This window comes from Onychomys torridus, chromosome 9 (genome assembly GCF_903995425.1).
Source record: "Onychomys torridus chromosome 9, mOncTor1.1, whole genome shotgun sequence".
NCBI lineage: Eukaryota > Metazoa > Chordata > Mammalia > Rodentia > Cricetidae > Onychomys > Onychomys torridus.
The window spans coordinates 38722018-38866196 of record NC_050451.1 but is presented as its reverse complement, the minus strand read 5'-3'; the positions used below and the strand labels follow the sequence as shown (position 1 = coordinate 38866196).

The 144179-nt window shown below is 42.8% G+C and overlaps 1 protein-coding gene across 2 annotated transcripts; it reads right to left on the bottom strand.

The window, feature by feature from the left end:
• Positions 1-43641: 43641 nt before the first annotated feature.
• Tmem260 (transmembrane protein 260) lies at positions 43642-111067 on the bottom strand. Of its 2 annotated transcripts, none has more exons than XM_036199077.1 (16): positions 111035-111067; positions 106024-106055; positions 105164-105315; positions 82822-82999; positions 81256-81369; positions 78023-78202; positions 76193-76233; positions 72787-72870; positions 71033-71147; positions 69266-69435; positions 59455-59626; positions 55247-55395; positions 51964-52140; positions 50110-50163; positions 48655-48745; positions 43642-45875 (listed from the first exon to the last, which is right to left on the bottom strand). In XM_036199077.1, the coding sequence occupies exons 4-16, from the start codon at positions 82873-82875 to the stop codon at positions 45621-45623; spliced, it is 1656 nt and encodes a 551-aa protein (XP_036054970.1). In that variant the 5' UTR covers positions 82876-82999; positions 105164-105315; positions 106024-106055; positions 111035-111067; the 3' UTR covers positions 43642-45620. The 2 variants fall into 2 exon arrangements, with proteins under 2 accessions (XP_036054970.1, XP_036054968.1); XM_036199075.1 differs by lacking the exon at positions 111035-111067 and adding an exon at positions 110672-110905.
• Between the last annotated feature and the right edge of the window lie 33112 nt (positions 111068-144179).

Sequence of the window (144179 nt, the reverse complement as noted above, 5' to 3'; positions counted from 1 at the left end):
AGACTCTGCTTCCCTCTTCCATGGGAGGGGACCACATGGAGAGGTTTGGAGACTCACAAAGCAGGAGAGGTTGCCCAAGGAAACCCCTTGCTAACTGCAGGTGTCATGCTAATCACAAGGTTGTTTTTTGTTTTGTTTTTTACTACTGAAGGGTTGTAGCATGAATTGTTAGAAGTTCTTATTAATAAAAACAAACCCGGAGCCAGGTATTGGGGTGAACGCTAGAAGATCAAAAAAGCAGAACAAGCCACAGCCACGTCACCTTGCCAATTCCTCAGCTGATCCTGTTTCCTCAGACTGGAAGCCTCTGAGTGCTCATCCAGAACGAATCTCAGCTGAACTGCTGCTAAAAGCCTAAAAGCTTAACCAGCTCTAGTTCCTGGTCCTTGTGCCTTATATACCTTTCTGCCATCACTTCCTGGGATTAAAGGTGTGAGTGAGTCATCATGCCTGGCTGTTTCCAGTGTGGCTTTAAACTCACAGAGATCCGGATGGATCTCTGCCCTCCAAGTGCTAGGATTAAAGGCGTGTGTGCCACCATTTTCTGGCCTCTATATCTAGTGGCTGTTCTGTTCTCTGACCCCAGATAAGTTTATTAGGGTGCACAATATTTTGGGGAACACAGTATCACCACAAAGGGTAAAATGAAACAGATGAAATTAAATTTGTTTTGGTTTTGGCTTTTGACCCAGAGTCTTGCCATGTAATCTAGACTGTCATCAAATTCATGAGCCTCCTGCCTTGGCCTCCAGAGTTCTGGATTCAGTTATGTACCACCACACTCATCTAGAAGCTGAATTTTTATTTGCCTCAAGTGTGAAAAAAGTTGGGGCTGGAGAGGTGGCTCAGCAGTTGTGAGTACATACTGCTCTTACAAAAGACCAGAGTTTGGTTCCCAGAATCCATGCAGGGTAGCCCACAACTGCCTGTAACTCCAGACCCCAAGAATCCTCAACCTTTTTCTGGTCTCTCGGGGCAACTGCACACACACTGTTACACACAAACACACACACATACACACACACACACACACACACACACACACACACACACACACACACACACAAATGAAAAAAAGTTTAACCAAAAAATCAATAAATACTAACATTAAAACAACAACTAGCAACAATAATTGTTCTTGGTGATGTTGGGGATTGAACAGCAGGGCCATAGGCATGGTCTACTACCCAGCTACATCCCCAGTCACCAAGTATTTTACATTCCTTTTCTCACATGAAGTCATCAAAGCCTGCAGTATCTTTGTTATGTACGGCATGTTTCTGTCCAGAGAAGCCACATGCAGGTGCTCAACAGCCAGACTGAGCAGTCGTGTTAGCCTTGGCCTTGTCATTTGCCGGCACCCCTTCCCCAATGCCTCACAAAGGAAGGAACAGTTCCTCTGTTCATGAGCTCTTAGAAAAACAAATACTCCCATGGTGAGTCAGCAGAGCCTGGTACCTTCTGTAGAGGCAGGTCCAAGCCCCTCTCCCTGAACCAAGGCTGTGCAGGGGTACCATCAGAAGTAGTGGGCTCCAAAAAGCCAGCTCATGCACCAGGGATGGATCCTGAACCTACTGCCAGGGTGCCCCTTAAGCAGATCAAGCTACACAACTGTCTTGCTTATGCAGAGGGTCTAGTCCAGTCCCATGGAGACTCCACAACCTTGCCTTGATGGATGAGGGAGTGGGGAGTGGGTTGGGGAGAGAAGGCAGGAGGGGCAGGAGAAGGGAGGAGAGGGGGATCTGTGATTGATATGTAAAATGAATAAAAAATTCCTTAATGAAAAAAATGGGGCAGGAAGGTGAGAAGCATTATACCTAATCCCTGTCTCCTCCTGTCTTCTTCCTGATTGTGAAGACTTGCAGAAGAGCCACCCAGTCTCACTGCCATGATGCCCTGCCCAAGCACAGGAGACCAAGTTAAAATCTCTGAAACTGTGAAACAGAAAACAAAAACTTTAGGCACTCCTCAAAATGAGAAGCCACCCAAGGTATACTAACATGCAAAATTCCCCTTGCACTGTTTGGAGGCATGGGGCAGATGGAGAACTATTCTACACTTTCCTATAGGCTGTAGACCATCATCCTCCCCAGAGGTGCCTTTACAAACTTAGCTCTCAGTCCATCTCACTTAAGCAGAGCACCTGAGTAACATACACACTTGCAAAGGACTTAAGTAGGATTCTGTTTTGTAAAAGGATTTGCTTTAGGATTGCTCAAACTAGACTAGGTTTTATTTTATTTATTTATTTATTTATTAACTATTATTATTATTATTATTATTATTATTATTATTATCTGTTGTTGTTATTATGTGTGTATGCAGATGTGAGCACCATGGCAAACTTGTGGTTAGAGGATACTTTGTAGGCTCATTTTCTCCTCACACATTTACTTGAGTTCTGGATTAAATTCAAGTCCCCAGGCTTGCACAGCAAGTGCCTTTACCTACTGACCCCCACCTCCTCATTATGAGACAGGGTCTCATGTGTCTGAGGGTGGCCTTGAACTCACTATATAGCTGAGCATAAACTTAAATTTCTGATTTTCCTGCCTCCACCTCCCAAGTGCTAGTATTACAGAGCTATACCATCATACCTGGTTCATTGCATGCTGGGAATGGAACTCAGGGCTTTGTGCATGCTAGGCAAGCACTCTATAAACTGAGCTATAGCCTCAGCCCTAGAACATTTCTCTTGTATGTTTAAAATAAATTCCTTTATTTAAACACATTTCATTACATTTTACCAAGATGTCTCTCTTTCTTTGAAATAGAGCCTTGCCACGTAGTTCTGAATGATCTGGAACTTGATGTGTAGACCAGGCTGGCCTCAAACTTATTTGGGATCCTCCTGCATCAGCCTACCAAGTACTGGGGTTGGCCAGCTCTCCCTATACTTCAGTGAGGCACCAAACATCCACTTACTGCCATTAGACCTGTTGCAGCTTTAAGATAAAATCTGCTCTCCCTGTTCCTATAGCAAGCAGGTTCCATGGGACTATGACAGTCTTGTCTTGCCCACTCCCACCACTAGGCTTCATTTATTTGCTTTTGGTTTTGGACACAGTCCAGGTTGACCTAAAACTTCTTTGTAACCCGGGTGGCTATAACCTCACCATGATTTTCATGTTCTCAGTCTTCCGAGTCCCAGGATGACAGATGTGAGCTATCATGCCCAGCAGTTTCACCTTTGTCTGGTTATCATAGTCACCCTCCTCCTCGTTCTCTGCTGTGGATATCGCTCTGTAATAAAATGCTGTTTGGCCAGTGGCCAGGCAGGAAGTATAGGTGGGACAAGAGAGAAGAGAATTCTGGGAGGTGGAAGCCTGGGGCAGGGAGACACTGCCAGACACTGCCATGAAAGGAAGATGTAAGGTACTGGTAAGCCACAAGCCATGTGGCAAAGTATAGACTATCAGAAATGGGTTAATTTAAGATAGAAGAAGTAGATAACAAGAAGCCTGCCACGGCCATACTGTTTGTAAGCAATATAAGTTTCTGTGTTTACTTGGTTGGGTCTGAGCGACTGTAGGCCTGGCGGGTGAGAGAGATTTGTCCTGACTGTGGGCCAGGCAGGAAAACTTTAGCTACAGTTCTCCCTCTGTGTGTGTGTGTGTGTGTGTGTTCATCCTTTTGCATGCCGGGGAAGGGGGTGGGGCTTCAACACATAGCCCAGATGAACTGAATTCAACCCGTTGTCCAGGCTAGCCTCAAACTTGTGATCCTCTTGACCCAGTCTCTCAAGTGTTGGCATCACAGGCTGAGCTACCACACCTGGCTTCCGGCCACTGTTCTAAAATTCACTAGGATCCATCTCTGGGAGATCTGTCCACGGTGCACACCTTATCTTAAAGCTAAGGGAGGCCCTGCCCAGGTTCTTTGCATAGAGTAGACCAAGAACTTGACCACGAGTGTCTCAGGGCTACAGTTGCGAAAGGACAAGCAGTCTCTGGAGAAGCCTCAGCTTTGCCTTTGTAGTATTTTGGGTAAGTCTGAAGAGGAGAGCAGGGACAGAACGGAACTGCTGGGCACTTCCATCCTGGGATGTCTCACCCAGTAATGCACAGGCTAGACTCACCCCAACATTCACCAGCTGCTCTTCCCCAAGATGTTGCTCCCACATGAAATGGGCACCATTTAATAAAGTACTGCTACCAAGGGAGTGTGCTTTGACCTCTTTGTAAACCCAGAGTCTGATACAGAGGCCCGGGTGCCTGGGTTTACACGGGCCAGGTCTCCTAGAGGTTCTGTCCTGCGCTTAAGGCTCCGCTGCTGTCTTAAAATTTCAGCTTTTGAATTACTCACCCTGCCTTTTCGTGTTTTACTGGGTCCCATAAATTTGTGGTTGGCCCTGTGAACAGATATTTTTGCTTTAGACAAAGAGAATTGATGAAGTCAGGGACACATTTAAAGTCTCAGGCTTGGTGGGTGCTGGGTCTGGAAGACCTAGGGTGGGACCAAGAAATCCAACAAGCAGATAAAAGGGGCTGCAGGGTGGGGGTGGGGGAGGCAGGATCCTTTGGTCTCTGTTTCTTCTCATGTGACACAGAAGTCCCCTAAGCCCCAGATGTGGAGAGCCATCCGGCATGTTGTTTCTCTATTTTCAAGTAAACCAGGAAAGGAAAATGAAGGTAAGAAGAGACCAACAGGCTCACAGTTGATTGTTCCACAAGGAGGAAACATGGGCCGTGTTGCCAAAGCCGACCTCATTTCCCAATTTCCCAAAGACCCAATTTCCCCAGCTGCTTTGTTGACATAGCAACAGTGGATTCTGAGCGGGTTGTTATAATGTTAATATGTATTTCATGGTGGGTTTGCCCTGTGCTCTCCCCTCACCTTGGGATCCAGGTTGGAAAAGAGGCGCTTTTGGCTCCTGGCCATTGAAAATCAGAATGCCAAGAACCAGGTGCCTCCCTCAGCACACCCCCACAACTGGGTGAAGACCCACCCCCTGCACCCTCCCAGGATACACAGCTCTCCTCTGGGGAAGCGGCTGCCTATGTAGATATTTGAAGTAATAGCTGCACCTTGGGGTACATTTCCATCCTCCTCCTATTTGGGGTGTTAAATGTAACACCTGTGAGCCATTGTGCAGAAAATCAATTATACCTTGGGCCCAGTGATAAGAATTCATCCCCCTGAGCTCAATTTTCAAAAGGCTTCAAAAGGCCTCCCACTTCTTTCTCTTTTTTCCAATGCAAATGAGCAACACTCGGGAAATTTGCATGCCAAATTCCAGCGTGAGCTTCAATGGAGTAAATGGTCATATTTATTAGTAATCGCGGTAGATGAGTAAGCAGTATTTAATAAATGCATGGTGAATGTGCTAGCCTTTCTATAGCACTTACGTTTTCAACGCTCCCTTCTCCCTGTACATTATTTATTTGATTCTTAAACAAGCAAACAAACAACCCCAAAGGCAGAGAAGGGGACAGCAGGGAATTAGGAGTCTCGTTGTTACTGATGAAAAAAAAAAAAAATAAGGTCCAAGAAAGATTTTTATCTTGATTAAAATCACAGAACAGATTCATAAGCTTCCAATCTGCCTGGAGCTTGAATTTGGCTCCTACCAAGCCCTGATTTCCTCAATACCACAATACCAGGTGCCATTTTAGAAGGGTCACAGGGACAAAGCAAGAGTTATACTAAATGGCTACAAAACAGAAAGTATAGCAAATAGTAGCTAAAATCTATTAAAGGCTTACTCTGCACCTGTTATGGATATGATCTCATTTAACTTTGTAAATCGATCCTTTTAGTTCGCGATAATTGTAGTTCCACGTGTGACTGAAAACAGCCAGGCACAAGGGCAAAGCCGGCAGCTTCAGCTCCTCTGGAGGCTGAGGAGGTGGCGTGGCAAGTTCAAGCACTGCTTGGGCTATGTGTCCATCAAGTCCAATGTGAGCTTGAGCAACTCAGAAGGGAACCATGACAAAAAGAACTGTTTTTAATTAAAAAAGAAAGAATGTAGGCCAGGGATGTAGCAGGAAGTACCCTGCTCCCCCAGCAAGACCCTACATAGCCTTTACTCAGTATCTCCCCATATCAGGATCTTGCAGAAATATAAACAATGCCAGAACACTAACACCAGGACACAGACACCACTACAGTCAAGAACACAGAATCCTGCCAGTTCACGATCCCTCCCAATGCCCATTTAAACGGAACCTGCTTTTCTCCGAAGACTTCTCTCCTTTCCACTTCTTCACTGTGACAACCTCAATCTGCTTTAGAATCTATAGCCATTTTAAGAGTAGAATCCATAGAGACAAAGCAGGAGGCATTACGTGAAGTTTGCTCCCACTCAGCATCAGACGCATCAAGACTGTAGTATGTGCCAAGGACGGTGTTTAGTTGGCAGAGCGCCTTGCGTACACTGGGCCCTGGGTTTGATCCCCAGCACTGCATAGGCTGGACATGGTGGCACATACCTGTAATCACAGCATTTGGGAGGTAGAAGCGGAAGAATCAGGGATTGAAGGTGGTCTTCAGCAATGCAGAGAGTTCAAAGGCAGCATGGGATAATATTGAAACTGCCTCAGAATAGTGACCGGTGTAGAAGGCAATATGGTCAAGACTTTCTGGTTTCAAGACACAGAGCCCAGGGCAGGGAAGGGCTTCTAACTCAAAGTCTTTGATGGCCTTCACTGGACTTCAATACAAACGATTGAGCTCAGGTTCTCATACTTGCAGCTTGCCATTCATGTTTCTGGCCATTCTAATAGATGGGCATGACAGCCTTACTGTGGTTTTATTTTGCGTTTCCCTAATAGCCAACCCCAGCACATCTTCCTATATACTCATTTATCATTGAGACAAGTATTTCTGATCATATTGTTATGTCTCTTGCCCACTTTCTCTTGGATTGTTGTTCACTGTTTTGTTTCATAAACTATTGAATTTTGTGAGTTCTTTATACATCCTAAACAGTAGTGGCATATTTGTTTGGCTGGGTTTGGGGGGGGGGGCATTGGTAGAGCATGTAGTTTGCAATATTTCCCCCTACTCTGTAGCTTGGTTCTCCATGTTTTTAACAGAATCTTTGCATAGAAAAAAAAGTTTAATGATTTATTTATTTTATGTGCATTGGTGTTTTGTCTGCATGTATGTCTGTGTGAGGGTGTCAGATTCCCTGGAACTGGAGTTAGAGACAGGTGTGAGCTGCCATGTGGGTGCTGGAAATTGAACCTGGACCCTCTGGAAGAGCAGCCAGTGCTCTTAACGACTGAGCAGTCTCTCCAGCTTGCATAGCAAAAATTTAACTTGAAGAGATGTACAGGGTTTTGCTAGCTTGGAATTCTTGCCTTCTCCTTCAGCTTCCCTAGAGCTGTGATTACAGGCGTAAACCACCAGGCCTGGCAACACTTTAAATTTGGATTAAGTCCGACTTCTTTTTAAGAATTTTATTTTTATTTTGTGTATGGATGTTTTGTCCTGTGTGTCTGTGCACTTGAGTGCCTGGTGCTCAAGGAGGCCAGAAGAGGGTGATGGATCCCCTGGATCTGCAGTTACAGATGCTTGTGAGGCACCACATGATTGCTAGGGATCAAACGGGGTCCTCTGCAAGAGCAGCCAGGAACTTCTGAACCATCTCTCCAACCCTAAATCCAATGTCTTAATTTTTCCTTTTGGAGATCATGTCTGTGGGGTCAAGCCTAAGATCTCCTTGCCTAGCCTCAAATCTTACAAATTTTCTCCTAGGTTTCTTTCCAAAAAATCTGTAATTTTTTATTTTACTCGTTTAATTTTTGTTTTCTGAGGCAGTGTCCCTCTATAATCCACGATGTCCTCAGATCTGCGGAAATCCTCCTGTCATTAGCTCCTAAATTCTGTGATTACAGGCACAAGTCACCATGCCCAGCTGTCTTTTTCACTTTCTAATTAACTTTGTAACCCCCTCCCAGTGAATTTGTGGATAAGGAATACGACTGTGGTTTGGGTTTAGCATGAGATTGTCCAGGGGCTCCAACACCAGGTCTTTCCCCCAACTCCATTTCCCTAGTATTTGGATTATGGTAGACAACCACCCCCGGCATATGTGATGCTGGGCATCACACCCAGGACTTCATGCAAGCTAGGCAAGTGTCCTATCAACTGAGTCACCTCCCAGCTCTCAGACATGGCTCTATTGAACCCATCCACCCTGGAACTCACTGTAGCTCGCACCTTCTTGTTCTATGAGACAATAAATTCCCCCTGGTTCAATTTGGTTTGATTTGGAATTTTCATTACTTGCAGCCAAAATCACCCTGATGCGGCTGGGTGTTGCTCTGTGGTGTCGCTCTGCGACAAGCCACATGCTCAGCTCCATCTCAGCAGTGGGAAAATAATCCTGCTAAAACACCGTCGTTCCCTGCCCCAGCACGTGTCCCATGCATGGGACACACTGCAGCTCTCTGCCATTGCTGCTTTCATGACAGAGATGTTGCCAAATGCTCAATTTCTCATCTAAGTAAGGGAGAAGCCAAATTTAAGATAAGAAGTCAGGTGTGTTGGCACATAGCTATAATCCCAGCACTGGGGAGGCTGAGGCAGGAGGACATGAGTTTGAGACTGTGTCTCCAAAAGTCAATAAATAAATACCATAACTTTGAAACCCCAAGAACATCTGGGAAACACTAGTTTGTTGTTCCTGAGTCTTAAAGTAATATGCCAGGAAGTTGAAAGCATCCAAAGAATATTTATCTTCTTCACTGTATATCATAATTCTAAATTGTTTCATTGTTGATTAATAAACATACTTCTAAAATAAAAATTAAAAGTAATAATCTAAGCCGGGTGGTGGTGGTACATGCCTTTAATCTCAGCACTCGAGAGGCAGAGGCAGGTGGATCTCTGAGTTTGAGGACAGCCTGGTCTACAGAGTAAGTTCCAGGAGAGCCAGGTCTACACAAAGAAACCCTGTCTCAAAAAACAAACAAAAATCTATTTATTCAATTAAAAATTAAATTAGTTATTTTAATAATTCTCATAAATTTGATATAAATCTTAATTTATATATTTTATGTAAAATATATTTAACACTTTATTCATGCTTAATTTAATTAATAAAAATTAAAATGTAATTAATAAAAATTAAAATTTAATTAAGTAAAATTAATTAAAAATTAAAAACAGCTGGGCAGAGTGGTGGCACATGCCTTTAATCTCAGCACCTGGGAGGCAGAGGCAGACAAATTTCTGTGATCAAGGCCAGCCTGGTCAACAGAGCAAGTTCCAGGACAGACAGTCAAGGCTACACAAAGAAATCCTGTTTTGAAAAAAAAAAAAAACTTTTATGTGAAAATTTGCAGTTTTTTGAAATGCTTCACTACAGTATCTTAAGATACTTTGCCACACACTGTGATACACCTGTAACCCCAGCCCTTTGGAGGTTCAGGTAGGAAGACTGGGAGTTTAAGGTTATCCTTAGGTATGTAGCAAGTTCAAGGCCAGCCTGTCTCCAAAATCAAGCAGACTATTCCACTGAAGTCAGCGGGAGACTGTGTCCTCAGCTGTGCGACAGTGTCTTAGTTCTGTCACGGAGATCTTGTCCCCTAACAAGGCTTTCCTTGCATTGAGTTGCCTAAAGAGTTATCACACATGTTTCTGACCTGAGCGGAGCTGGTGGACCGCCTTTAAGATAAGTCTCTTTCTTGCTATTAGCTCACCACAGGATGACTTTTGTTTTTATCAAGGTTAGAAGGACTATACACCTGGCAGCTATAGTCCTGAACGGTCTTAAAACCTTCTAAAAAGGCCCTGGCAGTCTTGAGCGAAGACTTCCCTTCATTTTCTCCATAGCAATCCCACAGGAGTCCTGTGCAGAACCAAATTACACCTGGAGACTGTGAGTGCTCTATCTTGCATAGGTTCCTCCTGCACTGCCACTGTAAGGTTTAAGAGGTGAAAACTTGATCCAAGGATGCTGTTTCAGCATCATGAAGGTAGGCCCCATGGTGGGACACTGGCAGGAGCAGGAGATTCATGTGTGCTTCCTGCTTCCTGTCATGCCTTGTCCTGTGCTGGCTCAGGATTCTGCCAGCATGAAGCTCTTCACCAATGTAAGTACTTGGACCTCCAGGTCTGGCAGCTAAATTAACACCTTTGCTTTATAAAGGAACCTACCTCAGATATTTCATCATAGTAACAGAAACGGACTGAAGCCCCTGGGAAAGCAGAAGATACAGATCAAGACAGGCGGATCTAACAGTAGTCGGGTGAGGAGCACAGCGATGGTTGTTTCCAGAAGAGCACCATTAAAATAGGCAATGGCAGGAGAGTTCTTTGTGTGCAGAAACGTGGAGGTTTGCCAGGAGATTTTCTCTTCTTCTTTCTTTGCCTAATTTAACAATGTTATACAGTTTAGCAATAATATAATTTAACTGTACATTGTGCCGTGTTTATTATCTGGGGGATGCTAAGATAAATGGCATTTTAGATAGTGTAGGTAGCTATGATGTCGGAAATGGGGGCTACTGTGCTCCGTTTGTATTCACCCCCCTTGTTTATTTATTTGTCCATCTACTGAATTCATGTCTTCGTCTCTGAGCAAGTGACGTGTGCCTCAAGTGTGTGCTTCTCAGCATCGGTCCCCTAAGTGCTGGGATTATGTGTTTGTGACACCACACACAGCTTCAACATGAGGCAGATATGTTTCTACTGCATGTCAGCACTTTAGTAGGCACAAGAACACCTAAGGAAAATATACCGTCTATAGATGTAACTGTCTTGTTAAATAAGAAACACAGAGCCAGTTGCAGAGTTAAAAGCCAAGAGGTCAGAGCAATAGCTGAGAGCTGAAAACCTTACCCTTCACTGCTTCTGCTGTCTTTCCTCTCCACCAGAGGCCTACTTCCTGTGTCCTGTCTTTTTTAAAGACTTTCTGTTCTGCCTTCTCATTAGTTGTAAACCCAGCCACATGACCTCCTCATCACTGCCTGTCTGTACAGACCTCCAGGTTTTCTATGGTTGGTATTGAGATTAAAGGCGTGTGTCGCCATGCTGGCTGTATCCTTGAACTCACAGAGATCCTGCCTAGCTCTGCCTCCCAAGTGCTGGGATTAAAGGCATGCACCACCACCGCCCAGTGTGGTGGTTATTGTGTTCCCTGAAATATTGTGTGTTCCCCGAAATAAACATATCTGGGGTCAGAGAACAGACAGCCACTAGAACAAAGCCAAAAATGGTGGCTAGAAAATAGGAAGAGTAAGCCCTAACAGAAGTTGGGCGGTGGTAGCACACGCCTTTAATCCCAGCATTTGGGAGGCAGAGCCAGGTGGATCTGTGAGTTCAAGGCCACTTTAGAAACAGCTAAGCATGGTGACCACGCCTTTAATCCCAGAAACCCAACCTTTAACCCCAGGGAGTGGGGGCAGAAAGAGAAAGGTATATAAGGCGTGAGAGGCAGGAACTAAGAGGAAAAAGCATGTAGTTAGTTAAGCTTTGGAGCAACACAGTTCAGCTGAGTTTCATGTGGAGGAGGACTCAGAAGCTTCTAGCCTGAGGAAACAGGATCACCTGAGGAACTAGCAAGGTGAGATAGCTGTGGCTTGTTCTGCTTCTCTGATCTTCCAGCATTCACCCCAATAACTAGCCTCGGGTTTGAGTTTTATTAACAAGTACCTTTAAAATTCCTACTACAGTCCAGCTTCTGCTATGGCTTGCTCTGACCCCAAGGCAACTTTATTGATATACAAATAAAATCACATTTCAGTGCAAATAAAATATCACCACAACTGTCCCTAAATTCAGTGTAGATTAGGAGACATAAAAGCAAGCCACACAGTCTACCAGTATAAAAGCTGCAGAAGATTGTTCCTTGGTCACCAAGGGGACCTACAGGCAGTATACTTCCTATACATGGACATTCTATACAGGAGATGACGGTCTTCCATCAAAGAGCCCTCTTAAGAAACCCTGTTGTAATCCTGGCACTCAGAAGGTGAAGACAGGCGGACTTTGAGTTCAAGGTTAGCCTGGGACCATATAACAGAGTCCTGTCTAAGAACCAAGGAAATCAAAACACAGACAAAATCTGTGTCAAGAAGGGTTTTCTGCCTCTAGTTCTTCCAAAAAGAGCCTGAGCTAAGGAAGGATGGGCTGTTGTTTACTTTGGTAAGTGAGCCTAGGCGCTGGGAGGAGGACCCAGGAAGGGAAAGCAGGTTTAGAAGCATGTAACCAAGAGTATGGCCGGCACAGAATGATTAGTTAGTTAGAGCTGCCGGCACATGTGCTTTCCCTTTCCCTTCATTACCCTCTGCTCAGCGTGGCTTTCTGAAATTCCAGGTGAAAAGACACTCCAAAGGGTTCTCCCTACACTGGCTCCTCTATCCACTGTCCACTCTCTCCCTCTGTGGGCCGTGGATCCTGTCATCTTTCCAGCCATAGTCTGAACGTGGCCCAGCTGGCTGTGACGGCTCACACTGGCCACAGAGGGAAGGAAGCCCTCGGGTAGAGGGCAAGAGAAAGATGTGGAGCTGGGGGGGGGGGGGGAAGGCTGCCAGGCTACAGCTGGGCACGGGAGGGGTGCAGAAACAGTTGTCACTACACAATAGCCTGAATCAATGCAAGAAATGGCATTAGAGCCTTAAGTGGGCCACATATATTTAATCCCAGCACTCGGGAGGCAGAGAGAGGCAGATCTGCATGAGGTGAACGCCAGCCTGGTCTGCATAGTGAGTTCCAGGCCAGCCAAGGCTACATCATGAGAACCTGTCTTGACAAAACAAACAAACAGAAACAAAACAAGTCAAAGAAGAAATGGCATCCAAGGTGCTTGGGTTGAAGGGACATTTATCTGAGGGACAGTGAGGCACAGTAACACTATGCTAGTGCCAGTCATGGACTTAGGGACACTCATTTGTTTGTTTGTGGTGCAGTGATTGAACCCTAGGCCTCAAACATGTTAGGAAAACGCTCTACCACAGAGCCCTGTACATTCAGTTTGACCAAGCTTTCTACTAAACTGAACGCCCAGTGACTTCAGCAAGGCCCTCCAAGGAAACTAAGGCAGGACCAGGCAAATTTTGACCAGTCAGTAAGAGGGGACAATGTGGGAGCAGTGAATAGTGGTGGAGAGAGCCCCAGAAGGCCTACTCACATCACAAACTGTCTGGAAAGAGGCCTGGGGTTTTCTGCGGAAAGGAGGAAAGTGGCATGGCACACCTTCCATCTCCTCTCAGGACTACCCCTTCAAGGAGAAACTCAAACAAATTGGCGTAACGAAATGAGAGCATCAGCGGCTTCGTGCAAAGTGGGCTGACAAGTGTGTGAGCAGTCGGTGAAGGTTACATCTTCAGCATAGTGTCTCAGCTAACGCTGCCTTGCAAAGTACAGCAACAACACATGTCTGAAATATAAGCCACGTTCCCCAGAAGGCACGGCCAGTTTCTATAAAGACTGGTCACAATGAATAGCCTTCTCACTGCCCCACCAAACTTGGGTTTCATTGGAATTGAGTTACACCACTGCTCCTAACACACAATACTCCTCAGTTGGGAGCCAAAGCACCACCTCTGTGGTCGACAGCTCTGTGCTATAATAGGGTAGCTGTCAGAACCACTAGCCGTCAATTCTGACTCCTCCTTCCTTGCTGTTGGAAAATACCTCAGACGCATTTAAAACTAAATACCCAAGTGTTTATGCCTGAAGGCCGAACATCGATTGGAATTCTCCAAGTGACCTGGTTCCCCACACACCCAGCATTGGCAGTCTCTGAAACTGGCGCATATAGGTTATAATTCTTAAACTACAAGGGGGAAAGACAGAGAAAATGATCCATGGATTTAAAAAGCGTTCTCCAAGCCTCCAAGGTTGTAAGCATGTGACTAGTTAGGGCCACTTTTTACATGCTTTCTGTATGCCAGGCCTTGTACAAGATATAGTTAATTCATTTAATCCTCACAAAAGAGTAGAACAGGCCAGCTTCCTCATTTTATAACCAAGGAAATTTAATCAAGCAAACTTGTCTAAGATCACACAGTTCAAGCAGGACCCGGAATTGGGGGAAATTATATTTATAAGGCATCTTTGTGACTCCCCCAACTCCACCCCCACACAAGAACCAATACCCTCCCCAAAAGGCAAGTTATGTCTGATATTTCCAACTTTGTGGATTAACTGCTCAGGTTTTATTTATTTACTTATTTTTTGGTCTCTTCTTTGTTTTTATTTGTTTGAGACAGTGTCTCTTTACATATCCCTTGGTTATTCCAGACTCACTACAAGTAGCCCAGGCTGACCTTGAACTCACAGAGATCTGTCTTCCTCTGCCTCCTGAATGCTGGAATTCACCACCACACCTGTCCATGTTTTTGGTTTTATGAGCAGCAACAATACTCCTTGTCCGTCACTGACCACTGTCCTGTAAAACCAAATTGCCCCCAAGGCCACACCTTCCAACTAGGCCCTTTTAGAGGCTGCAGGAGCAGTGTGGCCAGGCAGCTGTGATGTATCTTCCTTCCGTGACTATTTCTTTCTTGAGCCAAGGACTGTCATTGGCTGCCTACAGCTGAGGACAGTGCTGTCCCTCCCTTCTGTCTCCATAGGGTATTTGATTACATCCTGTGATACTGAAAGCATCTGGGCCCCAGTCGACAAATGGTGAACTGGACTCTCCTCTCTGACTAGATACGACACGGTGGGCCTACCCTCTTTCTCATGGAGTCTCTGTGTTTCATGCCGGTACCCACTGAACTCCTCCGGGGTCATTTATGAAGGCCAACAAGGCTCTGGAAATCAGCTGATGAACAGCCTCCCTCTTTTGAAAATTCAATTGTTTTCCTTCTGCAGTTGCTCTTGGCAGGTCCCTTAGCATCCGAGATGTTCCGCTTGCCTCGCCCTCCGGCTTGCATGTAATGGTGTTTGCCCCATCGTAGAGCACAACCCATGTTCTGTCATTCCCTGTCATTTGGATGGTACTTGTACAAACAGTGGTTTGAAAGGAAACACCACCAGGACCTCTGCTGTCTGTCCACAAACCAACAACCAGGAGAGACAAGAAGTGGATTACTACAGAAATCCTTTTTGTTCCAAATTGTAATCAACTATATTGGATGCGCAGGTTGTCCATTTAAAAAATTTAATAATGAGTTTTGGTCCTCTCGGTTCTATAAAAAGGGCATTTATAAATATTAATATGGAATAGCATGGAAAGAACAATACATAACAATAATGAGAATCTCAGAATCCCATCACAGTTGACACTGCCATGTCACCAGCTTAAGGATTAGCAGGTTAACCTCAGAGTTAAAAATATTGCTTTATGATTAAAAAAAAAAAATCTCAGAATGAAAAAAAAAAGCTCCTTATTGCAGCGTGTTGTTCCCTTTGGCTTTTTTATTTTTCCCCAGGTTATGGGATCACTGCTTCGATTGACATTTTGGGGGAGAGCAGGCTCAGAGGAAGGCAGGCTGGCTCATCTGCATTCTTTCTTGCCCAAGCCACACTGAGCTTGGCTTTTGTCTAATTCTAACCCCTGACACCACTTGAGTCAAAGGCCTGGCAACTAACACCCTATTTTAGCTGCTTTCCGCCCCCCTGGTCCCCTTATTTTAAATGATAAAGTTACTCCAGGTGTCAGCTTTCACCAGAGTTTCTAAATACATCTAGTAAAAAATGCAGCAACTTCAGAGCAAATCCAAGTATGGAGATCTAATCACTGCCTAAGCTGTGGGTTTATTATTATTATTATTCAAATCTGACTCACCAATATAGCTTAAGATGTAAATGAAGTGTGGGGAGGGAGAAACAAAGCTCGAAAATCTCGGATGGCCTTTCTAGCTGCCATTTGATGCTAGGCTCTTATCAGTCACTGAATGGAGCTAAACTCCAGTGGCAGCCAGGCTGCGGTCCTTCCCGAGCCCCCACCAAACAAAACACTTTCAGTAGCCTTACTATGAAACGGAAAAAAGGTCAAACTAGACAAGCTTTGCCAAATAAATCCCGAAGATCCGTTCTAATTTCCACCCTCGGATCTTTTAAGTCGCCCTGGATGCCCCTTATGATATGCTGAGCCACACTTACTTTCATTAAAACTTTGTGACTTGGTATTTTTCAACCCGATAGCTTCACTAAACTAGTTCTCAAAGTGCCCGCTAAGCCGCTATGCATAAAACTACTTTGCTGTCATGGTAGCTTCTAATATCACCTAAACGCAGGCGGCGGCTCTGAGAATGAACCTGATCTACATGCATTCCATCTGAGCCTGGGAATTACTTTGCTTTTGCTTTGACTGGGTGTTTTATGAGGAAGAGGTGCAGTCCTCTGCAGCCCCGACCCTAAGCCCTCCTGAAACCAAATGCTGAATTATCTACCACCCCGTATTTGTTCTGGAAGCAATCTACACAGAACACGACTTTATCTTGCTAAGATTTCCAACTGGGATTAACAGATGCTAAAACATTTTTTTTGGGGGGGGGCGAGGAGGGGGAAGAAGGGACCCACAGAGGAGAAAAGAATGAAAATGGTGTCCTCTGACAATGGCAGGGAAAATCCAGAGAAGATTCAGGCTAAGCTTCCAGAGTGAGGTTTCTCAGAGGGGTTCATGAAGAACCAAGCTTTATTGACATGAATTTAGAAAGGGTAAAAGAAAGGTAAGAATCCACTCCGGGCTTTCAGCTAGCCTGAAAATGACTTCAAGCTGGCTGGGTTCCTCTGGGTGAGCACTAAGCACTCCATTTCCCTCCACCCTGAGATCTGAGAAGTGCCTTTATTTCTGTTTATCACCGTGGTCGGTATATGTTACCGCAGTCAACAGAACGATTGGCAAGGAATTCCCAAAGAGATGGAGATCATTTTTCTAGGGGAAAGGGGGATTAAACACAAAATAAATAATCAGGAGGGCAGAGTAACAGATTCCCAAACCCTGTTGAACATACAGTTGCCAGGCCTTCAGCTCATACCCAGATGTTCTATCCAACACAACAGGAGGATCAGCATCTGGATGCTGGGGGCGGGAAGAAGGAAGTCAATTTTCCCAGATGCTGGCCTGGGCTTTTCATGAGCTGTCTTCAGGGGTGGGGAGCACTATGAGATTTGACACTAGGCCTGTGTGACACTAACTCTCAGGCTTTACAGGCCAAGCCAACATGACTGGAAACCTGTGCGCCAACAGCTGGGTGACATTTGGAGCCTCAGTCCCTTCCTCCTAGGATGCGGAGGGCTAACAACCCGTTCTTGAATGGATTTGGTCACGTATGGGATGCACTCACTCTCGCTCCTGGCACACAGTTGCTGTTAATATGCCAAAATGAACACTGTGACATTTATTGCTGTTAACTTGGACTCGGCAAGCAGTAAGGGCTACCAGAAGTTTCGGTGGCCACCTTTATTCATGCTGTTGGAAACTTCCAGCTGTGGCTGAACTGCTCCGGATTCCGCTCAGGACGTGGGGAAGAAGGGCATTTAATTCTACATCTCTACCCGTTCCCCATGCCATCATCAAATTGTACACTGTAGGGAAATAAGGCGAGCATGGGGAGGCTTGAATGATTCCGTGTGTGTGTGTGTGTGTGTGTGTGTGTGTGTGTGTGTGTGTGTGTGTGTGTAGGGGTGGATTGAAAGGCCTGTAGAAAAACTGTCACAATAACACAGCCAGTCTGTGTGACGGTTCTCACTTGGGCTATCTACTCTCTTCATCCTCCTCAAATCACTTTCCAAGATGGCTGCAGTTCTTTCCCAGAAAGCCTGAAGTTACAGAGCATGCTCAGTGCTGCTTCCCTGGTTGAGTATTCTAACACTTTAGGAATCTGATTCGGGAAACAGAACCTCTGTGTTGAGAACTGATGGGCATAGAAGCCAAATGGCAGAGAAAGATTCCATCATTGGGTGTGTTGCCTGTAGTCTGGAAGCTCCCGGGGTTGGTACATCACTTCCTATTTATGATCATGTTCACTAAAGCACCAGAAATGAGTTAATCATCTCTCACTGGCCCCACGAGATGAAACCCAGAGTCTCCCGCATGCTAGGCAAGCACTTTGCCAAGTGAGCTACATCCCCAGCAAGGGGTTAGCCATCTCTTTGAAGACTACAACAAAAAGTTCAAGAGCCTGGGTGGCTGGGAGAGGCTCTTCAAAGAGGAGGTCGAAAAAGTGCTGGGCAAAGGGTCAGAAACCCTGGCCTTGGCTCTGTTAGACCCTCCGTTGGATCTCTCAACCACATCCACATGTTTCAAATGAGGTGGCTGACACCGTTAGCGGAGATTATCTCCGAAGGGTGAGATTACAGGGAAAACTTTCACTCCTTCACTTTAAATACTTCCTCTTTCATTAAAAAAAAAAAAAAATACGTGTATTAATTTAACCGTATAAACTTCAAAAACTTTTCTTGTTTTCCCGGCTGTGTATGTGGGACTGTGCATGCATGCAAGTGTGCACATATTAGGACACATGTGGAGGTCAAAGGGCAACTTAAAGGAGTTAGTTACATCCTCCCACCATTGCAGGTCTTGAGGCTAGAACTCAGGCCTTCAGGCTCGGCAGCAAGCATCACCTCAGAGATGGTCCTAACGATATAGACTTTCCATGGAATTGTCCTTCCAGAGACTGTGCTGACACAGCCGAGCAGCTGTGCCTCCAGTGACCGGGTCTGACGTAAGGTGCTGTGACTGGACATTTCTGTCTCCAGGTAACCGCCCTGGATATCTCCAGGCTTGACATTTGATGGCCATGCTCTTCCACTCTAAAGCCACCAGAAAGTTTAATTCATTCATTTAATTCATTAACTCATTGTATTAATTCATTCCCCAAATACAGCGGCATCCGAGCATCTGCACCTGTGTACTGAACTCACATGGATTCCTGAGCCAAATGCCAGGGGCTGCCGGTCTAGGTGGGACTTAGATACTCACACTTATTCTGAAGCACTCCAGCTGTTTCTGGTGCCACCAGGCTGCTACAGTAACACTGCCCATGACCCATTAATATTATGAGGTGATTTCTTTAGGGCTTCCCAGGTCCAAGAGTCCAGACCAGAAGACACAATCACCCATGGACAAACCATGCAGGCCAGGCAGGTGACCCTAAACACAATTATGACCTGCCAATGCCCCACACACAGGTGCAAGATTAGTGATGGGACAATCATGCACAGCCCAGTGTGTTTTGACAATACTCTGCTTCCTTACTCCATTCACAGTGCATGCTGCTCCTCTGTCCTCCCACACTGGAGGACACCCAGTGGCAAATTAACATGCACTTACAACAAACCTCAGAAACAAACAACAAACAAACAAACAAAAAATGGCTGGGCATGAAGTGTTTTTGGCTTCCAGAGAATTTGGTCCAATTTGCCATCAATATCATGGTTGGTTTTTGATGATGTTGATGGGAAAGGCCATGAACAAAACAGCCTTTCTCTGCTAATTAATTCCCTTCGAAGAACTCTAAAGATCTTTAATTACACAGTTTGAAAAGCAGCAGTCACCGGATCGGGGCGATCACCCGTGTGTGTTCCTCGCTCTGCCCACCTGAATGGAATATTTTCTTGTTTTCCCGGCTTCGAACACCTAGGACGGGCCGGCAGTAAATCCTGTCAACTCGATGCCTCACAAAAGTGCTCTGATGTCAGGTATAAAGAATGCCACCTACAGCTTAGTGTCTGAAAAAAATTCCAAGGGCTGCAAACAAGGAAGGTTTTGTCTCCTTAATGCCCAGTGTGCCATTGAGCAGAGGGAGATAGTGCCTCCATCCATAATCTATGAGTGAAATTAAAGTTGGTGAAAGACATGGAGCAAACCAGGAGCCTTTGTTTCTTTACTAAACAGGGGGAAAAAATTCAGCCACTAAATGTTTTAGCAGATTTACTCAATTTCCAATTAAACCACAAATCTATTATTGTAGAGCTCTGAGCAAGCAGTGTGTCTCCTCTGCTTCCTACTCTCTCTCTCACTAACTCTACCCAACTGTGAATGCACACACATGTGCAATATGACACAGGAACCAAAGCATTATTCATATATGTATGCGTATGTGTGTATATGTGTGTGTATGCATGTATGCGTATGTGTATGTATGTGTGTGTGCATGTGTGTGTGTGTGTATGTGTGTGTCCAGTATTTGACCTGCAGGGAAGTGGGAGTGAAGAGAGGGTTATACAAGCTTGAAGGTGAATGAGGCCAGCGTGGTTTGGGGGAGGGCCTTTGGAAAAAGCCTATAGTCATCTGCCTCCTTCCACCTCCCGAGCCTGGAAGGTTCCATGGCCCCCAGCAGATCCAGACTGCAGACTGGAGAGTGGGGAGGGCATCAGATCCGCTGTACAAGAGCACCCTCTGCCAGCTGGCACAGAGGACTGGCTGGGGAGGGCTGAGGGTCCGAGGCAGGGGAGAGGGCAGAGCTGTACAAAGCCTGGGGCTGAAGGCCAGGCTGGAGAGAGATTCTATCTTCAAACCTTAGGCACACACTCACCTCTGAACAATAGCCTCGAAGGCAGGGCCGACGCTGATTTCCAAGGGCTCTTCACGTTAATCCTCCCCCAGATCCAGTCCCTCCCCAGATCCAGTCTCTGGGAACCTGAATGGTCCTTCAGACACCCATTCAGTAGAAAATGACGGGTGATTTTTGCCCTTGTCTCCCGAGATCTCCGGTGAGCACCACTGCTCCGGCTGACATGTGTTTGTAAAGATAAAGTACAGGGCTACTTTGCAGGCCCTCCCAGGCTATTACAGAAAGCAAACGGTGCCAGCCTGGGCTCTGTGTGGCTTTTCAGAACTGAGCTGTTATTTTGCTGTTTTTGTTGTTGTGTCAAGACAGGGTTTCTCTGCCCTAACTGTTCTAGAACTCGCTCTGTAGACCAGGCTGGCCTCAAACTCAGAGATCCGCTTGCCTCTGTCTCTGGGATTAAAGGTGTGCCCCACCACCATCCTGGTATTTGTGTGTGTGTGTGTGTGTGTGTGTGTGTGTGTGTTTTAATATGCAACTCTTTCTGAAAGGATTCTAAACAACTTAGAATAAAGACGAACACAATAGGGTCGGTCCTTCAACTACAATTGCAAAAAGGAAAGCCATGGAAAGGGGCAAGCACTGGTGACAAAACCTAACAGAGTTCCTATGAGTTAGCATCAGATCACTCCCTGAGAGTCCTGGCAACCAGTGAAAAAAAAGATACCCAGTTAGATGGTTTACACCATCTACTAGGAGGAAGCAGGGTAGTTCCTGAAAGATGTTTCTGCATTGTTTTAGGATAATTTGTGTAGGGGACTCTGTATACATCATATATAATTATGTTCTAATCAGATTATGAAATTATTATTGTAGAGCTCTGTTCTTATACAGCAAATGCAGGAACTGTTCTGGTGTGCCTGTTTCTTTCAGGGTTTGGTTTCTGAGACAGGTCTCGCCCTGGCCTCACATAGACCAGGATGGTTTTGAACTCACCATGTAGCCTATAATGGTCTTTGACTCCTTATCCTTCTGCTTCACCCCACCTCCCTCCCAACTACTGGGATTACAGATGAGTGCCATGATGCCTGGCCTTGAGGTACCTATTTCTTGCTATAATTTTTGGCATTGCCAAGAGCATGCATCAGTCACAGCTCAGTAATGGTAACTCTTAATAGGAGCAAAGAGAAAGATGGCAAACAGCCGGACCAAGATGATGCAGGTTCCTGGTGTTTCGTTAGCTGTTTGGGAGATACCTAGTGAGTGTCAGGTTCTAGACAGATCAACAAGGAAGTGGAGGGATGGGTGTGATCCAACCAAAGGCTTAAAAGCCTTCAGTGTCTCCAGAGGGGTACATGAGCAGGTGTAACAGACAGGGCTTTCAGGTTTAAGTCTTAGAAATTCCTCGGAGACCACAATAAACACTAATGGTAACATGGGGCTCTGGCTGGGCAGCCTCATGGTGCCTACTCTTCTCTTTACCAAGCTCACCGCTGGCTTCAATCTGCAGTGGGGAAATGGCCACCATAGTTCCCGGAGACACTAAGATGCAGGCAAGATTCAGAGCAAGGTGGGAGGTGACTTCTCGTGTGCTCTCTTGGGCTAGGGGAAGCTTGGTCTCTACTCCAAGCGGCAGACTTCTTTTCTTTCTTACTGGCCAGAATTGTCTGTCTCTGGTCTAAATGGATCCATCTTTAGGCCAATTAGCTCACAACTAGCGCTAGCTTCCTGCCATGGTTGGCCACTGGGAAAGGTTGCTTGCTCTGAAGCATAGCTGCTGAGTCTTTCCACGCCGATTCCCTGGGATGACACGAAGATTTGAGCAGCTAAAGACTCTTCAAGGCTGCTGGAATACCTGTCTGCTTGACTCCAGTGAAAAGAATATCCTAATTATTTGCCCTATTTCTAGAACTGGATTTAATTATTTTCCTTTTTTTTTCTTTTTTAATGCAGGCTGACCTTGACCTCACAACAATCATCCTACCTTAGCCTACTGTCCTGGGATTAGAGGTGTGAACCACCAGTATTTTGTTTTTGCTGCTGTATTAGTTATGGCTCTTTAGCAAAGCAGAACAGACAGAGTATGCATATATATTATGAAAGAGGACTTAGAACCAACAGGGGGCTGATGACACACTGGTAGCTGCTCAGTCTATGAAACTGAATACCTTCAGTACCAAACTAGTGCGGAAGACCTAGAAGATTCTTGGAGAGTGGTTGGTCTGAAGTTCCTCTTGGAAGGCATAAGAAGCAGGATTCTGAAATCAGTGAAAGATATCACCACCACCACCACCACCACCACCACCACCACTACCACCACCACCACCAGCAGCAATGGGATAGACACATGTACCAGCAAAAACCGAAGGCCCACAGGCAAATTGTGTTGCTTTTCCTTGAAACTCTTTGTATCTGGGCCACCAAAGGGGCTTCCCACTCTGGGGAAAGAGGGTCTAGTCTCCTCGGTTATTCTTTCCCAGAAATGTCCTTAGAGACTCTCCAGAAGCATGTGTGTTAGTTCATGCCAAATCATCTGTCACACTGACAGTCGAGGTTAACCGTCATAGCACCCTCCTTAGTTTACTCTTTTATTTCTGTTTGCACCTAGCTTTTGAAACAAAGTTGTGCCAACAAGTCATCCTATGACAACTTATTGTATCTGCGTTTAGTTCATCTTCCACACACACCGTTAGTAGAATAATGTTCTTGAAAACGAATGTATTTTATGCTGGGGGAGGGGGAGAGCCCAGTGGTCTTGTCAGTCACTGACAAGGTGACCCTGCTCAAGCTAGTGATCTACCTACCACCAGTGGGACACACACACACACACACACACACACACACACACACACACACACACACACGAGAGAGAGAGAGAGAGAGAGAGAGAGAGAGAGAGAGAGAGAAGAAGGAGGAGGAGGAGGAGGAGGAGGAGGAGGAGGAGGAGGAGGAGGAGGAGGAGGAGGAGGAAGAGGAGGAGGAGGAGGGTTGGAGAGATGAATCAGTGGTTGAGAGTGTGATTTGCTCTTGCAGCCAACTTAAAATGTTCAGTTCCTAGCACCAACATGGGGCAGCTCACAGTCGCCCTCTTCTGGCCTCCAAGGACACTGAACACATGCATAGACACACCCATAAACATAATTAAAGATAACAATAAATCCTTTTTACAAAGACATACAAGGACGAAGACTTTTGCGGAAGAAGGAGTTTGGTGTTTGGGCGAAGGAGATCAAAGTTTTATGTATAATATATATTACAGAATATATAAAATGTTTGTATGTATGGCGAGAAGCTGAGGCTGGGAGCCATATGCTTGGAGAAACTCAAGTGTGAAGATGACTCTAAGACATTGCCTCCAAGACAGACCCCAATGCCAGGCAAAACATGACAGAGGCATGCTTGGAGCAGATACAAGACAAACTTCAGATCATGTACAAAATGATCACTGGAAGAACTGAGGACATGAACAGTCACATTGATATCAGAGAAAAGTGTCATCCACCTCATGACCCAAGCCAGAGTGCTTCAAAGACCTAGAAAATGGAAACAAGATACTCACCACGCAGCGGAGTTGAAGGTTGATGATCACGTATACTGAACTCTAGAACATTGTTTTCCCAAGTCGAAAGAAACTAAGTGGATTTCTGAAACTATTATATGTTGACAGGATTTATAAAGTGTGTATTTATATAATGTATATGTGTCTGAGTATGAAATTGAGGAAGAATGACTTTTAAAAATGACCATCGCCGGGCAGTAGTGGTGCACACCTTTAATCCCAGCACTTGGGAGGCAGAGACAGGCAGATCTTTGTGAGTTCGAGGCCAGCCTGGTCTACAGAGCGAGTTCCAGGAAAGGCGCAAATCTACACAGAGAAACCCTGTCTTGAAAAAAACAAAAAAAACAAAAAACAAACAAAAAAACCACATCATATTATATTCTTACTTAGCAACTTATTTGCCATGCCATCACTTACAAGTAAACATCTTTGAATTCACATAAAAATAAAATATTTAGGGCCTAGAGAGATGGCTCAGAGGTTAAGAGCACTTGCTGTTCTTCCAGAAGACCCAGGTTCAATTCCCTGCTCCTGCATGGAGGCTCACAACTATCAGAGAATCTGGTGCCTCTAATGGCCTCCACAGGTGTCAGGTACACTCAGTACACATACATACACTCAGGCAAAGATGGATACACTACACTACACACACACACACACACACACACACACACACACACACACACACACGTATATATGGTGGGGTTTTGTTTTGTATTTTTTTGAGACAGGATTTCTCTGTGCAATCCCCTAACTGTCCTGGAATTCCCTCTGTAGACCGGGATAGCCTTGAACTCACAGAGATCTTCCTGTTTCTGTCTCCCAAGTGCTAGGATTAAAGGCATGTGATATTTTTTTTTGTTTTTGTTTTTGTGTTTGTTTTGTTTTTTCAAGACAGGGTTTCTCTGTGTTGTTTTGGTGCCTGTCCTGGATCTTGCTCTGTAGACCAGGCTGGCCTTGAACTCACAAAGATCTACTTGCCTCGGCCTCACAAGTGCTGGGATTAAAGGCGTGCATCACATCACCCAGCATGGCATGTGATATTTTTTAAATGAAACATTTATCTATAGCTAACAAAATATACAAAAATATATATAAGAAAACCCAGAATAGTGTGATGGAAGAAATCAGAGAATAACTAAGTAAATGAAGCAATATTCCATACACATGGATAGGAAGCATCTAATACTCATGGAGAGAAAGCAGCCCATGCTCCTGCATAGGAGGCATCTCATGCTCACAGATAGGAAGTATCCCATGATCATGAATAAGAAGCATCCCATGCTCATGGATAGGAAACATCTAATACTCATGGGTAGAAAGCATGTCGTGCTCATGGATAAGAAGCATCCCATCTTGTGGATAGGAAGCATTCCATCTTGTGGATAGGCAGCATCCCATGGTTATGAATAGGAAGCATCCCATCTTGTTAGGAAGCATCTCATCTTGTTAGGAAACATCTCATCTTGTTAGGAAGCATCCCATGGCTATGGATAGGAAGCATCCCATCCTGTGGATAGGCAGCATCCCATGTTCATAAATAGGCAGCATCTCATGCTTATGGATAGGCAGCATCCCATGGTCATGATAGGAAGCCTCAGTACCAAGATGTTCATTTATTCTTTCTGGATTCAAAATAAATCAACCCAATTAAAATCACAGCAAATTATTTTGTGAATATCAACAAATGGATTGGAAATTTTATGTGGGGGGCTAGTGAGATGACTCACTGGCAAAGGCATTTGCCACCAAGATTAACAACCTGAGTTCAATCTTCAGAACTCACACAATGAAAGGAAAGAACAGACCTTCATATGCTGTCCTCTGAGCTCCACATGTACTCTGTGTCACATGAACACTGTCCTCATGTGTGTGTGTGTGTGCGTGCACGCACACACACACACACACACATTTAAAGAATTGTAAAGCTCATTAAGAAAAAAGAGAAGCTGGGCGGTGGTGGCTCATGCCTTTAAACCCCATACTTGGGAGGCAGAGGCAGGAAGAGCTCTAGGAACTCAAAGCCAGCCTGGTCTACAGAGCAATTTCCAGGACAGCCAGGACTGTTACACAGAGAAATCCTGTCTCAAAGAACCAAAAGAAAAGAAAAAAGAAAGGAAGTTTATATGGAAAGGCAGAACACTATAGAACAGCCAGCAGCACTAAAGAGGAACAGAAAACTGATGTTACTGAACTCCATACTCACATAAAAGTCTGTAATAATCAAACAACATGAGGTAACACAGACAACTACCAACAGAACAGAATTCAGCCACAGAAGCAAAGAAACAGGCTAATGCATGCAGTCACCTGATTTTTTTTTCTTTTTCTTTGTGTGGTTCTTCGAGACAGGGTTTCTCTGTGTAGCCCTGGTTGTCCTGGAACTCATTTTGTAGAGCAAGTTGGCCTTGAACTCACAGAGATACGTCTGCGAGGTCTGGCCAGCAAGCACACTATCAGGAAAAGAAGGGCACAGTGGACCAGTTTTCTGAGTCACGGGTACCCTGCCCCCACTCTGAACTGTGAAGGGAAGAATTGCAGCAGAGAATCAGTGTCACACTACTGAGGTCCCTTCTGCTCTGTAGCTTCTCAAATACCAGCCAGAACACACAGTAACGTGGAGACATGCTGGGGTGGGGATGGTCACCCATGCAAGCCTAGAAGTACACTTGATGACCCAGAGGGAACAGGTGGGCTCCCCCTGCCAGGCTAACACAGACTACTGTGCTGAAGACTGCAGGCATGTTGGAAAGAGGCAGGAAGCCACATCCTCTCCACTCTCCCCCTACCCAAGTCAGGAGAACGTTAACTACCAAGGTGAGTCTCAAGCTTCAGTAGCAGGGTTGATGAGTGGTGGGGAGGGCAGATGAGGACATAAGAAAAATGAGTAATATTGTTACCAGAGTTAGTAGAGGTAGAGCCTTAGCTCTGACAACCCTAACTAGCCTGGTTCAGCCACTCCTCTTCAATAAGGGAATTAAGAAAAAAAAAAGTAATAAGCAAGGAAGTAGAAAAGGGATATATTTTTAAAAATTATTTTATTGTTTTATGTGTATGAGCTTTTGTCTCCACGTATGTCTGTGTATCACATATGTGTAGTATCTGAAGAGGCCATAAGAGGTCATTAGATCCCTGGGCCTGTCTTGAGCTGCCATGTGAGTGCTGGGAATTGAACTCAGGTCCTCTGGGAGGACAGCTAGTACTCTTAATCAACAGACCATCTCCCCAGCCCCCAAGGGAAAAGGAGGGTATTTTTTCAAGTGGCCACACTAGATAGAGGGACAGAGATCCAGTGACTCCCATCTCCCTGGCCCAAGCCGTTCTTCCGGGTCCTGACAGGACGTTTAGATTGAGCAGAGGCCAGGGGTTCTCACAGTTAAGCAGTCCTGGTCAGATGTAGGCCCTCCCATCCCCAGCCTCTCCCAAGGTGGTCTTGGTAGCTGTCAGCTGTGTAAACCCTCTTCCCAGGAGACAAGCTCTCCCTCTGGCTGGCACCAGCCTTCTCCTTTTTGCACATGGTCTCCGGGGAAATTCCAATTTCTTAGGGACCACTGTTTCAGCAGTTTGGTAGTTACAGGGAGGGATACACGTGTCTCTTTAGAACATCTTCATCCCTGCCATCGGTTACAATATAGTCCTAAGCTGGGTGGCAGGGTCACAGTTAGTTCTTCGACTGCCGTTCATAGTTCATAGCACAGAATGGCACAGCTGCCGCCCGTGGCGTTTTTCTTGCTTACTCTTGAATTTGAGTTGGCTGGGAGAGGCATGCTTTTTGCCAGTGGAACGTCAGCAGAGGCTGGAGACACTCCGCTGGCAGCGTTGGTCTTTTACCTGCAGACTTTTTGGTGTCATGGGAAGGACACGCTCGCTCGCTCTCTGTTGACACTGCGCAAGTCAGCAGCCAGCCCCAGCTGTGTCTCCCTGGGATCAGCCTGACCCAGTCTACCCACAGATGCCCAAGCAAGAAGTAAATTTTGTCTGCCGCCGCTCATCTGTCTTTGACCCTCCTTCCTCACAAGCAGTCATCCCTTTTGGCTTGTTTATGTTTTCTTATGGATCTTATGATGTCGGACGGACTTCTAACTTCTCTTACCTCATCCTCCAGAGTCAACACTATGCTGGCTGGTCCATAATTGCTGCTGCGGCCTCTTCCTCCTCCTCTGCCTCCTCCTCCTTCTTCTTTGGAGACGGGGGTCTCATTCTCTATCTCTGGCTGGTCTAGAACTCAATATTTAGAACAGGCTGGCTTTGAACTCACAGAGATCTACCCGCCTCTGCCTCTCTAGTGCTGCAATCAAAGGCATGAGCCACCTCCCACCTCCCACCCCCCATCCCTGCTTGTAATTGCTTCTGTACGTACCTCATGCCTGCAGAGACACAGGTTTTGGTTTCTTTTCTGGGTTTTGTTGTTTGCTTGTTTTCTTTTCGCTTGTGTTTTTGGACAAGGTCTCCTTTAGCCCAGGCTATCCCAGAACTGTATCCCAGGATATGTAGCTGATGCTGACCTCTGACCCCTGGTCCTCCCATCCCTATGTCTCAAGGGCTAGAGACTACAGCATATACCACTACCCCTGCCTTGTTTTTCATAAGACCCGACATGGGGCAAATCCCTAAAAATAAGTGAGAAATGATAAGATTAAATGACCAGTGCCCATGGTGAAAGTCATGAGGATCGTAAAACTTTGGGACATTTGACCTGCTCCCCTTGGGCACAGTGAGATGGTGCCTGACCCAGCTGATGTCGATCTCTTCCTCTACAGGCCTCCCATGGTGGCTCTCCATGGATGTCAGAATGCCCTTCCTCAGTGGCTTGCAGGTGTGTGCAGTGCCTGCCTCGATGTGTATTTCTGCCTCTGTATACTTCCTGTTCCTTCTGCAGTCTGTGGTTCCTGCTGTCCTATCACAGCCAAGGCCTTTCTTGATGACCTCCAGCCTCTGCAAGCCTTGGAGCAGTATGGTTCCTGCAGTCTCCTGGGTCCTGGAAGTACCTGGAAGTTACTTTAAGATGCTCTCTTCTTGGAGCATGACTTTGCTCCAGGCCTGCAGTATCCTGAGGACAGATGTACACTCACACACAGGTGTCAGAGGATGGCCCCTCAAGCCATGGTAGAAAACCAGAAGGAGCTTGGTTGACTGCCTTTTGAGCGTTCTCTCTCTCTGTGTGTGTCTCTGTCTCTGTCTCTCTCTCTGTCTCTCTCCTATCAATGTACTGGTGAATGTACACTGGACTCACAAAATCAGACTTACATAGTACCCTTTGCTTGGTCCTCCAGCACTTACATAAAGGAAATAGGGAGTTCCCATCACCTTGCTTTCCTTTCTTCCTCCCTCTTCCCCTCCCTCTCTCCCTGTCTCCCTTCCTCTCTCCTTCCCACTCCCCCTTCCTCTCTCCCTCCCTCCCTTCCCATTTATTTATTTATTTAGTCAGGGTCTCATGTGGCCCAGGTTGGCCTTGAACTCCTGATTTTCTGAAATCTGCCTCTTGAGTACAAATTAACATTATCAGTGTGCATCACCTTGCTCAAATTCACTACTTTGTTTCTAAACGCATATTTGTTTTTACTTCTAAAGGAACTGTTCTTTCTTGTACACTGCTTAGAAACACTCCTTTTCAAAAAGTGTGTTTTCATTTCTACAAATGTTTAAAGAACATTTAATCCAATCACCTTCCAGATGCCACCTGTGCCTGTAGAGGGTGAAAAATTAAAACTGTGCTTCCCCGATATTCCCGCGGTGAGGCTTTGGGTGTCAATAGAATTCAGTCATTGAGATCCATCATGTGGGATCTGGGGGTAGAAGCAATGGCACACACTTGTATGTTCTTCTTGCAGGGAAGCACAGGTGGAGAGACTGGGTCTCCTCGTTACATAAGTTTCCTCTGAGATGGAAACATTCCATCCTGCAAGGAAGTTACTTAAGGAAGGGAAACTGGGCAGTGGTAGTGCACACCTTTGATCCCAGGACTCTGGAGGCAGAAGCAGATGAATCTCTGTGAGTTTGAGGCCAGCCTGGTCTACAGAATGAGTTCCAGGACAGCCAGATCTGTTATACAGAGAAACCCTGTCTGGAAAAACTACACACACACACACACACACACACACACACAGAAGGAAGGTAAGGTAAACAACTCAAAATAGCTCAGGAAATCCCTGAAACTGACCAGATTCACTAGGCCACTCCCTCCCAGAATAAACAAAAGCTGCGGAGAGTCACTTTCAGAAGAGCTAAGCTTCAGTGAAGACTTAGACTAGACAAGCTGCCTGGAAGAAGTTTAGACCAGAGTCACTTGGAAAGGATGCTATCACCTGTTGAACTGCCTTCAGGTTGTGCAGTGTGTTGCAAGTTTTCCAGCTTTTGTGAGTGTCACCCTGGCTGGGATGGGCCTTGGTAACGCAACTGCTTTTGAGTCATTTCTGTAAGTGACCCCAATGAAACTCATTGGTTCACCAAGTTGGCTTTGGTAGTATCTGCATTTTGGTCTATTGTGGGATTTCTATCTGGGGTGAGAAATCCTGTGTGTTGTCTGCCCAGAAAAAGTTGTGTCTCACAACACCTGTGCTGATCAGTCACTGCCTGTGTGATAAAGGGTGAGGCAGGTCCTTGGTTTTGTGGGTATAGATCTGTCTACTACTGAGCTGATTCTGCATGGAGTTGTTTGCAAGGACTGGCTGACTGTGGTGGCTTCCTGGGAGTGGCAGTGGTGTCAGGCTCTGGAGCAGGAGCTCGCATTGTGTCATGGAACCCCCTGACTGTAGGAAACTGCAATTCCAGATGGTCTGGTCCTGTAGCGCTGAGTCAGCCCTCCTGATAGTTCCGACAGTCATTGATGCCCCTTTAATGAATACATCTCTTTTACCAAACTAGCTGGGGTCAGGTCTGTCCTTTACAAGGAAACCCTTACATATATACCATGGGGTGGGGGGTGCCTGCAATATCAAATACACCTTCTGACAGAGATGATTTAGATAAGAAAAGCACCTACCTATGAAGAGAAGCACCATTCAGATTATCTCCTGGCAAGGGGGGCTTTGGGGAGACAAAATGGGACTGTTGAGATTTGGGGGGAGCACATGCAACTTTATGTGTCAGTAACAACGGCAAGATTCAGAGGCAAGTGGTCATTGGCGCTCTGGGGGCTCTCATTTCACAGTGCTCTGAGCTCAGCCTCGGGCCTACACCTAGACTCTTGCAGGCTGCGTTTTCCTGACACCACCATCCTGTTGACAAGCAGCCTCTTTCCTCGGTTCTTTCTTCTTCTTCACTTCCACTCCCCCCCCCCCCCCCAGCACCTAGCACACTTTGGAGCAGATGAATGAAGACACTCTACAGCAGCAAAATCAAGTTTCCAAGGGGCAAGGCTAAACGATGTGTGGTGGTGTACATCCCTAGAAGGGAGACTCACTCTCTCAATAAGCACAAGGAAAAAGAGATCCTCATAGCCAGGAGGGTGCCGAAAACAGAACTGGGTCTGGGAGCAGACATGCCATTCCTCTGCTGGCCCAGACTGCAGTTCTCTGTAATGTCTGTCTGTCTGTCTGTCGCCCCGGCCCATCCCCTGCCGTGTGTGTGTGTGTGTGTGTGTGTGTGTGTGTGTGTGTGTGTGTACACGTGCGTGAACTGAAAAAGACCAGTAAGATGCTTGAGTCTGAGCATCGAGTGTAGAGGTGGTTCTCAGCCTTCCTAATGCTGTGACCTTTTAATACAGTTCCTCATGTTGTGGTGGCTATTTTCGTTGCTACTTCATAACTATAATTTTGCTACTGTTAAGAACCATAATGCTAAAATCGACTATGTGGCTCCAAGGGGGGTCGTGACCCACATGTTGAGAACTGCTGGTTTAGAGGGACAAGTGGGACCCTGGCCACCTTCTGACATGGCAGTTCCCCACCCATGAATCTCTGATCCCAGATCTTGAGGTGGCATCGAATGATGTATAGCAGAGCTCTAGTGGGTGGGAAGGGGCTCGTGGGGTTGTGGGTGTTGACAGCCAGGATTCCAGGCCCATCAGGCTGATGCCTGCAAGAGTTTTGATCAGGCAGCGTGGATGGAGTAGCCTATGGCTGCCCCTTGCCTGCCACCAGATACTCAGGAAACAGTTCGTTCCTGGCAGGAGGAGGCCTGAACTTTTGTCTTGGGTTTTTGCCTGTTAGGTTTTTATTACCTTCTGTTTCCCTTCGGCTTTCCCTTGCAGTCAATTAGAGCACTTATGGGTGAATGTTTGTTTATATATGTCATGTAGCTGTCCCTTCAGGGGTGGCTCTGTGCGTCTGAGGCAGGAGACTATGTTTGTATTTCAAACTAAGTGGAACTGCCAAAAACCCCTCCCAGGTTGTGGGAAGTCAGCGGCACGTAGGCGGCCCGGCTCAGCCGGTAAAAGCACTTGTCACGGTGTGGGTCTGGAAACCCGAATCGGATTCCCGGAGCCCACCAAAAGGTGGAAGGAAAGAACAGATTTCACCAAGTTGTCCTTTGACCTCTTTGTACATGCCCCCAACACATACATATAATAATAAATAAATAAGTAATTTTAAAGCCAAAGTAAGAGAAAAATTGGTACCAGTTGTAAGAGGGAGGTGGGTGAGTCTTGGGTAACCAGTGCGTTGGCAACAACTCCCTTGTTCTCTGAGATTGACGCCCTTCTGTGCCTGTCTGTGGTCATTTTTTTGGGTCTGCTATGTCTCTTCCTTTAGGAATTAGTACCAGCAGCCTTCAGAATGACTTGCCAGCTAGCCCCTCCAGAAATCTGAAGACATGATTCTTTTCTTCTCCAAATTTCCCTTCTCTAAGCCTTCTAATTCTCCTTCAAATTTCATCTGTAAAGTTAATGCAATCCAATAAGAAAATAATGTGCTCTTGAGACACTGACACGCTCAGAGCCATTTTATCCTTCCCTAAAGCCTGGAAAGTTTGAATTTTCCTCCAGATAAAAAACAGTAAGAAATAATAGAATAATTCACTGTACTGTAACAATTAAATCCAGCAATTGAACATCACGCATTGGTAAATACAATGCTCATGACAGATGAAAGTCTCCCATGTACTTAGAGAGAGAAACACAGTTCTAAATCGAAAACATCCATTCTCAGCCATATCCCAAAATGTAAATAAGCATCCAAGCATGTGGCTCCATATCTTTACAGAAGCAATTACAAACACGCCTTATTATCAGTCTCAAAGTCTCCAGCGCACACAGTCTTATCTGCTATGCCCCCTACTGGAAAGACTATGCAAGGCCAGCTGCATTATTTCTGATTAATTTTTGGCATCATTTCTCCATGTCTGCTTTCGGAACGCAAGGCGTGAAATTTATAGTAGCAGGTTTAATATTCCATCTAGCCAAAAATGATTTCACTATAAAGACTTCACCTTTGGTGGAATATTTGGGGTTGGCTCCCCCACCCCCTCAAGAATATAGATTGCTTCTTCTTTCCTGGCAAACCCCCTGTCCAAATTCTTTTTAAGCTGTCGCCCAACTCAGTACGTGGCAGGAATAATTTCATGCTGAGGAAAATGTATTTAATTCCACATCTTGTGAGAATAATTACTTAGCATAATGTCACTTAAAATGTATTTTTATCTGCAAATGTTAATGAAGCTAGAAAAGTCTGAATCATCTTTTTAAAGAATTAGGATATTAAGGGTGCTTCGCCTCCAACTCCCTGAAGAAGAATCCAGAACCCAGGCACTAATCTGAGCACGGACCCTGCTGGCTTCCAGCTGGGTATGAGCCTGCTGGCTTTGAGGGGAATATAACCACAGAGGTTTCCTCTGAGCCTCCCCAAGCTCTGGACAGAGCTTCAGGCTTTCTTGAGATGTTCCCTTGTCACCCAGGGCATCTGGATGGCCACTGCGGGGGAGCTTAGGTGCAGGGCCAATGCAGGCCACCTACCCTAATGGCCTGGCTGGTAGTAGGCTAAGGCTTTTATCCTTAAGAATCTTATCTCTTTGATCATTGGTGCACCCAAGTAGTAAAGACCACTGTCCTCTCTATTGTCTGCCCAAGACCCCAAAGCAGTTGACAAAGAATGGCAAGAGTCAGGGCAAAATGACTGCTTTGTTTGGAAGCTTCTTTGAAATCCTTTTCATTTGGAAAGGCTGTAGAATTACAGCAAATGTCACAATTATTCAGGAGGCACCTGTCTCCTCTTCGCCCAGCTTCACGCAATGGAGGGCCTTGCACAACTACACAGAATGCACACCGGCACCAGGCTGTTGTCCCTACCAACAGCTTTAATCCCACCGGTGTGCATTTTGCTGCCGGGTCTCTCTAGTCTTCTGAGCTCTGTGACACCTTTCCCTGTTTCTGCTCATCTTTCATGATGTCAGCACATCTGGATAGTGCTTGTCAAGTATTTCGTTGACTCTGTCTCCTGTTTTGTGAGATGTTTTCTCACAACCAATGAGTAGACATCTGGGGTAAGAATACAACAGCAGCAAGAGTTCTTTGTTGGGGCTCTGTAGAATCGGGGTCTGATTTATAGCAGGGCTGAGCAGGGACATGTGCCAAGGCCCTTTAGGAACCCAATCAGTGTTATAAGGAGAGCTAGGTATGAACCTGGGCCAATGACACACTTGTCCCTCTATCTCCTTTCTCTGTCATGATCATGGCAAATGGAGAAGCGGGAACATTTCTTTGCTGTGGGGAGACAGCATTGATTTTGTGAAGAACAGATGCCATGAAGACCAGCAGAAGGCCCAGAAGCAGCGAAGGAAGGCATGGCACCGAGGCCGTGGGTGTGTGCGGTAGCACGCACTGAAAGGAACTTGCTGACCAATGACCCCTTTTGAGTCTAGTGTAGCCCTTTGTGGATTCATCAGGGCTCTAGATAACCTGAGAATGAGATGCGGGCACCTCAGTGGGTGGAAACTAGTGAACGTATGTTGAGGGGAAGTGGAAACCATTTCTCAAGCAGTGTTCCCAGCAATTAGAAAGCACATTGCATTTCCTTGCCTGGGTAAGATTTAGTAGTGGTAATGGGATCCTGAAGCATTTTTAGACTCACTTTGTTGTTGTTTTTTGTTAATTTTTCAAGGCAGGGTTTCTCTGTGTAACAGTCCTGGCTGACCTGGAACTCACTTTGTAGACCAGGCTGGCCTCAGATTCACAGAGATCCGCCTGCCTCTGCTTCCCAAGTGCTGGGATTAAAGGTGTGTGCCACCACCACCCAGATAGACTCACATTTTGTCTCCCCCCCCCCACCTCTTTAAAAGGGTTTCAACTCCCTTCACAGGGGCTAGGGTCCACATCTGCCTGGTGCCTCTCCAACAGCCACTACTCAGGCCTGGCTCATTGTAGGAGCTCCAAAAAATGCTTATTAAGGAAATACATTTTTAAAAATGAGTGATGAATAGGGTGTTCACTTTCAAACAGATTCGTGAGCACGCTATTCTTCCCTATTCAGAACTCTATGACCCTCACCCCAGGCTGGATGTGAGAACCCAACAAGGGCCATGTCCATGGGACTTCGATCTTCCTGCCCTGGGTGAACCCTGCACAGTGTGGAGGTGCTGTGACGGGAAGGATTGTTCTTTGGGAAGTCCCTTAGCCCCCAGAATCTGTATCACTTGGAGGGAGCCGATCAAATATATAGATGGCAAATTCTGAGACTGGGATGAGGAATAGAGGGGGATCATGTGACATTTCCTTCTGGTAGCCCATAGTTTTGGAAAACAAATATAGGGAAAGGTGGTCATGGGAATGGGACCATGTGGAATAAATCAGAAACATGGTTTTTACACATACACGCAGTATGTAGTTTTGGTACCTGTCTTGAATCTCATTCTGTAGTCCAAACTGGCCTCGAACTCGCAGAGATCTGCCTGACTCTGCCTCTCGAGTGCTGGGATTAAAGGCGTGCGCCACCTTTGTAAATAGCTGCCCGGCTATTTATAGTGTTTAATGCACTTTAAACCGAATCATTGACAATTTCCACATAGAGCCGGGGAGTTGGCACAGTTGGTAAAGTACTTGCCACACAAGCATGGTGAGCTGATTTGATCCCCATCATTCATGTAAAACATTGGGTACACTACCCACATGCAATCCCCACCACTGGAGGGACAGAGACAGGCAGACCCTGGGGAGCAAGCCAGCCTAGCTTTATTGACAGTCGCAGGTCCCAGGGAGACAACCTGTTTCAAATAGCTAAGATGGACAGATCTTGAGCATCAATACTTGAGGCTGACCTCTAGTGTCCACACATACATACATGTGTACCTGCATACACATGAGCAGGCAGTCCCCGCCATGTACAAATTTCCAAGTGTGTATTTTGTGGGTACATTTTTAAACATATGAGAACTAAAGTACTACAGGGCCTCTATCTCCCCTTTTCTTTTCTATTTCTGCTCTATAGCCCATGTTGGCCTCCAACTCGCCATCATGCCTGGCCACAAGGAGGTTCTGAAGACCTATGTTGCTAAGGACATAAAGCAAATAACCATTTTTTACTAATAGCCAGCAAAGCAGCCAACACCCGTATGCACAGAACTGCATAACCCATTGATCCTCACAGTCCCACCATGAAGTCTACTCAAGTTCCACCCCACAGAGAAGAGACTTAAAACACGCAGAGCTTGAATAACCTGCTCTCCAGTGGAGAGCTGGGAGTCTAGCTCCAACATCTTCTAGAACAGTCCGAGAAAAGGCCTACGTGTTCTAGAACAGCTCACCCCCTGGGACTGTGAACAGGGGAGCTGGGGAGGGTTAGCTTTCTGTTCTTGGCTCCAGCGGAGGCACAGTGAACACATCAGGTACACGCTGTTTTGCGTGCTTCTTCAAACAGCAGTCAGCATGAGCTCAAAGCTTCACCTCGCCTAAGACATCACAGGGGCTGCCTGCAGGAAAGAGCACCTGGCTGTGGAAGCTTTAAGGGTGAGGCAAAGGTGTTTATGGAGGTATTTTCTCAAACCAAGTGCACTATTAAAAAAAGAATACGGTCTCCATCAAAATTGCAGGCAAGTTGTGGGATTCATCTTAACTACATCAGCACTATTATTGTGCGGTCTAAGGAGACTGGTATGAAATAAAACTCCAGTTTGGTTTTATGCTTATAGAAGTCCATACCTTTTCTTGGTACAGATTGGCTCACAACATTCGGCAGAATTGGGCTCTTTAAAGCGAGTGCAGGTTTGCTCATGAGGGAAGAAGCGAGAGGGGAAACGCTGTGCTGCTCAAGGCTAGCCCTGTGCAGTAGGCTAGCTTTATGTCTTTCTCAAACATGCAGGAAGCACACAGTACAGATGGCATGGTTACAGACAACAGGTCTGAACTTCATGGGAGGCACCAAATTTACTTTCCTCCCAAAGATGAAAGGCCACATTACTTCCAATTATGAGTCAATAAAAAAACGGAAGTGCCCACTGAGGCAACTCAACAGACAGCTAATGCCACCACAATTACTGTTACAATGGTCTTCACTATCTCATATGTAAAACGCAGTCAAATTTGCAAGTAACATTCTCACCAACATGGAACTGGCTTGTAATTAAGAAGCTAGACATGTGGAGCTGGAGAGATGGCTCAGTGGTTAAGAGCACTTGTTACTCTTGCAGAGGACCTGGGGTTTTGTTCCCAACATCCACATGGTGGCTCACAACCATCCTTAACTACATTTCCAGGGGATCTGATGCCCTTTTCTGACTTCCTTGGGTACCAGGCACATGCACAGTACACACACATACATGTAGGAAAAACACTCATACATATAACATGTTAAAGTCTAAAATTAATTTTAATATTTCATTATTATGTATGTGTATGATCTGTGTATGTGTGTGTGTGTGTGTGTGTGTGTGTGTGTGTGTGTGTGTGTGAGAGAGAGAGAGAGAGAGAGAGAGAGAGAGAGAGAGAGAGAGAGGACATGCTATAATATGTGTATGGAGGTCAAATGACAATTTTGTGAAGTCGATTTTCTCAAGCTTTTTTGTTTGTTTTTCGAGACAGGGTGTTTCTCTGTGTAGTTTTGGTTCCTGTGCTGGATCTCACTCTCTAGATCAGGCTGGCCTCGAACTCACAAAGATCCGCCTGGCTCTGCCTCCTAAGTGCTGGGATTAAAGGCATGTGCCACCACCGCCGGGTCTCTGTTTTCTCTATCTTAATATAAGTTCTAAGAATTGAACCCAGGTCAGGCTTGTTCAGCTAGCATTTCATCCACTGAGCCATCTTGCAAACTCAGTCTCTTTAGCATTTTAAATAAAGAGGCTGAACCAATCAGAACAGTTATAAACGCCAGCTCCAGGTGCTTTTGTTCTCTGCCACTGTGGGCAAAGTTAAACTCCCAACTAAATGAACATTCCATGGAGTTGGGGCATGTTCTCCAAAACAGAAGTATGACTGTTTTGAAGTTGTCTTAGGCAAGGGGAAGAAATCTAAAAAGACCAACATTTTTCAAATGGATCACCCAGCTGCCGAGTCAGCTAGAACATAATTAATGCTAATAAGTCCTTGGATTTCAAAGTGACTCATCATACAGAACCCTTTTTCCTTCCTTCCTTCCTTCCTTCCTTCCTTCCTTCCTTCCTTCCTTCCTTCCTTTCTTTCTTCCTTTCTTCCTTCCTTCCTTTTTCTTTCTTTCTTTTCCTTCTTCTCCTTCTCCTCCTCCTTCTCCTTTTTTTGTTTGAGACAGGGTTTCTCTGTGTAGCCCTGGCTGTCTTGGAACTCACTCTGTAGACCAGGCTGGTCTCGAACTCACAGAGATACACTTGTCTCTGTTTTGAGTGCTGGGACTAAGGGTGTGCGCCACCATTGCCTGGCCTGAACCCTTTTAATTTGGGTATAGATTCCTGAATTATATATATTCAGGGAAACTTCCAGAAGAAAGCCAGGGATGCATTTATTCCTGCTTAAGAAGAGGGAAAAAAAATTACATGCTGGAAGGTTGGACCAGCTAAAGAAGTCCATGTATGGGTCTTCATTTCCTGTGACAAGGCGATTCTGGTTTCACACACTATCTTTGGGAAAGTTTATCATAATTTAGATATAGCTGCATATTTAATGGCTTTCATGCACCATTTGTTGGCAGGAGGCAGCTGGCTTCATTTGACTGTGGGGAAAAGTATCCCATACTGTCAACCAGCTCATATTCTGCTTCCAACCTCATGGCTACTTAGGCATGTGACATTAACCAAGCCATCTATTTACTACAGGCCTTGGTTTGTGCCTGTGTGTGTTTGTATATGCGTTACTTGTGAGTGTGTGGAGGCCAGATGTTGACACAGGTGTCTTTCTTAGTTGCTTTTCACTGTATTTCTTGAGACAGGATCTCTCCCGAACCTGGTGCTCACCAATTTGATTAGACTGGGCCAGCCAGACCTAGGCATCTTCCTGGCTCTGCTTCTCTGGTGCTGGGATCATACCCACCCACCCCCTTTTCTGTTTTTATGAGATAGGGTCTCATTCTAGTGCAGGCTGGCCTGGAACTACATAGCCCAGCCTATCTTCCAACTCTTGGTGATCCTCTTGCCTCCTCCCTAGTACTGGGATTACAGGTGTGAAGTACCACTCCTGGTTTAGGTGGATAAACTGTGGTAGTCTGAATTCAGTGATCCCTCACAAGCCATCCCGGCCTTAAATTTTCCAAGGCCAGTATCTTTTAAATGTATTTATTTTTACTATCATCCTTAATAAGAAATAGACTCTACTCTTTTTTTTAAGACAGTGTCTTTGCTATGTAGCCCAGGCTAACCTCAAAGTCATTAGTCTTCTACTTCTGGTCTCCTGAGTGCTGGGATTACAGATGGGTACCATCATGCTCAGCAAGAGGAAAATTCTCTATTGCTCAATCTACACATTTAGATGTAAATACCATACCTACATTCAGTATGATGTTATACATACCATTTGCATATACAGAAAGTGAACTGAGTTTTATGAAGTTCTCCCTCATGTTAGCTCAGATACTTTCTTACATTTTCCCTCTATTTCATAGGAAACAGCTGGTCAGTTCTTACTGAAGCAAACTTTATGATCCACAGGTTGACATCTGCTCCAGCCAGGCACAGCCCTGCACAGCAAGAGACCGTCCTCCCACCAAAGTAGCTATGTGTACAGGTTAGTGGTTCATGTTCTGATTGCTGAAAGATAAACTGTTAAAACCAGTCATAGAAAATGGATATGCTGACTTAAAACACACTTAAAAGCTGGATAAGAACCACCACCAAGTACGACCCTCTCCATAAGGAGTCACACTACTTTATACTGACCCTTGCTTTTCTGTTCTTCTATATGTAACTATTTTTTCAAGATTTATTTTTTATGTGTATGAGTGTTTTGTCTACACGCCTGTCAGTGCACCATGGACATGCCTGGTGTGGGATGTCAGAAGGCATCAGATCCTAGGAACTGGAATCATAGATTGTTGCAACTTGCCAAGTGGGTGCTGGGAACTGAACCAAGGTCCTTTAACAGCAAATGCTCTTAACTTCGGAGCCACCTCTCTTGACTCCCATCCATCCATCATCCATTTTTTTTTTTTTAATTTCTTTCTACCTGCTTGATTTAACTCTTCTACCAAAAGAACCTGATTTTTTGAAGAGTGAATCCTTTTCCATTTGATGAGAAATTCCTTAAAAGGCACTTTTGTCCTGTTGTTGGAACACCTACAAAGGGTGCTTGGTTTTGTGTACTGGTGGGACTGATTGGACAACACGTTTACGACATGACACACCACAGCTCCAAATTCCACTAGGATCAATAAAGAGGTCTTGGAGAAGCAGCAAAGATGGAGGAACCAGGTGGTTGTTTTAATTTTTTGGGGGGATTTCTTTCTGGGGAGATGCTAGGTGAGGGATGGACATAGAGGGACTGGGACATGAGCAAGATTGGGGGGCACAATGTGGAATTCCCAAAAGGTCAATAAAGAATTATGTTAAAAATGCCATTTAAAATAAAATAAAAAATAGTATGTATTATTAATACAATTTTCCATTGTTTCCTTTCTACTTTCAAAGCTGATCTTGAGGGAAGACACGATAAGATGATTTTGGTCCTCAAAATCTTCAATGTTTCCACTCTTGCAGATTTGGGGTTCAAGACTTAGTGTACTAGGATTGTGGGATAGTCTTGTCTTTCATGATACTTCAAGGAAGTATTGTAAGTTCCAGGTAGTGGGCAATTCATCAGGGTTGAGAAGTGGTCTGATTTTCCAAACGTGACCTCTTTAATTTTTAGCATAGACTTTCACAGATGAACAGCATCTACAGGTATTAAGATGCCTTCTAGTAGTTCAGCCATGTAAGGGAATATTTAGTTGAAGGAAATTTTAAATTTCCACTTTAACAGATTTCCTTACAAAATAATCCTTTTAAGGCAACACTTCCAAAAAGATATTGACTCTGATAAAAAGGACAAAATTAATAAAGTGTATTATTAGTTTATAATATGTAACATATACCAACATAAAGACTTGATTCTAGGGCTGGCTGGGGCTGAGTGGAGGGAGCTGGGCTGCATTATGTTTTGATCTATTGTATTTTTCTCTTCTAACAAGACATCCAGCAGACATAACAGTTCTAAACAACTCAGTTATGAGAGGATAGGCTCTTGGATTTGGCTTAGTTCTCTGCATTTTTGTTACACCTGAATTTTAAGATTTACCATATACTCCTGTCACAGCACATGGATAGAAGAGTTAGCTATGTTTGGATGCTGTAAGCTGAGCATTGGGGAGGAGTGCAGCTCTGACTGACATGCTGCTCTTTTTTTTATCGTGAAAGGAGGCAATCATAGCCATTGACAAATATCTTCATAGTATCTTTATGACTGAAAATTCATCTTCACCCATAACATATTGGTTCTGCCAAAAAAAGCTAGCAAATGGTTTGTTGGCTTCACATTCATGGGTTGAGGACCTCTATCTGCCCTTCCCACCAACCAACCAGCATTTATTTTTAACAGCATGAGCTAATCCTTCTAACACATGTTGCGTTGGTGAAGAGTTATTTCTTTTTTGCTGAAACAAAACAACACAACCCTTTCAAGATACATCCAGGCTCGTTTGCTCTTCCATATCCCAGGTAACACACTGTACCACTCCTTGTGCTTTGAAAGCCATCATCCATGCTGATCCAGATCAAACAGGCCTTCGGAGTCCTGACAATGACGTCTTCATCGAGCATGAGCACGGCTAAGCCTCCACTCCTGTTTGCTCTGCGGTGCTGTGCCAAGATCTTGGCTTTTAATGTTCCCAGCATCCTTGGAAACATCACTTGTTTGGCGTATAAGCTTAAGAATGGTTTTGCATCCACAACAAAATTTGAGGATAAATGAAAATAGTGTGACTCTCTTAGGAGCTGGCTGGAATGATTTTCTTTTCCCAGCCATAGCACTTGGGTAGTTCAGAATCTTGTTATCCTATGATAGTGCATCTGTAAAATTATATCAGAAATAAAACAAAAGGATTTGCTGTAATAGAATTCATTTTTTAACCTTTGAAATTGAATTTTTTCTGAATATTAAAAGTACTCATTTTAACTGCTGATGGATATTAATGGGAAGTATGATTAAGGAGTCACAATGTTTAACTTTTAATATGTAAATTTAGAAACCTACTCTTCATATCCTAATCTGATGACCTGGAGTTATCAGCAGAGTATAATAACCTGACCTCCCCAAGCTGGCTTTAATTAAATCTCTTAATGGCTAAACATCATATAGCCTCATCATCAGAAAACACTGAGCAAATGAGCAAAGTAACATTTACAAATTCGATTGTAAGCTTTTAAATAATACATTAGTAATGAATTTTATTTTGGCTACACACTGAGTAACAGAACAATATGTATATTTTAAAGGTCCTTTTAAAAACAAGAGGAAGTAAAACTGCAGGAACTGTGCATGCTTCCCCCAGAGGAAGCAGAGGGGGGTGGAAAGTGGGACATGCTTGGTGCTTTGCTAGTGAACATGGAAGACATTGTGCCCTCGTCATCGTGTGCCCTCTGGTGTGGGCTGACCTCAGGGCCCAGGCAGCAGGGCACTGCAGTGTGTGGAGACAGACAGCTCTGTCGGCTCCCACTTGCTCCTCAGGCTAAACTCCAGGCAGAAGTTGGCTTTGTGGGGTTCCTGTCCATCTGCCAACCCACAGCACTCCAGGGACACTGTGAGGGGGATGCTGGCCAAATCCTGCATGAGAAGTCATCTCCTTCACGCCCTCCTCAGTACTGGGGTTGGACTAAGGGAGCCCTGCATCTAATTTGATGGTATTAGGCTCTAGCCAAGGAAAAGGAAGAGAAGTAAGGAAAAGTAACCAGCTTCACTCAGGAGAAAGCATCCTCAGAAGCAGCTGTGGTGGGAATGAAGGCCAACCTGGCTAACCAACCTTAAATCTTAGCTCCACTTGCTAGTTTTCATTTCCCAATGGTTTTAAGAAATGTAAATAGTTGTGACTTTATGTGTCACAGACTACACAGTATCGCTTTGTCAAAGAACAGTGGCCTAAAGTCACTGCTGCACAAATACCAAACAACCTGCTTGCCGCCTGCAGAGCACACTCAGAAGCTGACATGCCTCTCTGCTGACACACGTTTAAAAAGTAGGTGTTCTTACAGAGGCCTTCCTTGCCATTCAGAAGGCAACTAATAGAAAATGTCCCTTTTAATAAGGGTCTGAAAATACTTTGTGTGTATATAGACTCTCAGATGAGTAGTTAGACATGCAGCCAATGTTCAGAAGCAAATTCGGTCACCACACACACTCAAGCCATTTGTTCTGAACCAATAAAGACTTTCTTAAGAAATGTTTGAATTTTATTTTCCTCTTCCCCCAGACAAGTGAAAATCATAATCTTACATAATTTCTTTGGAACGGGTAGACTGAGACAATTTATCGACGCTTCCTTCAATTTTCACACCACACTGAGCTCCAACAGGTTTTTGTTTTAAGGTGAACCAGGTTTCTGGCTCTTCCCTGTGGAGAAGTTACTTTCAAGTCAGTGAAAGTTCTTGGCCCATGATTAAAAGTCTTTGCCAATTAGTACTCAACAACTTCAATTCAGTTTTTTCTGGTTCAAGATGAGCAGGAGCCTAATAAGGCTGTGATAAAGGGCAAAAGGCACCGAGAGCCAAAAGCGGATTAATGAGCTCCTCCATGTATTTGTCTTCCTAACAGCTGAACTGTTACAACTATTGACACTCTTCAAAAGGTTCCGCTCTGAACCCTGTCCAGGCACTGCAGGCTCCAATGGACATCTTCAAATCCAGAGAATGGAGGAGCAAGAGCTTCCCCTGTGTGATGCCAAAACCAACAAAGCCCCATGGATCAGGTAATGAAACTTCAGCTTTTCCCCTTTGAGATTTATTTACTGGCAGCTGACAAGGGGCAAATTCAGCTCGAATTGTGCAGTCAAGGCCCTGTCAAGCTTTTAGAGGCACCCTTGTCTTGAAGCACCTTCATGACTGGCATTTCACTCAAAAGCCCTCGGCACTGGTCCTTAACAGCTTATGACATCACAAAGGACACTCCAGACAGATGCCTACATGGCATCCTGCAGCATTTTAAAAGAGAATTAGTGGTTTTAATTATGGTCGTAGTATGAAAGGGAACCATGCAAGCTCCACGGGAGACCTTTGATCAGACCCTTTTGCTAGTACAATGCCACGGAACTGTGACTATTCCTGGTAAGGGGCCTTTTCTTGCTGAATGACTCACCAGTGATCTTTGAATGCAGACAAGCTTCTAGCCCTCCCTCTTCATTAGTGAGCATTTCTATACAGGGGCCTATATAGTGCTTGGAGTCTAGGAGCTATACAATCGGGGGAAAGAATCCCTACAGATTCCGGCCTTTACTTAGGAAGTGCTGAAGGACTCTGAGTGACTTTATTCATTAAAACAGGTTGCTATTAATTAGCTGTCATAATAAATAAAGAACTATTATTATTTGCATTTCTTACCATGTTCCCTTTAGTAAGATGTATAAAAGATGCCTGTAGCAGAAATGAATTTACTCAACAACCTCCCACCCCCACTCCTGCCCACTCCTGCCCACGCCCCTTTGTGCATCTGGGCAGCTCGCTACCCTACTAATTATGGGGTCTAGATCTGTGAATCCAAACAGAAGTGAAACATAAATATGAAATTAATTAAGGACATGCTAAATGCCTTTGAATTTGCCTGTTTCTGCAACTGAAAAAGCAAACATGAAATTAGCTTTCCTTTTCACTGACTATGAAGTTGCTGAGACTCAAGACTTAAAAACCCACATACTTGGAATAAAGGATGAAGTTTCAGACTCTAACAACTCTAGTTAACTAAAGAAGAAAGGAATTCTAATGAGGTCTAAAAAGAATTGTTTTTAGAGACCATCTCACGTTCAGGAAATGGAAAATGCCTTTGGTCTGGAATGAGTATTTTAAGAATATCTTTTTAAATGGATCTTAATAATCACAGACCTCAAAAGACTCAGGGTCAAACATTATAGGTCTGTGGAGACAGTTCCTCCTTCTCATCTAGAACCTACACTCACTGTATGAAAACTGCAGATATTTTTGAACACTTCTCATGGAAATGCTAATTTGGCAACATGAGATAAACATAATTTTACATAAGGCATACATTTTAACCATTAACATGTTTCTGCTGTACATGTTACTGATATCCAGGAGATAGCTGAGATTTCTACTTTTTTGATACATCTTCTTTACTTGAAGGCAAACCTTGCTGACTTTAGCAACTCTGGAAGCAGAACAGAAGGGCTGCACCCCTTGCTGGCTCAGACCTTTTTCGCACTCCTTAGACTTTGCAGTTCTCTTTTGAGGTGCTTGAGAGCAGCTATGATGTCTGCTCGCTGTGGGTCCGTCTGTGCTTTCTGAGTGTAGAGACGAAAATGCCTGACTGTCTCAGACAGCAGGACTTCAGGGTCTGGGTCTGTCCCCGGAAGGCGCAGCATCCGCTCACAGGCGATGGCGTAGTTCTTGTGCCAATTCACTGGGTGTTCCTCTCGCAAGTACACTATCTCCTTGTAAAGCTGGAAGACAGCAAGTGTTGGGAGTCCATTGTTATCCTGACAGATTTTCTTGTTTCAAAACCAGAAAACAGAGAGAGATTAATGATACAAGGCAAAAAAATCCAAGCAGCCTACAGTAAAAGTCTAATCATTGTCAGGCCATGCAGAAAATACAGGGATGCTACGTAATTACCAAAGTAGCAGGAGGCAAATGTGCTTCATCTAAAACTGCTTCTGGGGCTTTGGATGCTGCAGGATCCCAAGACACACTGTGTCAGGACAAAGTGCTCTTTCTCCAGAAAGATGTTCTGGGAAAGGATTTAGTTCTAACTGGAGAAAAGCTATTTACTCAACAGGCCGAGTGGCGAAACCTCTAAATTTAGCTGCTGGGAAAAAAAAATCTGACTTTAATAGACAGTGTAGAAAAAGAACTTGGCAGAATTAAACTTCTGTTTCACATTATTAACGTGGATTTTTCTCTACATGGAACAACAGTAGTGTTAGCAACAATCCAATCCAAACAATTCCATTGTTATCAAGTATACCGGCACAACAGAATCGAAAGAGTCCCTAAAAGGGCAATGCTGGATATCTTCACAACACCCTGCAATTTACCATCGCCATAGCCAAAACACTGCTGCAGAAACTCAGAATTTTGACTTCCCAACTGCAGAGGCAGTGTTAACTGGATGCAAGTAGAATCCAAACATCTATTTCTTTATCATTCATTCATTCATTCATTTATTTATTTAGTGTACACACATGCGTGTGCACATGCACATGCTTCATAATGCACATGTGGCATTCAGCAGACAACTTCTGGCAGTTGGTTCTTTCCTTCTGGGGATCAAATCAGGTCCTCAGGTTTGTTAGCAAATGTCTCTACCTGCTGAGCCAATTTACCAGCAGTCCAGAATTTTGATAATAAATTTTCCAGAAGGAATGCATCAGCATTTAACAAATCAACAGGTAAGTGGAGACTAGTTTGCACAATGGAACATGATGCTTCCTTCTTTAGGAATTTCACTGTCACATTAGCACTGGGTAACTAGTAGTGTCCCTGTAGACTGAGGACAGACCAGACAGTGCTTTTGAAGTAGGGCTGTGTTCACAATATCATGTAGTGGGCATAGACCAATTAGTGATCTTTTCCCATCTCCTCCAAAGCAGCCAAATGAATGCCCACTAAAACAGTGTCCTTGTCAAGAACTCTACAGCCTGTGACTGTCCCTTGGAGATTTAAAAACCCCATCTGTCTTTAATTTCTTCTCAGAACGGTTTTCCTTCACATTGGTGACTCACAGCTGACATTTACGATAGAGTGAGCTTAGACTCTGACCCTCTTAGCTGCCAGACAGAACTCTACATGCTGCCTTCCAAAATCACTGTCCTTGAGTGGGGTGCCCTGGAGGACTCTGCCTTTGCCCCTGGGGCTACCTCCTTTTGGACCAGCCTCCCTCCCATCACTTTCTACCATCTATCTGGCTGGCTCATCCTGATATTCCAGCATGGCACCTCATGGTATCTCTTCCCAGCACCCAGGCTCAGATCCTTGGGTCCTATGCATAGCATGACTGTCAGTACACATAAGACTAGTCTGGGACTATGGAGTGGCTCATCCTCAACATCCTTGCTGTAACCTGCTACCTTTGTGACAGCAGAGACAAGACCTTATCTAACACAATATACAGTATTGAGCAGGTGTTCAATAAATGCTATGAGTGAAGAATGAATAAAAGTGAGCTAATGTTCAAAATTTAGTAGCAAATAAGTCATGCCAATTGGACACTATGCTGCTTTAAGTCAGCAGCAAGCAAATGTGCTGGCTGAGGAGAACCACAGCAGTCCAGAGGGAGGGGAACTTGGCTGCTCACATATGAAGGGCCTGAGCTCTGTGTGCACAGACCCTTACCGGGATATATGCTTCTACACGGCCAACTGGCTAAGTCTGTAGTGTGAGCAGAGGCCAGTGTTAAAAGTCACAGGAAACCAGAGCCCTGTCAAAACTGTGCACCAAAAGCCTCTCAGCGTGTGTGCCTTTTCCTGAGGAGAGTGTAGCTATGCCTTGGGAAGGTGTTGGGCTTCCTAAGCTAGTCAGGAGGCAGACTCTTTCTATGGCTTTTATCTGTCCTCAGGACTCCTCTATCAGCATGGCCATCATTTCACGAGCAGGCAGGATTTTGCATTGAGGGTGACATGGCAGTTTTAGTAAAGCCATTATGTTAGTTTCCGCTAGGTGCTGCAATGAAGAACCAGACACTGGCTAAAAGCAGGACAGGCTCACTGTCCTGCACCGGGGGAAGAAGCCGAGACATGAGCTGCACTGCACTCCTGTACTCTGCACAATTTGTTCCTTCCCTTTCTAGTTTCCCAAATCTTCTGTACCTGTAACTCACAGCCCTTTCTCCACCTCCAAGGCCAGTGGATACCATCCCCAAATCTTTCTCTCTGTCTGCTCTGTCTTTTATAAGGTCTCCATGATCATATTGGACCCAGTTGGCTAATCCAGGAAAAGCTTGATCTCAAGTCCTTTAACTTAACCATATCTACAGAGTGCCTTTTGCCACAGAAGGCAGTGGAACAGGCACTGTGGGGTGGGGATGTTATTCTGATTACCATGACCTTTTACCTTAAACATTGCTTAGGACACAATTGAAACTGAATATTTTCCCCATCTGTGCTACTTTATAGTGCTCAAGATAAGCTAGACAGCAGAGAATAAAACTTCTGTTGCACACAATCTCCACTCCAGTCGCTTCCACCTCCCAGCAGACGCCCTTCAGGCAAAACGGAAACATACTTTATATGCATGAGTGTAGAGTTGTGCTTTCACATCTGGAGGCACTGTGGCAGTCTCTGCCAAGTTAAAGATGAAGAACGGTGTTTTCATCCTGGGGGGGGGGGGGGCAGGAAGAACTCACGTTAGAATCATACCACAGCACAAACTCCTTTTGTGTGCATTCTTCATTCTCGTGTGCATGGAAATTTACTCTGAACCAACAGCAATCCAAGGCTCTTTGAGGCACAGTGCTCACACTCAACACCAAAGCCCCAGGCACAGTGCTCACACTCAACACCAAAGCCCCAGGCACAGTGCTCACACTCAACACCAAAGCCCCAGGCACAGTGCTCACACTCAACACCAAAGCCCCAGGCACAGTGCTCACACTCAACACCAAAGCCCCAGGCACAGTGCTCACACTCAACACCAAAGCCCCAGGCACAGTGCTCACACTCAACACCAAAGCCCCCCAAGGCACAGTGCTCACACTCAACACCAAAGCCCCCAAGGCACAGTGCTCACACTCAACACCAAAGCCCCCAAGGCACAGTACTCACACTCAACACCAAAGCCCCCAAGGCACAGTGCTCACACTCAACACCAAAGCCCCCCCCCCCCCCCCCCCCACCCCGGCACAGTGCTTACACACCATTGAAGCTTTTGGGGAAAAGGGTCCTATCATCACTATATGGTCCCTACAGATGTGCACCAGTGTACGGAAGAGTAGTCAGGGACAGGGAGACCTTCTGGGTTTGCCAGTGCATCCCGAAGGTGCCCATCCCAGCAGCTTGTGTCATGTGCCCAGTTCTCAAAGAGCACACAAACATCCACATTGTGTACAGCACACTAATTAAATCAATACCTGCCTGAATAATGACCTGCTTTCTTCTTTTATGTGATGGCCTCCTAGCTTTCCCACAGTCAATCACAAGGAACAATTGTGCAGTATGGCTTTGATCTGGTTTTTAAAGCAAGTGTTTGTCCCTGGAACTAGACTGGCAACTTTAGGCCATTTTTTAACTTCTTCAAAAACACATGCTGGCACAAAGAGCTATTTTGTAATGAATATATTGGAGTTCTATTTCTTTATTTAAAAACATTTTTATTACATTTTATTTATTTTGTGTCTGTGTAGTGGTAGGGCACAGGGCTCTTTGTGCTACACTGTAAATACAGAGGTCAAAGGACAACTTGCAGGAATCAGTTTTCCCTTTCTTCCACATAAGTAGTGAGGATCAAACTCACATTGATGCGCCTTTACCTGCTGAGTCACCCTGCTGGCCCAAGGAACCGTACGAAGAAGAGATGAGCTTATGCACACATAACAATACAATGTCCTGGACAAAACAGCCGCCCTTTAGTCATTCTTATTTCCACTTGTCTATATTCCCGGAATGAAAAGTGCCATGGGCTATTTCTTTGCTATGTTAAAACAGCCGACAAATACTAAAATGTAATAAATAGATAAGTCACCTTGCTTGCCACATCTCCTCATTTGCCACAGATTCCCAAGAAGATGGATCAAATCTGTAGTTACAAGAGAAACAGTATCCTTCCATCAGCCACACTGCATCATGACACACAATGTCTGTTTTATGGTCTCCTAAGGCCATTGAAACAGGCTGGCTCTTGACGTTTGACAGTGAGCACACAGAAAGTTTTGCATTTAGTAGATGTATCTACTAACTCTTAATCTCAGACCTCAAGGGAGCAGAGGCAGAGGGAAGAGGCACAGGCATTGGGCAGCCGTTCCCGAGCCGATGAGGTGACACAGTGAGGCACAGGCCACACTAGGACAAGCCAAGAGCACTCACGAAGAGAAGCTTCACTAAACCCCTGCTGGGCTATGGGCTGCTTGAAGAATTCTGGCCAGACAACTGATAGCCAGAATTCTATAATTAAAAATTTATAATAAAAATTAAGATAAGAAATTTATAATTACAATTTCTTATTATGTATCTGTTTAACAATATGTACATGTATTTTTCATCAGCTATCTGAAGAAAATGTAATTTATACTATGTATATCAGGATGGTCTTGAACTCACAACCCTTCTGACTCAAGCCTCCTGAGTGCGGGGATCTGAGGCATACACCATCATATCCAGCAGACCATTATTATTATTTTTTTTAACTTTTCTTATGAATCATTTAACAATGTGCTATTAGCTCATACTGTCTCAAAAAACTTTCACAGCACTTGTTAATACTTTCCTCTTGTGCCTAAATTATAAACACTAGGCTATATGATGTTAAACAATCCATTAATTTAAAAATAGTTTTATTTAACTGTGTGTGGGGTGTTTTGTACATGAGCACAGATGGCTGTGGAAGCCAGAAGAGAATGTCGGATCCCCTAGAGCTGGAGTTACGGGTCGTTATGAAGCCACCGTTTGTGGGTGCTAGGAACTGAGTCTTCTGCAAGAGTGGTACAGGCTCTTGACCCTGAGTCATTTCTCCAGCTCAGTAACTCAGAATTTAAAAAAACAAATAATGGGGGCAATTTGTTCAATGGACTTACTTTCCAAAGGTAAGGTAAACTTTATACAGAAGTGCTCAAAGAGAGTTAACAATATCCTAAGCAATGTAACAAGGTTGATGACAGTCAACCACAGACAAAGGTTCTCCAACTCAGCCTGTCTTACAGAAACTGTCTACTTGTCTTTTGTTTTTGTGCTGGGAATTGAATACCCCACTCCAGGCACATGCTAGGAAAGTGCTGTATCACTGAGCTACATGCTAAACTGTGTCTGCATTCTTGCAGAAGGAACATAGCAACTTCACACCTAAGGAGTCACCCTGGGCAACAGAGTGCTCCTAGAGCCTGACCACAGCTCATGAGTCCCTTCCACTCAAGCAAACCACAGTGTCATGGCCTGAAAGCAGAGGCTGCCATGCACCAAACTCTTAGGGAACCCACTCACCCACAGCCTTCCTTCCCTCTGATCTCCTAGACAGGAGAAGAAAGAAACCATCTCTTTCTGTTGATGATTTATTATTATCTTTTGTGAGCAGAAAATGATATTAAAAAACTCAACAAAAAATTAAAAGGCATCTCAAGAGCCAAGTGTGGTGGGGCAGGTCTGTGACCCCAGCACTGGAGGCTAAGGCAGGGGACAGGCTTGTGATCCCAACACTGGGGAACTGAGGCAGGGGACAGCCTGTGACCCCAGCACTGTGGAGGCAGGAGAACCCTGAGTTTGAGGCCATAGTAAGAACTTGTCTCAAAACCCCAAAACAACAGACAAGGTATCTCAAAATGTAGCCATCTTTTCTTGTAGACACACAAAACTGATATTTGCCTAAAAACACACCTTCCGCTCATACCTTCCATATTCTTCAGTCCAGTTATAAAGACTTCGTGTGCGTTTAATCCACTCTTCGGGGTTGAACACAGTCCTTGAAGGAACCAACTTGTCACAAGATCCCCATGGCCAAAGTGAATAGTTCGTTTTCCAAGTTGGGTCACCTTCATGAATTCCTATGCAAACAAATGTTTCTTTTCTACCCAAAACAGAAAAGCACACAATTCAAAATGTCACATTTCTTTAGTTCACAGTGGGTCGTTTTGGCCTCCATAAACCTTAGTTGTTTATACGCCGTTTGTGAACGTGCCGTTTGTGAGCATGACGGTTTATTTAAATCTTTCCCAGTATAGTGCAAGAAATTTATTTACTGCGAAACAAGACAAAACAGAAAGCTGCAGGAAGCAACAAACAGAAACCTGTGAGAAAAATCTTCCTGCCTCTCATTCTAAGACAGGGACCTTATCACCAGGAACATGGGCGGGTGTGGAATTGTGTCCCACGTAAACAAACACCCCTTCTTATTTTACAGACAGAATTCCGAGTCTCCCCATTCCCCACGCGTCCATTGTGCTTTATTATCTCTTTTGTCATTTCTATGCTTATTATTTGCATTTGTAAGTCTCCCTGAGAAGCCTAAAAGCATCCTAAGGATAGGCTCTCTGTCCCTGCATTAACTTTGAATGCCGCACAGCATGAAGTTAACACATAATAAATACTGGCTGGAATTAAATTAATCAGATTTGAATACGTACGTGTTAGGAACCTTAGAGCCTACAAAAGTTAGAAACAGAAATGGCTTAAACAGTGGTTCTCTTCCTATTTGTGGTTGTTAAGTAGAAAGGGGAAACAGAGCAGAATATTAGAAGGTATTTGAAAGTAAATGACTTGGGTACCTTTGAAAGAAGACTATTTGTCAGCTTAGATTTCATATTTCCCTTCACACTTACTGCTCCATGATTTGGGAAGTTATTTAACTCCCCGTGTCTTTTCATCTGCCTGACCTAGGGCTGGTTAAAGCTACTTGTGGCATCTGACAGGAAACTCAGCCTCCAGTGAAACAAGTCACTCTTGGGAAGATGCGGTGCTCACAGCAGCACTCAGTCAGGCTCTGGGAGGAAGCCAGCAGCAGCCATATAAGGTCCTGATGAGGAAACAACCAGTCCCTCTGGGTAGTGACGTGAAAATTGAAAAGCTGCTCAGACAGAGAGGAGGACTCCAGAGGAGAATCCAGAAACGTCCTTGGTTTTACTGGTACTTCTATCCTGGCCAGAGGACAAAAATACCAACAACATTTAAGGGTACTGGTGTGTTTCGGTTTGTTTTAATCTCTCTCCTTTTACACAGCAACCTAACGAACACAGATGCCTGGATGCCATGAGGAATTAGATCCCTTAGGTGTGCCCACACTCCAGTTCAGACCCCAGGATGGAGAAGTGCATGAACACCTGTGGGTAGGACAACTGGACTGACCAGCTCTCCCCAGCCAATGCCTCCCCATGACAAAGCTTTAGCAGCCCTTAGAGCAGGACACCCAGTGACAGCCCTTTCCTGAGACTGCCCTTGCTACACAGGACCTCTGCTTGCTTTCTCTCTCTCAAGCACTGACAACAAAATTCTGTTTTGAAACCGAATCTATTATCTGTGAATTTCATCCTGTGAGTTTATGAAACTGACTACACAGAAAACGTTTACGATATGTGAGGTCAGAGAAGCTGGATTATCCTCTCCACAAAATATACCACATGTGTGGTTACATGTACAGTGTACGTAAATAAGGAACTTATGCTAAAAACAACTAGAGTTCAAAGCCAGTTGATCAAAAGGACAACAGTGGTACCATGGTACCCTTGACAGTTTTTCTGTAGTGCCTCATTTCCCAGGGAGTTGTGATATTCCTACAATATTGTTCTTGGATCACATTAGACTGTCATTTCCTTCCTTTCTATGTGTATGCTGTTTGTGTATGCTCCTGGGTGTTAGGGTGCCTGTGAGCCAGAAGAAGGCTTTGGAACCCTTGGACCTGGAGTTATAAGCCATTCTGAACTGGGAACGGGGAACTGAACTAGGTCTTCTAGGTCCTCTAGAAGAGCAGTAAGTCCTCTTAACTGCTGAGCTATCTCTCCAATCCCAACTTTCATTTCTTAACAAATGCTGAGTGAACACCCACAGGCAAAATGAATGGCTTCTTGTCCATGTTCCCAGGATGCTTAGCTTAGGTAGTCAAATAATCTACATAGTAGGCACTTAAGGCATGTTTCACACTTGCTAGTGAAGGAACTTCCCACACTCTGGCTAGTTATATTCATATCACTGTATACAGCCAACTAGACCATGGTCCACTGGGATTTGGTCCTGAGCCTCACTTGTCTTTCTATTGCCAGGACCTAACACAAGCTATGACAGAGCAGATGTTTGGAAAGTTCTGAAGCACAACTGAATGAAACTCACAGAAATGCCAGTTCAGGGGACGCCATCAGCTTGTGGCATCTTACTTCCAAATATCAGAATTGAATGCTATTCTCACAGCACATTTGTACCCATTCCCTTTCTATCGTTCATGAGCCACTGAGGACAGGCTCAGCAGCACACTGAAAAACTGCATTTTGTTCCCCTACCAAAGATTATCTTGACATTAGAATTTATTTAAAAAAAAATTTAAGTCCTCTTCACAAGAAAAAAAACAAAAAACAAAAACCAAACCATGAAATCAATGCCTCTTTTTCAAGCTGGGGGCAGTCCCAAGCATCTCAGACAGAAGCAATGCTCAGGACTCACTACAGAGGACTCACTTGTTCTTGACCTTAACTGCAAATCATTTCATGTTCTCAAGTATAGAATTCACAATTCTCTTATTTTATCCTCAGCTAGCATAAACTGTAGGTGTTTTTCTTATTTATAAAAATGTTTTATCCTTTATAAAAATGCCTGAGCTATTTTTATACAGTGATTATTCCTGGAAAAAATGCTTTACACTTAAAAGGGGGCCACAGTGCTGATCAGGAGGGAACCGTAATTGCTTGTGATCCACCTGCAATGATTTCAAGTAGGCAGGCACATCTCCAATTTCTCAGAATTGTGCTAAGATCTTATTTGCTGTTCTTGCTAATCTGTCTTTATTTTTCTTTTACTCAGAACAATAACATTTATTTCTGCCTGGCCTCATTTATGTGCAGATATTCAATTTAATTACAAAGATAATCTCACTGGTGACAGGGAAATAGGTAGAAAATTGGTCATTTGGATGAGGCACAGCTGCTTCAGAAACAATATTAGAAAAGCCCTAATATAAAAAGAATGCTTACTGTTTATTCATCTCCAGAAAGTGATAGAGATTGAATGTGACCACTCCACTAGATAATACTCCTTCCACAGGGTTCCACCGGTCTCCAGGGAAGTGCACTCCTGGTAGATGCCTTGCCATCTTGGGTAAATACCACTCATAAGTCATCATCTGTCAGAAAGATCATAGGGAGCCACACCTCAGGACATGTTGCAAAGTATCAGGTCCACCAACAGCCATGGAAAGGTTCTAATTAAACAAGTGGGAAAAATACTTCCAAGCAAACGAAGGAATGTGGCACTGCTGTGCCCTAAGAACGACTTAATTCTCAGGTTTCATGTCTGAAGAGATGACCACTACTCTGGCTCTACTTCACTTCCATGCATTTGCCAACTCCCACATGATGATCCCCAATCTTAGAGAATGGAAGTCAATTCTCAGAACCATCAGAGGCACAGCCCTCGGGAGCCCTCCCCATCCCTAGCCTCTGTACCTACCTCTGGTATAGTTCTAGGCCTACTCCTCACTAGCCTGAGCTCCCAGAGGGAAGGTACTGTATCTTTTCATCTCTGTGCACCTAGCACACTGCAGAGCACACAACAGTGCTCCAATTATTTTAGTTGTAGTTGAAATGTCTTTGATGGACAGACCAAATAACCTAGACAAAATACACAAATATATCATTACTACATTCTTATCTTCTTAAGTGTTGTTCACTTATGATGAATAAGATATAATCTCTACCTTGAGAAGCTCAATTATATAATAATCTAGGCCTCAAAGCAGAAAACCTTTTTGGCTAAATTATCTGAATTTATTAGTAGTTCCCAATTAATCACATATCCTTATACTTTTTTAAATTTTGTTTTGATTTTTGAGGCAATGTCTTTAATTACAAAAATAATCTCACTGGTGACATAGGCTAGCTTCAAACTTTTGTTTTGTTTTGTTTCTTTTTGTTGAGATGGTCTTACTATGTCACCCTGGCTGGTCTAGAATTCACTTTGTAGATCAGGCTGGCCGTGAACTCACAGAGATCTTCTGTCTCTGCCTCCCAAATGCTGGGATTACAGGTATGTGCCATCACTGCCCAGATGGCTTCAAACTCTTGTGCTTGGGGATGTCTTTCTGTATGCTGTGAATATATGTTGTTCCCATTGGTTAAATAACCTGCGTTAGCATATGGCAAGGCAGCTTAGAGGCAGGCAGGAAATCCGAGGAGAGAGACAGGAAAGAGAAAGGCGGAGTCTGGGGAGATGCCAGCCTGCCGCCCAAGGAACAACATGCCAGCAGACTGGTAAGCCATGGAACATGTGGCAAAACATGGATTAATAGAAATGGGTTAATTTAAGATGTAAGAGCTAGCTAGCTAGAGGCCTGCTATAAGCCATATAGTTTGTAAGTAATATTAAGCCTCTGAGTGATTATTTTATAAGTGGCTGTGGGACTAGAGAAACCTTCCAACTACACTCTTGATCCTCCTGCTGGTGGCTCCTGAGAACTGACTGAGACTACAGGTAAGTGTCACCACAACTAGATTCACATGTCTTTTCATTAAAATTTTTTTAGAAAAAAATCACTTTTCTTAATTATATACTTAATTCTGTATTTTCATAGAAAAGACTCCTATTTACATCTTGAATATGATCGTCTAGGCAATTGTGCTCATGTTTTACTTACCTTGTATAAGCCATTCAATTAGCAAATGACAACTTAATTTTAAATGCATATATTATACAACTCAAATATTTTATTACCCAATAGTTTCAATACTTGGGACATTCACATCAATCGAGCAATATGCTATTAGCTTAATATTCCTCAGTTAATTCTCATGATAACCTTACTATAATTCTATCCGGTGACTCCCCTTTGCTAGTGAGTGTTTTAGGAGTGGGCATTATGAACTAAATTACTGAAGTCTTTGGGAGCTCTGAAAACATGTTACTCTCAACTGAGAGCTATGCCCGTAGGGCAAGAAGCATCCTGCTTTGTTTAAGGATGTGAGGTTTGGAAACTAGGTATCTGTGCTGATTAATTTTTGACAACTGGACACAAACTAGAGTCACCTGGAGGGACCCTCGAAGGAGAATTGCTTCCACCATCAGGATGGCCTGTGAACACATCTGTGCTGCATTTCCTTGATTAATGATCGACGTGGGAAGGCCCAACCCACTACGGGTGGTACCAGTCCTGGGCAGGTGGTCCTGAGTGGTAGAAGAAAGCAGTGAGCAAGCCATGGAGAGCAAGCCAGTAAGCTGTGCTCCTCCGCGATCTCTGCTTGGGCTCCTGCCTTGAGTCTGTGCCTTGGCTTCCCTTGCTGATGGACTGTGACCTGTAAGCCAAACAAATCCTTTCCTCTTCCAGCTTGGTTTAAGTCAGTGTTTTCCCACAGAGCCAGACAACAAAGCTCTACGGCTACTGCCATCACTGTCTGTGTCACCAGTTCTAAATTTCCACTCCAGATGACTTGCTCTGGGACAGACAAGTACCACAATTGAAACAGCCTTAGTTGGACATTCTGTTTCAAGCATTCAAAAGCATCTTTCTACCTATGACTACACAAACAGAAGTTCTCAGAGGAAAACCCACCAGTCTCATCACATACCCAAGAAGTGAGAGAATCCTGAGGACCTTAATCAGCGTAATCTTTTTTGAAATCCATGGTTTCCAACCACATCAGCTGCTGTTTCAAACACTGCTTACAACTATAGTGCATACCAAGTTATCAACACACACCTAGTTCCCAGAACTGGAACTAACGTTCAAGCCTGCCTGTCTGTACAGCTCATACCTGAGCAAACTGCTCATATGCACAATGTGCGAAATCCCCACACAAGGTAACGGCAAACCTATTTTCTTGAGGTTCCTATCATTTACTAAAAGAGCCAGATGACCTGCTCAGCTGGACAAGTCACATTACTCCTTCACCATCCATGGTTTCTCTCTTCCCTAAGGACTACTCAAAAAACTAGATTTGCTCTCTTTTTGGCATTTATGATGAAAATAATAAATCTTATAATTAAGTATAGTTTTTCAGTTTCAGAACTTTGTTTTGTAATTTGCTTGTTTCTTTTGAGACATAGTCTTGTGTACATGAGGCTGGCCTTGACCTCGCTGAGTAGCTAAGGATGACCTTTAACTTCCAATCCTCCAGCTTTTCCTCCTAAGTGCTGGGATTACAAGTGTACACCTCCAATAATGTGATGCTCAGGGTATCTGTGTGAGCTGGGCAAGCTCTCTACCAACTCAGCCATACTCCCAGTCCAGGAAAACCATTTTAATAGCACTTTTGTTTTTTTAAAGTAATCACTTTCTTTTTTAAACTTAATTTTATGTGTATGTGTATTTCGCCTGCATGTATGCCTGTACCACGTACATACCTCGTGCCCATAAAAACCAGAAGCAGGTATTGGATTCTATGGACCTGGAGTTATAGATGGTTGTGAGTTGTATAGATGGGTCCTGGGAATCCAGTCTGGATTCCTTGGAAGAGTAGCCAGTAGTGGTCTTAAAAAGTGAACCATCACCTATTCTGCTCAGACATCCCAGTTCTTACAAGGCTCCTCCTAACACATTTCTGTCATAGGATCAATAGTTTATATGAAAATTCTATAGCAGCATTATAATTAATAATTTCCAATTTAAATGTTTACTTGCCCACATTTCTTTCATATTCAATTAATTTAATTTTCATAGGTAGGCCAGTGTGCAATGTCATCTGCTTGGTGAACTGGCTAACCATAAAAAAATATAGTCTATTACTTGACTATAAGATGAAGCATATTGATAAAACAGCTTAAAGAGGAAGAAACAAGTTATAAATTAGCCCCAAATAAACAGGACTGTGGTATATCCATTCTAAGAATGATTACAGTTGGTGGTGCATACTGGTAACCCCCCAGCACTTGTGAGGCCAAGGAATTCTCTGTGAATTCCAGGCCACCTGTTCTATACTGTGAGACCCTGTGAAAAGCAAAAAACTATTTCCTCTTCCTGTAAAAAAAAAAAAAAAAAAAAAAACCACAAGAAGAATGATTATGAAAAGCTTACCCAATCATATTTTAAAAGAATAATGCTTATTTATCTGTTATTTATCTGTTTATGTGAATGGATCATACTATTTGCCCAGACTCGTTTCAAAATCTTGGCCTCAAGTCACAGGCATACGCCACCATGCATCATGTGTTTAAGGGTTGCTATATGCTGAGGACGTTTTTTTGTACTTACTTCTTGATCCACTAGGGAAACATCTGGCCTCAGCCCCTCACAGTAATGCAAGTAGCGGAGAGAATTCCCTGGCAAATCTCCCCTGAGTAAGATGATTGCATCACGAGGCATGGAGTCCAGAAGATTTTGTGCAAACTGATGGATCACATTATTGTTTCTTTGGTCACAAATGCTAAATAAAAAAATTTTTTCAGCAAATTAAAACAGCAGCACGTTTCCACAGCGTGAACAGGCCCGGCTTCTTCTCTGTGCTCACCTTACCCTCCCCCCCTTCCCCAGGCACCCACACTTAGCGCTTCAGAGCATCCCACCAGCTGCTCTTGAAGAAGGCACACCACTGGAGAACAGTTCATCTGCTTGGCTTTTTGTTCTTTTATTTTATTGTATTTCTTGAGACAGGGTTTCTCTGGGTAGCCCTGGCTGTTCTGTAACTGGATTTGTAGATCAGGCTGACCTCAAATTCAGAGATCTGCCTGCCTCTGCCTCTTCTCTGCCTGCCATCATCTTGGCTTTGTCAGAGAGGTGCTAAGTGAAACCAAAGGAGAAAGAAAGTTTACTTCTACCAGTTTGTAATCAAGTCTGGGAAAAGCAAACAGTCTGTCTCCACCCAAGTAGTCCAATTTCAGTTATCAAAGTAGTTTCTCACCACGCAGAATGAAGGTAACTTCATCTTAATTCCATCTCCTCCAGAGGAATAGTCAGAAATACAAGCGGGAATCTGATGTTCCAACAGGAGCTGATGTGTACCTGTGTGACTATGGCATGTGCAGTGCTGAGGCTTCCTACCACCTTCCCCCACCTTAAGGCTTCCTGAGGTGCCCTTTCCCTGGGGTCAGGAACACTGAGAAGAAAGTGACTGCATTTGCTGAGCTATCCGCAGCCCCTTATTGTTATCTACCAATGGTAGCTACTGCAGCACACCTCTTCTCAAGAAAGAAGTGGCCTTTCTAATGTCAAAGAAAAGGTGAATGAGTTCAGAGAACAATCTAGGAAAGAAGAAAAGACCATGAGAGGAAAAAGCACCAAAGCATAACAAAACAAAAAGCAAGTGATGTCATTCCCTGTAATTTCTTCCTCCATCCACGTTCTGGGCCGAGGAGGTGCTAAGTAGATCACTAGGTTGGTATCACGAGGCAGACCGCCTTCTAGACCAGAGCACTGCCCTGTCCTTGCGATCCACACAGCAGTGACTGGTTCCACCAGGAAGAGCCTTTCCTTTGCTGGTGACAGCCCCCATTTGTCATCAGCAAGGTTGCTATTCATTCCATTCTCTGGGGCAAGTAAAAGAAAAACAGACAAACTGCCTGGTCTGCGCACCTCACTGTTGCTGAAGCTGGACAGCCCTCAAAGGGCAGGAGAGGATGGACATGAAAGACTGAGACTGGGCCGCATAAGGCTGGAATGTATGTGACTTAGAGATCTCTCCTCGGGACCACTGATGGATGTGCAGCCCATCTCACAAGGAATGGTGATGAAGGCTTCCTTACGCAGCCTCAGCCTGGGATTAGAAAGAGACCGAGCATTTGAAGTGAGGTTGTAAGGCTGCATTGCAGCAGATGGCACACTGGAGGCTGCCACCTCTGTGATGGATGCTGGAGGGGAGATTCATTGAAAAACAAGACAAACCAACCCAGACTTTATCCCAGAGACAGAAACAGAGAAAGAGCCTTGGAAGCCTTCAAAGAAAGTCCTGGCAAAGGGTAGAAGCACAGATGTGCAGCACACACAAGCTAGCAGAATGGTTCTGGCCACTCAGCACCCTGATGCCCTGATGTGGGATGAGGCTCACAAGGCACTTCAAGGTAAGCCAGCACAGCCTGGGCAGCCTGCCTCAGCAGGGCCCGCAACCCCCACGAGCCTCAAATCCAGGTGTGGGGTTTGGTAAGACTGATTCTCCCAGCAAACTGATCAGCTGAGAAGAAAAAGCTCCTTTTGTCATACTGTATGACTCAAAGGGCATTGGCTGGGCACTGTGACAGGAATCCATTCCTAAAAATCTGAGCTACCCTGTAAACTAGAGGTCATGAAACATCCCCAGGTTAGGAGACTTAATCTGACCTGCCACAGCTTGTGGGTGAGAGAAGGCAAGAAAGGCAGTTGTGGAGAAAAGGAGGAACAGACAGACACTGGAAAGGGAGGGGGAGCAGCAGGAGGTTAGAGTCAGGCTGGGAAATGGTGGGGGGAGAGAGGGAAGGAGGGAGAGAGGGAGGGAGGAGCATGTTGTGTCAGGGGTAGAACCCATCAACAGAATTACCCTGGAGTTTGATAGTTCCGAGTCTGGGGTAATCAGGGAGGTGAAGATCTGGAGTCCCCTATCTTTGTTCATTGCTGCAGAGCCTGAGAACTCCCAGGTTCCAGGGGTGTACACCATACCCACAGCTGTACCCCTCCAGCAGGGAGCCTCAAACTCAGAAGGCTGTGAAAGGAGGAAGGCAAGCCCTCTGCCTGTGTTCATGCCAGCACTGTGGCTGCTTCCCACATTGTCAAGATAACATGGGAGACTCCAGCCTCCAGGGAGCATCATCTAGGGAGTCTCAGGGTGAGGGAATCTTCCCAGCACACAGAATGCAATGTCAAGTGTGGCCAGCAGAGGGCCCTAATGCACAAAGAAGGAAGATGGCTGCTGTGAGGACGCTCTGGTGGACACTGGACACTTGTTCAATACAGACTCCTCCATAGCATAAGTAAGGAAATGCGGAAGCCTACAAGTTCAAATGGCCCCTGCCCTATGTCTAAGTAGAAGTCTCCAACTCTCAAGGACCCCCAAAGAAGCTGTTGTAACACACCTTAGTCCCACTAAGGTTCTTTTCTCTTTTCCTACACATTTAGCTGGATTTTTACTGTATTTTAAAATTTTTCAAGTATTTTCAATGGGCTGGCAAGATGCCTCAGAGGGTAAAGGACTTGCTGCCAGACCTGATGACCTGAGTCTGACCCCTGGTGCCCTAAGCTATGATGGAAACAGAGAACCAACTCCTTCAAGCTGTCCTCTGACCGCCACCCTTATGCTGTGGCATGTGCATACCAATTCAAAATAAATAAAATAAAATGTAATTAAAATCTCTTTAAAGAAATGAACAATGTTTTTCTTATCTCCCTTTAAACATTCATATCATTTTTTAACATATTTTTTCATTGGAGGCAATACATTTTCTCTTTCTTAGTTCGTTTTTTTATCTCCTCTATCTAGCTTTTAAAACATTCTCAGCTGGCAGTGGTGGCGCACACCTTTAATCCCAGCACTCAGGAGGCAGAAGCAGGCGGATCTCTGTAAGTTCGAGGCCAGCCTGGTCTACAGAGCAAGATCCAGGACAGCCAGGGTTACTCAGAGAAACTGTGTCTCAAAACCAAACCATTCTCTTGTGTTCTATTTTTATCTGTTCTCACATCTGTCTGATTCCTGCCTGAGCCTCTTCAGTACTGAGGAATCTCTGCTGTTGTCTCTTCCTTCTCTTCTCCCCCATAATGCCTTTCTCCACTCCTTCTTCTTCCTTTCTTTACTCAGTCTTGCCTCACCCTTTTGTCTCTTCCTGATTTCCTTCTTTTACTATTTCCACACTTATTCTAAATTATTTTTTACTTTACTGTCCATTTTCCATAGTTTTGTCCTTTTCAGGTCTGTGGTCACTGGCAATGCTGCAGCAGACTTGGCGGTTTTACATGTATTTATATGTTCAGGTCTGTGGTCACTGGCAATGCTGCAGCAGACTTGGCGGTTTTACATTTATTTATATGTTCAGGTCTGTGGTCACTGGCAATGCTGCAGATTTGGCGGCTTTACATGTATTTATATGTTCAGGTCTGTGGTCACTGGCAATGCTGCAGCAGACTTGGCGGCTTTACATGTATTTATATGTTCTGTATGATTTGATTTTGCTGTTATGGCAGTTTGCTGCTTCCTCACTAAGTGGTCCTGAGGATTGAGTCTTCAAGAGTAGGCTTCTCAATAAGATCCTCGCCAAAACCCAGAAGAGATATCCAAACCAATAGCTATAGAAATTCATTGGAGAAATGCAAAAAACATGAACATCAAAACAGTATGACTCCCTCAAAGATCCTAATTCCTCCACCAGTGAACTCACAGATCCTGAGACAGGTGAAATGGCAGGCAAAGATTTCGAAGGTTTTCTGGTAACACTGATGGTCTAGAAGAGGACACCAACAAGCAGAAGAATTTAATCCAAACCTCGAGAGGAAAGTAAGCAACCCAGAGGAAAAAAGTAAGCAAAAAGGACAAGAAAATGAACAACATGGAAGAAAAACCCAGCAGGAAAACAGACTTGGCAGGCAGGGAAAGAGAACAAGTAGAAAGGTTAGAAGAGCAAAACTCAGTGAATCAAAGCAAACGTGCTGGAAAACATCACCCGCAGAGTGGCCCAAGTCCAAGAAGTACTACTGGAGGTACAAGTCCAAGTTAGTGAAATATGGCATTCAAATATCAATAAGGAAAAATATAAACAAACATGACCAGAATATGCACAAACTCTGGGATACATTCAAGAGGCCAAATCTAAGAATCCACAGGCCAGAAGAAGGAGATAATAAATACTAAAGACACAGAAAACCTATCTGATAAAATTATAGCAGAACATTTCCTAAATCCAGACAAAGAAATGGACATCTAAACACAAGAGCATCAAGAACGCACATGCACATGACCAAAGAAGAACCTCTCAAAAACATATTAAAGTCAAGATGTTAAAACTTGAATCAAAGAAGCTGTGAAAAACAGCTGTGAAGGGAACAAGGCAATTTGACCATAAAGGTAGAGCCATCAGAACAACATCAGCTCTTCCATCAACAACTCAAAGCCAGAAAAGCAGGAATGATAGCTTTTAAGTTCCAAAAGGAACTGCCCAAGCAAAACTGCTCTATGCAACAAAGATGCCTTTAAAATTTATGGCAGCGCTCACCTTTAATCCTAACATTGGGGAGGCAGAGGCAGGCGATCTCTGAATTCAAGGCCAGCCTGGTCTTTTGTAAAGTGAGTTCCAGGGCAGCCAGGGATATGCAGAGAAACCCTGCCTCAAAACAAACAAATAAATAAAACTGGAGAAGAAATAAAGAAATGTCAAGGTAAGCACAAACTAATGTAGTTCACAGCTGCCATACAGGTACAGTAGAAGATACTTAAAGGATACACAGTGACAGAAGACAGACACATTGGGAAAGACACCCACAGACAGAGCCAATGGAGGGAAGTAAATAGAAGCCAAAAGAGAAAAAGAAAAAGAAAAAAAAAAGCCAGCATAGCTATCCTGATGTTCAGTAAAGTAGACTTCAAACCCAAATTACTCTGAAGAGATAAAAATGGCTACTGGTGATTAACAGACAGTAATTCATCAAGAGAATTGAAACAACTGTAAATACAGGCATCAAATGTTGGAGGAGTCCCAATTTCAAAAACAAGCATTAATGGACATAAAAGTCCAGAGATAATGATAGTAGGTGACTTCAATATCCCTCTGCCACAGCTAGATAGGTCATCCAAAGTGAAACCCAACAAGAAATGTCACAGGTAAACTACATCACAGACCAAATGGACTTAACAGACATATTGCAACAAAACAGAATACATACTCATCTCAGCAACTCATGGAATCTTCTCCAAAATAGGTTATAATCTAGACCATAAATCAAGACTTACCAAATACAAAATAACAAAACCCCTCTTATATCTACCAGATCACAGCATAATAAAACTAGAAATCAATACAAGAAAAATTGCAGAAGCCACAAATATATGGAGACTGAACATTACATTCTTTAATGAACAGTGGGTCATTTAAGAAATCAGGGTAGAAATGAATGAGTTCCTAAAATCAAATAGAAATGAAAGCACAATTAGCAGAACCTTTATATAAAGACTAAGCCCAGCCAAACCTACCAAGAGGTGGGGACTGATCGGCTGGAATTAATGTAATCAGAACTGAGAAGAGGAAGATTACCACGGATCCCAGTTAGATCCAGAGAACTGTCATGGAGCACTTGGAAAAGTTATTTAAAAAAATTAGAAAATCTAGAAAAAATAGATCAAATTCTTAGGCACATATGACCTACTAAAATTAAATCAAGATTATATAAACTTAAATAGATCCATAAAAATAAAGATTAAAATGGTAATAAAAATCCTACTATCAAGAAAAGTCTTGTCTATACAAATTCAATGGGAAAATTCTACCAAATCTTTAACAACCAATGTTCCTTAAATTGTTCTATAAGACAGAAAGGCAGCAAGTGCTACCAAACTAAAACCAGATAAAGACACAGCAAAAACAACTGTAGAGCAATTTCTCTGGTGATCAAGGATGCCAAAATCCCAATAATCGTTTTTGGAACTGGCTTAGGAAAGAACACACACTGCTCTTCCAGAGGACCCACAACGGTGGCTCACAACCCGATAGCTCTAGCTCCAGAGTGATCCGATGTCTCTGGTATCTGTGGGTACTTGCACTCACATGCATATATCCCCTACATATACAAAATTTAAAATAAAATTATAAATCTTTTAAATTCTTAGAAAGTGAATTCAAGAACACATTAAGAAAATCATGTACCATAACCAAGTTTTTTTTTTTTTTTAACCATAGAGATATAAGACTGTTTCAACATACACAAATCAGTAAGTATAATTTAGTACATAAAGACAGAGACAGAAATTATATGATCATCTTAATAATGATTGTAAGATGTATTATGAATCTTAATTGATGCATAAAAAATCTTCATCAATGTTCAACATTCCTCTGTGAAGTCATTAAGACTAGAAGGAACATACCTCAACATAATAAAGGCTACATATGACAAACCCATAGGCAATATTATACTCTAAAACCTGCAAGACAAGGGCACCTACTCTCTCCTCTCCTGTCTTACTCAATGTAATTCTTGAAGTCTTAGCTAGACCAATGAGATAATAGCAACAAATAAAAGGCATACAAATAAGAAGAAAGAAGTCAATTTATTCCTATTGCAGACAACATGACCCTTTATTTAAAAAACCTTAATTCCACCAGAAAACTTAAGCCTGATAAACACTTTCAGCCAAGTATCAGGAAACAAAATCAGAATATGAACACTCCCAGTTTTCTATACGCCAAAAATGCACTTACTGAGAAAGAAGTCAGTGAAAAAAATTCTCACAACCTTTTAAAAACTATCTAGGAACAAACCTAATCAAGAAAGTAAAAGACTTTACAGTAAAAAATTAAAGACGCCAATGAACTTCAAGGCGATACTAGAAGATGGGAAGATCTCCTATGTTCACAATTAGGCAGAATTAATATAGTGAAAATGGCTATTGTATCTAAAACAACTACTTGATTCTGTGTAATCCCTATCAAAACTCCAATGTCTTTCTTCACAAAACAGATAAAAGCACTAAAATCCACAGAGAAGCACAAGGACCCTGAATAACTAAAGCAATCCCAGGCGGAAAGAACAGTGTTGATCCCATCACAATACTGGACTCATACTGTATTACTGAGCCACAGTCCAAACAAAACAAGACATGGTACTGGAACAAAAACAGGCAGGTAGACTAGAAGGACAGAAAGAGGATCCAGCAATAAATCCACATTGTTACAGTCACCAAATTTTGACAAAGCTGTCAGAAACAAATTTGAAAAAAGACAGCTTGCTTAACAAATGATGCTGGAGAAACCAGATCTCCGTATTAGAAGAACGAAACTAGATCCATATTTCTTCTCCCACTCACACAATCCAAGATGTATCAAAGCCCTTTATGCAGGACTTCAGACTTCACAATATAGGCACAGGCAAGGATTTTCTGAACAGGATCCATTAGCACAGGAAGCAATCCCAAGAGGTGATGAGTGGAATTACATGAAATTAAGAAGCTCTGTACAGCCAAGAAAACAATCGTCAGAACTGAAAACCAATCTTCACGAACTACACATTGGCCTGGGGATTAATACATGAGAGATACAAGAATTGTAATCAATAAGTAGATGAATAAATTGAATACAGTGTTCAAAAGAATAAATACAAATCCTTGAAAAAGGGTCTAACATCCGTACCCACAAGGGAAATGCAGACGAAAACTGCTTAGACACCCCATCTCACTCCAGTCAGAACTGCTGGCGCGAAGCAAACAGACAACAAACGGCAAGGATGCAAGGAAAGAGGGTCCTTACCACTGCTTCCAAAGTCAGCTCGTGAAGCCATAAAGGAAGGAAGTGTGGCAGGTCCAAAGAACTGGAGACAGAATTCCTGTGTTCCTCAGCTGTATCGCTCTTCAGCATTTATCTAAAGGACTCTATATGATACAACGGACATGCTGTGTTTGCACTATGTACACTAGTCAGGAAATGGATCCAGCATACTTCATCAACATGCAGGTAGATAATCAAAACATGGTATAAATATATACTGGGATTATATACAGCTATAAAAATCAAACATGACATTTTCAAGAGAATGGATGCAACTGTAAATTATTATAACTAAATACTAGAGAAAACTGTAGTTTTCTCTCATAAGTGAATCCAAGATTTAAAACTATATGTGTGCATGTATGCAAGAATGTATATATACGTACATGCATATGTATACATGTGTATGTATGCAAGAATGTGCATATGTCTATGTGTGCATGTGTTTGTAAGTCACAAAGCTAGCAATGGGGTCAATGGGGTCCTTCTTAAGGAAGGTGAAAACAGAGGATAAAAGAAGGGAGAAGCACCCAGATGGGGGAGAAGCAGTGGGGCAGGGAACATGAGATTCGTGCAATGGTGCCTAGCAGGACCATGCTAAACGAAGCCCACTTCTGGTATGCTAACCTACAGGATTTATTTGTTTATTAATTTATTTATTTACAGACAGGGTCTTAACTATGCCGTTCTGGCTATCCTGGAACTCTTTATGTAGAACAGGCTGTCCTTGAACTCACAGAGATCCGCCTGTGCTGGTATTAAAAGCATGTGCCACTAGGCCCAGCAAGAATTAATTTTTTAAAAAAATTATTTATTTTTATTTTGCATGCATTGGTGTTTTGCCTGCATGCATGTCTGTGTGAGGGTGTTGGTTCACCTGGAACCGGAGTTACAGACAGTTGTGAGCTGCCATGTGTGTGCTGGGAATTGAACCCAGGTCCTCTGGAAGGGCAGCCAGTGCTTTTAACTGCTGAGCCATCTCCCTGGCCCCGCAAGAATTAATTTTAAAAAGTTAAGTTGCATGAGAGAATGTAATCTTTTAAAATTACACTGGTCAAAGTCGCTCTAACAAATCATTGAAAGGGCTTGCTCTTTTGCTCCTCGAACACAATCCTGCTAGAAACCCACCAACTGTCACTGAATACCTGAAACCTTTGTTTACCCCGGGTTTTCATTGTAAGCCTATTTAAAAATTTTGAGAAAAATCTATAATACTTATAGTCTATGATGGTTAACTTTTAGAACTTAACTTTAAGATAATGAATACTTTCTACAACACAGTTAATCAGAAAATGGCCAGAATTACCCAAAAGATGAAAATGTTGCAGCATAAAGGGATATATAAGAACCTCAAATCTTCATTTTCCATCTAAGGGGATTTGAATTATGAAATTTCATATATATCTAGATTCTTCAATGTATTTCTTGAGTTCTTTAGAGGAAAACCCACGGTCTACACTCATCCTCAAAGAATCCCACAGCAGAAACATAACAGAGTTTCAACCCAGGCACCACTCTTGGCTGTTCCTGCTTACCTCAGAAAGCAGCAGGAAAATTGAAATACTCCTACAACATACATGGCCAAATGTCTCTGGTGTTAAGTACTACTTTTCAGGAAAATAACCCTAGGTCATTACCTGTAATTTGAGTATATTTGATAAGCTACAAAAAGAGCTGCTGACAGCCATTCCAGATACCGAATCCCTTTACAGCTCAGCACTCGGTTAGTCTCAGACACAAGTGTGGCCAGACCGAGGCCAGCGAGAACCGCCACCACCGCATTGCTCTGCATCCAGAACCGCTCCACCTGGGAAGGAGACATGCAGATAGTGTGGCCAGCTGACAGGCTATGTCATCAATCAGAACTTAGACATTTTAAGAAACATTTATCACTTACATTTAGCTGCTCACACCTATTATCGTTAGTTAGGCCTTGTTAATTCACTTCTCTAGCTCAGTTCTAGGTCAATTTATTTTCCAAGTTTCTATTGTTCCTCCTTCCTAATTTGCCATGTGCCTACACATTCACCTCAGAACTACAGACTTCATCTCTGCTCCAGCAATATGTAGGTGAAAAAGATAAAGAGATGCTTTGGCTTTACTCTGCTACACTTCCTTTCCCCCACACCTCCCTGCTATCTTTTTGTAGGATGAAGGGGACTAATCTGGTAATAGAACTGGCAGCTTCCACTGGGCCAACACAACCTTCTCTTTTTCTCTCAAGCAGAGCATCATTTATTAGGTTTCATGAACATACACACAAAAGGCCAGGTGGGATCAGCTTTTAAAAGGGGTTACTTCCGTCTCTAGTTCCTAGTGTGAGGACTAAGAGAAGGAGGGGTGGCGGTTCCTGAATGTCACACTAGAACTCAGGAAACTGAGGCAGGAAGATACTGAATTCACTACAGCAGCAGTTCTCAACCTGTGGATTGTGACCCTGGGGTTCAAACGACCCTTTCACAGGGGTCGCATATCAGTTATTTTGCATATCAGATATTTTCATTACAATTCATAATAGTAGCAAAATTACAATTATGGAGTAGCCATGAAATAAATTTGTTTTGTTTTGTTTTATTTTTTTTTGAGACAGGGTTTCTCCATGTAGTTTTGGTGCCTGTTCTAGATCTCACTCTGTAGCCCAGGCTGGCCTCAAACTCACGGAGATCCTCCTGCCTCTGCCTCCTGAGTGCTAGGATTACAGGCGTGCACCACCACCGCCCAGCTGCCATGAAATAATTTCATGGTTGGGGGTCACTACAACATGAGGAGCTGTATTAAAGGGTCACAGCATTAGGAAGGTTGAGAACCATGCACTATAGAAACACTGTCTCAAACAAAACAAAACACAAACAAAAATCCTTATCTCAGTCCCAGAGATGGCAACACAAAGATCAGGGTTATCTGCATAGGCTTACGAAAGGGGACCTAAGAGGACATGGTAGGAACTCCCTTCCTCCCCACTTAACTCATATTTTTTCTGCTATTCTAAAAGAAATTCCAGACAAAATGCAGGTGTTCTTACATTTGCAAGACTGCAGATACAAAATTATTAAGTCTATCTTGGGTTTTCTGTTGAACTACTCTGTTAACTAAAGACTATGTTTGCTTGTTTGCGACAGCTCTTGCAGCTCTCAGGGTGTTCTCGAACTCACTATGTAAGAACACTGGTCTTGATCTGATCCTCCTGCCTCCCTAAGAGCTGTGTGTGTGTGTGTGTGTGTGTGTGTGTGTGTGTGTGTACGTACATACATACATATATAAATGTATACACACACACACACACACACACACACACACACATACTATTTTTTAACTAGTTTGTCCTTTCACAAAGTTCATGAAGGGCAAGTCTGCACAATCTTCCCAAACTTACTGTTTAAAAGATCTATCAAAGTAAAACTTACCACACCCATGAAAAGTGGTTTTGAAATATCTAAATTTGCTCTCCAAGCAAAGAACAAGGAATAAATGCAAAGCATTCCAGTAAAAAGCCACACTAATGAAGACTGCCGTCTGTCCCTACAAAAACAGAGATGTGTCCAAAATTACCTGTGTGTGTAAATATCAAGAATATACATAGCTTTAGAGTACAGGGCAGTATCTGCAGCTTTAACACTTTCTATTTTCAAGAAGGAAGAGCAAACTTTCCAGAATCTCTGTGGAGTGAGCAGTTGACGGCAGGATGATAGCAAACACAATTACATGCTGCAGGCAAGTTAACTTGCAAAGGCGCAGCAGCAGAGAGGAACTCACAGAAAACACACACCAGCAATCCTGCCAACTCGGAGAAGTCATCAAGCATATGAAAAATAAAAACGCAGTTTCATGCTTAAAAATTAAGGTTTAAAATGGCAAATTTGTCAAAGTAAGAATTCAGCAGTGACATGACAAAGTAAACTCATGCAACCCTTGAGAAAGGGTAATTTGGCTGTCTCTGCCGATCCCCTTAATATACAATCACTGACTCAGCAATCTGGCATGCAGACATACATACATCTTCAAGCAACAACCAGAAACGCGAATAAACATTAATCCATGAATGCTCTAGTACCACTTAAAACAATGGAAAGGTGGGAGCGATTTAATGGCCCTCAACAGGAGAACATTTAATTTCCCAGTACGTCTTTGGCTACAGCTCAGCCCAGCAGTGAAACACTTGCTGTACATGTACAAGATGCTGGGTTCAATCCTCAGTACCACACATGATACATGGTGGAAGACATTATGTAGACATTTAAACAATCAGGTTTTGTTGTTTTTTTTTAAGTATGGGAAAACGTTGCTAACATTATTTTATAATGTTAATTGTTAGGCAAATAGAACTACAGATATATGTATATTTACAAACAAATATATCCAACAGAACAGAAAGTAAACAAATGAAAAGAAACAGTTTGATTACATAATCTGGCCTCAAACTACTACTACTACTACTACTACTACTACTACTACTTCTTCTTCTTCTTCTTCTTCTTCTTCTTCTTCTTCTTCTTCTTCTTCTTCTTCTTCTCCTTTTTTTTTTTTTTATTATTGGAGGAATTATATAGTTACAGGCTTCTTTTGCAATTCAACAACAGTAATTAGCTATGGGCAGAGTAAAAGATCAAATCCAAGGTTTGAGATAATCAATTAGCCCATCTTTCAAGTCACTTATTTGTAGTCATAAAATAAAATGAGGCATCAAGGAACAGTAAGTATTTGCCTTAACAGAAACTGTGGTGGTTGAAAGAAAATGGCCATCAAAGGGAGTGGCACTCTTAGGAGGTGGGCTTTGTTGGAGTAGGTGTGTCACAGTGGGGGCAGGCCTTGAGGTCTCCTAGCTCAAGCTACACCCAGTGTAGGCACAGATTCCTGTGCCTGCAGATCAAGATGCAGAACTCTCAGCTCCTCCTCCAGCACCATGTCTGCCTGCATGCCACCATGTCCCACCATGGTGATAATAGACAAAATCTCTGAAACCCTGATTAAATGTTTTCCTTCATAAGAGTTGTAGTGGTCATGGTGTCTCTTCACAGCAATAGAAACCCTAACTAAGACAGAAATGATTAGGAGTTATCATCCTAAATACAAGACAATGCTGGCAGCACTCTACAATATATAAAACACAGACTCAACACAAGAACATGGGAAACACAACAACAAAGGAAACATTACTCACTTTCTAGCTAAACATACATTTGCCCAAACTGCAAGAGCTTGGATGTTGAATGAAAGTTCGGTCTTCATATTTATTATTTGTGAACTGAAAAACAAAAAACAAAGTATTTTATTGTTGGCATAAAAGTTCAGGAAATTTCAAACAAAATATTTTACCAATAAAACATTCAATTATACACTGAACTACTCTAAGGACTATGATTATATTTTAAAATTATTTTTTCTTCTTTCAAATTTTGAAAGGGGTTGAGAAATATCATTGAAAAAGTCAGTCAGTTCTAAGACATTTTCTGATTACAGTATTTGGTTTTCAGTATATATAATTTAGGGTTGACATTACTATACAGCATAAGAGCTTCCTAATGGCTTAGATGAGAAGTTATTTTGATGGGAACTTTAGACAGTTTTTGTTGCTAGTACAGACATAGTCACTGGTGATTTAACAACCAAAATAAAAATTAATCTAAACTGTTTTCTGAAGATCCAGTTATGAAGGGGAAAAAAGGCCAAGAGAAGGGTTTTACCATTTTTTCTGAGTTATCTTCTTCCCTAAGCAGCTTCTTGTTTTCCACACTATTTGTTTTGGAAAACATTTAGGCAGTCTCAGAGAAATGTGTTCATTGTATTGTGTATAACTGTGCTAAATTCTTCCATTAACTAATGAGCACTTTCAAGGGCTATCTGAGTTCTAAAATTGCCACACTATTTAATTTCTATAAGAAGAAATATGTCTACAAACTAAGGAAACTTCATTCTCCCTACTGGCAATTTTCCTGGAGAAAATGTCATGCCACGATATGGAAGCCATACAATGAGTACTTTACTAATGGAGACACATCTATTATGAGAAGCTACCCTCACTCATTTACAAATACACTTGAAAAATTGATTCTGGTATGAGGTCCATTTCTTCAAAAGAAATGAAGTCAGTCTCAAAATTAATTTTGAGAGATCTGTTGCTTAAATGTAAACTCTAAAAGATGTCCACTGCCTAAGGTTAGATTCAGTAATTTCCCTGTACAGGATTGCAATTTAGCGATATGCATGGGGAAAGAATTTAATTTGCTTGACTGGAAAAGGGTAGCTGATTCTGTTCCATCATTTTGAAGACCTTTCTTGTAAGTAAATTATGCATCTCCTTTCTCAACAACCCATCCATCTGAAACAACTTAAATCCAGGAATTCTTCCCCTCAGAGTGTGAGGGTTGTGTCTCCAGCTTGCATGATGATAGTTCATGATGTGGACTCATTTTCTGTGCAGTCTTTAGTCTGTGCACAACACCTAACGCTCTTATTTAATGGAAGTCTCCAAGAGATGACATTTACGTGCAACTCATACAAGCTGATATATGGTTAAGAATTCTTCAGAGTTCCTGTGGGACTTGAGGTAAGATACAGCAGTAATCCTGGAAAGGCAGAAAAGAGCAAGTAGCGAGTCTTTCTACTTGGGAAGAAGCAGAAGGTAGGGAAAGCTCAGAGCCACTGATTAGTTGTCTGTCTAAAGAGGAAGTCAGCTTTTTCCACCATCTCACCTTCTCCACCTTCTCCCTTTCTCCACCTTCTCTATCTTCTCCACCTTCTCCAAACTCTCTATGTTCTCTATCTTCTCCATCTTCTCTACCTTCTCCACCCTCTCTATCTTCTCCACCTTCTCCATCTTCTCCACCCTCTCTATCTTCTCCACCTTCTCCATCTTCTCTACCTTCTCCACCCTCTCTATCTTCTCCATCTTCTCTACCTTCTCTATCATCTCTACCCTCTCTATCTTCTCCACCTTCTTCATCTTCTCCACCCTCTCTATCTTCTCCACCTTCTCCATCTTCTCTACCTTCTCCACCCTCTCTATCTTCTCCATCTTCTCTACCTTCTCTATCTTCTCCACCCTCTCTATCTTCTCCACCTTCTCTATCTTCTCCACCTTCTCTACCTTCTCCACCCTCTCTATCTTCTCCACTCTATCTTCTATATCTTTTCCATCTTCTCTACCTTCCTCACTTTCTCCATAACAGAAAAGAAGGAAGTGCTGTAAAAGTCTGGGTCATACATTCAAGGAAATATTGTAAGTCAGTTGTGAGAAAAATAACAATGGCAGAGAAATGTTTTCAAGATCTGCTGTAAACTGAAAACCAACTAACAAAAGTGTATCTTATGAATCTATTTAAAAAACAAATTATAAAAGAATACAAAAATATGTACAAAATATTAACATATTAGTAACAGTGGTTATCCTTGCATGACGAAATTAAAGGCCACTTAAACTTTCTTATTTTTGCTTATTTGTATTTCAAAAACTTCTATGATTCTGTATCCTATTTTGGAAGAGGGAAAAAGTTTAAAAACAAAGGAAGAATATCAAGCATAGTGCTACACAAGCAATTTGGAGGCTGAGACAGAAGGATTGTGAATTCAAGGGCCAGCTTGGGCTACATACTAACACCCTAACTCTAAAAAGTAAAGAGGAATCTGTTGGGAATGACTGACCATGGGGGGCACAGGTATGTAATTCTAGCTGAGGCAGGAGGATTGCTTGTTGCAGGCTAGCTTGGGCTACAAAGCCAGGCCTTGTCTAAGACAGAGTGATGGATGGTTAAGAGATGGATGAATGATAGACAGATGACAGACAGATATAGATGTCGATAGGTGGATCTTTCTTTTACACAGTCTAGAGGGTTCCAAACTAGAAATTAAAAGATCACTTTAATATTATAAAAACTTACTTTTATTGTAAAGTTTATATTTGAAGAATTATAATTGGTATAGATAATTTTTAAAGTTGACATGGATAGTTTTCAAGTGCTTTAATCTCTGGAGGTTTTAAAGCAAACATTAATCCATTCTTCAAAGAAAACTATTGGTTAATATGTATGACATATATTTGCTTAAGCTGGCTCTAATAAGGTTGGATGTTAAAATACGAAAGTCAAAAACACAGCTTATGACAACCAAAAGGAAGTGATAAGAGACTATATATATACACCCAGCTCTGGAGGATTAAATGAGCAGAATTCAACCCAAAATAACAAGAAAAATTGTTCACATCGTAATGAATGCAACATTCTACAATGTTCCTAAGAGAAAGATAAGAGGAAAAATAGGGAAGAACAAGTCATTTTCAGAGCAACACCATGGATAATTTCGTACCCAGGTGAACTACGTGGTTTCAGGCCCTGGCCAGTCCCCTGTTGGCCTCATACACTTCTGGATTTACTGCTTGCTTTAAGCTCTCTTAGTGAAAAGCTAAAGCACTTGGCAATACAGTATGCATATGCAGCTATTAATTGTGGAGGTAAAAACTACTTCTCAGCCATATGTTTCAAAAAAGAAAGGAACTAATAAAAAAATCTCCCCAAATCATTTGAAATAGGCAATAGAAAATTTATTTGATATAATTGTAAAATCATACTCACAGCAGTATTGTAGACACACCGGATCCTATTTCAGATTTGGCCTAAAAACAGGAAAGTTCACTTGCACAAGCAATAAACTGCTGAGACTTTCTTTGTTAGATGACTGCATTTATAATGTTCTTGACTTAAGCGCTTCATAATTCAAATATACAACTCAACATTTTTCCTTAGTCAGGCTTTGAAGCTTTGCTACATTTCAGAACCAGAGAAACTTAAACTTGGGTGTCCACTAGGAAACTTTTAGAATAACTGGTGAAAAATCCGTTCACCTGTTCTGGAAGGAGTGACTGGCACGCAGAGAAATCACACTCTCTTGCATGTCTGTTGCAGCCTTTCTAGGCTCTCAGGGCTTCAGTGAGAGTTCACTATAATCTGATAGCTCACATTTCTCAACACTGTGTAGATGATACTAATCTTACATCTGCAATTACCCTCACACTTGTAGCAACTTGTAGCAACCAGACGACCTGAATTCAAATGAAGCGCCTGCCACTAAATAACAAAAATCTTTTTTGCATACATTTATCATGCATGTGTGTACACACATGACACAGTGGCCTGCATGTATACACATACATAATGCATACTGGAAGGATAAAGAAAGAAATCTTCAAATTAACCATTGAGGAAACAAAACCTAGCTGGTTATGAGAGCACAGGCTTTTAACCCAGCACTGGGAGGTCTAGGCCAGTCTGGGCTACACAGGGACCCTGTCTTTAAAAGTAGACAAACGGAAAAGAGACAAAACCTCATCAATACCCTCCAGAACCCACAGACTCTTGAAGGCCCCTTCTTCCCTAACTATCCCCACTTCATTATGTGTTTATTTATTTATTCACTGACAGCTGGCCTAGAACTTGTGACCTTGTGTGCCATCTTGCCTGGCCTCTCTTTCTCCTTTCAGAAAGCTTCACTCCTTTTGCAGGTAGCCTTGAATAATAATTTTAGTTTTTGAGGGGTTTGGGAGTTTGTCAATGGTATCACTAGGGATTCTTCTGAAATTTATTTTCTTAAGCAAAACACAGAATACAAGCCATCAGAGAAAACCCTAATATCACTGTCTATATTAAAATAATATTATCTTCTATTTTTCCCTTTCTTTTATCCTTTATTGCAATTACATTTAATTTTTCCCTACTAGGCCTCAGGGAAAGCAAGCCTATTGAATTTTTTAAGTACACACCTCTAATTTAGTAAGCCTACCTTTTCTGAAGCTTTATAGACAGCTTCTCTATTTAATACTAAACAGTAACTTAAATACTATTCATCAAGTAAAAGAAATGTCGGGACTGGAAAAAATGGCTCAGTGCTTAAGAGAGAACCCAGGTTTGAATCCCAGCACCCACATGTTGGTTCACAACTGCCTGCAACTCTGGTCCCAGGAGATCCAACATCCTCTTCTGGTCTCCAAGTGCAGTAACCACACATGGCAGACAGATATACATTAAGGCAAAACACCCATACACATACCCCGCCCCCCGGTTTTAAAATTGAATTATAAATAAATGAAAAGGAAATGTTAAGTCAAATGTGGGTACACATTTATAACTTCTGCACCCAGGAAATGGAGGCATGGAGATCATAAGTTGGAAGCAAGCCTATGCTATGGCTTAAAACATTGACTCATACATTTAAAAAACTAAACAAACAAAAAGTGTGTGTGTGTGGTGGGGTTACTGTTGTCACAGTAAACAGCCCATGTGAAGAGCCACACTCCAAGGGACTACTCTGCTCCACAAGTAATTAAATGACAGTCCTATCTGCTTCTTTCAGTCAAGGTCCAAGCTGTGCCACATGTGTCCTTGGCAGGACTTTAAATGTGAGTTTACCAGGCTGAATGTTCCATATTCTTCCCGGAGAAAATGCGTCAGGAAACCTCGAAGTGTAGTCTGGTCTCCCCAGGTCCAGCGGGCGTGATTGAGATAGGATGACACAGGCAGGTAGACATAGGGCAGCAGGCCAGCAGAAAAGGCCAGAGTCAGCTTCAACAGAGAGCTGAAGGCGAGTTCCTGCACAGAAGCACACAGTGGAGGACATGTTTATTCTAGCCCATCCTTGGAACTTCAAAACACATCAAGGGAAACGTCAAATGTGTTTGCTTAAAGCTGATCTCTCAATTTATATTAAGTCACCACAGATACTATGCTAAACCTTCTGATTACTAAGGATTACTAGAAAATTGCATCAGCCTGGATTCCTTTTTGTGGCAAAACCTGAGTGGAGCAAATATTAGCAAAGACACATAAACATCAAGTGTGCTGCATCTTTTACATTTAAACCATGTCATGACATGCAGCATTGCACTGCTGAGATGATCCACTTGGAAGTGCCTGCATGTTATTTAGCCCCTAATACTATTTGAATGCTAATTCATTTCATCACCTTCATAAGTGGCTTTAACTGTCTGTATATTTCCTTACAATTACACAGTGATGATGTAATTCTTTCCAAAAGCTTTGGACATTTCATGGAAGTGTTTGGTGTAAACAAAGCTATCTTTTATAGACCTCTAGGTACATCCACATTTCTCTCCTCTATGTTTCATGGAATACAAAAGGAATTTGTTGTTATGTGTAACCATGTTGTTTCATATGCTCTCCCTGGAAGAATTCCTCACCTGTACACATCTAAAACCAAACAATATGAGAATAATTACAAGGACTAAGTCCCAACAATGTGAATTCTGGCATTCTAGAAACAGCCAAGCCTTGTTTGCTCTAATAACGGGGAAAAGGGATATCTTACAAACATCATAACTGGAAACTGCCAACTTTTTCCCTTACGAAAATGAGAAATTTATCTGTGAGAATGAATATAAGAGCCAGGACTCATTCAGCAGAAGTAGAACAAGCAGCCGACTTCTCTTTGCATTTTCAAACAAACATTCTTAATTGAAAATGAAGTGTTTTCTTAAGCACTGATCTCATTTGTGATTTCTACAGCAGAAACAATATGCATAAAAGTGATGGCATGAAAGTGTGCAGAACTATCTAATCTGACAACAGGCAGCTGCTATTCTTAAAAGTGGGTCCAGGGAAGTAAATGCTTACAGGTTTGGAGGCACTGCACATTATAAAGTTGAATTTAGAATGGAAACAAACAGTTACTATATTGTTCTCCTTTTGTACAAGAAGTAAGTAGAGACAATTCCATGAGGGCTGTTACAGATGGACGGGGCAGAGCTTTTCTGTCCTAGCTGGAGGCTGTGGTCACCTGACAGGGATTTCCCCCGCAAACATAGAATGGTTTGACGGTGGGATTGAGTTTCAATATAAATACACATATACATATATACCTATTTACGTAGTCATATAGAAACACACACACACACACACACACACACACACACACACACACACACACACACACACACACTTACTGTCCAGGTTCCCTATGTAACAGAAATGATCATGCTACACTGAAGAGTCACAGTTGCCCAAATCCTAGCGCTCATCTGTAACCTACTCCAGGACAGAGCAATAGTCCTTAGCCCAGACTCTAGAATTAACTCTTGAGTCCTGAACATTTTACATAAATTATGTGGCTTGTCTTCAAATCAATCAGCTGGTGGTCTCCATAAAATAAACCTGACTCTGCTGAGGTCAGAAATCTGAAACTAGAGCAGGCTGGGCTGCCTGTCTACCCCATCCAGTACCCACTGATTCAGGAAAAAGCATGTGTGCTGCCTCAGTTTTATATGCCATACAAAAGCCTTTGGCGAATTATACTTTTTAATGTTAACTCTTTCTCTTAAATTCATATATTTTGGGATATAAACCTAGCTGGCTTCAAACTCTCTGTGTAGCTTAGATTGGCCTCAGGCTCTCCAACCTTCTGCTCAGACTCCTGAATGTTGAGATTACAAGCATGCACTGTCACATCTAGTTACGTCTTCATCTATTATCCAAGACTTACATAAAGAACTTTCTGCATACTCTATTAAACCACTTTTAAGCACAGAGACCTTAGGTCAGAGAACCAAACATCAGTAAATAACAATCTAAAAACAAGCTGCTGGTTAAGCTGTTTAATGTCCCCCATGTAAGGACTTATATGATTGACATCACCAAACTAAATTCTACGAAAAAGTTGTTCTTTGTGAACTATTGTTTCCTTTTCATAATCACATAATAAGAGTTTTATAATCTCCACATTACCCTTTTTTTGCTTCGTTACTAAGATGTGCTAAAGCATAGTAAATACAATTATTTAAAGCTTTAGTATAATTATTTCCTTATTTCCTAATAATTTTATTATATGCTTTATGTGTTTTCTAGTATAATTCCAATTGTAGTTGAGCATAATTAACAAATAATGGGAGATAAATATCACTAAGTTTGTTAACAAAGAACCAATAAAGTGACCACCCAGTACTGCTTTACAAATAGGCTCCAGCTCTAGAAGAACTCAGAGAGAATTAAGGACATTTATCTCCCACAGTCTATGACTAACTCACTCGCTGCCTTTTCCTACCTGAATCTCCCAGTGTCTAACAAAGAAAATTCTGCATTGCTTCTCTCTGTCATTTTAATTAACATTACTGTTTTCTTCCAGAGAAAGATAAAAGGGACATGAGCAGTTTTCGATTAGAAGGAGGAATTCTACAGATTCTGAGGAAACAGGACTATCATTCCCAACTTCACGGAGTTCACGTCAGCAGCGATGCTGTCTGTTGGGACAGTCTCCAGCACAGACAACACTCAACGCTTGAATGAAGGAATAAAGCGGTGGTGCTTGACTGCCTCGAATCTTAGGACGTGCAAGAAAAACATTTAGGAAACTGGATATTGCTGCTCTCAGTCCCTTCTGCCTCTTCCCACTGACGTGCTGTCAAGAATCGTGAGGAAAATTATGAAGTCAGCCAGATGCCACCACAATCAATATTGCATAATTCTGTAAATCCTCTTTTTAAAGTCAATATCATTAAAGCCTTAGGTCATTTATGCTTTACATAAAACTCAAGAAACATTAAAGCCCTAACTTTTTCAGATAATACAAGTGCTGAATTGAACCTATATGAAATAGTATGAATTTTAATTTTTATAATTAAAAAAACTCCTACCTTTTCTTTCCAAAGCCGGAAGAGAATCCAGGGTATTATGCATAAAACATAGAGTACTATTGTGTGCTGGTTACATAAGCTAAGACCACAGCAGAAAGCACCAGTGACTGCTACCTGAGAAGCAAAGAAACACTAGTCAAAGCTTGCCCTAAAACTCTAAACGTAACAGTAAAAAGCCCCGATGCACCTATGAAGGCTTGGCATGCCAGGCCAGACTAACACCAAGCCCTGAGATGCAAACAACCACATTCATAGTCACTAATGTTTATCAGCAGTAGTTCTGGGTAATTTTCCCCATTCTCATAAAACCCTACAGTTTGACCTTAAGACTATCTTCAAACTGACTCCTGGGAAGCCCCTTACTATGATGGGATACTGTATAATTCCTAACTGAAATCTGTCAATGAAGTTCAGCAATTCTGCTTGACTTTCCCCCTACTAATTAATACAATTTTATTTAGAACTCTGGTGATCTCGGAGGGGCTTTTAGTTGTTATTGAACACACAGTTGTTTCATAATTGGTAAAGATTCTCTCTTTGACCACACTGGAGTCAGGCTCCTTCAATCTCCTCTCCAATGTCCAACCACTCTGCAGATACTGAGCTCCGCACCTACACATCCCATCACAGCTCCACATCTCATCAAGGGCCTGCTCCCTCCCAAGAATCTTGTGCATTTGGGTTGGCTCAAATCCCCCCTTATCCTTACGTTTCCTGGCAGTAATCTTTCACTGTTTCCCTGCTGGCTCCTTGGTTAGAAATTTCTACTTTTCTTTATATTTGGAGTTAAGTCTGCTACCATGGTCCCTATGACTGAATCCAAGACAGTCTGCTTATGTCCCTTAACAAGGACACGGCACGTATATATCATGTTTTTTCCTTTTCTTTGACACAATCAGAAGAGAGGGTCATTAAAAAAACATTCTACTAGCATTGGAGATTTATGAGAACCACAAATAAACCATGGTCTCTTTGGTTTCTGACTCTAACAACAAGGTGGCCTGGACTAGGAAGATATTACCCTTCTGAGACGTAAGGGCCCAGAAGAGAAGGCTCTTTCACACTTGAGATGACTGTGGCAGTGACCTCCTCTGAACAACTTGAGCAACTTGGGTTTTTACATTTCATGCTTTTCTTCTGGCTAAAAATAATTTATAACTGTGATCTTCCCTGTGATTAGTGAGAAATCAATGTAGTACCATAGTATATATCTTAAGGAGGTTCACTCACAGCTTGACCTACAAAACACACACACACACACACACACACACACACACACACACACACACAAACTATATATGTATGAACCAACCCCATCCCTCTTTCAGGACGCACTAAAAATTTCCTAATTCCCATCCTCCCAAACCTTCTGAACTCTAGAAGGGGGACGTGCCATGCTTGCAAGCCGCCACTCCTAACAAAGGACCGAGGTCAGTCTCCCCACCTGCCCAGACTACCCTAGAGGGATCAGAATAGATAAATGCGTCTAAACCAAAGTTAAAGAGAAACACATTTCTGTCTAAAAATTGAAACAAAACTGATTTCACTTTGATCAAAACAGCTTACCTTTGATCTTTCCTTTGCGACTGCCGCCTCCTCAAAACGCACAGTAAGCGCCATGAGCAGCCCCACAAACAGATTGTTTAAGCTAAACACCTCGGCTGCTGTGGACCACTGCCATGTTAGACGAGAAAATGAAAACACCCCCGCAGCAAGGACTCCTCCAGCATGTGAGCCAGAAAGCCTGCAAACATAGATAACATGAAATCTCTTTCCCAACAAAAGGAGCTGACTTGATTTTTCTTTCAGAAACTCCACCAGCAGAAATTATGACAGTCACCCAGCCCTCTCCCAACAACTATAACCAACACATTCTTCATATAATTCCAACAGATTTTAGTTAGGAGGCCCACATGTTACCAAATCAACAAGCCTATATAGACAGAATGAGGTTTAGTTCTCAGATCAAACTCCAGGACTGGAGCCAGGTCAGAAAACCTGAAGAGATAGATAGCAGCTACAGATGAACCTGTAATTTTCCTGAACACCTACAAAGAAAGACAGCATAGCTGAAATTGAGATGCACTTAACTGTAAAGCTAATGAAATGGCAAGACACCTATTCGGGAACCTTCAATTTGCATATCTCATGCATGTTGGATCCTAGGGCCTTCTACCTTACCTCTCAGTGAGACCAAGGAGGTCTTGGTCAAAGTACTTGATGGTGTTAAGATCTTATACGGCGATGTTCTTAATTTCGAACTGTTTACTTTAGACAAATGTGAAGATTAATTCTATTTTTCTCAAGAGGCATATGGAAACGTCAATTTCAAGAAACACAAGGAATGAAATGCTACACTTGGACCTGCTCACTAAATGCCAGTAAGAGCTATGCAGCGACTCCATGGGCACTCTGCATCCCAATTCAGGGATATGACTTGTGATCAGTAAGATAACCCGAAACACCAGAGCACACCAGGCCAGAACAATTCCCACTTTGCTAGAAATCTACAACTACAAAGATTAAAACAACTACTGAATACTTCAGGAGTTTTGGAAATGCAGTAATTCACTGAGTTTTTCAACAATATTAGGCAATCAATTAACCATTACGGAGTATTTCAACTGTATTAGGAAATCCAGTAACCATTATTAGGTCTAACAATTATGATGGCAATTCCTCTAAGCCATTAGTTTTCAGATATCTTGTTTTGTACAAAAATTATGAAGTAGCCAGGTAGTGGTGGCACATGCTTTTAATCCCAGCACAAGGAGGCAGAGACAGATGCATTTCTGAGTTCAAGGCCAGCCTGGTCTACAGAGTAAATTCCAAGACAGCCTAGGCTACACAGAGAAACACTGTCTTGAAAAAAAAAAAAAAAAAAAAAATATATATATATAAAAACTATGAAGTAATTTTAATGAACCACTTTAGAAAAATAGTTAAATAAAATTGTCGACATGGGAGCTGGAAAGATGGCTCAGTGGTTAAGAGTGCTTACTGTTCTTCCAGAGGACCCAGATTCAGTTCCCAGCACCCACAAGGCTGCTCACAACCATCTCAACTCCAGTTCCAAAGGATCAGATGCAGGGTACCCAATGCCCTCTTCTGGCCTCCTCAGGCACTGCATGCACATGGTATACCAATAATGCAGGCAAAACACTCAAACACATAAAACATAAATAATAAATCAATCTTTTAAAAAATGTCAATATCATAGGGGCCTGGGATTTAGTTCAGTGATAGAACACATGCTTAGTCTGCACAAAGCCCCAAGTTTGACACACAGAACCAAAAATAAGAAATAAAATCTACTCTCATCAAACTTGTTTTCCAATTTCTATTTGGGATTGATTTCTGTTCTTTCTCTTATAAAAAGCAGAATTCCCACCAAGCACTAGTGGTGCACACCTTTAATTCCAGTACTCAGGAGGCAGAGACAAGTGGATCTCTGTGAGTTCAAGGCCAGCCTGGTGTACAGGGTAAGTTCCAGGACAGCCAGAGATACACAGAGAAACCCTGTTTCAAAAAAAATTTAAAAGAGAGAGAGAGAGAGAGAGAGAGAGAGAGAGAGAGAGAGAGATAGAGAAACTTCCCATGTTGCTCAGAGTTTCTCACTTTCCCAGAGATCCTGATTCAACACACAAAGTTACTTCTTCCTTTTCAATGAGTTTCCTATCTGTTCTCTACTTTTGGATTGAATTTCTACTGCTTCAGACCTAAGCATTTTTTTTAATTTTTATTTATTATTATGTGTTTTAAATTTTATACATCAGCCATGGGTTCCTCTGTCCTCCCCCCTCCCGTCCCCACTCCCACCTTCCCCCCAGCCCCTCCCCTCCATTCCCATGTCCTCCAGGATCAAGACTCCCCTGAGGATTCATTTAAACCTGGTGGATTCAGTACAGGCAGGTCCTGTCACCTCCTTCCAGACTGAGCAAAGTGTCCCTGTGTAAGCCCAAGGTTTCGAACAGCCAGCTCATGCACTAAGGACAGGTCTTGGTCCCACAGACTGGGTGCCTCCCAAGCAGATCAAGCTATTCAATTGTCTCACTTATCCAGAGGGCCTGATCCAGCTGGGGGCTCCACAGCCTTTGGTTCATAATTCATGTGCTTCTATTCGTTTGGCTATTTGTCCCTGTGTTTTTTGCAATCTTGTACCCCAAAATCCACAATGATACATCCTCTATAGACTGCTGGCAATGGTCGAGAGAAAGCCTGATCTGACCTAGTCCGGTGATCAGATGACTAAATACCCTAACTGTCGTGCTGGAACTCTCGTCCAATAACTGGTGGAAGTGGATGCAAAGATCCTCAGCCAGGCCCCAGGTGGAGCTCCAGGTGTCCAACTGTCGAGAAAGAGGAGGGTCTGCAAGAGCGTGAATTGTTGAATCCAGACCCAATCATTGAATACTTCCTTAGCTTGTCTTCTGTTTTCCAATCTATTCTGCAACTTATTATATTAAATTTCCTTAGAAACATACCCTTCAGGACCCAACTTCCAAACTCTTTGGTGTTTGTATGTTGTCAGAAACAAACCAGCCTGTATCCACTCTTCCAATAAACTGGACCCATCCTTTGCTAATACCAGTACTATGACCTGTGCTGACTAGGTGTGCCTTAAAACTCCCTAACGTGACATGCCATTCTCAGCACACGTTGGGGCTCATGTTGTACCCATAAATACAATGTCCACCATCTTCTCCCTCTACATTCATACCCTCTCTTTCCTCAAACTTCTCTTCAATTCTCAAGGTTCTGGTCCATCTCTGACTACCTCTATCTCTAACTGTCTGCATTTATATTAGAAGCACCCAACTCCAAGCACACAAAGGAAACAAGGAGAGAGTGAATTAGCCTTAAAAGTATTTCTGGGTTTTATTTTTTGAAACAGTGTCTCACTATGTAGCCCAGGTTAACCTCAAACTCACTATAATCCTCCTGCCTCCATCGCCTGACTGCTGGGATTATAGATGTGCATCACTACAGCTGGCTTTATTTCTAACATGGAACTTAGTATCATCTATCAATTCAATTTTGGAAAGTTGTCATAAGACACAGCATTCTTCCTTGACTTAAGATATAAATTAGCATCCTGAGAGAAATGACAGATTCAAAGAATAGAATAAGTGTGAAACAAATTCATTTCTTAAAAGTTCTTTGTATATTCTAGATACCAATCAATAAGTGGGCAAGTGAATGAGAGATCCTTAAATGAAGAAGTACAAATGTCAATATATTATGAAAAAGTTCACCATTTTTTTTGCCAGTTGCAAAGTATAGATCAAGATTAAATTGAGATTTCATCTCACCTGGTCATTGTGCCTATAATAAAAAGAACAACAGACACTGGAGGATGGAGGAGGAGGTCTCTATATACTATAATAACAATAGACACTGGAGGATGGAGGAGGAGGTCTCTATATACTATAATAACAACAGACACTGGAGGATCGAGGAGGAGGTCTCTATACACTATAATAACAACAGTCACTGGAGGATGGAGGAGGAGGCTCTCTCTATACTATAACAACAACAGTCACTGGAGGATGGAGGAGGAGCTCTCTATATACTATAACAACAACAGACACTGGAGGATGGAGGAGGAGGTCTCTATATACCATAATAATAACAACAACAGACACTGGAGGATGGAGGAGGAGGTCTCTATATACTATAACAACAACAGTCACTGGAGGATGGAGGAGGAGCTCTGTATATACTATAACAACAACAGACACTGGAGGATGGAGGAGGAGGAGGTCTCTATATACTATAATAACAACAGTCACTGGAGGATGGAGGAGGAGGTCTCTATATACTATAATAACAACAGTCACTGGAGGATGGAGGAGGAGCTCTGTATATACTATAACAACAACAGTCACTGGAGGATGGAGGAGGAGGTCTCTATATACTATAACAACAGTCACTGGAGGATGGAGGAGGAGGTCTCTATATACTATAATAACAACAGACACTGGAGGATGGAGGAGGAGGTCTCTATATACTATAATAACAACAGACACTGGAGGATCGAGGAGGAGGTCTCTATATACTATAATAACAACAGTCACTGGAGGATGGAGGAGGAGGCTCTTAAACAACAACAGTCACTGGAGGATGGAGGAGGAGCTCTGTATATACTATAACAACAACAGACACTGGAGGATGGAGGAGGAGGAGGTCTCTATATACTATAACAACAACAGACACTGGAGGATGGAGGAGGAGGTCTCTATATACTATAATAACAACAGTCACTGGAGGATGGAGGAGGAGCTCTGTATATACTATAACAACAACAGTCACTGGAGGATGGAGGAGGAGGTCTCTATATACTATAACAACAGTCACTGGAGGATGGAGGAGGAGGTCTCTATATACCATAATAATAACAACAACAGTCACTGGAGGATGGAGGAGGAGGTCTCTATATACTATAACAACAACAGTCACTGGAGGATGGAGGAGGAGCTCTGTATATACTATAACAACAACAGACACTGGAGGATGGAGGAGGAGGAGGTCTCTATATACTATAACAACAACAGTCACTGGAGGATGGAGGAGGAGCTCTCTATATACTATAACAACAACAGACACTGGAGGATGGAGGAGGAGGTCTCTATATACTATAATAACAACAGACACTGGAGGATGGAGGAGGAGGTCTCTATATACTATAACAACAACAGTCACTGGAGGATGCAGGAGGAGCTCTCTATATACTATAACAACAACAGACACTGGAGGATGGAGGAGGAGGTCTCTATATACTATAATAACAACAGACACTGGAGGATGGAGGAGGAGGTCTCTATATACTATAACAACAACAGTCACTGGAGGATAGAGGAGGAGGCTCTCTATATACTATAACAATAGTCACTGGAGGATGGAGGAGGAGGTCTCTATATACTATAATAACAACAGTCACTGGAGGATGGAGGAGGAGGCTCTCTATATACTATAACAACAACAGTCACTGGAGGATGGAGGAGGAGGTCTCTATATACCATAATAATAACAACAACAGTCACTGGAGGATGGAGGAGGAGGTCTCTATATACTATAACAACAACAGTCACTGGAGGATGGAGGAGGAGGTCTCTATATACTATAACAACAACAGACACTGGAGGATGGAGGAGGAGATACGAATGTAAATTAGTAGTCACTATGGAAAATGTACGGACATTCCTCAAAACCTCAAACTAGAAGTAGCACAGAAGTCAAAGTCTGAGGCCCCTGCAAACACCTAAGCTATGGAATCAGCCTACATTATATGAGTGATAAAAATATGGCTCATGTACACAACAAGTATATATCAACTGTAAACAAGAATAAAATGATGTTCTTGCAGAAAAAATGTTGGACTAGGGTCACTATGTTATACAAAAATAAATCAAGTCCATAAATATAAATACCACATTTTTTTCTTACATAGAATTTTAGACTTAAAAAATAAAAGACAGCTGGGCATGATGGTACACATGCCCAGTATTTTAATCCCAGCACTCAGGAGGCAGAAGCAAGCAGATCTCTGAGTTCAAGACCAGTCTGGTCTACAAAACAAATTCCAGGACAGCCAGGGCTACAAAGAGAAACCCTGTCTTGAAAAAACAAATTAATTAGTTTAAAAAAAAAAGACTGGACACTAGAGGGGACTACTTGAAAGCTGGGTGGGGAGCAGAAGAGAGCAATAAGTAAGGGTCAGTAAGATCAAAACAGACGCTCTACCTGCGGGGAAACTGTGCCTATGAAGTCCATCAGTTTATGCCATATTTACAACGTGTTTAAAGTTCTATCATTTCCCTTTTCAAACAGAGACACTGGGGCCCAGATAGGTTAGGTTATTTTATAAAGTCTTGTGGTAACTGATGGCTGGACCAGGGTTAACACCATAGCAGAGCAGCCTAATAAATACAAAGACGAGTGTTTGGGTTTAGTACCTTCTGGAATGAGGAATGAGCTAGAATGAAGTTTCGATAGTTAATAGAATTGTGTTTGTTTCCATTACATCAAAAAACATACTATTAAGACAGACCAAACATATTCCAAATCTCTGTTGACAGCTTTCAGTCCACTTTCTCTTTTCTTTCTTTCTCTTTTCTTTCTTTCTTTCTTTCTTTTTTTTTTTTTTTTTTTTTTTTTTTTGGTTTTTTGAGACAGGGTTTCTCTGTGTAGCTTTGGAGGCTGTCCTAGATAGTGCTCTGTAGACTAGGCTGGACTCAAACTCACAGAGATCCGCCTGGCTCTGCCTCCTGAGTGCTGGGATTAAAGGCGTCAATTGCTTACAACCAAGAATCTCAACCAGACATGCCTCTCCCCCCTTTTATAAACAACTGCCACTGTTTTCAGTGCAACTGTGAGAAAATTGTGGAAAGCAGAGACAGGAAGAGCATGCTGAAGGGCAGGAAGTCATATGGATGGCCATAAAATTATTGGACTCTTTTTTCTTTTCCAAACAGGCTGTCATGTAGCTCACATTGGCCTTTGAATCTGTGATTTTCCTGCCTCAGATTCCTAAGTGCTGGGATTACATATACAACCACATCTAGCTTTTAAAGTCTCTTTAATTATTTCTATACATATTCCAACACAGAATATGCCAGGCATGATGGAAGAGGCCTATAATCCCAGCACTCAGGAAGCCGAGGCAAGAGAGTCATGACTTACGAGGCCACCTGGGCTCTACAGTTAGTTCCAGGCCAGCCTGAGCTGCACAGCAAGACCACCTCTCAAAAAAAAAAAAAAAAAAAAAAAAAAAATCAAAGGGGAAAAGCGTAGAATAGTAACCATTTTGGAGGACTTATCATTGACTATTAATTTCATTTTTCACAAAATAATCTATGTCAGCTGAACCATATTATATACATTTCTTTGATTTCAATAACATTTTATGAATCAAATTCTGAATTTACCCTAAAATGCACATATTTTAACACCATTTTTAATGCTAAGATTCAGAATCAGCATTACTGACTGCATAATTTTGCAGCATTCATAAAATGGTAGATTAAGAAAAGGGGGTAATTTGACATACCTGCTGTGAGAAATGTCAGCACTCAGGAGTGATACATACAGGACTCCCCTACCCTCTGCTCACACATGCACACTCTTTTTTTTCTTTTTTGCGCCAGAGCTGAGGATCAAACCCAGGGCCTTGTGCTTGCCAGGCAAGCGCTCTACCACTGAGCTAAACCCCCAACCCCACATGCACACTCTTAAGTGTTGGGAAGCTCCATCCCCAGCTGAACACAGGCTTTGTCACAGTGACAAAGTGAATTGCAGCTGAGTTTGGAGACTACCAAGCCTATGCCTATGGAGTAGCAGCACTGTACCAGCCTGGAAAGGAAGAGCAGACGGACAAGGACAGAGTTCAAGTAGAGAAGGGAGAAGATGGAAACCTGTTTGGTGAAGGGAGGAGGTAAAGGCAGTCATGAGAGCAAAGGGCATGAGAGAAACGGGCCAACTGAAAGCTAAAGTATGCCAGGAAGCAAAAGTCCTGTTGCAAAAGAAGCTATCTGATTGTCAGAGGCCGGATGGAGTAGGCCAGTTATTAAAAACTGGATTCTTGCTGAAGGCATCCAAGGATAGAAAAGTCTAACAAGGCAATTCTCAAATTTCTAGGATTTTCATTAAAATTAACATTTGTCCTGAAAGCCAAGGCTCATGTGGCTGTGAAAGAGATGGGCTTTCTCCAGCGCGAGGCAAGTAGAGTCAGAGATCTCTGCTGGCAAGCCAGTCAAGTTAAGGATGAGGACTCTCTACAGGCTTTGGAGATGGACTCCTTCACTGCTTCTGCAGGGCAGCCGGCTCATTACAGGCTGAAACCTCAGCACTTCCTGATGGGCTTCATCTCACCACAGGACAACAGAGGTAAACACCTGAAAAGCACTCTGACCTCAGGATGCATTCAGGAAGTCACTTCAGGACTGGGCTCAGCAGTAGTCTCCCACTCTCACATCTGCGGTGTTCTTCTTTCACACTCAGTACGCTACAAAAACAGCTCCCACTGGCAACCCCAACGGCAGCAGGCTTTCTGGACCTCTCCAGTGCTGTCGTTGCTGTGATAACTCTTCAGGCACACTCTATCAGGCTGATTTCTGGGACCCCACACTGCCCTGCTCCCTTGTGTAGTTTTAGATCCTCCCTTGGTGTTGTATCTCAATGTTTCTAGTTTTTCCATGAACTCAACACTGACATACATTTGCCATAATTCCATTCTCTTCATGCCTAGGTGATTTCTGGGGCTTGTTTTTTTGTTTCTTTCTTTCTTTCTTTGAGACAGGGTTTCTCTGTGTAGTTTTGGTGCCTGTCCTAAATCTTGATCTGTAGATCAGGCTGGCCTCAAACTCAGAGATCCGCCTGGCTCTGCCTTCCAAGTGCTGAGATTAAAGGTGTGTGCCGCTGCTGCCCATCTACTTAGGTGATGTCTCTTCTCACTTTATTCAGTTGGACTGGTTTTGTTTGCTACCTTGATTTCAACTAACAACTATGTACTGAAAAAAATACCCTAGCATATTTCATCCCCTTAGTTCCAAACTATGTACAACCAACTGACCGCTGTTGCCCCAAATTTAATGTCACAGTCAGTCAATACCAACCTGAACAAAATGAACCTTTTATCCTCTCTGCCAGCCACAACTCCTGCTATTTCACTGTCTATCTTCAAAATTTTCATTATTTACTTTAGTTGTATAAGATAAATGAGGGTCAACATTTCCACTTCCTCTCTCCCTCATGAACATTTCACAACTTGCCAATTTTATGTCCTAACCACTTTAAAACTATTTACTTTTATTTTGCATGTATGATGTTTGCCATGCACGTATGTAACCAAGTACACATAATACCCATGGAGGACAGAAGAGGATGTCAGATGCCTGGAACTAGAGTGACAGACAGCTATGAGCTACCACGTATGAGAACTGCACCTGGACCATCTGCAGGAGCAGCAAACACTCTTAACTGCTGAGTAATCTCTTTAGCCACACCCCCACCATCACTATTAAACTTATCTCCCTCCATCTATACCATTACAGCCCTATTCCAGCTATTAGTAATCGTCCTGAACTTAAACCAACCCACCACCTCCACCTGAGTGAAGGGTTCAGAACAAATTCAATCGCGCATCAGCTGGCACCTAACCCTTAAATTAACCCTCTTCCATCACAACCATAATGTAAGTTCATGGCCATAGTTAAGTTCTATAGTGATTTGGTGTAGATCTATATGCATCTTCTTCCTTCTTTCTCTCTTCCTTCTCCTTCTCTCTGCTCCTTTCCCCTGTGCTCTCCACTTTCCACTGTTTCTGGGCTAAGCTGAAAAGCAGGACATCATAGCAGGACATGGGAATGGAAAGCTGCTGCTATCTGGCAGCCAGGCAGCAGCAAGACCAGAAGAGGCCAGAAGGAAACAGCCCCTCCAAAGGCATGTGTCTAGTGACCTACTTCCTCCTACCAGGTCTCACTTCCTGGTTCCCATCACCTACAGATAATGCCAGCAAACTATGATCCATCAATGGAATAAGCCACAGATGATGTCAGAGCTTTCCATCAGGACTAGTGGGAAAGAAAGGGTTCAGAGTGGGGAGGGAAGGACATGAGACAGGAGCATGGATGGAATCAAAATACATTACATAAATGGAGGAAATTATCAACAGCAAATTAATTAAAAATAATTAAAGTCCATCAGCTGGCCTTCACCACATGAACCATTAGGGAGCATTTTAGAGTCAAATTATAAGACAGGCTGTTTCCCCAACTCTGGGTTTCTTCAGTGTCTCTTTCTCTGAAGGACAGCTTGCCTTCACTTGGCTAACGCACTGTATATTTTATTTACAACTCAATAAGGCACCAGGTTTTCTAAGTTTTCCCTAAAGGACTTTTACTAAGACTAGTGTAGGGTAGTTGCCCTTCCTCCAGGAGGTCAATAATTAAAATATATTAAGTCAGAGTTTTTAATATTTCTAAAAATAAATGATTCTTAGGAATATAAACTTTTACTATAAACAATCAAAAGATAAGAAAACCAGAGTTGGATAACTTAGGATCCTCTATACAATGTATTACAAAGCCAAAGAAATTTTGTACTACTGATACCACTAGATAATCATGTCAACATAATAGTGCATCACATACATCACATACGTTTGAAGAAAAGCTACTTAATTTTTTGAAGATAAATGTTTGTGTATTTTATATTTAATACAAAACATTAAACTTCCAATGGGCTCCAAAGGGCAATGGTTCTAATTACCTCAACCTAAGTCCAACAATTTTTCTTTCATTCTCTTTTTTCCTTCTCTTACTTCTGGGGATTGAACCCAGGACTCTGCATATGCTATGCAAATTCTCTACCACTGAGCTATACTCCCATCAAAATATCTTCCAAATCAAGCTTGTAATTATTCCATTATTTAGAAAGAAATCTTGGTCTGGTAAGATGGCTCAGTGGTTAAGCTGGTGCCAAGACTGATGAGCTACATTTGATTCCTGTAGTTTACATGGTAGAAAGAAAACTAACTCCCTCAAGTTGTCCTCTGACTTCCACATGCAGAGTACCCCATGACATCCCTATGCATGCACACACCAAACAAACAAACAAACAAATAATTAAACACAAGAGGTATTTTAGGTTTGGGGTAAATTTGTTCTTCTAGGAATCATACCCTTGGGGGCTGGAGAGACAGCTCAGTAGCTAAGAACATTTGTTGATCTTGCTGAGGACGTGGGTTTCGTTCCCAGAACCCATAAAGAGGCTCACAACCACTCTGAACCCAGTTCCTGGGGATCCAATGTCCTATTAGTGGAAACCTGGTAGGAACCAGGCATGCATGTGGTACACATACATACATTCAGGCAAAACACTCATACATGTAAAAAAAATAATTCTAAAAACTTAGAAAGAACGATGCCCTATTTGCATTTGTCTTCTACAACTATAAAAATGATACCTTGGCAACAAGTGGAAAATTAAAGGATTCACTCTTCGCTACATTGATTTTTAAAAAATTAATATGATGTACATACAGATACATAGTCTAGAAACTAAGGAATACTCACTGATTTAATCATTCTGTACTTCAATCTTTATTCTTTTGGAAAGACTACTGAAATATTTATGTAAGAGAACTTTGGTTTTCATATTACTTGTTTTATTCTTTACTTCCAAGGGAATAATAAATACAGAAGGTCAAAGTTACACTGTCTTTCACATAGAGATGTGGGAAAAAGTTCCTTACATTTTCCCAATGTTTGGACAAAGTTCAACCATTTTCCCATTGTCTATTTTACTGAATCAAATATCAATGAACACTCCACATCAAAAAGGCCCAGCACAGTAGAGACAGAAGACTATCAAGTGTGCAGAAGGGTTTTCTAGGTGATGCCACAAAACTCTTAACAGTGAAACTTTCTGAAAGTGGGTGTGCTGTTAAATGTGCTTTAGAAGAAAAGTAACTGAGAATCTGTTCTGAGTGTGAAAAGGCTTTCTAGGAGTCTATGGAATCCCTCAAGTCTCCAATGAATTCACTGTCCTGTTTGATTATTGAGCCCTGTAACTGTCACTGCTCACAATGAGGAAGTGTCTTGTGAGTAATTAGGTGAGTTAGCTGAAATCTCTTTCAGAAAGAAACTTGAATCAGAACACACTCTTCTGCCCCACAAAGCTACAACATGTCATTTTTTTCAGTTGAGTTGTTATGTAAGTAGAATAAAATGTCATTAATAAATGTTTCTATATATAATAACTGCTCAATGAATTAACAGTCCTAATTTCTTACTAAGGAGTCTTCCTTTCAAATATACATGGGAGGAAACTGGGCACAATGGTGCACTTTTGCAATCCCAGTACTTGGGAGGCAGGAGAAAAGTGAGTTCAGAGTCTGTCTGGGCTACATAGCAAGAAGACCTCCTCTCAAAAAACAAACCAAAAAAGAAAGGAGAGAGGATGTCTAATCTGATATTAATATTTGAATGACTTTCAAACAAAATGATTGATCTAAGCCAATGAAACAAGCTGTCGTGGACCATCCATAATGTCTATATGGCACATGAGCTAGGACTATTTTCCTAGATAAAGACAAAACATTTGTCACAAATCCATAGATGAAGTATGATGATTGAAAAAAATAATAAAAATGACTAACCAAAAGCCCCACTATGGGGTTGGAGAGATGGCTCAGTAGTTAAAGAACACTGGCTGTTCTTCCAACGGACGTAAGTTTGATTCTCAGCTTCCATCTGGGAGCTAACAACTGTACCTCCAGTTCCAGGTCATCCAACGCTCCCTTCTGGCCTCCACAGGCACTGCATGCATGTGGTACACAGATATACACGCAGGAAAAGCACCCAAACACATTATACAAAAAAACAAAACACACACACTCAAAAACTCCACTGTGTTTGCACTTGGCAATCAATCTATGAATCCTATCTCAAAATTTCTTTTATTTTCTTGAACAAATCTGTATAAATAATCTTTCCAAAAAGCAAATAGTTATAACCAGCTAAGGTAGAGTCTTGAAATTAAAATTTAGTAAAAATTAGTAAAAAAAAAAAAAAGACATACAAACATGTATGAATGATTTATGATACTTGATCATACCAATTGTAAACAGGAGGGACAGGAGTTAAAGTGAGGTTGTAAACGAGCTAAGATATTTAAAACAGTCTTCAGACACTATTTTCCACTTTAACTTAAGAACATTTTGTGATGAGTTACTACAGTATGAAAGAAACTGTTTCCCATTCTCCCCCTCTCCCCCAAGACAGGGTTTCTCTGTGTAGCTTTGATGCCTTACTCTGTAGCCCAGGCTGGGCTTGAACTCACAGAGATCTGCCTGGCTTTGCCGCCCAAGTGCTGGGATTAAAGGCATGTACTACCACTGCCCAGCCTGTTTCCTCAACTTCATATAAAAAACAAAAAAACCCAGGATAGCCAAAAGAATCCTGTACAATAAAACAATCTCTGGAGGCATCACGATCCCTGACCTCAAGCTCTACTATAGAGCTATTGTAATAAAAACAGCTTGGTACTGGCATAGAAACCGACATGTGGACCAATGGAATTGAATTGATTCCATTCCGCACACCTATGAACATACAATTTTTGACAAAAAAGCCAAAAATGTACAATGGAAAAAGGAAAGCTTCTTCAACAAATGGTGCTGGCATAACTGGATGTCAATGTGTAGAAGGCTGCAAATAGATCCATATCTGTCACCGTGCACAAAACTTAAGTCCAAGTGGATCAAAGACCTCAACATAAATCCAGCTACTCTGAACCTGATAGAAGAGAAAGTAGGAAGTACTCTTGAACGCATTGGCACCGGAGATCACTTTCTAAATATAACACCAGTAGCACAGACACTGAGAGAAACAATCAATCAATGGGACCTGTTGAAACTGAGAAGCTTTTGTAGAGCAAAGGACACAGTCAACAAGACAAAGCAACAGCCTACAGAATGGGAAAAGGTCTTCAACCCCACATCTGACAGAGGGCTGATATCCAGAATATATAAAGAACTCAAGAAATTAGACATCAAAATGCCCAACAGTCCAATTAAGAAATGGGCTATAGAACTAAACAGAGAATTCTCCACAGAGGAAGTTCAAATGGCTGAAAGACATTTAAGGAATTGCTCAACATCTCTAATTATCCGGGAAATGTTTCCCATTCTTAATTCAGTTTTTTATAATGTGAAGTCAAAGAAGGTACTGCTTCAAATGAACTACACATTCTTAGAATTTACTCTGGCTTACAGAAAGGTAAACCTTATGAGCTATGTTCAAAGTCACACACTTTGAACACCACTGCTGTGATAATTTAAATACAACCACTATGTTGTAAAGGGTAGCCAAATATCAATAACCAAAACCAAGTTTTTATACTGCTGAAGAGGTACACTTAATTCTAAGGTCTCACACTAATAATTAAAGAAAAACAAAGATACAGATGATTTAACATACTGGATTCAAGTCATGGAAGTATGTTTTGTTTTATTCTTATAGTTAAATACAGTTATAGATACAGTAAACAAGTGAACCACCACTGAGTTATACATGCAGCCCTTTTAAAATTACCTTGCATTATGCATGCATGTGTATGTGTGTGTGTGTGCGCGCTCGCGCGCATGAGAGACTTTACTGGGGATTGAACTGAAGGTCTTGCATATACTGAGCTACATACCCAGGCCTCTGTAAGTTTTATTTTGGGAATGAGGTCTCTTTACATTCCCAGATAGGCCTGGAACTTACTTTATATCCCAGACAGGTCTCGGACTTGCTGTATTCCTACCCTATCCTCATGAGGAGCAGATTATAGGTCTGCACTGTCAGGCTCAGTTTGTTTTATTCTTATAAATATGTGATATATTTGTAATATATGAATCTTGACTGGTTTTTGCTTGGGTTATCACTAAAATCATGTGGTTCACATTTTCGGAGAACACAGTGGTACTGTACAGCACAGGCAGATATACAAAGACAATACGAGAAGGATGCTTAAGTCTTTTCACTTTCACTGAGTAATGCAAATGGCAGAAATGCTCCACTGAGGTACAGCAGCTGTAATGGTGCTAAGAACGTCCATCCTAATAAGTGTAGGCATCATAATTCTTTGGTTAAAACATAACTGCCTTCCTTTGGTCCATGAGACTGATAGAAAAGTATTCGTCTGTTGACATGATGGTTAAATCAGGAAGTTCTAATTTATACCACTGACACAGGTTTGCTACCAATGATAATGTGCATTTCTTTCCACTACATGGATTTTCATATATTGTCACATATTTGTCTAACCCTCAATCAGAAGGCAAATAATAGAAACCTGAAATTCATTCCAAACACACATTCGATGTGCCTCATAAAATTCATGAATGAGTTTGACTTCAATGTTACTTGCATACCAAGAACCCTATGGGGGAGTACACTAGCTTCCACCTACACTGAGCCTTACTTGAAGTACGTACAACTGGAAGCAGATAGGCCATGAAGCAGCAGATGGACACTAGTGGTAACTAAGTTACTGTCAGGGTCACTCCTTACTCATAACTAAGAAGGCACAGTGGGTCAGAGGAAGGAAATGTGCTAAAGCAGGACACAATCAACTGCACATAAGTCATTATTATCCTTCCATTTCTTATCTCTCCGGCTTGTTCCCATAATCAACATCATGTTTTTCATCTCTCCAGGCTACAAGAACGGTCAAAGTAGGATTTTGGCAACCAAACACTTAGTACTGTTACCCTTTGTTCTTTTGGTATCACTCAACATTCTCGTAACAAATATGCTCAGGGTACCTAACGTGTCAAGTTCTAGTCAGGAGTCTGACGGGAGTAGGGGAGCTAAGGCTTCTCATTTCCAAGTTCAGACGGCATGAACTGATGACACGGTATATCAAGTTGGAGCTCTTTAGCCAGCACCACTGGGCCTCAAGAATTATAACCCCCATCTTTAATAAATGTGCAAGTCAGTCCTTCTCCCATGTTTTATAATCGTGCTGTCACTCCTGAGAACACCACACGAAGGTCACCTTCACTGCTCCAGAGTTGGTCTAGACTACCATCTCGGCCTGCACTAACTACAGACACTCTGAAAGGAAAACCGCCACATCTTCTCATGATTTAAAACTTTATAAAATTGGAGGGATTTCTAAAGCCTTCGAAAAGGAAAAACTAAACGAAATGGAAGGAATAAGATTATCAACAGCTTCCATAAATAATAAATGCAACCAATCAATTTCCATGAGAATTGAGATTTAAAGGCCAGCAAGAGGGTTCAGCAGGTAAAGGGACTTTCGTCCAAGCCTGAAAACCTGGGTTTGAGCCCCAGGACCTGTGTGGTGAAGGGAGAGAACCAATTCCCTCAAGCTGTTCTCAGACCTCCATAGGTGCATGCCCCCTTGACCCCCACAAATTTTTTTTTCTGAAACAATTAACTAAAATAAAGCTATACAACAAAGCTCTAAAATAAAATCTGAAACAATCATTTTTTTGTACTTCACTATCTCATACCTGAATTATCTAGAAGAAAGAACTGTGCTAGTCTTTCATGTTCCCACTGTTCTTCTATGTCCACTAACTTGCACAATGAGAGGCCAACACCTGCTGAGGGGTCGCCGAGTTCAAAACAGTGGCCCAGTGAAAGCACAGTAGGTTTTGCTTGTCATATGCGCAAACACGTAAGACCTTGAACTCAGCTTGCTACTCAGTCTGGACAGTGTAGTCGGCATTCAGGAGTAGAAATGAAGCTGACTCCACGTCTATCCAGCACATCACTGCCAATGGCACAGGCCAAGGCACCTATCTCAGGAATCTAACTTAACACCAAGGTCCTTTCAACTGGAAACGTGGAAGATGTGGCCTCATTTTCACACCGTTAAAACTTTACAAGTGTAGAAAGGAAACACAAAACATGCCAATAATTAAAATCAACAAAATGAGGGTACTAAGTTACTCCCATCAGTACCACCAACAAACATGAAACACAAGAAACTGACTACGGAACGTTGTGAAGTGCGGTTTATGTTCAGTTCATTAAGGGCGTCATCATCTTTATGAGTTTGAAAAGCTGCAAGTCTGTGTGAGTTGGAAGTTATCATTTTATTTATAGTTTTAAGAACTACGTGCATTTATTAGCCAAGCAGTAATAACTGATGACTAGTTCCAGTGGCAAGAATCTCGGCAGGAAACAGATTTAGCAATTTAAATGTTTTATAAGTTTTTGTAATTGAGGAAACTTTTCATAATCTGACATTTGTTAAAACCACTTATTAGAAATTATGCAGCACAGTAGCTGTGGAAATATGAGCTAGCTTCACAATTATAAAGTCAGCCTATGTAGCCCTTTCCTATTGTACATAGTGGCATAAGCCCCACGGCGGCCTATCAGCTAACTGGCAGGCAGGGGGCTGCTCTATTCAAAGTGAGAGATACAAGCTGCAGGGCAAAAACCTGGCAGCTCCCATCTGACCCCACAATCCCCTACTGGTGACAGCTCCAAGCTCCATGGCAAATTAGGCCTTCTCATATTACAATTGGAGAAGACAGATTCCATTAGCAGTATCTGAAATTGAGTGGAGAGCCGCACTGTTATCAGGCTTGACTCATAAGCACTGCTATTAATCAGAGCTATGATAGCATTTATATATTTCAAGCTATCTGCTGCCGCTGTGATATTCTGCTACAAAGGGTTGATGGGACTTAGGAAAGTGAACAATAGAGCTTTCTGGGAAAAGCAGAGTAAATCAAGAAAGTCTATGACTTCCGCACATTCTGAAGGGATTGCGGTTTACATAAATTTTCTCCCAATTGGAGATTGAGCTCTTCCTCATCTTACACATGGGATTTAGTTGTCACTCAATGGTAACAGCTGTGAAAAGGTGAAGCGGCCCACCGCTCAGAATATTGCCTTCGCTTTTAAAGCAATTAACCCATGAACAGGAGGGTACCTGGTGATATCAAAGGGATTAGGCCAGGCAGTGCATTATTAACATCTCCTTGAACTAATTCTAACTCTGACTAGCTGTCAGAAAAGACTCTACAGTCTTAAAAGAGTTTTGCCCTGCTTTTCTCCCTTCAAAATGAAGCACTGCTATTTGAGCCTAATATGTCCCTCAACTTGGAAGAAAATGCAAATGAACTAGGCTCTTAATATGCTTAACCAGCCTGAGTCAATGCAATTTTAATACAAGTATGAGAAAAATATATGATCAATTAACCAGGGATCAAGACAGACATTCCCCTGAATGGAATGAATGCTCTGGTACCTCCCATTCTTCTCCAGTATGAAAGCTTGGTGATGATTTGTTACTTAGGCATAGTTACTTCGGAAATTAGGAAGCGCTTCTCTTTATTCTCTATGGCAATAATGTAAAACACTCTTTTGAGCTGGAAAATCCAAATGTCCCTTAAGCAGGAGATTCCACATTCTCCAAGGTATGGCATTTTAATTTTCTATTCTTTATTGAGTGGATCTTAATGGAATCTGTAAGAATAGCAGGTACACTGCTCAGAATGAAGCATTTTCCAAAACTATAATCAAATTAATTTTAGCAGTGAATTAATGTTTAGAAATACAAAATATTTAAAAATGACAAGATTCCATGCATAAAACATGGGCACAAAATAACCTGTCAGAAGATATTCAACTATTATTGTTGCAATTGATGTCAATTTCTTTGTAGTTCCAACATACCACTGATTATTGATACACACAGAGTCTACAAAACATATTTGACACCTAGAGATCTGGTTTCTTATCATACAGTGCTAATGGTCTTACTGTTTTTATAAATTTCCAGAACAGAGACTTTAGGAATCCCTGAAAATCTGATTATTTAGTGGATGGTTTATCTTACTTTCTTTAAAGTGATTTTTTTTATTTTTATAAAAATTAGAAGTATTTTACTTTCATTTCTCATTGGGTGCTTAATAAACACTGTGGCACAGATTTTTCTGTAGTTCCATTTGGCCACTAACAGTTGAAAATCCTCATCCTCATTTGCTAACTTTCTAAGCTGTTGAGAATGTATTTCTTACCTTGTACCTCTTCAAACAAATACTCTAAGGTGGGCCCTCACCGGAGACTGTAAACAGTTAAACCTTCCTGAGGGACAGCATTTTAATACAACGCTGTCAGGATGCTTTCCTCTGTTAGTGCTAGCAGCACACAGGAAATGTGTTTGACGAAGATTTTAGATTGTGACTTAGCATTCTTCCTGATTCACTACAATAGGATCTAGTTTGATGTTTCCTGGAAAATAACTTTGAAATTCAAATAGTAAGCAAAATTAGATGGCATTCATATTTATGATTTAAATTACCTATAACTTTTTAAAATTTTATACATAGCATCTATGAATTATAAATAGAATACTTTAAATTACATATTATCAAATTTAAAAATGATTTACTTCAGTGACCTAAAGAATCATTGTTCTTTTAAAACACTAACAATTACATAGCCTTAATATAAAGATATAGGGATGAAAGTTGTGTATCATGGAAATGAAAGATTAAAATCCTCTAAGAAGATGCCAGCTTTCAAATGCCCCAAAGGGACCCCTATTTCAGAGGAGCCACACTCTCCCCACACTCTTAGCACATTAGTTCAATGAGCTACAATGACACACACTTCTTTCAGTGTGCTACTTTACTCCTATGCTTCCTACATTAGAGCAAATCAAATACAACTGAGTTCCTGCCAACTATTAAGAAAGACTGACAAAAAAATGCAGTGTTAATGACATCTTACGGCTTTTAAAAGCAAGAGAAGGATACAAGAAAAGCAAAAATTACATAGTAATTAGAAACAACGAACAAATTGTTCTTTCAATCTAAGTCATGTTTACTGAAAAAGAAAATGGAGCTTTTTACATCAACACATTTAAACAGAAATTTGCTTTTGAAACACAATCTTTGTTTAAAAGGTACAGAAGGTCTTTATGTCCACCCCAAGAGCTAAATATAGTGAATGCTATGCGAACAATTACCTGAAAAAGAATTAATTTACTGCACACCAGTCAGCTCTAACCCTACATGTACAGTAATGCACTCTTAAGTGATGGGAGAAAGAAAGAACCAAACTGCTTCCTGGACCAAAGCCCTTCAACAGTCAACAACAAAACGGAAAGATGGTTTGGTCTGTAAATGAATAAAGCACTGAAATGTCTCCTAAACAAATTCTGAGCAAGGAGGCAACCTGGAACAGAATATATTTACTGTATGCCAGGGCTGGAAAAAAGCCACCGCTGTAAGGACTGCACAAAACCTCTCCTGCTGTTGGGTTTACATTCACAGAAGAAAGGTTTCAGAGGTCAAGTTCAGGTCATACAACAAATGAAATTGTAACAAGCCAGCTGACATTGTATAATGTCTTCTTCCACTCAATCAATAAGCTACTGTTAGTCCTATTACCATAGAGATGGCTTCTCCTTTCTGAAGGGTGTCTATTGTTTGACAAAACAGATTTGCCACTTGAACTGGGTTGTTCCCAAAGGATGTGTACCTTGTCAGTGATTTGTGTTCAAAATAATGAAGTATTTTCATATTAAAGTGCATGTGAGCAATAATGTTGTTAGCTTCTTTTTCAGGGAGCAAACAACTTTTCTGAAGGACTGTATTAGCAAACCACTCACATAGCCATTTTAGCAGTATTAGAGCTCTGATTAAAATGTCAGCGAGTGTAATGATTCATCCACAGTGGTGTATATTAAATCAAGGAGCCACATGCTCATCTCAAACTCATAGAATCAAGCACAATAAGCAATAAAATCTATTTTTAAACTGGACAACTAAAGGAAAATTATTGTCTAAAACTATTTGGACTTGGAAGAAGTTTTTATGATTTTTAAAAATAGTAACTCTCTGTGGAATGCCATCAACAAAATGTGAGAAATATGAAGTTATAGAGCATCAACTGCCTTACTTGCTTCAGAGCACATGTGTGTGTGCACATGCACGTGCACATGAGCACATACATACACACACACACACACACACACACACACACTCAGATACACAATTCATAGCACTAAAGTGTCTATCTTAAAGTTTCTTGTGAAAATTAATAACTCATGTTTTTAATATTGAACAGGTTATGTTCCAAATTTCAACCTAGATATTTAAAAAAATCAATTTTCTCTTAATGGAAACTGGCAGGTACTTAGAAGATTCAGAAGAAATAATTTTAATCAAAATTATTCCAACCTTTTAGAAAAAAATATCCATAACACTAAGCAACCCAGGCAAGGACCTTATTTTAAACACTGACTATTAGAGGACTATCAATGAAAATATATAAGATTATATAGAAATACATCAAGTGATACGGATAAAATTTAGTACTGTCAAAACTATAATAGTTGATTATGAATCCTTTCTGCAAATAGATTTAAGAGTAAACTTTAGAGTTATTATGTTAGATTTTTACTTCTATAAGTAACTCAAAAGAAACTTAGAATTTAAAGGGCAATACTATGACTATTACATTAAAATGCTAGTTGGCAATATTAACACTGGGAATTGAATCTACTTAAATTATACTATATTTACATTAACTTTTCTTTTCTTTCTTTCTTTTTTTTTTTTTACTTAAGAAAAGCTTATAAGAGCTTTTGGATATAGGACTTTGTTTTTTCCCATTTTTCCAAAAAGTCCAACTTGTATTTTTTGGTGTCATCCTCATAGGAAACAGGTTTAGACTACGTTACAAATGGAGACAGAAACATCAGAGGCAAAGATGTCACTAATCTCCTAAACTAGTGGTCAATTAAAAGCACAGTAGCTTTCATAGGAATACCTCGATCCCTGAAGTCAGTGGGGTCTATTGTATCTCCCTTGCCTAGGGCTACAGTGGGCCAATGTGAAACCTCACTAAAACCACACTCCAAATATGTCAGCCTGGTTTCCACAAGCATATAGCTATGTTCATATTTGTAATATAATCGGCTCTCAAACCACACCCCAAATGTGACAGCCTCCTTCACACAAGTACGCAGTATGCTCCTATTTATAATATAATCAGCTCTCAGGCCTAGCCTGAGAGGCAGCTGCCCATCTGCAGCATGGTGAGTAATTAAGTGAATTTACCGTCTACAAAAGACAAGCTTTGTGTCGCTGAGTTAAGAAGGCCCACCCTCATCTTTGTAAAATGACAGTCCTCATTAGTCCGGCCTGGCCAGAGAGCTGTGGTAACGGACAGGTGACACCTTCATCGCACTGTACCAAGAACAGCCAACTGTGTGAACATTTGAGGGGTATGAAATTCCCACAGGAAAGTGAGATCATGTGACTTAGGGGAGCCACTTAAGCAACAAAAGATTTTGCAAATGTATGCAGCTGGCCATGAGGAACCCACATCTCTCGGTCTCAAAATTAACTAATCAACTACTTTACCTGAAAACGGTGAAGTAAAGGAGGGAAGCAGCAACCGCTCCAAATAAGCCACAGAGAAGATTGACTCGGTAGGCAACGGGACCAAATGGAAAGAGAGTGATTGCCAGGCTAGCCACCAGTGTGAACAATGGGTAGCCGGGAGGGTGGGCAACCTAGGGGGAAAAGAAGCAACGGTCAGACGTGTTCATCTGGACAGACGTGTCTCACTGGCTTTCACTGACAAGGAGCCCTTTGCTCAGGCGAGTCTGAGGACTGTGCCTTGATGACTATCTGAATAGCAGCTTCCTACTGTAATCTTCCTCTGTCAATATGGCTATTTTCTCTAGTGGGTCTACTGTGCCTATCATATGGGATGTCACCTACAGACAGGGTGACAGTCCACCGTCAGCCCTTAAGCAGTTTGTGCTCTAGGTTTACAGTACATTCGGGTCATTTCAAAGGTTACTGAAAGCAGGCAGGTCCGGAAACATCGTCTTGGTAAGAGTTGAAAGACCACACTGCTACGGGATTACCACCATGCTGACAGTCGTAAGGTCTTGACTAAAGGGATCACACACTATAATAAAGTTTATTAAATAATAAACTTATTAAAATTGTTAACCCGATTTATTCTCCACAGCTTATACAAAATTTGGGATGATAATAAGCCAGCTACTGTATATATAGTAAAGGCTTTGCTTTATAATTTCAGTTAATTGGATTTAAAACTTAAAGTAAATTGTCATGTACTGTACTTATAAGTTACTAAAAACTAGGGCTTGAAAATAAATTAATCTACTTTATTCCATGCTTAATTAAACTTTCTTAATTCCTAAAACTGCTAATGAGAGCATTGATTAAACAATAAAACTAATACTTACCCCAAGCTCATGTGCGGCTGTGATCAGTTCCCCTGTGAAAAAATAATGTAAAACCAATAATTACTATTACAGAATGACACTCCTCCAAAGTTTTCAAAATCCGGATGCTTGCATTGGGGTTTTGCATTAATTTGACTGGATAAAACTGTAAATCTGGGGAGATTTAACAGCATGAAATAGTCTAAGAGTACTTTCCCCCTTAGGTCTTATTAACAAACTATCTCCCATAGTTTTAAGTAACTGGTCAGTCGAAATACAAGTGAATTCTCATTTTAAAAAAAATCATTTTTCCTTCCTGAAAGCTGTATTTACTTGCAAATATACAAACACACTAGAGCATGAATGTGATATGCTGCGTTCTCTCAAGAATGTAGCATGGCTTATAAAGATGCAATTGTAAAGAGGGGTGGCAATAGTTTGGGCCTGTTATCTTAGTACTTGGGAGGCAGAGGCAGGAGGATTACCGTGAGTCCAAGGCCAGACTAGGCAACCTGGTGAGACTGCCCCTCCTACAACAACAACAAAAAAGATGCAGCTGTCTGACTTAAAAATGAGCCTCTGGAGGTTTGAGGTCTGGACATTGTCCATGGTGCCATGCTCCCCAAATGCTGGCCTTTGGATACCTTGTCTACATTAAGTTACGTATCCTTTAAACAATCTGCACTGTTTTGGTAAGCTCCCCCAGAATATGTCTTTTTACAGCACTCACTACATCACTCTAGTCTTTACTCATAGCTCCTTGGTGCCAGTGATTCCAAGCTGACAGCACAGGAAGTAATCCAATGTCTGTTCCCGTAACTAGAGCACGTCTAACTCAGGGCTCAGCACAGTTGCACTGTGAGACATTAGTCTGGAATAGTGAGTTGTGGCCACTTGTGCTTCTTAGGAAAGGCATTAGTGTCCATGTTCTGGTCCTCGACAGATATCAACTCCCTACTGTCCTAGTTACAAAAGTAGACCTCCACCTTCCCTGGCCTGGACTATAGCAAGACTTAACTAACCTACTTTAACGTTCCGAAACTACTGTTGACTGCAACACCCTTTCCCCAATTCATACAAAACCAAGAAGCTAAAGCCTATCCCTAGTCTACAATTTCTCAATGGCTGCTGTTACTAACTAAATTCAGATATCTTAGCAAGAATAAGGGCTTCTCCAGTCAGGTCTAATGGCATCAAGGTCCCTTGGCAGCCTTGTTCCCATACTACTTACGCGCCCCAAATCTGAACACCAGCGTTCCACTGGGGTGCCCTGTTTTCACAACTCCGTCACTCATCTTCTCACCCTGGAATATTTCTCCACCTTTCTTCCCCAAATCTGCCAAGGCCCGGCTCAATTGCCACTTGGGAATAAGACCTTTCCTTACACAGGCCCAGCATCCTCTACCAGTTAATCATTCTCTCTCCTCCACAGAACATGCCTCCAGCTATTCAGCACTTTCCAGTAGAGGATTATATTCTAGCTGGTTGTTTTCATTTCTCTCACTAAGTCTGAAAACACCATTGTAGTCATTTCAGAATCCTGCCAAGAAAACACCACCTGTTCCCTCTCCGGCCACCCACAAAAAAAATCAACCACCAATTCTCTGCAGAGGGTGGTAAAGACATACCACATTGTCATCCTTACCACTCAAACTTTTCTTCAATGAGTGACTAATTCACAGAAGCCCCAAAAGGACAACCAGATAACACAGTGCTTACTTAAGTCAATTACTTTTTTTTTTTCCTTTTCTATTTTTAGAGCTGAGGATCGAACCCAGGACCTTGTGCTTGCTAGGCAAGCGCTCTACCACTGAGCTAAATCCCCAACCCCTCTTAATTCAATTACTGATATTGACATCTCAGAATCTTAAGTATAAAATGCATATAACTATTTCCTATGTAACTACTCCAAGACAGGATCTTACAGTTTTATTCCATGATTTAGCTCAGTTTTGATCTATTTTTGCTTTGATTTGTGGGACAAAGTATGCCATAAGTTCCAGCTTTCAAGGTCACAATCTCTTCCATTCAGACTGTATTCAAACCACACTTTAATACCATTCCTCTAACTGCTTTTTGCCAAAACAAATAAGCGGTATTTTTAACCCTGGAATTCTGTTTCTATAAAGACAAATCTGGAATTTGACAAAATCCTATCAATTCTTAGCAATGTTCAATCTAAAGAAAAATATGCCGCTGTTCAAAATCTATGTCTCCATGGTCAAGAGCAAAGGGAATGCTCTTAAAGGGCATGTGAAAGAGGAAGGCAAAAGCAAACACTAAGCTCAGCGCCTCCCAAGTTCTTGCTTTCTCCCAGCCCGTCAGCGGCGTTTCCTCAGCTACATTGAAGGGCTCCTCGTGTCAGAATAAAACTTCCTGAAGGTCTTCTGACATTACCACTCAAACCTGCTGGGCAATTCTGAAGTATATTCAGGTCTGAGACACACAACTTTGTTGTCCCAGATGCAAGCCAGTAGCAAGCCCTGAGATGTGTGTAGTTGCTTCAAATGTACACATACCCATATATGGTCCATTAAAATAACTAACTGTATTGAACATATATCAATCCATCTATAAGTTAGTTCTTTCTCTCAAGGATCATGAGAACTGTCCATGAACAAATATATATGTATAGTAGTGCAAAAAATGAAATTGGCAATGCCACACAATGTGGTAGATCTTCTGAGTAAAACTTAAGACTAATGCTTTATTTGGCTTTGAGATGTGTTCTGTTTATTGACAGAATATATATTTCATAAACATTCAAGTACATTCAACACAAAAACAACATGATCAAAGGTAAGCCTAAACAAAATTTCCACACTGGCATATAGCTAAAAATAGCTCTTGATGATTCCCAAAAATGATCATAAAATATCAGAAGCAACCAACCAATATCATTCAGCATCCAACCAAACAAATCAGAACATGTAAGAAGTCTGGTAATTCAGATGAATACACAATTTTATTCTTTTGGTAACACATGAAATACAGTATTATACAAGAAGGGAGGCAACAATTTAAAAAGACTATCACTATGGGTAATGGAGAATTTAATAATGTCTCCAAATTCTTTTGAGTAGGCATTAAGAAGAGTGTTCTAAAGTCAATCTGCTTAGGTTCTTTTTGGGTGCCCCTCACTCGCTGTGACTCGTTAGCCTTATTTTACTCATCTGCAAAAGAAGAGAACAGCATCTACCTCTTAGGGCAGGTGGAAAGGCAAGAATCCATAAAAGGCACTTAGGACGATGAGTAGGATATAGTAAATGCAGTCACATTACGCTTCTCATCCCACATTTGTGGCTCTAACAACCATAAGTAGTTGTAGATATCTTTTAACAGGTACAATGCTACCTAACCTCTAAACAATATTCTCCAATATCAAACCTCTTGCCACCCTAAAACTACTTAATTATTTAATATTAATCTTGGAAAGTGGGTAACTCCATCCCCAAACACCACCCCCAGGAACTGCTCAGGGGATCCGGAAAGAGGAGATGACCTGAAAATGGAGCATCAAGGATTCTCCACCTGTCAGGCAATCCTGACGCCAGTCCTGGTAATCCCCATCTCCTGGCTGTCTGGGCGTGTAATCCTCTCCCCTTTGAACTGGTCTAGATTTCCTGACTCCCTCAAATAAAACAGGGCAGTGGCATATCACTTCCAGGATTAGGTTTCAAAAGTGACAGACAGAATGTCACAAGAATGCTCTCTTTCTTTTGACAGGAGTCAGCTATCTCTGGAAAGAATCACACAGCAGAGAACTAGACTGAGTTTGAAGCAGATGCTCCCCAAATATGGCTGAGAGGTCTGCAACTCCAGCCCACACCTTAGTGACCCAGCTAAACTGCACTGAGAGCTACTGATCCACAGACTGGGAGACGACAATTGTTCCCTGCTTCAGCCACCAAATCTGGGTGAACTTATCAGGTAGTGAAATGACAAACAGCTCATGGAATCTTCAGGAAATAGGTTCATTATGTTGTTACAGCACCATTCTGAAACACTGTTGGTTATTTTGAGGTATTATTGGTCACTTGATCTGGCTGTAAAACACATCAGGAAATTTGTTTCTAGATTCAAATATGTAACAATTATGCCCCGTCTTCATCTAGGTGAGACATGCTTTTATTTTCCCACAGAGGAGTGCTTTAAGCTGCACCCCACCCCGCACCCCTTTTAACAGTTTCCCTCTTAACAGTCAGGTTCTAACTATTATCACTGCCTGGGAAGCCCTTCCTGATCTTCTGATCGACTCCCACTCCCAACCCCATTTCTCTTAGTGCCTCGGTAGCCTACCACTTAAAATGTAACTTAGTAACTTGTTGTGTCGTGTGTAAGCACACTAGAACGCTCTGGCTATTTTGTTCACTACTGTCAATCTTTTCGTCTGTAACACTGTAAGGACTCGATAGGTGATGTTTATGGACCAAAACAGAACGGAAAGTAAAACTGAGGAGGGGTAAGCCGGCAGGTGGTTAAATTTCATCAGCTGAAAGCCACAGAGGCTGGACAGCTCGAGAATACAGAGGCCAGAGATGCAGAAACGGAAAGAGGACAAGTTCTGGAACTCCGAACCCTGCGCTGAGCTCCGGTGATGGGACGCGGGCGCGGGGGCCGCACCCGGGGGCTGGGGGGCTGGGAGGAGGGCGGCCTGCGAGTACTTTACCCGAGTCTCCCCCCGGCAGCGAGCGGGGCAGCGTGAGGGTGAACACGGCAGCCACGGCGGCGAACACGGCCACGCTGCCGCGGAGGCCCCCGGAATGCCACGGCCCCGCTCGGGCTGCCGGGCCCCCGCCGTCGCCATGGAGACCCATGGGCCCGGACACGCGCCAGCCCGCGGACAGCGCACACTGGCCGCGGTATGGACCTTCCCGGCCGAGAGGCGCGCGCAGCCTGCGGCGGCTTCCGGTCTAGCAAGGCGGAGCGGACCACACCTTTGCCCATCCGACGGGGGAGGAGGAAATGGCGGGTGCGTCCCCGCACGGCCTAGGAGTTTTCTTGGAGACACCACGCGTGGCAGTATGCTTACCTCGGTATGCTTTGAGGTAGTGAATCACAAGGGAGCACAGTTCCTTACTACAGCAAGCCTGCGACAGGCCTACTGACCATATGTAGTATCTCTGCCCCCCCTCCCTCTCTGACTTGGTCGGTTCCAATAGAGAAGGAAGCGGAGACGAAAATGGAGAGCCAGAAAGCGCTGCTCTGCCCCCTACGGCCTGGAGTGGAACTGCACAAAAAAAATTCCTTACGAATCCAAGAAATACCCTAGTTGCTATTATGTTTTTCGTTGGGACACATTGATCACGGCTATGTATAATGATTTGCCTCACTAAAATTAACGTTAAATCCATGTGATAACTATTAGCTCACTAATTTTGAGATATTAAAATGTACTAGCTTGTCTTGTTTTCTTATAACATGAGAACGTGGAAGGTAAGTTGGAATGCTTGAGTTCTGGGCCCTAAGAAAAACAATCCTCCATGATAAAAGTGTCTCTTTCTTAAATAAAGAGGAATGTTTTGGTGGAGACTTGCCCTAAACGTGGGAAATGAAATGGAGACATCATGTAAATAATGCAAATGAAATGCAAAAAGAGATGGGAGCTGCTGGACAATCCTGCAGCACACTGCTGGGAATTGAACCTAGAGCCTCACACATGCTAGGGAGGCACTCTGCTAGTGAGCTGTCTTCCCAGCCCTTAGTAAACATTTTAAGCTTACAGTTTGCTATATTATAGCAATTATTCAGACGGGGAAGGGAGGGGGCAACCTCCATAGAATGTATTTCAAAAGACAGGAAAAATGAACAACGTTCTCATATGTGCTACATCCAGTCTGACAGGGACAAAGTGTCCCAGCTGTAGAGCTGATTGGCAGTAACTGTGCCCACCTATCTTCGTCTTTTCCTGGTGTTTACAAAATGTTCTGTCACCTGAGCTCCCGGGACACTGGAGTTGTGTGGTGTACTTTCCTACTGTTGCGGGAAAACACTGTGGCCAAGGGAACCTAGAGAAGAAACAGTTTATTTGGAGTTACAGCTCAAGAGGGATGAGTTCATCATGGCAGGTAGGCATGGCAACAAGCAAGCAGCATGGAGGCCAGAGCAGGAAACAGAGGGCTCATTTCTGGATCACTGGCTCTGCATATTAAGCACAGCATATGGCAATGTAAGTTTCAACTCCAAGCAGGAAACAGAGCAAACTCAATGTGGTTTGAGGCTTTGAACTCTCCAAGTCCTCCTCCAAGGCCTCCTTTTCTAAACCTCCTCTGAAAGCACCACTAACTGGAGACCATGTCTCCAAATGCTGAGGCTTCGGAGACAGCTCATTTAAACCACTGTCTGGGACATGCTGCTTGGACAACGGCTCTCAGCATCTCTGTATGCTAGTACTGATTGTGTAGCCCTCGCCCCTGTTTGTGCAGGGCGGCACCTTAAGACCCCTGTTAACAGAATAACCGGAAGCGATGGCATCCTCTTTGGAGATTAGATCATGAAAGACTGTTTAGCCTGCTCTCACTCCACTCCTTCTCATCTTGTTCTTTCCAACAAAGCCAACTACTGTGTTGTTAACTGCTCTTTGGAAAGGTCTACACGGAGCAAGGATGAGGCCCCTCCAGCCATCAGCCAAGGAGAAACTGAGGCCCTTGGTAAACTTCAAAGAACTAAATGTAGCTAATTCCATAGGAAGGATCTAAAAGGTGGATCTTTCCCCCATGTGAGCCTCACAGTAAGTACAACTTATGGAGACCTTCACGGCAGCCTGTGAAAGCCCTTGAAGCCGAGGACCCAACTAATAATCATCAGTGGAAGATGTGAGGCAGTGGATATCAGAGCTTTAAGCTTCAGAAAGACTTCTGTTTCTTTTCTGAAAGGGCATATCAATGAATAATTCAGATCCAAGGACACATTTCTTTCTCCTTTATCCACTTCATAATTTTGCTTTTTATAAAATGGCATATTGTTTCAAAAGGGAATAATTATTCTCCTGTGTTTGGGTGGCAGAGATCAATGCTAGGATTATAAATGTGAAATCTGCTCATATAAGAATGATAGGAATGATTTGACAAACAGTGTGAAGAGAATACAATTTATATATATATATATATATATATATATATATATATATATATATATATATATATACATACTATCCCACATATTAATTTAGGGAATGACAAACTGAGGACAGTGAAAGAGAGTGAAGGATCTCCAAAATCTTCAGAGAAAAGGAAAAAGGGCATGAAGAAAAGAGCATGAGTCTACTGTTGTTTCAGCAGTTAATATTTTATGTGTATGAGTGTTTTTTTGCTTGTGTGTATGTATATGCACCACATACATGTCTAGCGCTCACGGAGTTCAGAAGAAGGCCTCAGATTCCCCTGGATCTGGAATTATAGGCAGTTGTGAGCCAACAGATGAGTGCCAGGAACTGAAACTTGGGTCCCCTACAAAAGCTTCTAATCAATGAGTGAACTCTATAGTCCCATCCTTCACTCTTTCAAAAGAATGTTCTGGGAATGTCATTGAATGGTTCTTCTGTATTTCTTTCACCTTGATTGAATAGCATGCCTTTCCTAGAAGCAAAAGATGCTGGGAAATACACCTTTCAACAGGCAACTTGTCCAGGTTACTCTCCACCCCTCCCCGTGTGTGTGTGTGTGTGTGTGTGTGTGTGTGTGTGTGTGTGTGTGCAGACCAGAGGTCAATGTTGGATGTCTTCCACTATGGCTGTCCACCTTGGGTTTGTTTGTTTGTTGGCTGGTTTGGGGTTTTGGGGTTTTGGGGTTTTGTTGTTTTTTTGTTCTTGTTTTGAGAAACTGAGTAGCTGGATTTCCCAGTAAGCCCACATAATGAGCCCACAGAACCCAACTATCACTGTCTCTCCCCCTATACCCCCCTTCACACTCATACCAGTTCTGGAGTTACAAGCACCAACACCATGACTGGATTATGCATGGGTGCTGGAGATCCAAACTCAGGACCTCAATTTTGCACAGCAAGCAGCTTACCCTCTGACTCCTCTTCCCAGCCCCAGTGTCTAAGTCACACTGTGCTATTGCTGTGAAGGGACACCACGACCACAGCAACATTCATCAAAGGAAACATTTATTTAGGAAGTTGCTTGCAGTTCCAGAAGGTTTGTCCGTTATCATCATGGTGGAGGAGCATGGTTGCACGCAAGCAGGTCCTGGACCAGTAGCTGAGAGCATTAAATCCTCATCCACAGGCACACAGGCCAAGAGAGTGAGACACCAGACCTGGCAAAAGCCCATGCCCAGTGACACGCCTCCTTGAACACACCTCCTCCAGCAAGGAGACACCTCCTAATTCCTTCGTGGCTCACCAACTGGGGACCAAGTATGCAAATACTTGACCTATGAAGGCCATTCTCATTCAAACTGCTCAGGATTCTCTTACAGTGAGGAAAGGGAGAGTACATGCTGGAGCTAACTAGCAAGCCCTTATAATTCAATTTGATGACCTGTGCATATCTGCCCCTTGGATTGTAGCAGGAATCTTAGAAGGTCTTATTAATAAAATCAAACCTGAGGCCAGGTATTGGGGACAATGCTGGAAGATCAGAGAAGCAAAACAAACCACAGCTACCTCACCTCGCCTGTTTCTCAGCTGATCCTGTTTCCTCAGACTGGAAGCCTCTGTGTCCTCATCCGGATGGGTCTCGGCTGAACTGCTGCTCAAAAGCCTAAAAGCTTAACCAGCCAAAAGCTTCTAGTTTCTGGTCCTCATGCCTTATATATCCTTCTGCTTTCTGCCATCACTCCCTGGGATTAAAGGCGTGAGTCACTATGAACTCACACAGATCCAGGTGGATCTCTGACTCTGGAATGCTAGGATTAAAGGAGTGAGCGCCACCATTTTCTAGCCTCTGTATATAGTAGATGTTCTGTTCTCTGACCCCAGATAAGTTTATTAGGGTGCACAATATTTTGGGGAACATAATACCACCACATTGGATGGTCAAAAGTTCAGTTTCAGTAGAGTGGTAGATATGGAAACCAGGTACCAGTGGGTTAAAAAAATAGAAGACTGAAAATAGAATACATTTGTAAGAAGTTTAAAGAAAAAGGAAGGAGTGTGGAAATTCACTGAAGTACCAGGTGAGGTTCATTTTGTTTTGTCTTGTAATTTAATGGAGTATCTGGAAAAGGGAGGATGTTAGGGATGAAGTCAAGGAAAACAGAAGAAAGTTGAAGTTAGAAAGGGAAGAAGGGACAACAGAGCACTTTTAAGCTGGGCAGTGGTGGCTTAATCCCACACACCTTTAATCCCAGTACTCTGGAGGCAGAGGCAGGTGGATCTCAGTGAGTTCGAGGCCAACCTGGTCTACAAAACAAGTTCCAGGACAGCCAGAGCTCTTACACAAAGAAACCTATCTTGAAAAATATAAAAGATATTTATGTATGTATGTAGATAGGTAGGTAGGTAGATAGGTAGATAGATAGATAGATAGATAGATAGATAGATAGATAGATAACACTTTAGCTTCCACATGACAGCTGGGCTTGATTCTGGGGTAGACCACAAGATATGGAAGGACATTATTGTTCATGCTCTACTTCATCCCACTGTAGTTAGAGACCACTACATAAAAACTACAAAAGAGAAAAATATGCAAATCACAGGGTTGAACAATGGAGCAGCGTTAGTAGGACATATATATTGTGAGGTGTTTTTTTATTTAATTTAATTTAGTTTTTTCCAAATCATTGTCTGATGTGATTGTAGAAGCTGACTAAGCAGGTTTGGAACCCGTAGGAAAGGCCATTGGAGAATGCAGGCTAGACTCAGGTTTGAGTGAAAGCTTGCTGTTCAACCTAAATGTTGGAGATCATAGCTAAAGCCAAGTTGTCATATCCAATAACATCATTGAGGTCATGGGACATGTGAGTTAGAAACAGCATCAGGCTGAGGGAAAGTCACTTCCAAGTAACTATCCTTTATTTAAAATGCTTAAGGTCAGGGATTCTGGAGGGGTGGCTCAGCAGTTAAAACACTTCCCACGCTCGTAGATGGATTCCCAACACCTACATCAGGCAGCTTACAACTGCCTGTAACTCCACCTCCCAGGAGTGGGGGGTCCTCCCACGCCTGCATGGGCATCTGTACTCACCTACACATACCCACACACAGGCAAAGACATACATATAGTTAAAAAGGGAATCATTATTTATTTATTGGAGCTGAGGTTCAAACCCAGGGCCTTGTGCTTGCTAGGCAAGTGCTCTACCACTGAGCTAAATCCCCAACCCTGGAAATATTTTATTTTAAAGCCTGCACACACACACACACACACACACACAAAATGCTTAAGATTAGAAGTATTTAATATTTCAGAGGGTTTTTTCACTTTTATAATATTTATATAGACTTCATTAGTTGAATATCCCTAATATAAAAATCTAAAAATGCTCGAAAATCCAAAGACTTTTTTTTTTAACAGAATCTATGTAGCCTAACTTGACCTCAAACCTGTGACCCTCTTGCCTTAGCTTCCTGAACTCTGAGATTCAAAACATTCTCCACTATGCCCAGCAGCCAAAATCCAAACATTTTTGAGCTTCCTGTTGGCATACAATGTTTTCAGGTTTTAGAGCATTTCAGAGTTTGGATTTTTGGGTGTTCAACTTGTACATAGCACTAAGCTTCTTTGGTGTCCCATATGTGACCTCAAGTGTCTTATAAGCCAAACAGGTCATATGAACTGACTCAGCTCCCCAGGGAAAGAGTTTTCCCTTGGCACTTACATAAACTATGAAAACCCAAGGTGGGTTTTACTGCTTATTCCTGTTGGGCCTACCATGGCCCCGTCGGCCTCTGCTGCTCCGTCTCTAACTGGGAGGGGTAGAAAGGGCCCTCTCCTGTTTTCTTGTGACATCTGCTGGCAACACAGTGTGAGCAACGCATGAGAGGAGGGGGCCTTTTTTTCTATGGGATAGTAATAAATCCTGACCCTCTAGGCCTCTCTGACTCCATCCATCAGGGAGAGAGCGGGGCACTCCATTACTGCTGTGTGGGGACAGACATCTAGGAAGTGGTCTCCAGTGATGCCATGGAAAATAAGGGCCTCATTTATTACCTAAGGAGAACAAAACTGGCTCCTTCCTCAGCCCTGTTTGATACCATTCTGTTGGTTATATTGGGGTCCTTGGAGGTGGCAAAGGTCTAAACTGACTCCTCACTTGGCCCTTGTCCTTGCTTTCACTGTGATTTTAGGTTATGGTGGAGAGGTTTTCTAAATGTGTCTTTTTAAAAATTTCCTTCACTTCCTTGGTCCATTGATTAAAAAGTAGCCTTTTGGGTTCATACTTGTTGTTTGCTTGCTTTTATCTGTGCCCGTTGGCATCTGGGGGTTACCAACTCCTCTAGCAATGAGTCTGGGGGAAAATAAGGCAAAAACAAACCAAAAACCTCCCCAGGATCCCATTACCCATTCCGATTCTCCCAATCGAAAGCCGTCTGCTCTGCGTCTTCCCCACTGTCTGTCTCACGTACAGTGTCAGGCATGTACTTGTACCCAGCGAGAGGACAGAGGAAAAGGCATGCTTGTCTCCTGTCCGGAAGCAGAAGTCACTTCCGTTTGTTTCATTCTCTCCAAATGTTAAGGAGGCGCTTTGCAGGGGCTAGTGAGATGATGGCTCGGCAGGTAAAGACTTTGTCACACAAGCCGGACAGCAAGAGTTCACACACACACACACACACACACACACCCAAGCCCACTGCAAAGGAGAGATGGCTCAGAGGTTAAGAGTACTGACTGCTCTTCCAGAGGTCCTGAGTTCAATTCCCAGCACCCACATGGTGGCTTACAACCATCTGTAATGAGGTCTGGTGCCCTGCAGTCACAAATGCTATACACATAATAAATAAATAAAAATCTTAAAAAAAAAAAAAAAAAAAGCAGGTGCAGTGGTGTGGTGAACCGAATCTGGAGCCTGAGTGCTTCTACACAGAGGTGGAGACAGAGGCAGGGGACCACCTTCTACACAGAGGTGGAGACAGAGGCAGGGGACCACCTTCCCTGGAGTACAGAGCACAGTAGCAAGAAACAACCTTCTCCAGAAAAAAAGACAGAGGGAAAAAATGACTTATAGATGCTGTCCTCTGACCTCCATATGTGTACCATGCATGGAATGCATGCGCGTATGACCTCTCTCTCTCTCTCTCTCTCTCTCTCTCTCTCTCTCTCTCTCTCTCACTCACACACACACACACACACACACACACACACACACATCTTTTTCTTTAAAGAGCAGTTTTGCAGATGTTAATGCACTGAAATTCAATAAAAAATCCAGTCTGATCATTCCCAACCCCAACTGATACAAAGTAAGATATGTCTTTATCTCCCTAACATGGTGATAATTTGTATTAAAAGCTTTAGATTGGAAATTAGAGATCTGGAATATTCTTGCATAAACCTTCTACAATAGAATAACTCAAGAGACACAAGCATCCCTGTCAATTGCCTTAAGAAAAATATTTAAACTTCAAACAAAGAACTGGGAAAATAAAGCCTGGTTTTCACCTTCCTAATTCTCAGAGATATTTAATATCTGTAAAGTATAAGCAATAAAGGAAACTGTTATAACATTGGAGAGATCAACTTAACTATGCTTATCAAAAATCTGTCAAGACAATAATGCAATTTTATCGAGAATTGTCGTCAGTGAGCATACAAAAAATGGTGATCAGAGAAATGCAAATTAAAAGCGATAGTGGCTTATAAGACACTCACTGTGTACCTACGAGGTTTGCAAAAATCAAAGTCTGAAAAGATATAATGTTGTAAGTGTAGGGAACAATAGATTCTAGAGATGTGAATTGTTGCAAGCACTTGAGAAAACAGACGTTTTCTTCTGACAGAGAAGAAACTGCACAAAGCCTACAGTCTAGACACGACTGGTGAGGCTCCTTTTTAAAACACTACAAGGTGATGATTCAGACATACATCTGTATTGTTTGAAGAGTGAATTTGTGTTCACTCTGGTTGTGTGTGTGTGTGTGTGTGTGTGTGTGTGTGTGTGTTGTGATTATGTTCACATGAGTGCAGGTGCACACAGAAGCTAGTGGTGTGGATCCCCTGGAGTTTATATTACAGGCAGTTATGAGCAACCCAAAATGAGTGCTGGGAACGAAACTCATGTTTAAATGCATTAACTGCCGAGCCAGCTATCTCTCCAGCCCTCTGCATGGTTGATTAAAACTGTAGAGACGGGGTTGGGGATTTAGCTCAATGGTTAGAGCAAGCACAAGGCCCTGGGTTCGGTCCCCAGCTCTGAAAACAAACAAAGAAAAACAAACAAACAAACAAACAAAAACTGTAGAGAACACAAGAAAATAATGATCCTTGATGGTGAGAGAGCCACAGTTGCTTCAGACAGGACAGTGGAGCTGTGATGGAGATGGATGTGGGCCTTAGGACACTGCCAGTGTGTGTTCTTGACTTAGGCTACAGCTATAGGGTACATCCTTTGAAATTGTACATGCATGTATTTATTTGTGTGTGTTTATGGGGGTAATGCAGGCACCACAGCATACATGTGGAAGTCAGAGGACACCTGGACAGTGTTGGTTCTCACCTTTGACACATGGGTTCTAGGGACCAAACTCGGATCCGCGGGCTTGGCAGCAAGCACTTCCATCTACAGAGCTGTCTCATCAGCCCTGAAATTATTCTTTAAACCATTTATACATGCTTTTATGAATCCATCTATTGATTATAGGATACATTCTGAGAAAAGTAGACAAGAATAAAGATTCTGGAATGCCTGCCTACTGTATTGGCCAAGGTCCTTTTTAGGAACAGAACCAATGGGGTGTGTGTGCACGAGTGGGTGCAGGCACAGGGGCACACACACTTACATGTATGCATGCATAATTACATAGGAGGATAATGAAAGGGATTATAAGGAAGTTTAAAGTTATTTACTCATTTCACGTGTGTATGTGGCTGTGTGTGCCCTGGTGCTTATGTGGAGTTCAAAACACACAACTTTTGAGACTTGGTTCTCATCTTCTTCCCTTGCTGAACAGCATCTCTCCCATTCCTGTTGCTCTTCTGCACACTCCATGCTAGCTGGCCTGAAAGCTTCTTGGTCATTCTCCTGTCTCTGCCTCTGTCTTGCCAGAGAAGTGTTGGGATTGCAGGCACACTACCACCTCTGGCTTTTTACATGGGTTCCAGGGTTCGAACTTGGATTGTCAGGCATGGGCAGCTCGTACCTTCACCCACAGAACAATCTACCTACTTGGCCCAATTTATATTGGCTTACTTATGTGGCTATCTGCTCAGCTGAAGAAACTGTAAACCCCATAAAAGAAGAACAATGATGTGGCCGCTAAAGAACCGGAAGCTTCCTAAACAGCCATGGCTGTGAGTCTGGATTGAGGGGCTGAAGAAGCTGGGGTCCAGTGTCCGCAGGTGATGACAGCAGCAATAGCTGCTCCTCCTTAGGAAGAAGCAACCGTGCGTGCTGGCTGCCTTCCTCCTCCTGTTGTCCATCTAGATCCCAGCCTATTGGATGTTACCACCTACATTAGGATGGTTCATCTGGACATAAGAGAAGAAGGAGTCTTGCAATAGATAGTAAGGCACTGTTTTTGCAAAACATCAGCAAATTTATTCTTGAATACTTAATTAGATTGTTAAAATTCGATATTTTAAGAACCTTTTATTCGAGGTCACATTGAGAAACATTTAAAAAGTCTGTAAGAAGATGACAAAATAATCTATCATATGGAAGATGCATGTTGAATACCAGGACTGTGGATCCAGAATATAAGTTCTCAACAATTACTTGATGGCTGAAAGGATGTGGAAAGCACATCCGGCCTTGCTGTTTTGGAGGAAGATTGTATCTGAGCCTCTCACCCTAAGGAAGACAGCACCTAACACACATCTAAAACCTAGAGGGATGACAAATGACAAAGGAAATGTCAGAGTCATGCAAAAGAATGTACGAGTTTGGAAGGTAACTGTAGAGCTTGTAAAATACTCAGCATTTTTATAGTAGTTCAAAGAGTGACGCGTGTTCAAATTCTGTTTCTGCTCATTATCTTTCTGATCTTGAACATGTTTCTTAGTCTTTTCTTTTCTTGTCTTTTTTTTTTTTTTCCATGTTGGAGGGAACCAGGGATAGAAGCCAAGGCCTGACATGCTAGCCAAGCGCTCTAAGCACCCCAGCTCTTGAACAAGATGGTTAAACTCTCCAGTCTTCTTACTGCTTATCTGAAACATGACAAGAGAATAGTGCCACCCACATAAATTTGGACCCAAGATATAGTGAAGTAGCTGGAGAGATGCCTTGTTGATTAAGATCATGTACTGCTTTTGCAGGGGACCCAAGTTCCCTGCACCCTCATGACTACCTACCTGGGACTCCAGTTCCAGCAGACTTGACGCCCTCTTCTGGCCTCTGCTGGTACCTGCACATAGTCCCCACACCATATACATACATGTGATTTAAGGAATTGTTCAAAGGTTGAGTGTAATAATAACAAGAAGTTAGTTACCTTTTTGAGTTGGGGGAAGGAAAACACATGTAACAGAAAAGTTACAACTCAACTATGTCTCATCTTGCTACACTGTATCCCATGGCCCTTATCTCGACACTGGGACAGTTTCCAAGGGCTGCAAGCCAAGTTCTAAGTGTTTACTTTGTAGAGTAGAGAAGAGCTGGAGGTAGGGAAGGTGGTTGGGAGTAGCCACAGTGGTAATGCCCGCAGAGCTGACCTTCGTGGTAGAGAGGTCAGGAACCTGGATTAACGTGTTATGACACTCATATTGTGAAAATGCTGGGTTTTGGTTTTGTTTTTTTTTTTTTTTTTCAGACAATCTGAGATGACCAAATGCTCTGCCCTCCTTTTGGCGCTCTAAACGATGACTTCCTCCTAAGTAGCTTTATTTTTTTCCCCTGAAAGACCCTTTTATATAGAGCAGTTAGTCATTTCTAAATCTATGGATGTCTGAACTTGAGTCTTCTTCACGCTGATTCTGAACGATGATTTGTCTGGATACAACTTGTTAGATTCGGTCCTGGTGTGCTGGGGCACACCTTATGATCCCAGCATTTGGGAAGTAAAGGCAGGAGATCAGGGGTTCAGGGTTACCCTTGGCATCTCTATGAGTTTGAGACCAGCTTGAGCTACCCTGTTTCAAACAACCAGTAAATAAATACATTAAAAATTATTTTTTGGATTCACCATTTTCTGCCAGGGAACATCTGTTTCTCTTTGTTGATAAGAAATCTGTTATCACGTAATCTACAATTCCTTTAAATTATTTGCATTTTTCCTCTTGAACCTTTTAGGATTATTTTTTTCTTTTTCTTTCTTTTTTGTTTTTGTTTTTTGTTTTGTTTTGCGCCTGTCCTCGCACTGACAGACATCCACCTGCCTCTGCCTCCCAAATGCTGGGATTAAAGGCATGCGTCACCACTGCCCGGTGGATTATTTTTTCTTTAAAATTTTCTGCAGTGCATAGGTTTCTTTCTCCATGGCACTTGTTTCTTGTTTGAAAACTCCCATCTTTCAGTTTCAGAAGGTGCTGAGCCATCATCTTCTCAGACTATTTCTCTGTTATCCTCCATTTTCTCATGGAATTCAGGGCTTCTCCCCCTCCCCCATTCTCTTCATTATTTTATATTTCTTATCTCTCTGGATTATGTTTCGAGATATAGTCTGAGTTTTCAGTTATAGACAGGCTCCTGGCTAGAGTGTCTGATAAATCTGGGGACAGTGTACACAACCAGCTGCATTTTTCCACCTTTTAAATAATTGCTTTTCATTTTTATATAATTATTTTAAAGATTGACTTAAAGATGTGGAGTGCCTGCATGTGTGCACATGCACTGTGGTGTCCACAGAGGTGGGGAGACAACATCAGAGACCCGGAACTGGAGTTACAGGCAGTTGTGAGCCACCATGGGCTTCTGGAAACCTAGCCGGGGTCTTCTGCAAGAGCAGCCAGTGCTCAAGCTTACCTCAAGGCTCTGTTTCTATTCCTAATGGTAATGAGATACATACAAAGTTTACCCTCTTAGTTATTGATGTTGGTTGTGTCCCTGGCGACCCTTTCTTCCCGTCCCCAGATGCACCGCATCCTTACTCTACAGACAGGTACAAGTGTCTGCCTTCCGTGACTGAACCTTATCACTGTGTTCATGTGCGGTTTTCACCTAGCATAATTATTGCAGGATTTACCCTGTCTTGTGTGTTATTTATTTATTTATTTATTTATTTATATATCAATCTTCATACTACTCTAACTAATGGGTCTTTCTGACAGTTTGATATGCATCTGTCATGATGTTTTGTTCCAACACATCTCTTCTCTCATTGTCCTCCCTCATGCCCCCTGCCGCCCCTGGATAGTTTCTTCCTCCTCCAGAATAGTTTCCTTCTGTTTTCATGTCACATGTATTACCTTACTCTCCCCTTTTCCTGACTTTCCTTAAAATTTCTTCCTCTCCACTAATAACCTCCATTCTAGATTCATGGTCAACACACACACACACACACACACACACACACACACACACACAGAGAGAGAGAGAGAGAGAGAGAGAGAGAGAGAGAGAGAGAGAGAGAGAGAGAATGTATATCTATGTATACACGAATAGTGCAGCAATACACATGGATGTGCCAGTGTGCCCATAGCACACACACACATTCAAGCAGGCACCCACACATCTTTAAGTCAGTATTTCTGGGGCATATTGACTCCAGTCTTTTGTATGCACACACTCTGTATGCAGTATGACTGATTATATGTTAGTTCTCCTCATTTCTGAGGAAGTTCCACACTGATTTCCACAGTGGCTGTGCAAGTTTACCTTCTCACCAGCCCTGAATAAGGGCCCCTCTTCCTCCACACCCTTGCCAGCATATGTTGTCCTTTGTTTTCTCAATGACAGCCCTGTTGCTGGGGTGTGATAGACCCCACAGCAGTGTGAATTCGTGTTGCCCTGCCGCCTGTGGATGGTAAACTCCTCTTCGTGTCTATTAGCTACCTGAACTTCTTTGAGAACCATCTATTCAGTTCCTTAACTCGTTTATTGATTGGGTGATTTGGTTTCTTGGTGTTTAAATATCATAGTTCTTTATATATCTTATATAGGAATCCCCATTTGATGTGTAATTGGCAAAGTTTTTTTCCTTATTCTTCAGGTTGCCTCTTCCTTCTGGCGATGGTTTCCTTTGCCATGTAGGAAATCTTCTTAATGTCTTGTACTCACATTTGTCAATTCTTGGGGTTATTCCCTGTGCTTTTGGAGTCTTTTCAGAAAGACTTGTTTATGCCATATACTGAAGCATTTTTTTAAACCTGTGTTTTCCTCTAGAAGCTTCCACTCTTCAGGGCTTACATCAAGGTCTTTGGTCTACCTTGAGTGGGTTTTTGTGAAGGATGAGAGCTATGAACTAAATTCCATTCTTCTGCATGTGGAGACCTGTTTTCTCAACATTAATTGTTAAATAGGCTGCCTTTCCTCTGGTGTGTTTAACTGCCTTGTCAAAATTAGTTGGCTAAGGCTGCCGGGTTCATTTCTCAGTCCTCTGTTCTATTCCATTGATCTACATGTCTGTTATATGCTGTCACCATGATGGTCTGTCACCATGGCTCAGTAATATAATTTGAGATCAGGTATCATGCTAGCTCCAGCATTGTTCTTTCTGTTGAAGTTTCTTTGGTTATTCAGGGTCCTTTGTGCCCCCACATGAACTTTAGGGTGTTTTATGAGATCTATGGGATGTGACCGCATGGAACATATAGACACTTTTCTGTAATTTTGTTGTTTTCACAGTATTAGTTCTGCTTGAGAGGTCTTCCCATCTTCTAGTGTTTTCTGGAGTTTTTTCTTCAGTATTTCAAAGTTTTCACTATATAGACTTTACCTCCTTGGTGAGATTTATACCTAAGTATTTTTGGGGGTCGAAGTTATTGTCAATAGGATTTTTCTCCCTTGAATTCTCCCAAAGTGAGTTAATAATTGGTACATAGGAAAGCTATTGATTCTGTACAATGGTTTTGCATCTTTCATCATTGCTGAAAGTGCTTTGATAAGAAGCACTTTAAGAGGCCGGGCAGTGGTGACACAAACCTTTAATCCCAGCACTTGGGAGACAGAGGCAGGTGGATCTCTATGAGTTCGAGGCCAGCCTGGTCTACAGAGAGAGATCCAGGACAGGCACCAAAACTACACAGAGAAACCCTGTCTGAAAAAAACAAAAACAAAAACAAACAAACAAAAGAAGCACTTTAGGATCATGTTGTCTGAAAATAGGGATAATTTGATTTCTTCCTATTTATATCCCTTTTAAATCTCTCTCTTGTTTTATTGCTATAGCTAAGACTTCAAACACTATATTAAACAATAGTGGTAAGGACAAGATGCTTCTCTCCTTCCAGACTTTAGGGGAAATACTCTGTTTTCTCTAATTAGTGTAATGTTGACTCTAGGCTCATTATGTATGGCCTTATTGTATTGAGGGTTGTTGAGTCCAGGCTCTGTGTACAGTCTTATTATGTTGAGGAATGTCACTTTTAGTCTTAGTTTTTTTTTTTTTTCCCTAGTACTTTTACCACAAAGATATGTTGAACTTTGTTGAAGGCCCTTCCTACATTGATTGAAATAAATGGTCATGTGATCTCTGTCCTTGTCTTTTTATTTGTCATGCTATACTCACCAATTAGCATATGCTGAACTACCCTTGTATTTTGACTCCTAAGGGTAGTTCGTGATTTGGCTTAAAGTTCTACCTGCTTAACAAGCATACTTTGATTTCCATGCTGTTTTTACTTGGTATTCCTTTGAAAGGGCAGGTAGAGATTATTCAAAGGGGTTCAGATGTCCTAGGCTAGTTCTCAGAGGCTCCATTATGAAAGAGAAACCTTCAACTGAGGAGCATTGGCTACTATCACCCACAGCTGACCAGAGTATACTGTCTGTGATCACTGTGTAGCCTGAACTGGCTTCAACGTCAGAGTCCCCCTGCCTCTGCCTCCCAGTTGCTGGGATTACAGTTGAGCCCCACAACTGCCTCAGCATCTTCTAAATTGAACTCAAGGTTGCTGGGAACAGGGGGGAATTAAGTAAGACACACATGGTAGACACGTTTGGGGATCAGATCCATCAATGGCGAAGGAAACCCAGCACACTTGGCCACTCCAGCTACTTTGTGTCAGAATAACTCATAGAGCTGGCTTCTGAACTAGACCGCCACTATCCAGGCAGAACCAGTGACACACTTTCATGAAAATGGAACCTAAGCAGCCTTCCAGTGAGAAAGAGAATGTGAGCCTCAGCAGAGGTGATCACTGAACCCTGAGTGGAAAGACTTGGACATCCACAGAGACAAATGATCCCAGGTGCAAGAACCATGTTTGGGAACATACTGTAGAAGCAAGTATGACTGGCACTCTGGAGGAGAAAGACGTTTAGGGGTGTGACTCTTTCAAAGGTCTAGGATTAAAAGGACTACACATCCCTGGAGATATAAGGGGAAGGCTTGAGGAACCTTCTTGACCTGTATAATCCTGGAAGGAGAAAGGTGAAAGCTGACATGTTCTCCAAGAAGAGTACAGGGGAAGATACTTCTGGAACCATGTAGCTAGGCTAGTGCCACCCTAGCATGTCCACTGAGCATGCTAGGACTATGCTGTTATCACTGAAGATAGAGTGAAGGTCTCCTCCCACAAACTGGGGACCAGGACAGAAGACACTCATGCCAAACCTTTTCCTTCTGGGCAACGTATTGGCATTGGGAAATCTCAGCTCCTCAAATGGTGGCTGAGAAGGACCAAAAGACTGAGAAATAATGCGTGGTTGAGATTAAAAAAGACAAAAAGATGATGTCAACAAAAATGGTAGCTGCGGCCTTCCTTGCAGAGCCCCACGTTCTCTCTCCAAAGCAGCCACTTCTGTCCACATTAACTCTACATCCACGAGCTGGGACTACTGTGAGTTTACAAACATTATAAAAGTCAAAGATTTGGTGCCTGAAAAGAGTTTGTAGATGGAAGGAACTAATACCCTCTTCCACCCTGGAGAGCTAAGCGAAGCTAATTCAGTGACCAAAACATGAAGTTGCTGATAATATTGTCACGTGTGACTGCTGAGGCAAAAGCCTTCCAGTTCTGCTGTAATCAATCAACGTGCAGAATCCAGTCTAACCGAGATCATTAAAAGAAGCATCTGGAATCGGAGGGACGGACTCTTTCTAGGCATTTCACACGCTCACCTTGCCCACTGTGGGAGAGACCCTGTGATCCTGCAGCACTACAGCATACTCTAGTGGTGGCCAGGAAAAGCAGTATCCCCCAAACCGCACCCCTTCTTCACTGCTGGGGAGTCCTAGCAAGGATAAACTCCCGGTGGACAGAGGTCAGGAGGGCTTGTTTCAGAAAAAGAGCACTAATAGATCATCTCGAGACAGCTCCCCACCTGAGAATAAGGATCCCCAAGCCTCACAGTCCTTAAAGAATGAGGCAAATGCGCTCCTACCCTTTGTTCAATGCCAAGAGCAAACAAATAGAATTATTAAATATCTTTCGACAATCTAAAATGGCACCCTACCTAGTGAGGTTTCAGAAAAGCTCCTCTTCTGCTTTTCCTTTTAAAGCAAGCTCCATTCAGATTTCCCTCCTTGGAAATGCTTTGAAGGGAGAGGGAGCAGAGAGGAGGTGTAATACAGAAAGCAAACTCCCTTCAGCCATGACTGTTATTACAGACTTGAGTGAGTACCATTATTTTAGATAAATAAAAACAATGGACCAGAACCAATTTTACATAAGGAGATCCTGTTCAATTTGTTGCCAGCTTTGCTGAAGTCTCCTCTGGTCTGTGGAGTGATAGTTAATTATAAATAAGAATGTTTGTCTTTGCTTATTGATAGCACCCTTAGAAAATCCCATCCAAACATTTAACCAGGTAACAACATCGTCATCTTGTGTGTGTGTCTCCAAACTGAAGGGATGTGTGCCCTTCGTTTTAAATGTAAATTTGATTCTTAAAATCAAACTCACATAAACTGGAAGAAGAAAATTCACTACACACCTCCACTACACCCCTAAGAAAGAAAAGAGACTCTCTTAAGCCGGCTGCTTTGTGTACTATGTGTTTAGACTTAAAATATAGAACTATTTAGAACAAATTAAAGAGATTATGTTTATTTGATTTCAAGTTATCTCAGCAAGAAACACATTTTTCACACCTCTTTGGAAGAACAGCAGGTCAAATGACACATTTGTGAGTGACTCTTTGAGACATTTCAGCCACACTGCAGGCTCCATCTGACCCAAGCTCCAGAGCTTGGGGGAACAAAAGCTTGTGTTTTAAATGTTCTCTTAAGAGCCTTTCTGGGGGTGGGAGAGTCGGGAAGCTGTCACGGGCCTTTTTATTTTTGTCCTATGACACTAATCAGTTTAATTATATTTCTAACCTATGACTTGGGATCATAATTAATTTCTCCAAATGCAAACATTATGTAGCATAATTTTGCAATTTTGCAAGAATAAGCACAATTTGCTTCAAGGTCACCCCCACACTTTAAACTCCAAAGAGTTCACCTCTATGTACAAATTCCTTCCTCTTTTTGAGTAGCTTTTCCTTTGGACAATGTTCATTGGCAAAGGTGGGCCTTTATTATTAATGCTAAAACAAGGAACCGAACAGGTTTATTGCAAAGGAGATGTAGACCCCGAGAAAGCAATTGGCTTTATTAATAAAATAAAGAGCATGCCCTGGTGTGAAGTTAAATGGGACTGCAGTTCCCTTATTAAATGGTTTGATTAAGTTCATATCACATGTGTCTTGAGATCGTGGTCAAGAAGACTTCATTGACTGTTTCCAAAAGTAATTATTCTGAATAGAGAAAAAGCCTCTGTTCGGGGTGCAACCCAATATAAGGACTTATGAGTCTGATGTTGAGCTCTCTAGAACTGTAAACCTTTGTTCCCATCTTTATGAAAGCAACTCTGCAGTTCCCATTCACGGAAAAGATTGCCAAGGCTGAAATCAAATGCCCTAACTGAAAACAAAAACAGTTCTGACCTCCTTGCTCCACCTGATGCTTCCCATACCGATTCCCTCTGACCGCTGCTTTCTTTACCTCCTTTGCCCTGGGCTTTCATAATCCAAAGAGGAAAAAAAAAATGAATTTCACTTCCCAAATGCTGCAACTGCTGGTGCAGAACGTAACTAAATACCAGCAGCTGTGCCAGGGCACCTGGGGCCATAGAAAGAAGCCTTTCAAGGGACTCGGTGATGAACAGGATCCCAGCTCTCTGCTTCTCTGGGTTTCCTCTGATTTAAGAAGTGCAGGGAAGGCTTCAACCATGCTCTATGCAAAGCAAAAAGGCTGTGCATGGCTGGAACTCTCATGGAAAAGAAAGGAGAGAACAGATGTTCCAAAAGCTACAAAAGGGGGCGTGAGGCTTGCTGAAACTGCTCACGACTTCTGCTTCTCAACTGAGTGTACAAATTCATCCCAAGGGATTTCACTGAAGATGCAGATTCCAGCTCAGGGGTGGGGCCTGGGATTCTGCATTTCTAACAAGCTCCCATGTGGTGTGGGTGCAGCCGAAAGAGGGGCTGGAGCAATTCATTGCCTTTCCATCAATTTGCCCGTCATAGTTACACCTGCTACTCAGCTCAGTAAGAGATTTTCTTGGAGACAAGCGTTGTACAGTGTGTTCCCTTGGTGGGTCCCTAAGCTCCTGGCACAGCACTGCAAGAACAGTGCTAATAGGAGACTCTTTGCAGAGGTGTTGGCTGTGTAAGTAGGAGGGAGACTTAGCTTCCAGGGTATGAATTCAGTTTGGGCAGAAAAACGTGTCCTAGAACCTCATTCATGTCTTGACCGTCAGTCTCCTTTTGAGAATACAATCCCTGGCCTCCTGCTGCCTCTGAATCCCTCTGTGCTATCCCTGCCATCTCCCAGGAGAGGCAGCAGGTGTGGCAGGAAAGACTGGATTCGCAGTGGGAGGACCTCTGAGACCTCAATTCAGCCTTAAAAAAATGAACAGTCCTACCTGGGAGTGGATCTAAAGGATTAGAAAGGATAAGCCTGGGGATGTAAGCTTGTAATTCTAGCCAATCAGGGGCTGACACGAGACAATGGCAAGGTGCAGTCCTGCCTGGGCTATGGAGTGAGTTCAAGGCAGGTTGGGCGAATTAGCAGACTCTGTTCTGAAATAAAAAGGCTGATATAGTCCGGTGGCAGGGCACTTTCTAGCATGCACAAGGTCCTCGGTTCAAACCCTGGTATCACAGAAGGGAAGATGCACCCCTGTGAAGCATGGTAGCAGCTCAGTGAGTGATGGGCGCTTACTCTCATCTGTGCATGCTCTAGCCAGGACTTTTCACCTGAGCAGCTAGTTGTACATTAGAATGACCTGGGGGCACTTTCAAAAAGCCCTGTCTTCTCCAGGGCATACCCTTGACTAACTAATGAATGTCTGAGCAAGGCAAGTGAAGATCATCACTTAGAAAGCCACATGTCTGCAGCTCAGGTTGAGAAGGCTCAGTCTAACTGTAACTAAGTGAGCAGTCACAGGAATTTCTTTCCATTAGTGGACATCTACTTTGGTGGCTGATTAGACAGGGCAGTATGGATGCTGGAGGATGGTAAGAAGCATGCCTTCAGTGTCCCCAAGGCTTCTTCTTTCTTCTCACCCTGCAGGGACAACAATCTCCAGCAGCTGGTGCTGGCCAGCCTTTCTCTCTAGGCCACAGTCACATACTTCCAGGTATTTGAGTGGGCCTCTTGTTTTATTTGTGATTCATGTTTATTCACACCCGTTCACCATAACTCAGTATGGTTATTTTATTATTCTCATCCACATTTATTTTTCAGGGTTTAACCAATCTGTGAAATGAAATGAACTTTCATGAATGAAATAGTCACAATGAAAAAAAAAAAACAAAACTCTAGAAAACCTCACAGATGTTGAGCCCCCAAGTATATTTAGTTGTAATCTCACATGAGTTTTCTATTTTCTCTCTGTTTTTAGGAGGTGTAGCGCCATGCACTGTAACATAAGGTGGCCTAGAGCTTACAATCAATCCTTCCATCTCAGCTCCTCAAATGCTGGGTTTACACGCATGGGCTCATCCCCCTACTGTGGGGGACCTGCTCCCACTTTTTCCCCCTGGGTACTCTAGAGCAGAGACAAGTGCGAAATATTTAGATAGAAACATGGGACAGCATGAGTAGGCCTGGACCCTAATCCACTAGCCCCTTCTGTCGTTGCTAAAGGGCTATTTATAGAAATGCCAAAGGGTGGAGCAAAAGACCTCCCCCTAACACAGCCAAGTGCAGACCCTTCCAATCACCTGGTAACCACACACGTGGTCAATCCATCCACTTATGCAGCCCTGCTATGTAAAGCCAGCTCAGATCTCACTAGGAAACCTCTGTGGACCCAAAGACCCTACTTCCCACAAAGCGCAGCTGGCTTTCTTGTGCATTCTTGAGCAAATCTGGTTAGCGGCTCCCTTGTTCTATCTATCACATTGCATCTGTTAAGTCAAAGTCTGCCGAGGGACAGTGGCTAGTAAATAAAATAGTCTATTAACTCAGTGTACCTTACCAGGCATGTTTGATTAGTATCTGGGCTTTGGGATCAGTAGGTGGCCCCTGCAGTGTGTGGTCACCCTAGCCAGGTGCTACCCTTGCTGGCCTCTCTGGCTCCTCCCTTACAGGTTGGGTTCCATGTTGGACTGCCTGATGCTGCTCATGTTGTTGTCTGCAGGTCACGTGGTAGGAGCTGCACAGAGATCTGTAGAAAGGCATTGTACCCCAGGCAGTGCTCCTGGGAGCTCTAGCATCTCACTAAGCCCCCTCTTTCCCTTTTCTTCCACTGACCCAAGAATAAGTCCCAACCTTATACTAGAACTATTCTGCCCCTTATTCCTAACATGTGGCTTCCAGACCATGCTTCCTGGCTCACTCTCCATTTCCTCCCTGGGAGGACTCAGGGGGACCAGCTGCACAGCATCATCAGACATTGCTAGACACAGGTGCCTCTTCAAGGAATTCAATCTGTGTCCTAGATGGACCATTGAGGTGCTTGCTAACCACAAGGGAGCTAGGCTTTTAAGGGACAGTGATCTGTTACAGGTGCCATCTTTCACTACTAATGATGAATAATTACTGTCATTTGATAGGTGAGAAACAGATTTACCTTGACATTTAAATAAGGACTAATTCAGAACTATGGGGTATAACAGCAATAAAAGGCCATATAAGAAACGGCTTGAAGCAAGGCTTGGTGGCTCACACCTTTAATCCCAAGACTTGGGAAGCAGTGGCAGGAGGATCTCTGAGCTGGAGGCTAGCCTGATCTACAGAACAAGTTCTAGGACAGCCAGATACCCAGGACTACACAGGGAAACCCTGTCTTAAAAAAAAGAAAAGTCTAAGAAGACATTCCACATGACATAGATCTAAGAAAATTTCTTCAAGAAAGGCACAAGTGTCTTAAATGAGAGAAACACGGTAAAGGTCACACTGGGGCACTGGCAAAGCCAAGGTGACCAGGTAAAAGGTGGTGCACTTTTTATTCTCGCCATGCACAGCTCTAGAACTCACAAGACTGTCCTGTTAGCACCGTGCTCTACCGCTGCATCAGTAACCGCCAGCAAACCGTGTGAGCTCAGCCCTTTACAGTAGCACAGATAAGGCAGCCATCTTCTTGTCCTGAGTCTTTGAATGCCCATTGCTCTGTCACGACAACAGTTTGCGCCTGTCACTTCACACTTCATGGAGAGGAGCCTGTTGCAGAGGCAGACAGGAAGCACAGGGACAGACAAGGAAGAGGCCAAGAACATGACACGTCCCAGGACTTACTCCCAGTGGCCTACTTCTTCCAGTGAGGCCTGTCTTCCCAAAGCTTTCAGCACCTTTCAGATACCACTACCCACTGAAGGACAAGCATTTAAGACATGACCTTTGGTGAGGTGGTAGAGCACTTCATATTTCAATCACAATACTGAGAGTTGTGTGCTTTCTGGGAGTCCTTTCTGGAAAACATGCTTCTGAGAAGTTGAATCCTCGTTCCAGTTTAGAATGAATATGGGAAGTCACAAAGAAGACTGTGGGCACACACAATATTTTGGGGAATGAGTCTAGAATTACAGAGCCCCAGAATGACTCCTCAGCCTTCCCTCTTGTGGTCCCTTGTATAACCTACAGTCCCAAACAAAGTCTGGCAGCCCCCAGTTTAGTGGGTGGATGGAACACAGACTCAAAAGTGGGGGGGGGGCTTTGTTCTCCTCTACACATTCAAGGATTAGCACCTGGCTAGGGGATCCGCTGAGCAATGTTTGTTGTGCCAAGGAAAAACGAATAGTCCAAATGATTCCTGTAGAGTTTAAAGTCTTTATTCTCCTGAGGTGGATGAATCTGAAGACCTGGATGAAGCAGGATCAGGGTCATCCACAAGAAAAGAGAGGGTCCGTGTCTAGGCTGTTGGCTCCTTGTCTCCAGCTGCTGCAGAATTTACCTCTGGAGCAACAGTGAATTGCTTGGGGTCTTTATGCCTTGTGCTTGAGATTGCTGGGACAGTTGCATCTCAGCAACTGGCACAAGGGCTCTTTCAAGGCTGCTTCTGTAAGCTTGTGGGGTGTTTGCAAATGAAGGCTCATGCAGAGGAGCCAGGGAAGGGCAGAGGCGAGAGAAGAGGAGAGAATGTGCAAAAATGGAAGTTAGAACAACCAAGACATATTTTAATTCTTTAAGAATCAAGTGAGTCAGTGAGCAAGCTACCGTCTCCCTCCTCATCCAGGGATTTGCACCTGGCCAGTTGCTAGAAACACTCAAGTCATGCTAATTTCATTAGACGCAAACGTGTTTAAAGCTGCTGCAGATGATGGGAGTCACTTCTACATTGATTCCAAAGCCACTGTTTTGGCAGTCACGGAATTAAAGTCAGACTCACCAGAGCCATTTTAACATTTCCTCAACAATGGGATTTGGACTTGGTGTCCCCACCAGGCACTTAGAAACATGTAGCCAAGAAAGCAAACCAGGCAAGTGCTAACTCAGCCTGTGTATCCAACCAGAGTCCAGTCCTTTGGAAACATGTGCTCATAAGAGATGCTGAGAAATAAGCTGAGGCAAGACCATTCCTCCCCGAACCTCGACTGGCCCTGGGAGCAGCATCTCAAAGCATTGTTGACACCATGACAGCACTGTCACTGTTAGCAGGAAAAGCCCCCAGTGTTCAAAGGTATTCGATTGGCAACTGGACCCATGCTTGAGTTAGGAAGCGGGAAGGCGGGATTAACAGGCCAAGTGATACTTTACTTCTTGGAAGAACATAAATCACATCGCCCTTTCTTGTTGAAGCAGATGACTCCTCTATGCTTGCCAGTCTCCTGGTCACCTATTTTGGGACAGTATGCACTAGCTGAGGAGATCAGTTGTGAGCAATTTTCCTGCTTTGAATTCAGGACATTAGCTTTCTAGTTTTAAACCAGCCACAGTTGGGGTATGTGTGGATATCAAAAAATAGTAACAACTAAGCGTCTCCATTCCAACAGGTGTTTTTTGCCAGCATACCACCGGCCTTATTCATCTTTCATGAACTGACTTCATGCCTGTGTTCTGTTAAAACTTCAAGAGACTACATCCATCTTGGGATGATTCCTCCTCGCCTGCCGGAAGAACTTGAGGAAGTGATTCCATTCATTTGGCAGCTGGGCAACATACCCTGGTTAGATGTTGGTGTAGTGTTGTGTTCTTAACCTACCACCATTTAACCAGTGAGGAGTCCTGCAGACTCCAAGCTTCAGGAGGGCAGGCACAGGGACTACACTTCTGTGTGGTGACTGTTTTTGTTAGAATGAAAACAAATGGCAGATGTTAATGTAAAGGCTCAAGAAATGAGTTAACAGGTACTTAAGAAACATCTGTATTCAACTGAATGAAAAATGAGAGACATGTTTTTAATAAGTAAATTCTTATTTTCAAAAGTAAATAAAATGAAATAAATCATCTAGAGTTTGCCCTCTGCATTCACAAGTCCCACATCTTTAGTCAATCAACTAAGAATTGAAAATATTAAAAAAAATCTCCATCTGTACTAATCACACAGTTTTTCCTTGTCAATATTCTCTAGTGATACAAAATAATGATTTACATGGCATCTGCAATGCATGATGTATAAGTAACGAGGGGTGGTTTAGTTAAGGTATATTGGGGTGATGCACATCTGTTGTATGCAAATACTTTGCCATTTTATAGAAGAAATTTGAGCATCTAAGGATTTTGCTGTGTGTCTGTGGTAATGGATGGTCAGGTAACAAGTTCTCAGGGGCTTAGCAAGGTGTGATAATTGATCTGGGTTGCCAATTCAATCTGTAATCTTGAGTCATAATGGAAACACACCTTTGGGTGTGTCTATGAGGTTTCAGTTAGCTGGGAAGAGCCACCCAAATGTGAGCAGTACTATCTCGAGGGCTGGAGTCAGCAACTGATTAAAATGAAGAAATCTACCTGCATCCACAGCTCTCTGCCTCCTTACTGTAGAGGCAATGTGACCAGCCACCTCACAGTAAAGCCCCACAACTTCCCCTTTCAAACTGCACACAAAACAAACCCTTAAGCTGGGTCTGTCAGTATCTGATTATAGCAGTGACAGAAGTAACTAGTCCACAGGACAGCTGTGGCTGTTTGCTGTGCCACTTGCAACTGGCTGGGCATTGAATTATCATGTTGCTCAGTTGTGAACTCAGTATACAGATGTGTGATGCACTCACAGCAGATGCCCTTCAGCACCTCAGGACATCACAAGCCAAGAGTACAAAGCAAAACTAGCCTCGGGGCCCCTCTTGTGTGACACACTGCCTGTTGTTTCTCAAATGGCCATCAGGTTTTTCCTCTGCTACTAAACGAAAAAGTGACCTAAGTCTTAATTAGCATTCCCTACCTAGTGTCACATAGAGTGACGCCTTCTAGTAAAAGGTTGGGGGATAAAGAACTAAAGCCCCATACATAATAGCCAGTAATGGGCACACATGTTTGTAAGTGTTTGTTTTAATACTAATGTCAGATTATTTAGGACCTAATCCTTCCTGTTGATTGGACAGAGTATACGTAGAAGGATAAAGATTTTTATCCCCACATTAACACATTTTATGGGTTGCAAAGCCACTTTCCCCTGACTAAAACACAAGGTCATGAACTAATAGAATCCTCATTTTTCTGAGGGCTTCGGTAATCTGCAGAGTAGGCCTGTAGATGTCCTAGGTAAACAAGTCGTCCGAATTCTTAGGAAACGCTTCAGACCCGTGCGTGTGCTCCTCAGAGCGTCCGTGGGAAATGGAATGGAGGCAAATGTTAAGAAGCACTCTGCTGCAAGCCGCTTACGTAACCGCGCAACCGCGCTGTCACCGATTAAAATCAAGCTATTTGAAGCAATCCCCACCCCCAAGAAGAGATTAACAGGAAAGAGACATTCAGACCTTTTCATGTCTTCTCCCCACCCCAGAGGATTACAGTGTCAACCTTGTAATCATTAGTAACTGCAAACCTATGGGAGTTTCTGCTACTGATTTCATTGCTTAGTTTATTGTCTTGTCCTCTATCATGAGTTTCTGCTCTCCATCTGTTTTTCATAGCAGTGAATCACCATTTCATGGATTAAGAAAAAAAAAAGTTCAGGAGTCTGAATAGATGGCTTAGAGCAGTGGTCCTCAGCCTTCCTAATGCTGCGACCCTTAACACAGTTCCTCATGTGGTGGTGACGCCCCCTGCCCCCCTACACCATCAATTATTTTCATTGCTACTCTATAACTGTAATTTTGCTACTGTTATGAATCATAATGTCAATATCTGATAAGCAGGACATCTGATATACAACCCCTGTGAAAAGGTCGTTTGATCCCAAATGGGCTCTCAACCCAGAGGTTGAGAACCACTGGTTTGGAGGGTAAAAGCACTAGCTAGCCTCACTGAGCTCATATCCAGCATCCATATAAAAAGCCAAGCATGGTGGCAAGTGCCTGTAATGCTGGCCCTTGGGAATCCAAGGAGGAGGAGGAGGAAGAATTGCTGTGGCTTGCTGGCCAGTGAGCCTCACCGAAAAACCTAAGGTTGGGCGAGAGACCCTATCCCAGGGAACACGACAGAGTGATGGAGGATACCTGATGTCCTCCTGTGGCTTCTGCACACACAGACATGCACCCCCCTACACACACACACACACACACACACACACACACACACACACACACACACACTACTGTCCAGAGAAGAATATGATTATCACCTTAGTTTTTAAAAACTGGACAATCAACCGTCTTTTGTAGCATCCTGCTTAACACCAAAGGCAGTTTCTTATTTCCCTCCTGATTTCCAGGAGGGTTTTCTTGCTCTCTGGTAGTTTCATACTTCAGGATTGCCCACTTACACTTCCTTCAAGATCGACTGGGATGAGTTAGCCTTAGAGAACTGAGCTTGAGGAGGGTCCCCTGTCACTTTCCACCATCTGACCTTGCTACCTGTGACTCACAGTCCTGGGCCAGCAGCAGCCCTTTCTCTCAAGAAAACCAAAAGCCAGCAGTGTCTGTTCCAGTGTGACCGCTTTGAATCATAAGCGCATGAACATTGCAAGCTCTTTCCATCTGAAGTGAGACAAGGCTGCTGAAGGGTGTTCCTGGGGCTGGAACAAAAGGGCTCCATGCTTCAGATGCCCCAAGAGAGTTGTATTTGTCTCCGGGGGGGGGGGACTTTAAACATTAGATTTTTCCTTTTCTGGGAAAAAGAAGGCTGTATTGTCAAACTGTTCCCCCCAGTTAAATGATGGAGATGGACTATGTGCTTCAAAAGTGTGTTTCTTCCTCTCCCTCCCACCCTGTCCCTCAAGCTCTCCTTCCTACTCTGTCCCCCACCCTCTCCCCCACCCTCTCCCCCACCCTCTCCTCCCCACCCTCTCCCCCCACCATTTCCCCCATCCTCTCCCCGGCCCTCTCCCCTGCCCTCTCCCCCGCCATCTCCCCCACCATTCCCCCCATCCTCTCTACCCTTTCTCGTCCCTCCTCATCTACCATCTTTGTCCACCCCTCCTTCCTGTCTTCCCTGTAACACCCCATCCTTCTCACTCCTTCCTCCCCATCCTCACTGCTCAGAGTGCTCCTCTTCTCTCGCTGAATCATCTCTATCCATTTTCGCCATATTTAAGACTATCCTCCATACGGGCACCCAAAGAGCTTTTCAAAATGGAAACTTTACTGTGTTATTCCACTCCTTAAAAGTTTTCAATATTTAAGTCCTGCTTCCTTAAAGTGGTGGTCAAGAGCCTGTCCCTTGAGAAAGCAGAGTGTGGTTGGCAGCTAACTTGGGATAGTCCTTCCTGACTATGAACCATGTTCACAGAATAGGAACAGGTACAAGCAAAGGCAAAAGGGTCTGCAGACAGAAATAATGAGACCAGCCCCCTTCTCCAACTAAAACAAAACAAAAAGCTTTACTCTTGGCCCAGCTAGCCTGGGCTTCATCCTCTCAGCTCCTCAATATAATGACTGAATCTCCAATTGTAAAGTCATCCCTGTTCTTGTTTGCATTTAATCCAGAATGGATTTGTGCTTAAACCTCCCCAGGACCACCCAGCAACAGTACTGGACCTGGCTCCCACCTCCCAGACACTGTTCTGTATACTTGCTCTCCACAGACTCTTCCAGCAATAAGCTGAATACATTTATCTATCCAGCTTAGGAGTGATTATCACTGGTGTGGGTCCATTCGCTTCAATGTCTTTCTACCTTTCATAATGTGTGCTCTAATCATACACAGCAATGCTGTGTGCAATAACCCAAACATACCCTTTAGCATACAAGTATCACTGGCTTGAGGGAACTTTCCTTCGCCATAATATCCCAAACCCAACTCTCATGTCAAGTCACATGTAAAGACGTCTAAGAGCCTGCATGTTGTCTTGGTTCAATCTCCTGTGCCTTGTAGTAGCTCTGGCTGGAGCCTGTGGGTAGAAATTGTAGATGAGTTCCAGTTCTAGATTTGGCAATGCCTGGTCTGAAGAAGCTTGCTTATTACTCACATCAGGCTGAGCTAGCAAATGCCATCTAAAAATTATGCCAGCTGTTACTCCCCACTGATGCTTAAAGGGATGCCTGTGAACCCCGCTGCACACACGTTAACAGCTCAGCTCAAGTGAAGGTCACCTTTTCTTTATTGGAACTTTGTAGATCAGTTGTCTTCAGCCTGTGGTATGTAGTAGAACTATCTAAGGAGTATGAAAATGTATCTACGTTTTTTTCTCACCCCTCTAAATTCCGTACAGGACTTGGGCACCGACAATTTCCAAAAGTTTTCATAGTAAAGGGCAAACATGGGTGGTCTAAGTCCAGGAAGGATTTTACTTGCTTTAAAAATACAAAACATTTCTCAACACTAAAAATGGCTAGTAAAAAGAGATAGAAAAGCTATCTCAATAACTAATGACTGGTAAGTGATCACATTTTATGAAGCCCCTAGTGTGTCTGTACAGGCACCAACCTCCCTCAAATACAAAGGAAGTAAACAATGTTCAGATTCACAGGAAAACTGAAGCTGTAGAACTTAAAACATTAAAAAAAATTAAATATATGTGTTGCCTAGATCAGGGGATATTGAAATGAGATGGGGCCGGAAGCTAATATATGGAAATATTTCTATTTGCACATTTCTCCGGAAGGCAAAGTAGAGATTACAAGCAGCGAGCGCATCTCCAGAAGTGGCAGGAGTACTGAGCACTGAGCACTGAGTACTGAGCACACCACCTCTGTCAGCACATCCTTCCCCAGTTCCTGCAAAGGTGAGAGTGATATCAGACTCATTAATTGCCTACATTTTCAATATGATAAGACTTCAGTGGATGGTGTTAATTAAACGACAAAACAACTCCTCTTGTGGTGGTGTGCATTCCAAGTTAGAGCAATTAATTCACTCACTTAAACTGATCAAGATTTAATTACCATCACTCTGTGCAATTACTCCGTAATTAAAGTAATTTGGCGACTTCCACTTGCTGACAGTGTCACTGAACAGGCATTCACAGCAGCAAAAGAAGTGATAATTAACTTAAAGAATAGCTCAGGGCTGTTTGACGCACACAGGCTCACTGCTGCTTGTTCCGAAGGACCCTAGAATGAAGTAAAGCGCAGAAAGAAGAATCCTGGGACCATTTTAAAGTAATAATAATAATAATAAAATAAACAACACCTTAAGGTGTTCCCCCCTCCCCAAAATAAGGTCCCTAGAAGCTTACGCATTTCTTAGAAATTTAAATGATGGTGGTTGCCGTCACTATAAACCTAACCATAAATTAGTGTCATGGGCAAAACAAACAGAACTTGAAAAAAATTAAGCACTTAAACATTGGTTAGGGCTAATTACTGTGGGAGATTAGAGACTACTTGGCAGTTGGTAGGACTGGTACAAAACATACCGGTACAAAAAGAACACTCAGGGTCTCTGGGGAAGGACAGAAAAAGATGTTTAAGAATTGCATCACTAGAGAGCTGGAGAGATGGCTCAGCAGTTAAGAGTGTTTGCTATTCTTCCAGAGGATCAGAGTTCGGTTCCTATCACCATCAGGTGGCCTACAAATCTGTAACTCTAGCTCCAGAAGATCCAACACCCTCTTCCAGCCTCTGCAAGCATGCATGCACAGACTCACACTCATACATAGAAATAAAAATAAAAGCAAATTTAAAAAAAAAGAATTGCAGTGTTGGAAAAGATGTTTTGAGACGCAGAGGGTGAGAGAGACAGAGACAGATAGACAGACAGACCCACAGAGATCAGCTGCCTGTATTTACTGTGGTATTCACTGTGGAATCTGGTTTTTGGAGGAGCTATCTGAAAAGGGTTTGTTTGTTGTTTGTTTTGGTTTCTAGAATTGGGACAGCATTATGAAGAAGTGCTCATTCCCAGGGATGGCCAAGCGGCTCCACCCAAGGGAATAGATCAAGGGAATAGAGAGGCGGGCTGGAGTCCCACTGCTTCAGAAGGTACATCTGGAGGTGAATTGTACTAAAAGGGGCAAGCTGAGTTCGATGGAACTGGGGGATAGGCCTAAGTAAAGCACAAAGGGGCTTCCACATTTATGGGGCAAATGAATCAAAATATAGAGGTGATGGCAGCTCTGCTGGGGTAGTGGGGCGTATGTCAAGAGTAATTGAAAACATGAATGAGTGTCCTATGGTGACGGAAACATTCACATCAGCAGAGCCTTCCTTTGCCTGAAGTATCTCACATTAGTCCTGGGGCATCCACTCCTGAGTCTCATGCTGAGAGTTTGGGATGCAGTAAGAGGAATCACATCCCTTGCCTTTTCTGAATATTATTCAGATGCAACTTTTGTTGTTGCTGTTGTTGTTGTTGTTGTTGTTGTTGTTGTTATGGTACAGTTAGGGATTAAAACTAGGGCTTTGTACATGCAAGGCAAATGCTCTGCCACGGAGCTGCATTTGCAGCCCTGAGATGTCCACCATCACCAATGTGTCCCACGGAACTGTGGAAGATGCTGAGAGTGAGGCCCCCTTCTGACACAATTGCGTCCAGCAGTCCACACTAGGGCTAGTGCCCAGAGAACAGAGCCCATCCTAGGAGACCCTGCCCACGCATCCTCATTACACTGGTAAGAAGACGAAAGGGTCTAAACATTGTCTTCTCCTTCTGAGGACAAGCAGGCCAGACCACAGATGTCGCTGGTGCCGGAGCTGAGCCGGGAATGACGGTCTCAGATCCGTTGGGACACACAGTTTTGGCTGGACTGTTGCTAAAGCAAACGATGGCATTGGTGGCCCTCTAGTCAAAACCTTCTGTATTCCACATTCATGTCACTTCCAGAACTAGAGATGGCTCTCCATGTTCAAGGGTTCCATAGACCCAAGCAAACAGACGAAATCCATTCAAAGAAAAAAAACTGCATCTTTACTGAAACATGTACAGACTTTTTTCTCATTATTCCCTAACTATATGGCAGAATGTTCATTTACATAACATTTATATTATACTGAGTATTAAAATTTATGGGATGGTTACATAGGTTATATGCAAATTCTATACCACTGTATGGAAGGGATGTGACCTTCCTAAGGCTCGGGTATCCACAGGCACAGGAGGGTGGTCTGTCCTATAACCAATGTCCTGCTCATGCTGAGGGACATGAAGACAGTTGGATGAAAAGTCTCTGTGGTCATCTTGTCCACTTGATGGTATCTAAAGTCCTTTAGGAGACAGCTCTCTGGACATGTCTATGAGGGAGCTTCTCAGTCGGGCTAGTTGAGGTGGGAAACCCCATCCCAGTGTGTGTGGTGGGCTGGGGTTCTAGGCTGCACAAAAGAGAGGAAGAGAGCTGAGCCTCCACACTCCTCCTTCTCTGCTTTTGAACTACAGATGCAGTGTAGTCAGGTGCCTCAAACTCCTGCCCCAGACCTCCCTACCACGATGCACTGTGGTGTCTCATGTCTCCTCAAAGTGGAATCGGAAAGAACCTCCCTGCCTCCAGTTGCTTCTTGTCAGGTATTTAGAAAAGTAACTAATACTGTATTTGTCAGAGCATGCTATTGAGTCAAGACCCCAGCTACATTCACAACTATCTGCAGCCCTGCTTTAGCTGCCTATTGAGATCTCTCTCTCTCTCTCTCTCTCTCTCTCTCTCTCTCTCTCTCACACACACACACACACACACACACACACACACACATCTACTATCCATCCATCTATCTATCTATCTATCTATCTATCTATCTATCTATCTACCTACTTACATATCTTTTCATCCATCTGTCTATCTATCTATCTATCTATCTATCTATCTATCTATCTATCTATCTATCTATCTATCTATCTATCTTTCCATCCATATGTCTGTCTATCTATCTATCTATCTATCTATCTATCTATCTATCTATCTATCTATCTATCTACCTATCTATCTACCTACCTACCTATCTATCTATCTTTCCATCCATCTGTCTATCTACCTGTTACATGTGTGTATAGATTGGGATTAATGTAAGAGTCCAACTTCAACTGGTCTAAGGGTTCTTGGGGGAAGGAGAGAGGAACGAGGAAGTATTAGATAGAAATATAGACCGAGACAATGATGAGAAAGACAGAAACACAGAGGGCCCAGTGGCCTCGACTTTAATCATGATGGGCATTTTATATATCAGCAAGGGGAGGAACAAAAGACCTCCCCCTTTCAAGGCTGAGGTGTAAAGTACCAAGTGTAGACCCTTCAAAACACTTGGTAACCATGGCCCTGGCCAAATCGTATCATTATGCAGCCCTGCTGTGTAAAGCAAGCTCAGATTCTCTAGCCTTGAGTAAGGCCTTACCAGGGAGCCTCTGTGGGCCCCCACAGATTAAGTCCTGCAATTACTGGGGCTGGCAAGTCCCAAAGTCTGCAGGTATACTGGCAAGTTTGAGACCCAGATAGCTGATGCTGTGGCTTCAGCCTGAAGGGGGGGGGGGTCCAAACTCAGGAAGAGCTGATGTTTCCACTCAACTCTAAAGGCAGGAAGAAGCATGTCTCAGGGTATTGGTTTCATTTTCTGTTGTGTGAAAAACACCCTGGCAAAAATAGTTTAATGGAAAAAGAGTTCTAGCTCCTAATTTCAGGTTATGTCTATCATAGCCTGAAGGTCAGGGTGACAGAAACTTGAAACAGCTGGTCACAGGCAGTCAAGGGCAGAGAGAGAATGAATGTATGCATCCTTGCTAGTGCTCAGTCCCTTCGCTACACTATCCTGCCTGGGAGCCACCAGCCCAGAGAATGGTCTCTCTTACAGTGGTCAGGTTTTCTCACACCAGTTAATCAAGATAATCTCTCGCAGACATATTCTTCAGCCACTTTGATCCAGACAGTCCCTTGTCAAGTTGATTGATGACTTTAGATTGTGTCAAGTTAACAGTTAAAATAATCATCTCTGGAAGGAAGAATTCCCTCTTTTGCAGAACAGTAAGCTCTTTTGTTCTAGTCAGGTGTTTAGATGAGAACTGTCTGCATTCTGGAAGGGAATCTGCTTTTCACTCAGTCTACTTATTTAAATGTTAATCCTATCTAAAACCTCCCTTACAGAAACACTCAGAATAATGTTTGACCAAGTATCTGGGTATCCTGTGACCCAGTGAAGTTGACA

Coding starts and splice junctions, on each gene's coding strand:
- Tmem260 (XM_036199075.1), bottom strand. CDS start 110,819: ATGGGTCTCCATGGCGACGGCGGGGGCCCGGCAGCCCGAGCGGGGCCG. Junction 81,370..82,821: donor TCGCAAAGGAAAGATCAAAG/GTAAGCTGTTTT, acceptor TTTGCTTCTCAG/GTAGCAGTCACTGGTGCTTT. Junction 72,871..76,192: donor GGTGTGTCTACAATACTGCT/GTGAGTATGATT, acceptor TTTGTTTTTCAG/TTCACAAATAATAAATATGA.